This window comes from Vombatus ursinus, unplaced genomic scaffold (assembly GCF_900497805.2).
Source record: "Vombatus ursinus unplaced genomic scaffold, bare-nosed wombat genome assembly UNPS02014778.1, whole genome shotgun sequence".
In the NCBI taxonomy this organism is placed as follows: Eukaryota; Metazoa; Chordata; class Mammalia; order Diprotodontia; family Vombatidae; genus Vombatus; species Vombatus ursinus.
In genome coordinates this window covers 46,328,617-46,472,795 of record NW_020954556.1, presented here as the reverse complement: position 1 = coordinate 46,472,795, position 144,179 = coordinate 46,328,617, and the positions used below count along the sequence as shown (strand labels likewise).

At 40.1% G+C, this 144,179-nt stretch overlaps 1 protein-coding gene and 1 long non-coding RNA gene across 2 annotated transcripts; one reads left to right on the top strand and one right to left on the bottom strand.

Moving 5' to 3' along the window:
- Window positions 1–56,873: 56,873 nt before the first annotated feature.
- On the bottom strand, window positions 56,874–113,944 carry LOC114045186. The gene is made up of 4 exons (XR_003569348.1): window positions 113,893–113,944; window positions 64,836–64,902; window positions 62,597–62,752; window positions 56,874–57,037 (listed from the first exon to the last, which is right to left on the bottom strand). It is a non-coding gene; the product is annotated as an uncharacterized LOC114045186 (long non-coding RNA).
- On the top strand, window positions 113,131–124,515 carry EPCAM (epithelial cell adhesion molecule). The gene is made up of 9 exons (XM_027865032.1): window positions 113,131–113,236; window positions 115,094–115,198; window positions 115,908–116,148; window positions 116,432–116,497; window positions 117,732–117,795; window positions 119,133–119,234; window positions 119,930–120,130; window positions 121,258–121,302; window positions 124,453–124,515. The coding sequence occupies exons 1-9, from the start codon at window positions 113,161–113,163 to the stop codon at window positions 124,474–124,476; spliced, it is 924 nt and encodes a 307-aa protein (XP_027720833.1). The 5' UTR covers window positions 113,131–113,160; the 3' UTR covers window positions 124,477–124,515.
- Window positions 124,516–144,179: the final 19,664 nt, after the last annotated feature.

The window sequence follows — 144,179 nt, the reverse complement described above, 5'->3', positions numbered from 1 at the left end:
AGATCAATGGAAGAGAAGATTGGGTAATTAAAGTGGAACCAGTGGGTAGAGATCCTTTAGTACCATTTAAAGAGTTATGGAAGTATATGACTTTTTTCAGGACAGTTCTGGGTTCAAGTAAAATGCTTTCCATGAGATCAGCAGGATCTATTTTCCTTCTAAATAATGTCAGCAGCAAGACCAACATGTGTATAACGTCAGGGACCCCAGTTCAAAGGAGCTGGTTATAGAACCGAAGCCTACAGAGGAATCATCCTTTCAATTGACTCTCCTTACTTATTTGCTAAGCATTGGTGGGTTGTTTACAGTTTCTTGATTCAATAGCCCTGCTTGAACACATCAGGTGGCTGACTGCTGCTGAGGAGGGGAGAACTTGTAAAACTCAGCAAGCAGAGAACTCCTAGGGGTGGTCTGGTCCCCATGCGAAAAAAGAAAATGAAATGCACAGACACATAAAGCTCAACACCAATGAAACAGTAACATTGTGTACAATGGAGAAATGTTCGATCTCTTCCTGAAAAAAGAGAGAAGAGAATCTTGGCAGTAAGATGGAGCAAAGCCTTTTACCGAGCTGAGGACAGAAATCCCGTCCAATCAAATCTGATTTCCAGCCGACTGGAACCGTGATGGAAGCCAGCTGGGACATTTAGAGGAATATGGGTTGTTTTCTTACCCTCTATGCCAGTAGGGTTGTTGACACTAGGAGATTGTGAAAATATTTGCCATTATTTTGTCTTTTCCTAATTGTAGTTTCTCAAATAACAAGCTCCACTGAGGAATACAGCATGGTGAGTGTCCAGCCATGGGCAACATGGAACAAATTGTATCTGTGGTTCAGCCCCCTCCCGTGTTGTATGTCTTCCTCTCCAAGTTCACCGTGTGCAACCCTTCCCTTCACCCATTTTCAGGGAAAAAAGAGGGTTGCAAACTTTTGGTGGGAATTTTCTTTTATTCTATTCTCTTAACTGCCTACCCTGAATGTATCATGTCTATGCCTACTTATGGAAACATCTTCTCCCTCATTACAATGAAATCTTCTTGAAAATGGGGACTTATATTGGTTTCTCTTTTTATCTCCAGTGTTTAGTACAGTGCCCAATTCATAGCAAGTGTTTAATAAATGCTTGATTGATTGATTAATAAATATTTAGAAGGGGGCAGGTAGGTGGCACAGTAGACAGAGAACTGGCCCTGGAGTCAGAAGGACCTGAGTTCAAATTCAGCTTCAGACACTTGACACTTGCTAGCTGTGTGATCCTGGGCAAATCACTTAACCCCGATTGCCTCACCAAAATAAATAAATAAATAAATATTTAGAAGGATGAAAGTTTTAGAGTTAGAAGCATAGTAGTTCAAGACCTAGAACAATAAGATAAATTGTCACAATTTATATTGTTATGACAAACTCCTAAATTTGATGCAAGAAACAAAATATTTAGAGTATACAGAATACAACACTAGGCTTGAGAGAAACGCAAAATTTAGATTAGCCAGGTGCCGGCTTTCTTGGGTTTTACAGTCTAGTTGGAAGGTCTAGTTGCCTGACAACTCCAAATCTATGTTCTAAACTGTGATGAACAATAATCTATAATAAGTGCATAATTATAGCTAGCCTTTATACAATGTTATTTACACAGGGCCTTCCTGGCCCTGTTCCTGACTTTCTGGACTTAAAAATCGTGCTTATGCTTCTATCTCATCCTAGAGTATCCTTCAGTGTCTGGGGCCTGAAACATCTGCCATTCCTATTGTCTGCTTATCCTGGAATATCTCTCCACAAGGCCAACCTGCCTTCTCCCATTGGAGAGTTGCTCCTCGAGCCTCCATTTTGTGAAGGGGTCAGGGTGATCCTGTGCAGGCTAGGTGGTGCAGTGGATAGAGCACTGGCCCTGGAGTCAGGAGGACCTGAGTTCAGATCTGGCCCCAGATACTTGACACTTACTAGCTGTGTGACCCTGGGCAAGTCACTTAACCTCATTGCCTAGTCAAAAAAAAAAAAAGTATAAAGAGAAAGGGCTAGGGGAGGGTCATCAATAAAGGAAGACTTCAGGAAGGAGGCCGAATTCAAGCAGGGTTTTAAAGGCTGGGTAGGAACTCAATAGACAAAAAGAAGAGGACACCATAGACTTAGGGTACATTAGGAACAAAGACATGGAGGCATGTTTGGGAGACAGCTCATAGTAAGGTTGAGTCATGGTGTACAATTTGTGGCAAGAGATTATATGAGATAGGACTGGAAAGGTAGACTGGGATCAAACTGTGGAGGGCCCTGAATGGCAGTTTGAACTTAACTCAGTCGTTAATAGGGAACATCTGAAAATTTTTTGCTTGGGTAGTTGGAGGGCAGGGAAGAGCTACCAGACCTGTAAAGAAGGAAGATTAATCTGGTAGCTGCGTGGAGAACGGATCTGAGGTGAAAGTGGAGACAGAAAGATCTTTTGGAGTCATCCACGTAGATGGTAATGAGGACCTACACATGCTAGGGTGGTCAGTGGGGGAATATAAATCAGATGAGATAGTTCATGTAAAGCTTTTTGAAAACCTTAAAGTGCCATAAATACAAACAAAGGTCAGCTATTATGTTAAAGAGTGGGAATGGATATAAGACAGCTGCTAGAGATGGAACGGACAGGGAAAGAGCTAGATATGAAAAATAGAAGCAAGTGTCAAACACAACAGGAAACATTCAAACTTGGGAGACTTGAAAACAGGCCTGTCTCCACACTTCCCTTTTTATAGCAATGTGGATTTGTATAACACTTCCTCCTTTTTAGAGCATTTTCACATACTTTAGCTGATGTGATCCTTGCAACAACCCTGTGAAGTGGATACTAAAAGTATAATCATACTATTTTACAGATTAGGAAACTGAGACTCAGAGCTCTGGTTCAGTGTCTTGCCCATGTTCACACAGCTAAGTATCAGAGGAAGAATTCCAACCCAGGTCCTCTTGGTTCCAACTGCAGTTTTCTATCCACTATACTAGGGGTTTCCAAGGTGGGAGAATGGGGCTTAGAAGGGGAAGGCATGACATAACTCCAGGAAATGTTATCAGTTAGTTAGAGGGTAGGAAGATAGGTTGAATCCCAGCTTCCCTGAAATAACCTATTATGGAGCTTGGGTAAATATAGATGATGACACGTAAGAAATATCCTGTTACAGAGTGAAAGAATAAGCCATACCTTTGGGCTACATGTAAAAGTAACAAGCCAGTTGGTTCTCCCTCCTTCTCTTTCTCTCTCCTTCTCTCTCTCCCTCATTCTCTCTCTCCCTCCTTCTCTCTCTCTCTCTCTCCCCCTCCTTCTCTCTCTCTCTCTCTTTCTCTCCATTTCTCTCTCCATTTCTCTCTCTCTCTCTCCATTTCTCTCTCTCTCCCTCTCTCTCTCCTCTGATGATCTAGTGAATTTCTAGAGGTCTAGGCTTCTTGAAACAGCAGTGGTGAACAGTAACATCTGTATTAGAAGCTGAGAGACACAGTGGAAATAAACTAGACTTACTGAGGAAAGTCAGCATTGGGGAGCATGACCCTTCAAGGTAGAGAGAAATGCAGTCTATGAAAGGCACTGATCTTTGGAACCCAGCAGAGAGCTACACTATGGAGAACATTATGAAGATTATGCACAGAGAAAAATGCTACCAGTGACAAGGAACTGTATTACCTTTTTGCCACAGGTATATTTTGTGAATGTGTTTCAGTACCTTTGTGCTACAAGGTTGAGCCCACTCTCCCCAGGCACCTTGTGTGTGCAAGGCAAGAGTGTGCTCTGGTCTGGGAGGGGATTGTTTTTGTAACAACTGCCCTTACTATACCTTTTTTTTTTTTTAGTAAATATACTTTCTAAAAGCTAATTAATCTGGCTGATAGTCATTGAGAAGCATTTCAGTGGGGCTTGTGATTAATAAAATTAGAAACCCTAGCTTCTCAGGATTACCCCTAGAACCTTAAGGAATATGAGTCAGCTTCCATCTGAGGACCCAACTTGCCTGCGTTCCGGTTAGAGAAGTAGCCCCAGAAGATATATTAAACAGATAAGTAAATTTAAAAATTTGCAAAATAAATAAAGTAATTTCAGGGAGAAGAAGGCACTAACAAGTCTGGGCACTTTCTGGAAGGTTGTCCTTCATCTTAGCTCTGTAGGCAGCCGGGTATGGTATGGTGTAATCAGGTGTTAATTGGTAGGACAACTCAGAAGGTGAATGCTGAGAAATTGTGAGCTAGGGAAGAGCAATGAAGGCTGCAGTTGTCAAGGGAACTCCACCTGGGCTTAGAAGGTGGATAGGATTTGCATAGGGACAGAGAAGGGCTACCCATGCTCAGAGAGCAGCGTGCCAATGAGCAAAACACATGAGAAGATCAGTGAGGACATTGAGCTGGCTGAACTAAAGAGAGAAAAAATTGGGAAGGGCCTTGGAAATCAGAGATGTTTAGACTTAATACAACAGGCACTTGGGAACCACAAAAGAGTCAGTTAGGAACTCACATTGGGGAGGATGTAACCTAGTAAATATAAATTCCTTGAGAGTAGGGATTGGTGAACTTCTTAATACTTATGTCCAGTCCTGTGGTCTATCCATTGTGCCACCAAGCTCTCCACAGACAGTTTGGCAGAAAGGAGGCTATATTAAAACCAAATTCACCATTTCAAATTGGAATTTTATTCAGAAATACCTGAATTCTAATTCTGCAACAGTTACTTATTATCTTTGTGACTCTAGGCAAATCTCTTAACCTCTCTATGCCTCAGGTTCCTCATCTATGATATGAAGCTAACAATAACACCTACCACTCAGAGTTGTGAGGACCAAATGAGTTAGCGTGTTTAAAATGCTTTGGGAGCTTTAAAGCACTTTGTAAAGACTAGTTATTATTATCTGTTTTTAATTGTTGTCCATGTGCCCAAAGAAGACTAACATAACTTCCCATTTTTCCCCCTTTTCTCCTTCTCTGTGATTACACTGTGGCCTGGAGAAGAGTGAGTATGGTTTAATGGTCTCCCAGCAGGACCCTAAAGCAATTTGATCAATTAAAGTCTCCTAAGGTGATCTGCTAAAACCTTAAGTCAATTCATCAATTACTAAGTATTTATTAAACCATTACTGTATCTGGGCACTGTTAGGAACTAGAAATACAAATATAATGAATGAAACATTGCCTCCTTGCAAAGAGCTTTTATTCTAAATTTAAGGTCCTGAGGTTTGGGGGGGAGGGGGGAAGAGATATATTTCAATAAATGACTTCTAGAGACCCAGTGAATTAACACAGAGGAATGAATCATTAACACTGGAGTTCAGACCTATGTACACTCTGACTATAGGTAAACAGTGGTCCAGATATCCAAAGATGCTGGTATGCAGAAATTTACTGGGTTAATCTCACTCTCATATTTGACTAAAAAGTAGCCTTGGACAAATGTGGACATGAAGACAAAGAATGGAAAACCAAATACTCAGGCAGGAAAATGCAAAGCACAGACATTTAACAGAAAGAGCTGGAAGGGTCCTTAGAGATCATCTTTAGTGCAACTCTTTCCTTTCACAGATGATGAAACTGAGGTCCAGACAGATTGAGTGATTTCTGTGTAGTCACACGGCTAGTAACTGGTAGAGTCAGGACTTGAACCATTCCTTATGATTCCAAGTTCAGTCCTCTCTCCATGGTACCATGCTTTCTCCTCCCACTGATATCTTCTCATTCTGTTCAAGTCAGGTCAATGAGCACTTAAGTGCTTACAAAACTTCACTGCCATCTGTTTGTGGGCACACAGCAATGGCTTTCCAAGATATCATATTTCCAGTATTCTTAAATATAAATCGGAGGAAAATGTGTTTGTTTGCTTTTTATTACAGAGGGTTTCCTATTTGTGCCATTTGGTTCAATAAGTCAGTTTTATAAAGAGAAAAGGCCTTGATTTTGTCCTTATGGGATTTCAGTTGTTAAATAGAGAAATCAATATGTAATTTGACGGTGGAGAAAAGCAAACTCAAAGCTTTGGTTGAAAACAAAACTATTCTTGCCCCTGAAGTCCCATATCAACACTTTCTCCCTCTGTGAAATCATCCCAAATTACCTCCTCTTCATCCCAGTCACTCTATCATTGGGTAGTTCCTTCACATTTTTTTTTTTAGTATGTTTTGTACTTGTTGACATATCACTTGTAACTGTCTTCATTTTTTAATGACTAAAGTTCTTTAGGCATCACTTTCATCATGTCATGCCACTCATTAAGAACTCACAACGAGTTCTCTGTTGCCCACTGATCACACCTAACCTCTTCAACCTAGTATTCAAAGCTGACACTCATCTCTCCTTTCCCTAGAGAGGAGGACTTAGAGGCTATGTCATAAAACTTAGCAGTTGTTTACCTATGGTCTCAAATGGATCTAAAATTATTTATTTATGTTGATCTTGTCTCCTCATAATTGTAAACTCTTTGAGGGTTGGGATCCTATAGCATTTCCAACCAGAAAGTTTACATTCATCTCAAAACCAACATATTTTAGAAGGAGCTCATCCTTTTCCTATCAAATGAAATCATATCCCTGATGCCTATTTCAATGAATGGTGCCACTATCCTTCCAGTCACCCAGGTTTGAAACTCAACCTAATCTTTGATTCTTTCTTCTCCCCTCCTTTCTTTCCAGCCAATAAATCATCAGATCCTGTTGATTCTTCCTATACAATGTTGACAGAGTCTCTCCCTTCCTTTGTCATCCTCCTGTCACCAAATTATTTTAGGTATTTATGGCTCTTGGAGATATCCACAATTACCTTCAAATTTGCCTCCCTTCCCCCCATTCTCTCCTCCATCAAATCTATCTGTTCCCATATTAATCTTCCTAAAATACCTCATAAGCAGCTATGCCATGGATGCTGTAGGAAACGGTGCCCCAGTCAATTTGTACCAGGGCCAGGGCATCACTGCAGCTGCTCAGCAGCTGAGAGATCATCGTGGCAGCTGCTTTCCCTCCTCTCTCCCAGAAGCTGAGCTATAAATAACTGGCAAGAGGGTTCCCTTGATGCTGGTTTTTGTCCCTCAACAACTGTCCCCCTCCCCAATCCTCCCACAGCTTCTTCCTCTAGCAGCTGGGGTCCTCCCTTGTGTGTTGTAATGAGTCTAGATGGACCGCCTTACCCAGGTCTGGCAGCGTAGGATACTGGCTTAGGACAGGGTTGGCACATCACGATTCTCCGTTTTCCATCAGCAGCTCTACTTGGTTAGGACTCCCCAACATCCTGCTTCCCCCAGAATAAACTGGTCACCTGAAATCTCATCCCCAAGCAGAATGGACTCAGCTTTTGTTACTCAGCACCTTCTTAACTGCTTCAGTTGCCTCTCCCCTTGGATTGGAGGATTGGAGGACTGGAGGGTAGAGCAAAAGAAAAAGGAAAAAAAAAAACAACTTCCCAAAGTCTCCCTTTATAGAGGGCTCGAAACTTTCTAGGTAACTCTCCATTTTTCATCAGTGGCTCTGCTAGGCTTTAACTCTACAAGCATCATCTCTTTGCACCAGATACCCCTTAGTAATCCCCACATACACACCTTTTAGCTTTTTTTTGTGAATTCTCTCTCTCTCTCTCTCTCTCTCTCTCACACACACACACACACACACACACACACACACACACTCACACCCTTAAATGATAAATTCCTTGAGGGCAGGGACTATCTTTTTCTTTTTGTAACTCCAGTGCTTAGCACAGTGTCTGATGTATAGAAGGTACTTAATAAATGTTTACAGAACTGAATTGAAAATTTAATTCTTTGGAATTCAGGGTGATCCCTCTAGGGACCCCATTTGTCTGTATTAGTCTATAGGAGAACTTTGATAGCATAACTGGAACAAATTAGATAATATATGTAAAGTGCTTTGCAAATATTAACATGTTAGACAAATCTTAACTATTATTATTATTATTATTATTACTATTAGCACAGAAATCCCATATTCAGCTGGTGTTATAGGTCTCTGATACCCATATTATTATCTGGAAGGTCCACTCTGACACTGCCACTCAAGGACCTTCAATAGCTCTCCATTGCCTAGGTGTTAAAGTCTAAACTTCTTGGCTTAGCATTCGGAGATCTTTATAATACAATCCTGACCTGGGAATGCCTAGCCTTAAAAAGCAAAGATGGGGTCGGGGAGGGAAGATATGCTTGCTATTTTCAAGCATTTGAAGGTGTATCATAAAGAAAGGAGATTAGATGTGTTCTGTTTGACCCCAGAGAAGAGAACTGGGGTCAATGAGTGACTTGATGTAAGGAAAGACATCTTCACAATTTGGGGTGCCCCTAAAGGTGGCAAGTTCCTCCTCTCTTGAGATCTCCAAGCAAAGGTTAGGATTATCATTTGAGGGACTAGAATACAGAGGGGTTTCATTTTCAGGTGCAGGTAAGATTCAATGACAAGCACTGGAAATACAAGGAAAGGCAAAGGCATGGTCCCTGCCCACAAGAAGCTTACATTCTAATAGAGGATGCAGTATGCAACTAACTATAAGATATATAGAGGGGAAATTGGGAGTCTCATTCCTTCCCCTTCCTCTTCTTTCCCCCTAACATCTGATCTGTTACCATCAGATTGGATAACCCATCTTAAGCATTCTGTTAGTTTATCCTAAACTGCTATTTAGTATGCATTTCCTCAGCAGTAGTCTTTATTATCTTCTGAGAACTCTCAGTCACCTCCCTTCTTGCTAACGTAGCAGGGAATTGCATTCTTGTATCACCTAAGTTGACATCACTCCCACCAGATTCCTGAGCTAGGGTCCTTCTTCTGGGAGACAGTAGACGTAGTGTACAGGTAAACAGTCTACGTTGGCCTACCACATAGTTGGAAATAGCTTCTTTCCCTTGTCTGTGTAACTGGAACTAGAATCTTTAAAACCACCTGACTAAAACATGGTAGCTTTCTTTCCAGTATTCATGTCTAAGGCTAAAGTTCCCCTTCACTCATAGCAGGTGACATCATGCAGTAAGGGAGGGAGGACCTGAGATCTATTATCTCCTCTACCTTAAGCCGTATGGCCCTGAGAAATGGTCTTATTTAGCTTTTCTCTTTCAGTTCTAGGTACAGGGAAAGGATTCCCTAACCCCAGAGCTTAAGCCGTGGAGATCTCTGAATCCAGGAATACAAGTTAAATGTACCAGCCCAGCAAGAAAGCTCTGAGAAGCCACAGTATGGGAATGCCAGTCCAGAGAATCTTTGGACTTAAACTCATTGGGGCTAATACTATGTAGGAATTGTGTTAAACTGTGAACCAAATTCCTTTCCTCTCCCTAAAGACCAGGTAGTATAGGGGAGAGTATGCCCCTAAGATGACGGGAGGAAATATTCATATGTTTACTCTTAGTATAGCTTTATAGTAAATCTTCCGTTTTTAAAGTTTTACATATATATGTGTGTGTGTGTGTGTGTATGTATGTATGTATGTATACATGACAATACATGGCACATAGTAGGTGCTTAATAAATGCTTATTGAATTGAATTGAATATAACTGGTTAAATGGAAGCAGTGTGCTGGTCACTGGCTTAGCACAGTGCCTGGAACATAGTATGTGGTTAATAAATGTTTATTAACTTAACTTGGCTCTTAAAAAGAAGGTGGAAGAATCCATGAGAGTTTATGTCAATGGAAGAGAAGAGACCCAGCCCCCCAGCCTCCTGAGAACTCTGGGGTGGGAGGAGGTTGGGGGGGGTAGAGTCGGGGAAGTAACATACCTGGTCCTCAGAGAATGGTACCTGAGAAATCCATGTTGCACTGAAGTAGAGACAGAAATGAAGGATGTCTTAAATGAACACACAAATTCCTTTGTCTTTTTGCTCTTGACCCCAGTTTTAATGTGTATGCCCACAGATGTGCCTTGTGTAAGAAAACAAACTGGGAGTTTCCACATGATGCTGTTTGTATTCCCATGTGCTACCTTGTACATCTTAGGGGAGTTAGGGTAGGTGGGGTTCACCTGTGATTTCATCAGAAATTCTCTCTAACAATGGATATTGATTCAGAGTCTTAAGAGAGTTGTCATGGGGAAGTGAGAGGTCACGTGATATGCCCAGCTGTCACAGAACCAGTATGTGTCAGAGACCAAACTTGAACTCAGGTCTAGCACAGTACCTAGAATAGTATGCCCTTAATAAATGTTTGCTGATTATTTGATTAGTATGCCTACTACATGCAATGTGCCAGCAAAGAGGCTATGAGGGATGACTGTGTAGGGATATGCTGAGAAATGAAGGTGATGTAAAAACAAAAGGTCAATAAAATTTTTTTAAAAATCAGTGGTCCTCTAGATTTTTGCAGTGATCAAAACCTTTATTATGTTTTCTAATTATTTTTTAGTTCTTATTGTTATCTTGTGTTTGAACATCACTTTCATTTCCAAATACACCCTTCCCTCTTCTTCCACACAGAGATCATTCCTTGTAAAAAAAAATAGATAGATGATAGATAAATAGATTAATAAGAAGAAAAAAGCATTTCAGCAAAATTTCAACACAAGTCAGGCAATATCTGAATCATGGGACTCTTCACTTTAAACAATCCTTCAGGATAACCTTCTTTGCAATGAAATCTTTCAAGATTATTTTCTTACGTGCTTACAAATTCAATAATATTAACATTTTTAAAACAACAAGCAATTCCAAATGAGTAATTTTCTTGCATTTCTTCTCATCCCCGCCTTTATATTTCAAGCATATGAGGCTTGACATAAGGAAAAACTTCTTAACAATTAGAACTCCCCCTGTTTTACATGAGCTGACTCAGAGGTCATGGATTTCCCCTCCCTGAAGGTGACCCAGCAAGGCTGGATGATCCCATAGTGGATATGTAGGAGGGAGGAAATTCTTGTTCAGGTATAGTTTGAACTAAATAGATTCTGAGGTTCCCTTCAACTCTGAGCTCCTGTAACTCTGAAAATGCACAGCCTGGCAGCTGTTAGATATCCCCTGACTCCAACTTTGTCATGAAGATAATTCTACTCCAGAGCCCAGGCAGTCCTTCCGGATATAACCTTTTGTACATTCCACACCTAGTGAAAGGAGTCTTAGTCCCCTGCCGGAAGAACAAATGACAAAGGCAATTGTGTATTTCCCCGGTGGCAGCCCAGCCAGGGACAGGGAAAAGTCATTTCCCCAAGAATCCAGTTTTGCCAGATTGCTGCAGGTAACTCTAGCAAAGTGGAGTGGTATTGACTTAGCTAAGCATGTCTCATGCCTGCACAGAGAAAATTATGCAGGTTAAACCATTCCTGCAAGTTAATGTTGCAATGAATTATAGAGCAGGGAAGGAGCTCTGTTCAGTTGGTTTAGCCCTCTTTGCCCCCACTCCTCCCATCCCCACCCCTGGAACTGAGACTAGGAGAGACTGAGTAAACTCAAGGTCACACAGCTAATAAGAAAGGATATGTCCCAGTCCGGTGTTGTTTCCACTTCACCAAGATGAATCCACTGACTACCTCGTGCCCAGCCACCTGATGAGTGTTGCTCAGCACATTGACTGGGAAGTCCCCAAGGATGACAGAAAAGCTTTGGGAGTCAGTCATTCCCTAAGACAAAATTCAGATATTGGAAGATGTTTCCTTAATGGCCAAGCCTGTAGTTCCAGCTCTGTCAAATTGTCTGAAGTTTCACCACCTTGAGATATATTGGTGGGCAACACTGGGTGGCTAGGTGTTACAGTGGATACAGTGCTGGGAGTCAAGAAGTGAAGAAGACTTCTCTTACTGAGTTCAAATCCAGTCTCCGACACTGACTAGCTGTGTGACCCAGGGCAAATCACTTAACCCTGTTTGCCTCAGTTCCCTCATCTGTAAAATGGAGCTGGAGAGGGAAATAGCAAACCACCCCAGTATCTTTTCCAAGAAAATCCCAAAATGAGGTCACAGAGAATCAGACCTGACCGAAACAACTGAACAACAATAACAACATTGGGTGGTGGATAAGGCACTAAATTAGAAGGCAGGAGACCTGGTTTTAAGTTCTAGCTGTATCATTAACAGGGTAACCTTGAGCAAATTCTTTTACCTCTGCTTTCTGCAAATACCTTTGGGGGTAAGGGGGATGGGAGGTAGAAGCAATCAGTAATTTGCAGCCTAGTGTGAATTGGTTTAATTTTCCCTTGCTGGCTTACTAAGATATAGCGAAGTTTCACTTGGGAAAGAAAGTTTTGATTTGGGCAAAAGGACTGGAAAGAGAGTTAATATGAGAATTTAGGAAACCAGGAACAGGGACAAACCTACTCTATCTTCCTTTCTGTCTGTTGTCTTCATTTCTCTTTCTTTAATCCCTCCCTTTCCTTCTCTTGATAAGGATGGGAGCTAAATCCCAAAAAGGAAAAACCCTGGACTTTCCCATGGGGTCAACTCTCTGGCGTTTGCCTGAGGCTATAATCCCATCAACTGGCCTTTCTTTGTGGCTACACCGAATCTACCCTTAACCTAGCCTAGCCCTCCCTATGGCCCTGGCCATTTTTCACACTTAATCCTAGCTAGGCTCCATTGTCCAGGTCCCAGGAGTTCTGTTCACCCCAGTTTACCAGCCACTCCCATCCGGATCTCCTTAGACCCCTCCTCCCATCACCCCAAACTACTTGGCCACTCCTAGATCCCTCCCACAGTCTTTGTGTATATAAGGTCCATCTTGTCTCCATTAAGATGCTCAAATTCTTATGATCTAGCCACTGCTTAGATTCTTAAAATCTAGCCAATAGCTCACTAACATTCAGACTCTTTAAGAATCTGCTCAATATGACGAATGTTCTAATAAACCGTCTTTGGCTGAAAAAAGGCTTGGGTCGAATTCTTTCGGGCAGGACCTGCGTGTTGTGATTTTGGGGTCCCAGCACCCCTAACCTCTAGACGTCATCATACTCCCTCTTAATTAGTTGTAATATGGAGCTGAAGCACATTTTACAACTCTCTATATTAATTGAATAGGAATTTCTATTCATCATTTTTGAAGTTTAAAAAGCAAGTGAGTGAAATATTTTTTTCCTCTAAGAATAAGAACCCACTTAATTGATGCTTTAAGGTTTTCAAAGGTTCTCCACCCATTTTACAGATGAGGAATCTGAATTTTGGATTGTGTTTTGTCTTTCTGAGTATATCCTCAGAGCTTAGCACATAAATAGCATGTATGTTGATTGATTTATTAATTAAATGATCTCACATTAATTACATGGTCTCACAGCTAGTATCAGGACAGGGAGTCAAAGTTTGCACTTTGTCAGTTGGAATCAATTCTCCTGATTCCAAGGCCAGTGTTATTTCTATAGCACCTTGGTGCTAAATTCTAGAATCTAGGACCTGGACAGAATGTTTATGGAAATCAGCAAATCCTCCCTAGGAAAAAGCTTCCTGGTCCCAGCCTGGGCTGAGCAGCTTTGCCCCCTACCTGGAGGACCTGGAAATGCAGAAAAGTACCCTCTGCCTTGGTGCTCAGATCTCTTCTACAATGTGGAAAGGGTTAGAGGAAGGGGAGGGAGAGGGAGAGGAGTATTATTAAACTGTGTAATTTAGTAGAAAACATAGATCTGAGAATTAGAAAGATTCAATTTGGACAAAGCTCAAAACCTAGTTTGAACTCCTGGTACACACCTTGAGACTCTGAGCAGAACACGTCCCTTCTAGGGAGGCTTACAAAAAAAGAGAGAGATAATCATTTTGTCTCATTCCTGCGTCCCCACAACAAAACTGGAACGAAGGAGCCTCTGAACTTCTTCAGAGAAAATCACAAAATCATGTGCTGTGTTACATTAGTCTTTTAAATCACACTACCAGACTGTTGAATCACATTGAGTTTGCAGTGCAGAAAAACCCCCAGATTATTTTCCGATGAACTGCTATCTTCTCCATCTTGTATTTTAGAAGTTGATTTTTTTTAACTTGGTACAGGAGGTGACTTAATGCCTATTAAATTTCATTGTAAGGGATCTAGATCAAGATTTCTTAGATCAATTTGATGAGGTTCTCAACCAATTTGACAAGGTTACAGGCTGTGGATCTGTGTTTGGAGGCATTTAAGGAACATCTCCCCCTGAAGGGTGAGCACACCCATTGGCGCTGTACTTACAGGGTTTCAGAGACCACATCTGCCTTGAGATGATTGGTTGATTGAGAATCAGCTGGCACTCCCTGTAGACAATGAAAGCTGGTTGATTTCTTGACCAAGGATAGACCTCTGGGGTCCTACTTACCTTACATCAAAATGACAAGTTATTAATAACTACTCTTTGGAACTAGTCAGCCTACCTGTTCCAAATACACCTAAGTATTTTCTCCTTTAGCCCTCACCTCTCCATCTAAAGATAGGATGAGAAACTGTCAAAAGCTTTCCTGAAATCTAGGTAATCACAGGTAATCATACTGACAGCATTCTTTCAGTATAGGAACCCTGTCAAGAAAGGAAATGAGTTTAGTTTGGCATGACTTGTTTCGAATGAAGTCATGATGGGTCTTTCTGATAACTGCTTCCCTTCATTGATGTCCACAGCTATCCCTTTAATAATATGTTTTAAAATATTGCTTGGAATTGAAGACAAATTCCTTGGTCTATAAGTTGCAGATGACTCCCTTCTCTCTTTTTTGAACATTGGAACAATATTTGTTCTGTTTTCAGTTCTGTAGATCCTCTTCCAATCTCCATGTTTTTTCAAAGATCATTGATTGGTTCAACAATCACATCTAGCACTTCTTTCAGTAACTTGGAATACAGTTTCTCTGGGCATGGCAATTTGGTGGACTTACACACTTTTTTTTTAAATAATCCCCTGACTTATCATCATTAACCATTTTCTTGGCTATCTTTTCCAGTTCAAAGGTCATTCTGGCTCACATATGTATACGTGTACACACACACACACACACACACACACACGCATCCCAAAAGCAAAAGTTGAATAATTTAGCTTTCTTTCTGTGATTCATTATCATAGTACCATGACCACAAAGCTGATCTATTTCCCCCTTTGCTTTCTTTAAAAAAAAGTTTTATTGATGGCTTTTTTTCCAGTTTAAATAATACTTTTTTTAAAATAATTTTTTCCAATAGTATTTTATTTTTTTCTGAATTACATGTCAAGACAATTTTTAGCATTCATTTTTACAAGTTTTTGAGTCCCAAATTTTTCTCCCTCCCTCCCTCCCTCCCTTTCCCTCTTCTGAAAATGGTAGGCAATTTGATATAGGTTATACATGTGCTATCATGTAAAACATATGTCCATATTAGTCATAGTTGTGAAAGAAGAAACAGATAAAAAGCAATAAAAAAATCACAAAAAGAATAAAGTGAAAAAATATGCTTTGATCTGCATTCAGAATCCAACTGTTCTTTCTCTGGATGTGGATACCATTTTCCTTCGTGAGTCTTTTGTACTTCTCTTGGATCATTGTATTGCTGAGAAGAGCTAAGTCAATCATAGTTGATCATCACACAACATTACTGACACTGTATACAATGTTTTCCTTCCCTGGTTCTGCTAATTTCATTTTGCATATTGATGGCCTTTTTAAAAAATAATATTTTATTCCCCCCCTCAATTACATGCTAAAGCAATTTTTAACATTTAAAAAAAAGTTTTGAGTTCCAAATTCTATCTCTCCCTCTCCTCCCCCTTCTACTTCCCCCTCTTTGAGATGGTAAGCAATCTGACATATGTACAATCATGAAAAACATATTTCCATATTAGTCATTTTGTGGAAGAAAATTAGAACAAAAAAAAAGAAAGAAAGAGAAAGAAAAATAGTGTGCTTCTGTCTGTGTTCAGACAACATCAGTTCTTTTCCTCTGGAGGCAGATAGCATGTCTCATCATATGTCCTTTAGGATAGTCATGGATCATCATATTGCTGAGAATAGCTGTCATTCACAATTCTTCATTATATAGTACTGCTGTTATTATGTACCATGTTCTCCTGATTCTGCTTACTTCACTATGCAACAGTTGATGTAAGTCTTTTCAGGTTTTTCTGAAATCATCTTGCTTGAATACTGCAATATTCAATATTCAATATTCCATCACAATCATAAACCACAATAATAATAATATGTATCATTCTATGCTCTGAGTCCATCACTTGCCTCTCTGTCAGGATGTAGGTAACATGTTTCATTAAATCTTTAGGAAAATACTGAATGCAGGTCAAAAAAGACAAAAAAAGTTCTATTTTTGTACTGAAACACTAGGAGAGGCAGCAGATTAGACCTGAGATGCTTGGTTCCTTAACCACAACATTCCCCTATTCTGAAACCTCCAATGATTAACCATTTTCTATATAGGGGTCTCCAAACTTTTTGATCATGCACCTTTATCAGTTAAAAAAAGAGTTTGAGCACACCCACAATATATGTACCTTTATTTGTTTATAAATCACATATATGTATTACTGTGTTTCCATATTATATACATTATAGAGTATCACAAAAAAGAAATTTAAAAGTATGAGATAAAGTTGAAGTCAACAATATTTTAAAATTATTTTAACAGTACCAAAAACTTTTTTGCGCTCCCTAAAATTATCATTCACAATAATTTTCTAGCGAAAAGTCATGTAATTGGATGTACTTCAAACTCAATAAAAAGCATATTGTGTGATATAGTGGGCAAAAAAAACCTGGTGTGATCTTGGGCTTCGTTAAGAAAGGGACAGCTCCTCAGAATAAAGAGATAGTCCCATTGTACTCTACCCCATCAAAAAGAACTGTATGAGGTTCCAAGCACCACATTCTATGAAGGGCATTAAGGGCATCTGGTGGCACAGTGGATAGAGCACTGGGCCTGGAGTCAGGAAGACCTAAATTCAAATCTTCTCTTAGACACTTACTAACTGTATGACCCTGGGCAAGTCACTTAATTTCAGTTCTAAAGTGGGGATAATAATAGCACCTACCTCAAAGAGTGGTTGTGAGGATCAAATGAAATGAAATTGTAAAATACTGTATAACATGTAAATTTATATTAACATGTAAAGTACTATATAAATACTAGTTATTCATGTTGTTATTATTATTATTAGATAAGCTGAAAAATGTCCAGAGAGCAATCAAGATGACGGAAGGAAGGTCTTGAGACCATGTTACATGTTTCTTCAAATGGGGATAATAACACACCTACCTCCCAGGGTCTTAATGAGGATCAAGTGAAGTAATATTTGTAAAGTGCTTAGCACAGTGCCTGGCACACAGTAGGTGCTCTATGAAATGCTGATTCCCTCTCCTCCACAGCACTAGGAAGATCAGAACTAGACATGATCAGCCTGGAGATTGGAACACAGGGAGACACATGATCAGGAGCTTCAAGCATTTGAAAGGCAGTAATGCGGAAGAGGGCTTTGCTTAGACCCAGAAGGAAAAATATAAGCTGAAGTTACAAAGAGGGAAGTTGAGGTTTGAAGTCAGGATAACCTTGGTAGAGCTGCCCAAAGAGCAGAAGGGTTTGGTTCCAAGGGAATTAGAATCTTTCTTTTTGAAGGGTCTGCAAGCAAAAGCCAGCTCATCATATGCCCGGCATGTGGTCGTGGGGTTTCTTTCTCAGGGATGGTTGGAGCTCAAGGAATACTGAAATCATTTCCAATTCTGAAACTCTGGGATCCAGGGCAGAGTTTGAAATCCAGAAGGGGGGGGTTCAGTGGCAAGACAGCTGGACCAGGAAGCTCAAGGGCAGGTTTCTTAGCCCTAGCTCCGTCACTAATTTGCTACAGGTCTTTGGGCAGGTCTTGTCACTGGTCTGAGGTTTAGTTCACTCATTTGTCAAACCGGGATGATACCTGCTCTACCTGCTTTCCCAGGTTGCCAAGAAATCGAATAGATCATTTGAAAGCACTCTATGCAAATGATGGGAGTGTGTGTGTGTGGGGGGGTGTTTCTTATCTTTCTTTGTGTGTGTATGGCAGCTGGGTGGTGCCATAGAGAGAGCAATGGACCCCAGGAAGACTTGAGTTTAAATCCTACCTTAATTACTAGCTGTGGGATGCTGGGTAAGTCACTCAACCTCAGTTTCCTTAACTATAAAATGGGCATAATAATAGCAAAGTGTTTGGCACATAATGTGGTTTAATAAATGTTTTCTGACACCGTAAACAGTAACAGCAACATTGTGCGATGACCAACTTTGATAGACTTAGCTCTTCTCAATGCAAGCATCTAAGACAATTCCAAAAGACTCATGACTGAAAATACCATCCACACCCAGAGAAAGGACCATGGAGTCTGAACGCAGATTGAAGCATACTATTTCTCTCTCTTTTTTTCTTTCTCGTGGTTTTTCCCTTTTGTTCTGATTCTTCTTTCACAACATGACTAATGTGGAAATATATTTAATATGATTGTACATCAGATTGCATGCCGTCTTGGGGAGGGGGGAAGAAGAAAAAAAACTGGAACTCAAAATCTTACGAAAGTGAATGTTAAAAACTATCTTTACATGTAATCGGAAAAAAATAAAATAATAGTAAGTGGAAAAAATGTTTCCTTGTGAGGATCAAATAAGATATTTGTAAGCACTTGGCACATAGGTGCTTAATAAATATTTGTTTCCTTCATGGAAGTCTTTTACATTCTGGTTTTAAATGCATACAATAAAATATACAGGATTACAAAGAAAACCAATTTTGCTGCAAATTATTAAAATATTTGTTAAATGTTCAAGGACCCCAAGTTAAGAACCTCTCATATGGCAGTTAGCAGGGATCTCAGAGGTCACCTAGTACAACCACTTCATTTTGCAGATGATGAAACTGAATCAGGGTTTTTATGTGGTTTGCCTAGATCACACAGGTAGTGACAGAGATTGGATTCGAACCCAGGTTTTCTGAGCCAGGGGTCTTTTCCACTACACCACACGGGTGTAAATCTTATGAGACAGACAGTACTTTTGTGGCTGGGTCACAGAGATGTCATGCAAGCACAGTCAAGATAAACGTTAACAAGTGTATTGACATTAGACGCAAGTAAGTCAACATTACGGGGTGGTGAGGAAAAGGGAAACCCAGGGAGTTGCCGGTTTAGACCGGGTTGGGCTGGACTTGGGGGAGGGGGAAATCCCCCATTTCCCAATTAGCTCGGGATTCCTTCCTACAGTGGGTGGAGCTGCCTGGGTTGGAACCTTTTCCGGGGAATTTGGAAGGAGAAGGGGGGGCAGGGCAGGGGAGGAATTGGGATGGTTTTGTTAGTGTCATTCATGCAATTTTGCATTTTAAAGCAAAAGAATTTAAGGAAGGAGTGAGAGTTTTCGAAACCTTCAGAATAATAACAACAACAATAAAGACAATAGGTTATAGCTTAAGGGGTGCCATCTTGCTCCTTCTGCAAAGAGTTTTCCTTCTGCAAAATTGCGCAGGAATTACGTGGACCCGAGCACCTGAGTGCTTGCAACCTGAGCACGTGGTCTTCCCAGGGCAGGCGATTGGGCAGCTTCGTTCAGTCTGTCGTTTCGCTAGGGGCCCTGTGGTTTTAAAACGGCCGGCCGGCTTCCGCTGCAGGCAGGAGAGAGCTCTGTATTTCTCAGCCGGTTGAGAAATACAGAGCTTTACTCCGCGCACAATGATCATTCTGGTCTGGGAATGCTTCATTCAAATAACCTGAGCCTGCCCTCCTCTGTCATCTCCCCTGCAATCAGTGAACAAAGATGTATTTAGTACTCATGCATTATTGCTACTATTGAGCGCTACCCAAGCCTGTGCTAGTATGCCCACGCTAGGAAATACAGGCTCTGCCCCTTGTTACCTGTGTGACCTTGGCTTACAAAGAAAGTGCAACACAGAAGTCCCAAATTACACAGAGTCAACGTAATACTTATTTTCTATTCGCAGTTTAGGAACCTAGTGGGGTATAAGTGGAAAATTGAATTTTCCAGTTTTCGGGCTTAGAGTCAGAAGACCTCGTTCTGCTATGCCCCCTTAGTAGGTTTGTGACCTTAGACAAATCACTTAACCTCTCTAAGCACTGTTACTTTATCTGTAAAATGAAGGTAATATCTGTACTTCTGACCTCACAGGACTTTGGTTATTATTAAATGAAATTATTTATGACTATATAAATGACATTGATTTATTGAATTTTTCTATATTGAGTTGAAAAGGACCTTCAAGGTTACCTAATTGAATTCTGGTCCGACTTGAATCCCATGTCCAATCTCCCCAGCAAAGTGGTGATTAATCTGTGTTTTTGTGTTAGTGTGATAGTGGGTTTTGTTGTTGTTTGCAGGACTTTTAACAGTTTCTAAAATTATAAATTTTATAATAATATGAACAATTAATTACACAACCAAATGGAAGAATAATTTCTCAACTAAAACCATAACATCAGAACTATTGATATTGTAATACAGGAAAAATTTGTTTAGCAAAATAATTAACATCTTTGTAATTATGTAGGTAAATGGTTTTATTTCTGACTCTTAAAATCTCAAGCTTCCTTCAAATCATTGAAACACCTACTCCTATACAAGACCTTTTCTAATTCCTGTTTGTTAGCACTCCTTGAAATTACTTGTAGACACCATGTGTTCACTTTGCCCATGTTGTATCCTCTACTATAATGTGAGTTCCTCGAAGGCAGGGATTATTTCATTTAACCTTAACCTTAAATTCCCAACACTTAGTATGGTACCCTGAACATATTAGGCAATTAATAAATATTTGTTGAATTCTATTAAATTTGTTGTTGTTAATATTTTTATATAGTGGTGACTGGTGCTGCCACTCTCAGCGGCTGCTTCAGGAAAATCCCTATCTATGCATCTCTTCACTCCTAACTGTACTGATATCTCTTCCTTTGTTTCTTGAACCCCACTGTACTCCCAGTTTTGGAATTTCGACTCCAGAGTTGCTGGCTAGGGTGTCTCATTCTATTTCCTTGTGGCACTATGCTTTGTTGTGTTTTTATTGTTCATTCCTGTCTGACTCTTCATATCCCCGACAATACTAGCCATGGGGTTTTCTTGGCAAAGATACTGGAGTGGTTTGCCGTTTCCTTCCCCAGTGGATAAAGGCAAACAGAGGTTAAGCGACTTGCCCAGCATCACACAGCTAGTAGGTGTCTGAGGCCAGCTTTGAACTCAGGTCTTCCTGACTCCAGGCCCAGTGCTCTATCCACTGAGCCACCTAGCTACCCAGTCCAGTCCCATATTAGAACGTAAACTCCTTGAGGTCAGGGATTGTCTTGATTTTTTGTATTTGCATCCCAAAATGCTTACCACACGGCAGCTAGGTGGTGTAGCCCTGGAGTCAAGAGGACCTGAGTTCAAATCTGGCCTCAGACACATAACACTCACTACCCGTGTGACTCTGGGCAAGTCACTTAACCCCAATTGCCTCACCAAAAAACAAAAAAAACCCTGCGTTGTCCAAAGTGCTTACCACAGTGCTTGGCATTGTTGTTGATTAGTTGTTTCAGATTCTTAGTGACCCCATTTGGGGTTTTCTTGGCAAAGACACTGTCATTGTTTACCATTTCCTTCTCTAGCTTATTTTACAGATGAGGAAAATGAGGCAAATAAGGTTAAGTGACTTGCCCAGGCTCACACAACAAGTTAAGTATCTGAAACTGAATTTGAACTCAGTTCTTCCTGACTCCAGGCCTTAAGCTCTGCCCACTGAGCACCAGCTTGGCATTGAGTAATCACTTAATAAATGCTTTTTCATTCATTCTCCAGTATTCTACTCCTACTCCTTCTGGAAGAAAAACTGATCCATACAATTGAGGAAAGAGCAATGGCTTTGAACTCTAATCCCAGCTGTGCTACTTACTCCCTGGGTGACACTAGACAAATCATTTAAACACTCTGGGCCTCCATATCCCCTTCTGTAAAATGAAGGGGTTAGATTAAATCAACCAGTAAACATTTATTAACCACCTATTTCATAGGAGACTTTTTTTCAGTACAAAGTTTATTGCTATTTCCTTAAGAAGTAGTAAGTCAGATAAACCAGCTGGAGCCTGCAGAATTTAGCTGACACTCAAAACTTTAGCTCAGCTGATTAATTGGTTAGTGAGAAGAGATTTCTGGCTCAGCTTTATTACCTCTATTTACTTATGACTAGCATGTCTAGTAACTAGGCATAGCTCTCACAGTTAATGGTTAGTCTGACCCTATTGCTTACAAACCAGTGGGTAATTTTATCTGATATGGATCTTTCCTCTTCTGCTATCTGTTCTTTGATGTGTAAATCTTTAGCTCTCCCTTCTCCCCTCTGTAAAATTCTTTCCATTCCACCTATGAAACAAAAATCTATATAACATTGCTAAAACTACTGCTCTGGACCCTGACTTTTGTATATTGTGGGTCCATTCCTATAAATGTATCCTGGGGACAATTTTTATGTCACCTACAGTGTGTTAAGCAGTAGAGACACAAAGATGAAAATGAACTAGGCCCTGCCTTCAAAGAGCTTACCTTCTTTCAGAGAAACAATTTGTGCGTGTAGGTATCCTCTTAGGTTTCTTCGGCTCTAAATCTAGGATCCAATTTCACTCTCTCCACAACTGCATGGCCATGCTCTATCACCAACAAGCCCAGATCTCTTCCTACCAGTACAAAGTTCAGGAACCAGGATCAAAGGAAGCCAGCTATTGGCACTTTCTTTGCTGTTTGTCCTTCTTTCTCGAAGAATACTATTACATCAGTGATTTAAGTGAGGGAGGGCTGTGCAAAGTTACTCGCTCACTTTCTCCTCCAGAGCCATCTGGGTCCAGTAGCCAGATAGGAATCAAAACAACTGGAGATGGCCCAGGATGCAGTGGGGGACCTTGGCTTTTTCAAGCTAAGGTCTTTAATAGGTCTCAGTTTGACTGAGGCAGTGCCCATTCAGTGATTAAGACTTAAAAAAATGAGGCAAAGAATGGCCTCTTTAAAAAAAAAAATCTGTATCCTGGGAGGATAAGGAACAATTGTTGACAATTGTTACAGCTGTCTGATTTTACTTCTCTAGCTCCCCACCCCACCCCCACCCCCAATCAACCTTAGTTCTAGGCTACAAAGTCCATGAGGGCAGAGGAGGGTCTTATCTAAACTTTGGAAGTCTCCAGGTTAATATATTATTTTGCATGTTCAGCATTTAATACGTCTATTGAATTTTTCTCTGCTCAAATCCTTACTTCCTCATCCTTTCTTCTTCTCTATGCCCACTCTTCTGACCCCACCATTGGACAACAAAAACATGTCATCCTGACCTAAACTGATCACTTATATTTGTATAGTATTTTCTTGAGGAAACAAAATATGTAACACAATTTGCACCATTTTCATCATCACCCTCTTCCAACTTGTCATTGTTCCTTTTAAAATGTGGTCCTCAGAATGAAGCATGATCCTCAAAGTGTGGCCTGGCCAGTAAATATAATGTTGGTCACATCTAATTCTTCATGACCCTTGGGCTGTAGTACCCCAATACCATCCATGGGGTTTTCTTGGCAAAGATTGGAGTGGTTTGCCATTTCCTTCTCCACTGGATTAAGAAGTGACTTGCCCAGTGTTACATAGCTAGTAAGTATCTGAGGCCAGATTTGAATTCAGGTCTTCCTGACTCTAGGCCCAGTGCTCTATCTGCTGAGCCACCTAGCTGTCTCCATAAATACGAAGCTAGAGCACTATTGCCTCCCTTGTTCTGAACGTTAGAAGGGAGGGAGGGAGGGAAGGCATTATTATTCCTGTTTTGCAGATACGGACACTGCACAGACTTTCCAAGGTTGCTCACTTCCACCTCTTCTCCTAGTCTGCAGACTTTTGGATGTTCTACCATAGCCCTGGGTAACCTGGGAAAAGAAGGCACTTCACTTTTTTACCTCTGACGTTCCTCTCTGGGCCCCAGGCTAACCTACAAGTACCTTTCAGCTACTTGCATTAGGCTTCCTAGAGGTGTCAAGGCCTGTGAACCCCTGGAGGTGTCCTGGCCTCTGGCCTGCTATTGTTGAGTTAGATTTGCTTAAAACATACTCATTAGCTATTGGTTCAGTGAAGTTCTAAGGTCCCTTTCTCATTATGAAATTACATAATTCAGTTCAACAAACATTGCTTTGTGTGAGGCACTGGGCTTTGGATATACAAAGACAAAACAAAAACAGCCCTTGTCTTCAAGGAACTTATATAAACATCTAATAGGCTGGGAGAGAGTTTTGCAAAACATTAAGATTGGGGAGAGAGCTAGGGGGAGGGGAAGCCTCAGGTGGAAATGAATCTGCAACTGTAGCTTCCTCTGTCGGGATCTGGTTTCTTTATTTATAAAATAAGGGGGTCGGACTAGATGATCTGTCTCTAAGGTCTCTTTGAGCTCTGACATCGTGTAATTCTGTGATCCATTCATTATTCAGTGTTGTCTTTTTTGAGATTTCACCTCTGCTCAATTCTACCTACTAGATTCTCATCCAAGCCTAGCTCTTGGGTTTGCTTTGGATGTCTCTTGTTTGGGTATAGGGGAAACTGGGTGGTGCAGTGGACAGAGCACTTCGTAAAACACTTAGCACAGGGCCTAGCACATAGTAGGTGCTATATAAATGCTACCTACTATTATTATTGTATACATATGTGTACATATATACAGAATACCCACATAATGTGTATATGCTTTGTGTATACATATATGTGCACATATAGAACATATGCATACATGTATGTGCACATATATAGACCACATGTATATAGGCACACCGATTAATTCAGACAATTCTTAATTATCAAATTATCAAAAATATATATGTCTCCTCAACAGAATATAAGCTCCCTTTTACTTTTTCTAAGTACAGTGAATATAGTAGGTGCATAATACATGATTGTTGATCATCTCTCTAATAATAGGAATAGTTCCTACTATATGGCAGGGACAGCGCTTACACTTTACAAATAAAATCTCCTTTGATCCTCACAGCAACCCTGGGAGGAAGATACTATTATTATCCCCATTTTATAGTTGAAGAAACTGAGACAAACAGAGGTGAAGTGACTTGCCCAGAATCACAAAGCCAGTAAATGTCTGAGGTCGGATTTGCACTCAGGTCTTTCTGACTCCAGACCCAGTGCTCTATCCGTTGAGCCACCTCCGACAGACCCAAGACTAAAACCAAGTCTTCTTGACTCTTTCCACTATGCTGCACTGTTCCTAAACCACAATTTGGAAGGTCAATCTGTCATTCCCCTTTTCTGTCCCCCTCCAACCTAGCTTCTCATTCCAAATTGTGTATAATAATGCATTTGGAAGCCCCCCAAAATTGTACCTACTGTTGAGTATCTATTAATATATTATGACATTAGTAGATAATTGATAATAGACATATTTTATAATATTACACATACTATATTATACATTATTATACATGTACATATATGTGTCTATATTACATATGACACATAATATGTTATGTGTGTGCGCATGTGTACATATGTGTGTGTATACACACATATACATACACTACCTTCTAATCTCACAGATAATTGGATAATTAAGAATTGTCTAAACTGGTCTGGAAGAAAGGATTATACTATCAATCAATCAATAAGCATTTATTAAGGTACTGTGCATTCTGGGAATAACATTGGAAAGATGCTCTGCTATGTACATAACTTGGGCCAGGTAGAATTGATTGTCTAAATATTTGACCATCCCACCAGAGGAAGTTAGAACTCACTTCTCCCAGCCTCTGAGGAGTGCTACTGACCTTCAGTGGGTGAAGAAGGAATCACAGGTTTGCCAAGAACCCTCTCCACTGAATGATAGTCATTTCAAGACTGGTAATCATTAACCCCAGTCATCTAGCCTGTAACTCACCTTAAGCTCCTATACTGGGCCACCCTGGAGAGAAAGTAATGAGGATGCTTTGTCTCTGCCTGACCCCAGTGGATTCCAAATTAGGTGAGTTTTTATTTGTTTAGCTATGAGAAAAAACCATGCTCAGAGAGCCTGGAAACAGACACCTCTTTTCTTCCATACTAGGAATACTGTAACCTGGGAGAAAGCTAGAGGACTGGATTCCCTGGAATGCAGAAAGTTAAATAATCTAAGCAAAATCAGAGCTGGCACTTGGTAAAATTGCAAAAGAAATGCCATTTGCCTTCAGGTCCTTAAATATCCCCTTTCTGCATCCACACTATCAGCTGTCCCTTGCCCTTGACTCCCCACTCTGGCTTTTCTCCCTACACTCTGGCCCTCTTTCTTTTCTGTCCATCCATCCATCAGCAAACATTTATTAAGCACTTTCTGTATACGTACCAGTGTCAGTTAGGTGATGTGGTGGCCAATGTGGATTTGGAGTCATTTAGCCCATAGATCCAATACTACCTCAGACATGTGTTAGCCCTTTGAATCTGGGTGCAAATCATTTAAATCTCTCAGCTTTATTTTCTGCATCTGTAAAATGTGGATAATAATAGCATTTAACTCCCAGGGTTGTTGTAAGGAGGAAATGAGATAATATATGTAAAGCCTGTTGCAAATCTTAAAGAGCCATATAGATGCCAGCTATTATTAACACGCACTAAGTATGGGGATACAAATACAAAAAATGACACTATCCCTTCTGACAAGAAGCTTGCATTCTTTTTTTTTAAATTCAATTTATATACTTATTTTTAACATTCTGATTTTTAAATTTTGAGTTGTAAATTCTCTCCCTCCCCTCCCCTCCCCCACCCACTGAGAAGGCAAATAATTATATCAATTTACATGTGAAATCATGCAAAACTTATTTCCATATTAGCCATGCTGGTAGGGGGAAACAAAGCAAGAAAAATAAAGTGAAAAAAAATTATGCTTCAGTTTGTACTCAGTTTATCAGCTCTCTCTCTGGAGGTAGACAGCATTATTCATTATGAGTCCTTCAATTATCTTAAGATCATTGTCTTAAAAAAAAAAATTACTGTCTTGATCAGAGTAGCTAAGTCTTTCACAGGTGATCATTGTTACACTATTGCTGTTACTGTGTATAATGTTCTCCTGGTTCTCCTCCCCTCACTTTTGTTCATATAAGTCTTCCCAGGTTTAAGAAGCTTGCATTCTAATGGAGAAGACAGAAATAAGTATATTTGCAGTTTAAAGTTTATGCAGTTTAAAGACAAGGAGAATAAATACAAAGTCAACATTAAATAGGAGGTGGTTTAGAAGGGAGGGCACTAGTAGTTGCCGGGATCAGAAAAAATTTCATGTTGAACAGGGGTCCTTAACCCTTTTTGTGCTTCAAATCCCTTTGATAATCTGGTGAAACCTATAGACCCCTTCTTAGAACCATATTTTAAATGCATAAAATAAAATACATAGGATTAAAAAGGAAATAAATTATATTGAACTGCAGTTATTAGAAACACTTTTAAAAAAAAATAAGTTCAAGGACCCCAGGTTAAGAAGGTGGTACTTGGCGAGAAAGACAATGAATTCATGTTTGGACATGTTGAGTTTGAGATGTCTCCAGGACGTCCACTTTGAAATGTCAACCAGGCAGTCGGTGATTCACATCTGAAGCTCAGGAGAGACACTGGGGCTGGATATATCGATTTTGGAGTCAGCTGTGAGGAGATAACAATTAAATTCATGGGAGCTAAAGAGTTCACCAAGAAAGAGTATAGAGAGAGGAGAGGGGAGAGAAGGGAGTATAGCACAGAGCTTTGGGGAACATCCACAATTGGGGGACATAAAATGAATGATAAGACAGCAAAGGAAATGCAGAAAGAGTGGCCCAACACCAGTAGGAGGAGAACCAGGAAAGAACCCTCCCCTCATCAGAATCTACCATACACTTCTTTTATGGAGTTCTTACAATATGCCAAATTGTGCTAAGTCCTGGGAACACAAAGACAAACGTGAAACAGTCCCTGCCCTCAAAGAGCTTACATTCTAGTGGAGGAGAAAACTAAAAAAAAAAAAAACATAAAATATGCATAATGTTTGCAAAAGAAAAGGAGATACTTAGCAACTGGGGTTGGGGTTAGGGAAGAGGGAATCAGGAAAGGCTTCATGTAGAAAGTGAGCTGGGTCTTGAAGGAAACCCAGAAGGTCCTGGTTGTGACAAGATTTAAATGTCAAACAGAGGAGTTTCTATTTCATCCTAGAGACTATAGGAAGCTTTAGGTTTTAGTCTGGGCCTTGCCAAATACTATTATATGATGTAAATATCTCACCCCTTGACTTTTCTCTACCCAAAACCCCCCAAGCTATGGGGTAGAGGGAGGAGGAGGAAAAGGCCAAGTTTTGCTACTGGTGAGAAAGGACAGATGGGATGTACCATACCTGATGAGGGCAGCCAAGAACCCTGAGCCCCAGAGTCTTGGGAATAGCAGTCCTCCCCAACATAACTACTTCCAGCCCAGTCCCCATAGCCATCACTGAGGGTAGAAATCATTCTAGAGAGGAGGCCTGCCTTCTTTATCACACTAGCAACAGCAGCTGACCAACTGTCACCAATTAGCAGATAGGCACAAAAAGGCACCCTTCTGGCCACTAGTCCTCTTTTTGGACAGTCCCTAGTGGAAAAGGGACCAGTCATCCCTATCAGCTGCCAACCAAATGCCACACACAGGGCAGGAAAGCCAGCCTGGCTGGAGCAGCTACACTTGGAGGGAGGGACAGGAAGCAACATGCGCCAGGCACGTCAAACCATCAACACTCTCTTGACCACCATTTCCCTGAGATCCTGGTGGAGACAGCTCAGGAAGTTGAGCCCAAGAGCCTTGGGAATAGCAATGCTTCTGGCCCAGGGCCCATACCCATCATCCTGGGAAGCAACTCCTACAGAGACACAGCCTGGCAGCTCCTTCAGGGTCTACAGCCAGTCACTAAAGACATTAAGAACGTTCTTGCCACCAAAATTCTTGGCAGTATCGAATGGCTCAAAATCAGCAACTTACATGACTTTATCAGTGGAAATGACATTAAACTATCTGCTTTGCTGAAGTACCGTAAGGATCGTGGGACCTTTCCATCTGACTTGCAACTGAAACCCTCTATATGCCTTCCTCATTACAATTGAAGCTTCTTGAAAGCACAGATTACAATATTTTTCTTTTTTTTTTCCATCTGCTTTGGCAATTGGGGTAAAGTGACTTACCCAGGGTCACACAGCCAGTAAAGTGACAAGTGTCTGCTCAGGTCCTCCTGACTCCAAGGCTGGAGCTCTGTCTACTGGGCCACCTAGCTGCCCCCATACTTTTCTGTTTCCATCCCCAGCCCTTCGCACGGTGCTTTGCATGTAGTGAGTGCTTAAGAAATGCCTCATTCATTTGTGTTTGATTATGTATTGCTCAATCAATAAACATTTATTAAGTGCCTTATTGTGGTGTTTGTTCAGTACGGACTCTTTGTGACCCCATGGACCACAGCATTACAGGCCCTTCCAACCTGCAGGGCTCATTTTGCAAGGTCGTATCTTTTAGCATTTTAATACTGTCCATGGGATTTTCTTGGCAAAGATACTGGAGCAGTTTGCCATTTCCTTCTCCAGTGGATCACCTTTTGTCAGAACTCTCCACTATGACCTGTGTGTCTTGGGTAACCCTGCACATAGCCACATAACTCATAGTTTCATTGGGCTACACAGACCCTTCTACCACAACAAGGCAGTGATCTGGGAGGGGTATTAAGTGCCTACTATGTGCCAGGTACTGTGCTGAGTGCTGGGGTTACAAAAAGAGGCAAAAGACAGTCCCTGCTCTCAAGGAGCTTACAATCTAATGGGAGAGACAACATGCAAAAAAAAAATATATATATATATATATATGTATATATACAAAGCAGATGGTATACAGGAAATAATTAAAAGGGGGAAGGCACTGGAATTACGAGAAGTTGGGAAAGCCTTCCTGTAGAAGGTAGGATTTTAGGAGTTCATTGCTTTTATTGTTTCTATGCTAAGAGTAAACATTGTGTACAGTATTCAAGCATGTTCTCTGTTCCCTGGTGGGAGTGAATTGATTATATGAAGGTCACATGAAATAGAGCGTTCCCTGAAATATAACAAGTACAACATTGCAAATTTAGAGAAAAGAGTATTCACTATCAGAGTTGATTCTGATTAGGTAATCCACAACAGTGATCTCCAGAGACCGTAAATGATCTGTGTGCCACAGAGTGGAGTTTTGGGGATAAAAGGGTTGAGAAAGAGGAATTTTAACACTTCTGCAGAACCTCTTCTCAAATGCACATTACCACCCAGGTGACCAGGAGACAGGCATCACTCAATTCCCCTTATGGATGCTGTTATTGGCCAACAGTGCTACCTGGTTGTGGGGAATTTTAGAAAAACTGAAATTGTCTGCCCTGGAACTAGGAGGTAAAGTGACCTTGGGCACTCCTGGCCTCTGTTTCTAAAGCTGGCCTCTCTCTGTGTGGTTCCTAACCCTTCTGGGGACAGCCTGCCATCTTGCCTCCTCCTCCTCCAAGGCTTAGTCATTTACAGTTGCTGTCTCCATTCCCCCTTCCTTGTTACCATGCTTGAACTGCCTGAAAGGAATGCATTGGCTCTTGCCAAGGGCGCTCTTTGAAGTGTAAGGTAAAATATAATTATCAAAAAGCAGGAAGGAAAAAAGGATGTTCAGCCAACCTTTCATTTTAATTTCAAATCATGCAGATTAATGTGCAAATGAGATGCTGCTCCCAGTTTCTCCTCCTTATTGCAGTCCAACCCCAGAAGCAAACAAGGGAAAGAAAGACCCATGGGTCTGTGCCAATAGTCCTAGCAGTGGCCACTTTCTTTTAAAAAAACAAACAAACAATTATTGATGTTTTCTGTCCTTATATCATAGTTATTTCAGTTCCCTCTCCAGACTGAGCTATCCCTTGAGACAAAGAAGAACAGTTAAGCAAAAACATTTGAAAGAGACCACATGTGCCAGTGTATATAGTCTCCTGTCTCTCTGCAGTGAGGAGAGAGCTATGTTTCGTTGTCTTTTTCCCAAAGCTTTCATTACTCTATCATTTGTCCCAAGTTCAACTTCCTTTTAGTGAACTTTTCATTGGCATTGTCATAGTTATGACATATACTGTTCTCTTGGTTTTGTTTATTTTTACCTGCATCAATTCATATAAATCTTCACGTGTTTCTCTGCATCCCTCAAACCCTGATGTTCTTCTTTTTAACCATCATTAGCTTTGTAGACTACAGGGGTTTTTTCTCCCCCCTAGTCATTTTCCTATTGATGGTCAACCTCCTTGTTTACAGTTCTTCACAGATACAAAGAGCGCTAGCATCTACTTTCTTAAAAGGAAATTTTTATTTCCAGCTTAACTTTCATTCCTTAGGACACAGTGGTAAACTCATTTCCTGGCATTGGATTGCACACTGGAAAAGACAAACTAGTGTTCTCTCCCTCTCGCAATTACACAGCCCTAGACACCCAGAAGATTTGTCACCCACAAAGGCCTTCCTTTAATAAAAAAAAAGAAATGGCAGGCCCACCTTTCACAGGAAATCTAGGCTACAGCAATTTCTGTGTAGAGTAATCCATCTAGCTTTCAGCTCAGGGAGAGGAGATGTTTGCCTGAGCTATTGGAACATGCTGAAAATGCCACCTAGCTCCAGGCTTCCTCTGCCATATCCGGTTAAGCTGGTGTGACAACTGCACCAGTACAGGGGCTCCTGGCCCAAGCACTTTTTTTCCCTTAATAAAAAAGGAAAACAAAGAGCAGCCAACTCCTCTATGCAACTGAACCTTCACAATCTTATAGAAATGTAACAAGAGGATGCATAGGTAACCTCTCCTGGATTTCTTCCCCTACCCTAATCACAGCCAAAATAGATTATCTTCTCCTGGAGAAAGATGGGGAATGGGGAGGGGGAGTGGGAAATGAGGAAAACAAAACCCACATTTACAGGCTGCTGAAAGGCAGTGGAATAACAGTGACTCACTGGTGAGACTTGAAGCTGCAAAATGTAATTGTGACATATTGTGTCTGGGGCCCTTCAGATTGGTGCTTTGTCCCCTTGCATGAGGGCAAATTCAGGTTAATGGTTGGTGTGTCTCCTGGAATCAGTTTTTTATTCTGTTTATTCTATGCAGTGCTTCATACTTAAGACCAATGACCTTGTATTCAAAATATAATAATAATAATATGTGCCCCTTTCAGCATAAAGATAATGTTATTATCAGTAGTGTTAGCCAAGTATTTGCTTCGAATTATTTTTCTCAGGTTGAATTTTTCTTAAGTACCACCTTTCATCATGTCAAACTGCCCTGATTAAAAACATACAATAGCTGCTAACTCCTGGCCTGGCCCATCCAAGACCCTCCGTAATCGTAATATCATCAATTTAGAACTGGAATCAACCTTAGTGATCATATATAGCCCAGGGGGCCTTAATCTTTTTGGTGTCATGGAGTCCTTTGGTGAACAAGGTGGGGACCACCCCTAGGGACACCCTTTCTAAGAATCATGTTTGTGAAATGTATAAAATAAAATACACAAGATAACAAAGGAAATCAGTTATATTGAAGTAAAGGTGTAATTTTTCTCCCATCCAAGTTTATGGGTCCCCTGAAATCTATCCTCAGATCCACATCTGTGGACCCCAGGTTAAGAACTTCAGAAATTGTCTAAACCCCTTATTTTACCCGAAGAAGAAACTAAAGGTTAGAAAGCACACAGTCATCCACACCCAGAGAAAGAACTATGGAGTCTGAATGCAGATGGAAGCATGCTATTTGCTCTCCTTTCTTTTGTTGTTTTGCTTTATTGCTTCATTCTCGTGGTTCCTCCCATTAGTTCTAATTGTTCTTTACATCATGACTACTGGGAAAATATGCTTAACATGAATGTATATGTAGAGCCTATATCATATTGTATGCCATCTTGGGCGGGGAGGAGAAGTAGGAGAGGTAGAAAATTTAAAACTCAAAATCTCATGGAAGTGAATATTGAAAACTAAAAATAAATAAATTAATTATTAAAAAAAGAAAGAAAGAAAGCCCATGGTCAAAGAGGTAGAAAGTAGGCAGAATCAAGATTTGAAACTAAATCCAAGGCTCTCTTCCATCACATCACACTGCCTCTCCCTATCAGAGTCCAGAGCTCTCTGACTTTATCCTGCTGATTATCCACACTTCTTCCCTTTGCTTCAGCTAAGTTACTCTCTTTTATGTTCCATACATTCCGCAGCTCTCCTGCTCCGCCATACCCTGGTCCTCCTGTATGGACTACTCTCAGTTCTCCATCCAGCTCATCCTTCAAAGTCAGGTTTAAATGCCATCTACTCTAATGCAAGCTTCCTGTGACACTTTTCTTAATGCCTTGAGTACTGAATTAACTTTCCTGTACTCAGTTAGCATTGATTTAGCTGCCTTGCATTCTTATGCTCTTATATTATATTATATTATTAATATATTAATATTATATTATATTCTCATATCCTTGCCTTGCCAATTAGACCTTCTTGAGGCCCTGATTTCCTTTTTGTATAGCTCTTTTGGCCTACACTGGGAAGCTAAGTGGCACAGTGAATAGAGTACCAGGCCAGGAGTCAGGAAGACTCATCTTCCTGAGTTTAAATATGGCTCTACATACTAGCTGTGTGACCCTGAGTAAATCATTTAATCTTGTTTACCTCAGTTTCCTCATCTGTAAAATGAGCTGGAGAAGGAAATGGCAAACCACTCTAGTATCTTTGCCAAGAAAACCCCAAATGGGATCACAAATAGTTGGGCACAACTAAAACAACTCAACAACTTGACCTACAACAGGAAAAGGTACAAAATAGGTGATAAATTAGGGTCACTCCTATCATCTTTCCTAGGGTGCAATTTTAAAAAGCCTTCTCAGAGTTGTTTTAATTTGCATTCCTCTAACCAATAATGATTTAGAGCATTGTTTTATATGACTATAGGTAGCTTTGATTTCTTCTTCTGAAAAGTGCCTATTTATATCTTTTGACCATTTGTAAATTGGGGAATGGCTTTTATTTTTATAAGCTTGAGTCAGTTCTATACTCAGTATGTATTTGAGAAATGAGGCCTTTATCAGAAAATTTACTGTAAAAATGTTTGATATTACTTCATTGTCTATGATACTTTTTTAGCAAAATGTAGTTTCCTTGATTATCTCTTTTAATTAGGTCTATTTTTGCTTTTGCTTTGTCTGAGATCATGATTGCTATCCCTGCCTTTTTTACTTCAGCTGAAGCATATTAGATTTACCTCCAAGAGTTCTTTTCTTCAGTGAAACTGAAGAACTCCTTTTCTATTTGGCCTATTCTGTTTTTTAAATTTGTGCCTCTTTTACCATTAGGCCAATTCTGTTTTTTAAGGTATTATTTTCTTCAGTAGTTTTTTTGTGCTTCTTTTACTGAGCTGTTAATCCTCTTTTCATAATTTTCTTGCATCACTCTCATTTCTTTTGTCAATTGTTCCTCTACCACTCTTATTTCTTTCTTTAACTCTTCCCAGAATTCTTGTTGGGTTTGGATCTAGTTAGCATTTTTCTTTGAGGCTTTTTTTGGTAGCTATTTTCACGTTGTTGTCTTTTTCTAAATTTATGTCTTGGTCTTCCCTGCCACTGTAGGAGCTTTTTAATGGTCCAGTTCTTTTTTGTTGTTTGTTTATGTGCTTGTTTGCTCATTTTCCCAGCTTATTTCTTAACTTTGAACTTTATGTTACAGTTGGGCTCTGCTCACCTTGGGGTGGGAAGGCACTATGCCAAGCTTCAGGCATTTTCAGGCTGCTATTTTCAGAGCTAGTTCTGGAGGTCTACAAGTTTCTGGTGTTTCCAAGGTGGTGTGATCCTGGGAGAGGTGTGGTTATTGCTTTCCTGGTCTGCACTTTGGTCTTTATCAAGGATTAACTGCAGCTACACATGCTAGGACTCCTTTTTGCCGTGGAAATATAACCAACGTCCTTGTTCCCTTGTGACTGATCACCAGCACTCCTCTCTACCTTGCAATTGCAACCCAGAACTTTGTTGGGGCAATAGAGTTACCAATCAACACCCATTGTACCCAGTGCCATCAAAGCATCCTCTGTAATCCTTTCTGATCAGTTGTCCAACCCCCTTACTGTCTATAGGTTGAGAGCATCTAAAGCTTCTGCTGCTGCAGCAGCTACTGTTGGCAGTGTGTGGGCTCCATAGGGACCTCCACCCCTGTGTCATAGACTTTTCCTGCTGACCTTTTAAGTTTTCTTAGGCAGAAAAAAATGTCTCACCTCAACTTTTTGTTGGCTCTACCACTTCAAATTTTGATTTAAGGTGTTATTTTAAAGTTGTTTGAAGAAGAATGTTAGGAGAGTTCAGCTGGGTGGCTGCCCCTAATCCACCATCATGGCTCTCCAGATTCTTAAATTTTTTAATGTCATGAACCCTTTTGGTAATCCAGGGAAGCCTATGGACCCCTTCTCAGAATGGTTTTGAATGCATAAAATAAAATATATAACATTACAAAGGAAATTATGTTGAAATACAATTCTCAAAATATTTTTTTAAATTGTCATGGGCCCAGGCTAAGAATCTGTGTATAAAAGGATATTCCATACAGTCTCCTAAGGCCTCGGAGGAGCTGAAGTTAGGAGGAAGGGGTTACAGTCCTCCAAATCTGCATCTAGATTTGGGGTGGTGATGTGAGAATTCCCAAGATGGTTTCCCAGCTTTCCCCTTTTGCATAAGAATAGTTCCATCTCTGACATGTGTTAGGGATGCTACCCCCTTTTAGGGGTTAATGGTAGGAAGTTCTTAACTCTGTTTCTAGATTTATAATTTATAGTTTATACTGTTCTCCCATCTATTTAAGGTCAACTAGCATGGCAGATGTGAAGGATCTTATATCTATGACCCAGATGCTCTGGAACCATATGGACTCAAGTGGATATTTTTTTATGCAGGGAGAAGGGGGGGGGCGGGGGGGGGGGAGACTTTCTTAGCTGGTTTTGGAGGATAAAAAAGTGAGAAGCAATTAAAATTATACAGGTAGACAGGATGGTAGCCAATTAGTATATGTATAAGTCTTTCCACTCTCTCCTCTCCTGATACTATCCCCTCCCCTACTTCAGCCTTTAACCATCTGACCACGTTTCCAGGAAAATGGTCTTGAGCTGTTCTATCAAGAGAATATCAGAGGTCTTCTGATAGAGATGCTTTGTAGCTTTTCTTTTTCCCCCTTGGGATTCTTCTTCTGAATACTAACCCATATTTTATGGGGAGTAGGGGGGTGAATATAAACTTTGAATACACAAAGATCCTAACATTGGGGTGGGGGAAAGACTCACATGTGAATATAACCATGTATAAAGCTGTATATCCATGGATATATTCTCTAGTAAAAACAACATCAGTTCATTTGCATTCATTCACAATGACAAAATTCTAAGAAGCAAACATGGCCTTATGTATGTACATCATCAGAGAGGTCATAGGAACTGCTAAACAAGCTCTATCAAATTAATTGCTGCAGTCATAGTTTAATACTAATTAATAGTTACAATAGGTGCCTAGTACAAAATTGTTGAATGCATGAATTTATGCTAATATGTCCATGCTTTTATTCCACCCAGATTCCCTATTAGGTTCCTTTTAGGACCTTGACAGTATACAGTCTATGGCCATAGAAAAGAATCAAGCTTAATGACCCTACATAGATGTGGAACCTACAACCTTGGCCTTGTCAGCACGGTGTTCTAACTGAGCAATAGGTAAGCCCAGATAAACAGCAGACAGAGAGTAAAGTGTATTGATTAAAATGCTTTGGGATTTTGCTAAATGTTCTTACCCTCAAAAAGTTAAGGAGAAAGTTGAGTCAGATCAATAAGGCTCCAAGGGAGAAATATTACTTGGTAAACCATGCTATGTTTGGTCCTCTCTGGCTCAGATTGAAAGGAATCATTCTTAAGATCCCTTAAATCATTCTCCATAGGGTATAGGAATTCAGCTGAACTGGATTTCATAATACTCATATCCCTCCCATCTTTAAAAAACCCTCACTTGATCCAAGCATCCCTGCTAGCTATCATTTTATATCTTTTCTCCCTTTTGTGGCTAAACTCTTTGAGAAAACCATCTAGACTTGGTGTCTCCACTCCAACCCCTCCACTCAGCTGCTAAATCGATCTTTCTAAAGCAGGTCTGACCATGTCACCCCCTATCACCCACTCAGTTAATTCTGCTGCTATCTATTATCATCAGGGTCCAGTGTAAAGCCTTCTAAAGCCCTTCATAACCTGTCCCCTTCCAACCTTTCCAGTCTTCTTACACTCCCTTCCCTCCACCCCCATACTCTACAATCCATTGTCGCTGGGCTTCTTGACGTTCTTTACTCCATGACTTTGCACTGGCTGTCCCTATGCCTAGACTGCTCTCCTTCCAGACCTCTGTCTCTTGGCTCCCTCAAGAGTCAGCTCAAATCCCATCTTTCATAGAGGGTCTTCCCTCCCCTCCTCAATGCCTTGTCTCTGAGTTTACTTCCTATGGACACTGTGTTTATTTTGTATACACAAGTTTTTGCATATTATCTACCTCATTAGAACGGGAGCTCCTAGAGGGCATGGACCATATTTTTGCCTTTCTTTGTATTTCCTGGCACTTAATATAGTGTTTGGCACAGAGTAGACCCTTAAATAAATTCTCCCAGCTCACCAACTGGATTTGTTCCAGATCTTTTGAGCGCCTAATAGTATGTGCCTATCCCTAAGGCAGACCCTGTAGAGGACCCAAGAAAATGAGAGAAAGCAGTCCTTGAAGCACATGCATTCTAAATAAAGAGTCAAGACTCTACCAAACCCACAAAACGCTAAACTGAAAGGAAATGGTGGTCGAGGAAATGAGTTGGTGGGGTGGTGGAAAGCCCAGCAGCCGGCATAGTGCAGGAAGCCTTGGTGAGGAGGGAACGACTTGAGCTAGGGAGACTGTGGAATCACCAGAGGCTCTGCAGGGTGCCTCTGACTAGCTTATGTTAACAGAATGCTGAAGACAAAACGTAGGTGGAACATTCTGATTAAATATTAAAATGCTCTGAGGCATGAGCTCTTCAGTCAATTGGTGCGGCTTGAATTTTAAAACTGGCAACAATGCTGGCTTAGGTTAGTTTAGGAAAGCTCTCTGCCTTCCTCAAACCTTGCCTTTACCCTTGCCAAAGATTTCACAAAATAGTACAAAGTTCATCTCAAGCACCAACATCACTGCTGGGAGCCAGAAAGCCGAAACAGACAGGGAAGTTTTAACGAACAAAGCTATTTGGAAAAACTAGGTCATTGGTGTGGTATTTCAGGGGCATGGGAAAGGCCCCTCTCTGGCATCCTCAGCCAAAAAAGCTATCCTCGTTTCCTCACTGATGCTTTAGATTAAGGCTCTATCTCCCGATAGAATGCAAATCCCCTAGGCGGGTCACATATTGCAGCTCTTTAGTCATCCACACCTTTCTGGGAACTTAGTTGAAAAATAAACATTTATTAAATTCCTCTCACGTACAAGGCACTGTGCTAGGCAATAGAGACAAAAAGCTTAAAAATGACATTTCTTGCTCCCAAGGACCTTCCATACTACTGAAATGGGAGGAGAAAGAGGGATTTAGGACACATAGGGGTTTTGATCCAGACCCAGTGCTCTAGAAAAATTGGAAGATGGAAGGAGCACTTTCAGCTTGGAGGATAAGAGGGGAGATGCCACATGAGATGTGCCTTGAAGAAAATTCTTCACAACATGGCCTCTTCCTTTCTTTCTAGGCTTCGTACACATTACTCTTCATCCATGCATTTTACAGTCTAGTCAAACTGGTCTATTTGCTGTTCTTCACACACAAAGCTACTAACGACAAATAATGTGAAATAAAGCTAGAAAGATAAGCTGGAACCAGATTGTGGAGGGGCTTAAATGTTACTCTAAGGAGCTTCCGCCCACAAAACGCTCCAGGCTCAGTTGGAAGCCTAGTTACATGTATAATAAGCCTGGAAAAGTAGGTTGGAGCCAGATTGTGAAGGATTTTAAATGCCAGATAGAGGAGTTTGTGTTGAATCCTGACAGGCAATGGAAATCCACTAGAGTTTAGTGAGCAGGAAAGTAAAATGACTATACCTGTGTTTTAGTAACATCACTTGGAGAAAGGAAAGAGCTGAGGCAGGGGGACCAACTAGGGGTCTATTGCGATGATCTGGGCAAAAGGTGATGAGCCACTAAGCAAAGGGAGTGGTATGAGTGGAGACAAGGGGTTAAAGGGAAGAAATGATGTTATTGTAGAAATGGCAAGATTTGGGTGTATGGGGTAAAGGAGAGCCAGGAGCCATTGAGGTTATAATGTGGGGGCCTGGAAAGATGGTCAGAAGGCTGATGGGGAATGGAAAAAGAAGTCCACTGAGGCAGGAGTAGAGTCAGTAGAGCTGAAAAAGGAGTAAAGGACTGAACAAGAGAGAGTAGTGTCACAAATACCCAAAGAGGAGAGAATATCCAGGAGGAAGGCGTGGTAGATAGCTGGGAAGGAGCTAGTAGATAGGATGACTGAAAATAAGAAGCAGGGGGATGACTGATAGGGTAAGCCTCCAAATCACTTGGGTGGGGATGTGATAGGGGGCATAAATGGAGGTCTTGGGCTTAGAAAAGAAAGAGTTGAGTGAGAAGGTAGAGATATTTTATGGCATAGGGGAGGGGAAATGAAGGAACCAAGGAGGGATGGCTTCAATCTTCACAGAAAAGGGAGTCAGAAAGAGACAGACAGACAGACAGACAGACAGAAAGGAGAGAGAAAAGAAGGCAGAGACAGAGAAAGACTGAAAATACAAAGACAGAGAGAGACAGAAAGAGAGGAGAGAGGAGAGAGAGAAAAGGAGAGAAAGAGAGTTGAGAAGTTAAGATCTCCTTTCCAGGCTAAATGTTCCCAGTCCCTTCAACTAACAGTCTGGAATAGCTGCTTTGAGGAGTGTGATAAAAAGTCCATCAGAGATAAATAAAAGGATTGCTTTGCATTAATGAAGACTGTTGAAATGAGATGACATGAAATTGTCATTTTGTTCAGTCTACATGATTTCGTGACTTCTATCAGCAGCGTTTAGTGGCTTGGGAGCCAGCATAGAAACACCAAAGGTAAGAGTTCCTGAGGGATGAGGATTAGCAGGGTCCGAACAGTGGAAGGACCAGAGGTCAGGGATTCAAGGACAGAGGAGAGTGATTTGTTGACCCGGTTGTCTGTAGGGTCTGTGGGGTCAATATTCTGAAAAGAGGAAAGTGGGGTCGGACCAGGGACGATGAGCAAGGAGAGTGAGGAAGGACTGAGGGAAATGAGTTGACTGTACAGAGAGCAGATTTGGGAGGAATGAAGCCGTTAGAGAGATGGAACTATAGGAAATTGTGCTAAGAGAGGAGAAATTCAGAGTTCAATATCATGGACATGGAACGATTTTTGGTGGTGGTAAGGTCTAAAGTACAACCACCCTGGACTTCATGTTAGGTGTAAGGTAGAGTCCCCTATGGGTAGCTGAGGTTATGTGGAGGACAAGGCCATGAAATTTGAAATCTCTGGTATTCAAAGGTTTATTAATAGAATAGTTGTCAGAAAAAATGAGGTCAGGGGTTAGAATGGAAAGCAAGACCGTGAGCCTTTCCTTAAGCCACAACTCAGGTTTTACCTTCTGCAAGAAGCCTTTTCTGAAGACCATTAGAATTCTCTCCATTCTCCAAATACAGTAAACCTACAAAACAAAACAAAACAAAACAAACAAACAAACAAACAATACAGTAAACCTACTTTCCTATGTTGCATCCCATCTCTAGGACAATGTGAGGCGGGGACTACCACCCCCCCCCCCCCGCACCCCCCAATCTAGCACAATGTCTTGCATATAGCAGGTGCTTAATAAATGCTTATCGAAGGAATCAATGAACAAGGAACTGAACTCCTAGAGAAATGACAGCAACCTAGATCTAGATATTAATAAATAAAAACCACAAAGATCTGTTGAGGGTTGTACAATCAAATAGTGTAAACTTCAAAGGAGGAGAGGTTGCTGAATTATGGTGGCAGAAGGAAGGCCTGGAAGTTGTTTTAAGGAGCAAGGAGTATGCCAGTTCCTCCTGCTCCTGTGCATTGGAGTGCATGACAGAAAGATCATCTAACATTAGAGAAGGCAGCAAGGGATGAGGCATCTCCAGGAGAAAGCCAATCTTCAGTTAGCACCAGAACATGAAAGCAGTGTGTGAAGATAGCTGGGATAGAGGTGGGTGTTAACAGTGGACGGCATGGCATTAAGGAGGAGGTAGTAAAGCTAAGGGCTAGGTACTGGGAGGGCTGAGCTGGATAGGGATAAGAGTAAAGGAAGAGGCTTTCCACCAGCATCACCATCTTCTAGTGACTTGACAAAATGACTAAAGAGGAGAGGGACAAATTACATGTTCTCCAGGCCATTTCCCAAACATGGAGTTTTCCCTTCGACTATGTAAATGCAAAACTATAAGAAGAGTAGTATAGGTATCAAAGGTATACATATAGTTCAGCAGGAATAGCCTCTTAAATGTTACCATAGCAAGACTGGAAAAGTCAATGATGTTGCTCAGATGCTGTGGGCACTGTTGTCACTAAACCAAGATTCTTGCCAAGGGAATTAATGTGTACCATGAGCATATCTCTAAATGCAAAGAGAGATTCTTGAAGTGCGTGAAGAAAAATGATCAGAAGAAGGAGAAAGCCAAAGAGAAAAGCACTTGGATTCATCTGGAGGGTCAACCTGCCGTACTCAGACAGGCACACCTTGTGAGAACTCAGGGGAATGATCCTGACCTGTTGGAACAATAGCCAATGAATGGATGAATGACATGAGTAATTGTGAAACAAAGGGTAATGATTTTTTTAATTATGGAAAACAAATTCTCGCCTTGACAGATGACGTCTCTGAATCACAGGTATTAGAGGAGCAGAAGGCAGGAATTTGGGCAAGAGCAGTATCAGGTAGGGAGAAATTGGAAGGTTAAATTGACACAATAACAACAACAACTAATATTTACATAGCACTCTAGGGTTTAGAAAGCACTTTATATATATGATCTCGTTTGATCCTCAAAACAACCCTGTGAAATAAGTGCTGTTATTTACTCCATTATATATACAGAGGAGGAAACCGAGGCTGAGAGGGTAAGTCGACTTACCCATGGTCATACAAGTAGTAAATATTTCAGTCAGGATTTGAATTCAGGCCTATCTGACTCTAAGTCCACCACCCAACAAGTGATCACCCAGTCTTTGCTTGAAGATCTCTAGTAAAGGGGAACGTCCTACCTCACAATACAGCCCACTCCACCTTGGCTTGGCTATAATGCTATGAAGTTTTTCTGGAGATCAAGACTCAATTTGCCTCTGTACAACTTCCACACATTTCCTCTAGTTCTGGGGTCAAGCAAAAGTCAAGCTCTTCCATATGACATCCCTTTATAGGTTTGAAGATAGCTATCACATCCCTTCTGCCTTTCCTTGTCCAGACTAAATATTTACAGGTCCTTCAAACTGTGCCTTATATTTCTTGATCCTGAACCCCATCCTCATCCCATTTGCTCTCTGTATGTTCTTTGGTTAGCCAGTGTTCTCTCTGTGTGGTACCCAGACCTGAGCACAGTACTTGAGATGAGGTCTGAGCAGGGCGGAGGACAGTGGGGCTTTCTCTTCCCTAGTCATGGATACTAAGCCTCTCAAGACAGCCATTAGCTGTTAGGGTTACCATATCACACCCTGATTCATTTTAAATTCACCATACAGCCAATTTCTTCAGACACTTTTCAGACAAACTGCTGCCTAGTCTGCCTCTCTCATCTCTTACTTGTGAAGCTGATTTTTTTTAAAAACTCAAATGAAAGGCATTACATGAATCCCAATCATATTTCAAGGGTCTTTCATGATCATAAATCCATGTTAATGGAGGGGGAAGGGCAGAAAAGGGGGGGGGAAATCCCCTGAGTGGAGGAGGGGAAAGGGTATAGAATAAGGACCCTGGGGTCACCAAAGACTAGTAAATATTGACAGTCTCAGAGTTTTGTGGCATCGCAGATATTGGATGATATTTTCTCCATATGTGAAGTGTGCATGTGTGTGTGTGTGTGTGTGTGTGTGTGTGTGTGTGCATTTTCTTAAACAGAATACATTCTCAAATCTCCGCAATGGTTTAGTTGCTGTCTTACAGAGGCAAAGGAGCAGACTGATAACCTCCCCCAATCTTCTCAGCTCTGATTTATTCTAGAAGAGTTTATTCAGAATGGATTTTGGCTCTCTGTCTCCCCCTTCTGGCCACTTTCTCCACTTCTTAAACTGAGAGCTGACTTCATTATAAAACAGCACAGCCCTCATCTTCCATAAAGACTGGATTAGGGGCTTCAGTACCCCTGCCGCTGCTGTACAAACAGAACTATGGCTCTCCGGCGCCCCATCTTTGTCCTCTGCAAGCTTTTCAATACCCTTCCCCTCAAACATCCCAACAGCTTCTCCTCCTGTTTCAGCAAAGTCACTTTTCTGTTGGAACTTCCTACCACTGCAATGGAATTTTCAGACATTCTGGCAATGAGAAATGAAGCTGCTTCCTGTCAGCTTCTACTCAGTGCTGCAGTAATGAAAGTGTCTGCATAGGGTAGGGAGACATCACCATTGCCCAGTTGCGGCATCGTGTATCTTTAATTCACATCCTTGCCACTCAATATGCTAAAAAGCCTAACTCCAGGAATTAGATTGGGTTTTTTATGTCTATTTTTTCATAATAATTGCTTACATTTTATTTGCTCTTAGGAGCTTTAAAAACACTTGGCAGCAGCCTGTGGAGTTGGTGCCAAGTTGCATGTTTACCACTTTATATTCCTAACACACTTTTAAAAAATTCTGCATAGACTAGAATTTTCTCCTAACCAAACACTGTAGTGCAATAAGGGGGAAAATCACTGGACAAAAAGTCATGAGATCTAGGTTTGAGCCCTGCCAATTCCACCTCCTACTAGCTGTGGGATTTAGGGCAAGTTACTTGACTTCCCTGAGTTTCTGTCTCCTTATCTGTAAAATGGGAATAATAATAGCCCCCTAACCCATGGGGTTGTTGTGAAGATCAAATGAGACTGGCTGTGACAGTGTTTTATGAGAGGTAATACAGCCCATTACTACCATCGTACTACTTCGCTCCTACTCTGCTCCTGAACTCTGTTGGAGTTCAGTACTTTTGGGTCCACTACAGATTTATAATAATGATAGCTAGCCTTCATATGGCACTTGAAAGTTTGCAAAGTATTTTACAAATATTTTCTCATTTTATCCTCAAAATGACCCTGAAAGACAGGTGCTATGATTATCCTCCTTTTACCGATGAAGAAACAGGCTGAGGAATGTTAAGTGATTTGCCCAGGGTCACACAGCTAAATAAGTTTCTAAGTCTGGATATGAACTCATTCTGGACTCCTCACTGAAGCATGGAAACACTTTCATTCTTCCATGATTGACTATCCCACTCACTTACGGACCCTATTCTGGGATTCTCTTCTCTCCTCAAGCCTCATATACTATCTGTATATCTGTATTTCCTTTTTGCAGAAAACCTTACCTCCCACATTACTGAGGACATGGAGACCACCGCACAATGAGCTCCCTATCCCCTCCACTCCACACCTCAAAATCCCTCTACTTGGCCCCATTTTCTGTGCTTTGCTTCAGTCTACAAGGGAAAAGCAGCCTTTCTTCTTATCAGGAGTGGTCCAGAGCACCTGGGTTCAGATCCTACTGATGCTTGCTACCTGACTGACCTTGGCAAGTCACTAAACCTCCCAAGTCCTGTTTCCTCATCTCTAAAAAAAGGGGGTTCAACTCCATGGTCTCTGAGATCCCTTCTAGCTTGAAATCTATGCTCCTATTATCTCCCTGCTTGTGCTTATGCTTTTGGTCCTTTCCATCTCCTTCAGGAACTTGTCTCTTTGGAGATTCTCCCTCCCATCTTTCATCTCTCCTCCTTATATACGGATTTCTTCCCTGCTGCCCACAGACATACCCAGCACTCCTCTATCCATTACTTGATCCTGGCATGCCTCCCTAAATTATTTTATATAACCTCTCTTTCTTAACCAAACTCCTAGACAAACTCATCTAAGCTGGTTGCCACTCCCTTTTCACAGCCTTGCAAATGACTGCCAACCACACTGAATCTGCTCTCTCAGGTTGCCAATGGCCTATCTCTTCATCTCCATATCACATAGGATAACAAAGCCTCACAATCACAAAGCTGGAAAGGAGCTCAGAAGCCATTCCATCTACTCCATACTTAAACAACAAGCTGGTTTTCAATATACTGGACAAATGGCCTTCTAGTCTTTACTTCAAGACCACTTGTGAAAGAGAACCTACTACATCCCAATGTAACTCATTCCATTTTAGATAGCTTTAACTACATGGAAGTTTTTCCTTACGTTAAGACTAAATCTACCATGTGCAACTCCCATTCATTGCTCCCAATCTGTCCTCTGGGGCCAAGAAGAACATGTTTAATGTCTTTTCCATATGGCATCCCTCCAAATATTTGATGGCAATCATTTTGTACCCCCTAAACCTCTTTTCAAGGCTGGGGATCTTCAATTCCTTCAATTGATTGTCATAGCTCAAGGCTTGTTTTGTTTTGTTTTTGTTTTTCCTTCTATCTTTGTTGCCCTCTGTTGGATATTCTCCATCTCATCCCTAAGGCATCCATGGCTCCCTAAAATGTGGCAACAGAATTGAATATAATACTCCAGATGTGTTCTGAGCAGGGTAGAGTATGACAGGATCATCATCTTCCTAGTCATGGATGCCACACCTCTCTTAATGCAGCCTAAGATTACATTAGCTTTCTTGGCTACCATATTGCCTCACTGAATCATATTAAATTAGCACACTAAAGCCCATAGATCTTTTTCAGAAGCTTTCTATGTGTCTCCCCTATGTTGGACTTGTGAAGTCATGTTTTTTAACAAAAGTATAAAATAACATTTAATGCTAGTAAGTTTCATCTTATTAGAGAGGACTCATCATTCTAGTCAGTTGAGATTTTTTTTTTGCATCAGACCCTAAACTCATCATTCCATATGTTGGCTATCCCTTCCAACTTTACATCATCTGCCAATTTGATAAGCATGCCATTTATGCCTTTATCTAAGTCATTGGTAAAAATGATAAATAGGGGCAGTTAGGTGGCACAGTGGATAGAGCGCCGGCCCTAGATTCAGGAGGACCTGAATTCAAATCTGGCCTCAGACACATAACACTTACTAGCTGTGTGACCCTGGGCAGGTCACTTAACCCCATTGCCTAGCCCCCCCCCAAAAAAAAGATAAATAACACAAGGCCCAGCATAGATCCCTGGGGCATTCTACTCCTTCCAAGTTGACATTGAACTATTAATGACTGCTTCACGAGGCCTGCTATTAAACCAGATTTGAATTCCTTTACTGTCCTACTGTCTAATTAACATCTGCATCTTGTCTACAAAGATAGCATGACTTTAGTCAATGCTTTGCTAAAATCTAAATAAACCTTGTGGGTTGTCTTGAGAAATAATAGGTTATGTTTCCTTGGAGGTCCCCAAGTAGAAGCTAGGTGGCCACCTGTCAGGTATGTTATAGCAGTGATTTCTTTTTTTGTGTATTTTGGCATGGGATGGCCATTGAAGTTCCTCCTGATTCTCAAATTCTGTGATTATATATCAGTAGAATTCCTCTGAGCTTGCAATTTGCACCCAAATAATCTAACCTGTTCTGTTCCTCCTTTTCAACTCTGAGCCCAGCCCATCTACAATGTGTGTTGCTCATACATATACTGGACAAGCCCTATAAGGTATCCATCCAAGTTCATATTGAAATCTGGGCAATAAACATCCTTCATCCATTTGATCTTTCCCATGTGGATAGACAGGGCAAATCCCTTTGCATGATTATGAGTCTCTTCCAGGATGCTCTGTAACCTAATGTCTTGGGTCTTGGTGTAATCAGCACAATGTTATCTATAAACAGGATCATCTGTAAGAACTGCGCATCCACAGGGAATCCCACTTCAACCTGGATTCCCTTCATTCCTACTGGTGAATAACTCTGATGAGCATGCATTTCCCTGTTTCATGCCTCACTTGTATTTATTACCGCAAGGTCATTGAGCAGGATTGTTTCTTACAAGTAGTCCTGAATGACCTTGACAGATAGATGAGAGATATTTTTCTTTAAAAGAGCTGGTGAGGTGGCATCTTGGTCTAACAAATCTTTTTTCCCCATAATCAACAAACAAAAGAATAATAGATTCTTCTATTTTTTTGTACATTTTTCAGTTAATTGTGATATGCTAAAGCAGGTAGGTGGCGTAGTGAATAAAGTGCTAGACCTGGAGTCAGGAAGATGAGTCTGGCCTCAGACACTTAGCTGTGTGGCTCTGGGCAAGTCACTTAATCCTGTTTGCCTCAGTTTCCTCATCTGTAAAATGAGCTGGAGGAGGAAATGGCAAATCACTCCAATATATTTGCCAAGAAAACCTCAAATGAGGTCACAAAGAGTCACACAACTGAAAGCCTGAATTGAAAGATGTGGTCAATGATTGAATATCATCTGTGAAAGCCCTATTAAAATTCTAATAAAAATATCCTCAATTTGTATATAAATGACCTTCATAAATATTTTGTATAAATAAGAGAGCAGGAATACAGGTCAGTATATACCAATGCTTTTTCAGTTACCTTTCTTCCCACTATTAATAAGGTCCAAGATTTTTTTCACACCTGTAATATTTTCCCCTCCTTTAGATGCTTGTACATTGGTCACTCAATGCTCTCATAACAGTATTGTCTCCAACATTGCACCTCCTTAATATTTACAGAAGTGGCTTAGTGGTTCAGTGGATAGAACACTGGAGCTGGTCAGAAGCCCTGAATTCAAATCCTGCCTCAGACAATTACTAGCTGTGTGATCCTGGGCAAGTCACTTAACTTCCGTCTGCCTCGGTTTTCTCATCTGTAAAATGGGGATAATAATAGCACCTACCTTTCAAGGTTGTTATGGAGATAAAATGAGATATCTGTAAAGTGCTTTGCAAACCTTTAAACACTAGTTAAATACTAGCTGCTGCTACCACTAAGATCAGTTCAGTCTGGTTACTTTTCCCATCTTTGTGCTCTCTAGTTTCATTTTTATTTCTTAAGTGTGGTGGTTCCACTATCACTGAAGAATAAACAAGGAGAAAGAATAATAATGAAAAAAGGCATAGCATGCAATTAAAAATGTTTAATCTGAATTGTGTTAAAAAGTTATTTAAAACAAAAAAAGGGAAATTGGCCACAAAAACAACACTGACCTTGACTGTAATAAATTCATTCAGAAGAACAAAAGGCGAAGAATATCGAAGAAAATAATGGAAAACCCTGGGAAGGGAGAGGAGCCAACTAACAGCACCAACTCTCAAACTCTACTCCACTGACAATAATAGTAAGGTTTATATAGCATCTTGAGGTTTGTGAAGTACTTTAAAGGTATTATCTAATTTCATTTCAAAGCAGTAATTATCAAAATAATTTGATACTGGTTAAAAAATAAAAAAAGTTAGTCGGTAGAACAGATTAGTTACAGAAGAAACAGAAGCAACATTGAACACAAGGGCATATTGTTTGTTAACCCAAGGACTCCAGATATTTGGGTAAGGGGTCACCATCTGACAAAAACTGCTAGGAAAACTGAAAAGTAATTTGACAGAAATCAAGTGTAGACTGACAGCTCGCAACATATGCTATGTTAAACTCCAAATGGATACATGACATGCATAGAAAAGTCATATCATAAACCAATTAGAGGAGCAAGAATTAAACTTATTTAGTGAGATGATGCCAGAGGAGTCTGGGTAATAAAGCTGACACACCATGTTCCCTGAGCTCCCATCAAATAAATCAATCACCCTAAGCTCAAGAAAGGTAAAACCTGCAAAATAGGGGTCTGGGTATTGACCCACCATGATGAATCATAATAATGGTGCCATGTTGCCTTGGTGGGTATGAGGTGCTAGAAGTGGTGATGAATAGGGAATGAGAATAGGGAATGAGAAGCTTAGGACATGAGATACCTTTCACGATAATGGATAGGGGAAAGAATTCTTGAACAAACAAAGGATAGAGATGATCATAGGAGACAATTTTATAAAAGCTTTTGCTCAAAACAAAAGTGATAGCTAGCATTGGAAGGGAAATGGTCAACAGGGATAAATATTTGTAGTAAATTTCTCTGATAAAGATCTGATACCCAAGATATATAGGGAATTGTTCCAAATATGTAAGAATAAGAGCCATCCCCCAATAGATAAATCATCAAAGAATATGAGGAAGAAATCCAAACTATAAGTAACCATAAGAAAAATGTGACAAGTAACTAATAAAAAATACAAATTAAAATAGTTCTTAGGTCCTACCTCAGTAACAAACATGACAGAAAAGAAAAATGACAGCTCTTGGAGGTGATATTAGAGGACAGGCATACTAACGCACTACTGTTGGAATTATGAATTGGTTTGAGGCCTCAGTTACCCTCAACCTGGTTTAGCCCATCTGCCAAGACAATTTACCTGGGTGTGGTCACTGTGCATGCTACAGCTTCTTGGAGCCACAGGTAAGAGGTAAGTGCCAGGTGGACACCAAAAGTGGATAAGCAGCCCTGAAAAGGGCTTGGTAAGCCCTCACACCAGAGGTGCTAGTCCTGCTTGAACACCCCATACACTACCTACAGATAGACAGACAGACAGATAGATAGATAGATAGATGGATGGATGGATGTATGGACAGGTGGACAGACAGGCACACAGGTAGGTAGGCAGGTAGGTAGGTAGGTAGGTAGAAAAAAAAAGCATCTTTTTAAAGTTCTTATTATGTTCCAGGTACTGTGCTAAGATTTAGAGATACACATACAAGCAAAGTAAGATAGTCCTTGCTGTCATGGAGTTTATATTCTGATGGGGGAAGACAATCATAGGCTCATATTGGGAAAAAGTCATAAAATACAATAATAAATGAAAAACCATAAAAACTTCACTTCTATGAAAGGTGGAAGCCCAGACATGGTGACCTGTTTACAATCATAACTTAGATACTGAATTATATTTTAGACTCTAAGTCAAAACCAAAACAAGAATATTGTGACCTATATGTGACCATGCCATGATCGATATGCAAACTTACGTTTGGGCATAACATTGGCTTAACTCCCAAGATCATTACTAAGCAGAAAACCAAAAATATTCACCAATCAGAAGTGATGCACTCTAGCTCCTCCTGCCTTTGTCTGTTTTCTATAATTACCATGGGGATTTTTGGGGATCCACAGAACTGTCTGGCTGCCACCCCAGACCAAAGATTGCCTGTTTATAAGTATTCATAACGATTGATTACTCCTACCTATGATCAAGCTAAAGCTCCATGGCCTCTTCTTTTGATATAAAAAGAACACCCCATAGTTATGGGGGAGGTATAGGGTTCACCAGCCAGGGGAATTCCTGACCTTACAATATCTCAATAAAGGGGAGCTGAAAATGGAGTGGAAGGAGGTAGGGAAATGGTGGGGAAGTGTTGTAGAAGCCTGGATCTATGCAAGATAAGGCCAAAACTGGTTTCTCAAAGCCCAGAGAAGTTCCAGGAGCAGAGTCTATAATTACAAAAGACAGAAGGTGAAGATGATGGCACAATCAGGGACCAGGGAGGTGGGAGAGAAAGAGGAACTTGCAATAGAGAGGAAAGAAGGAAGGAAGGAAGGAAAGAAGGAAGGAAGGAAGGGAGGGAGGAAGGGAGGGGAAAGAAAGAGAGAGGAAGGAAAGAAAAAAAATAAAGAAAAGCTGAAGAAGGAAAAGAGGATTCATCGAAGCATTTTTAAAAAATCGATAGAACATAAAAGAAAGAAGACCAGAAAGAAATACAAATAGGACAGCTTTGAATGTTACATATTGAATTTATTATATTATTATTTCTATATTTAAATGTATTTATTATTTATATTATATACTTTTAAAGGCAAAAGCAAGTTGTACATAATAAAGATTTGCAATTCCATATATGATACTTTAAAAAAATTTATTTTCTATGAGGAAACAATTAAAAAAAAAAAAGAATGGTCATCAAGGTAGGAGAAGAACCAACAGAGAAGCTAAGACAGAAGAGAGTCCAGGGGAAGGGATTGGTCAATGGTATTAGAATATGTCTGGGGTAAGGTAGAAAGTTTTCTTGAGTGCCCTCTCAAGGGCACTGTATTTTCTTTATTCCCCACAGTTACTTGTCACTTGATGGATTACTTTTAGTTACCCTTCCTCATTTTGCAGCTAATTCCCCTTTTCTGAGTGGAATGCCCCTGTCAACATCACTTTGCATTAACTGTTCGAATGTCACCTCAAAAGTCAGAAACTGGATGTAACAGCGATGAGCTGACTGCCCATCCATCACTATACCCGTGAAACTAAGTCCCGAGACATCTCCCACCCTCCTGTCTTCCACGACTTCATGGTTCTCTGTTCTCCCCTGGTGACGGGTGAAGCTACAGATGACATGAATCACAATTTCCTGGGGCTGTCAGTGAAAAAGGACTTGAAAATTGTTCCTGATGAGCTGTTCCAGGACGAAGCCACCAGGGGGCAGCCTTGCCATTCAGAGATTAGCGATTGATTAACTATGGAATTGAGATTTTTCATTTCCAAAGTCTAAATGTAATTGTGGGATTGTTTCAAAACACAGCTAGAAGGGACCCTCAATGTAATTTATTCCACCCCTCCCCAACAATTCTGCAGATGAGGAAACAGATCCAGAGAAATGAAGGGACTTGTCCATGATCATGGAGGAGGTAAATGGCAAAGATGATGCCCCTTCAGCTTTAACTATGCTGCCTTTCAGTAGCAGATCCTGTCTCTGTTTCCCACTCTTTTTTTTTTTTAATGGTGATCAATTTTTTTTTTTTAGTTTTCAACAATCACTTCCATAAGCTTTTGAGTTTTAAATTCTCTCCCCCTCCCCCCCATGATAGTGTGCAATTTGATATAGGCTCTACATATACATTCATTCCTATTAAACATATTTTCACATTAGTCATGTTATGAAGAAGAATTACAACCAATAGGAGAAACCACAAGACAGAAGGAACAAAATAAAACAGAAGAAAAAAAACAGCAGATAGTATGCTTCGATCTGCATTCAAACTCCATAGTTCTTTCTTTGGATGTGGATAGTATTTTCCATCGTGAGACTTTTGGGGATGTCTTAGATCCTTGCATTGCTAAGAAGGACTAAGTCTATCAAAGTCAGTCATTGCACAACGTCCCACTCCCTTTCTTTAGGCTATCAATGTTTTCCTCTTCTCTGTTTCTCTGAGGGAAGGTCTTACCTGGTACCTCCGTCACTCAAATCTAACTCACTCACATGTCATGGCATCACCTCCCTGATGTCTTGGTCCTCTTAGAGAATGAAGGCCAAACAGCAAGCAGCTTGCTTGGTGGCAATCATTTACACCTCGGTATAAAGAATTGAAGGCCTTCCTCTAGGTCTTTGAAGATTCAGTGGGGGTACGTACCCCTATAAGAATGAGTGAAGATGGTCCTAATTTTCAGATCTACATCAAGGGCACCTATCCCCTTTCCAGTCCTCCAGGTGTTGCCACAACTTGCTTGCAAAGACCACCTCCTGAATGACTGGTGACTTGCGAGGGAGTACTTATCCCTATGAAATTACAGACAAAAGAAGTATTCATTGGCCAACAGGGGGTTGGATCTGTGATTTCACTGGTATAGGGAATACCTGGAAGAGGAAACTCTCTCTAGCAATGAAGGTCAGATCTTTGCAATTTATCATCTCAGAGAGTTACCAACAGGTTAAAAGACTTGTTCAGAGTCACACAGCCAGTGTGTGTCAGAGGAGAGATTTGAATCTGTATCTTCTTGACTCCAAAGCCGGTTCTCTGTCCACTATGGTCCACTCTCCTGTCTCTTGCTTGTTGACCAATAAAAAAATATATGTTAATAATAGTGAGTTCAGGACACCAATCAATCAGTCAATCAATAAGTATTTATTAAGCACTGACTACATGCTAGGCATTGTACCAGATATCGAGGAAACAAAAACAAAAACAAAAATCAATGTAAGTTGTTTGGAGGAAAAGGATGAAAAAGATGCATTACCTGGGCAGCCAATGTGGTGATGATGCTTTCTGAGCTTAATTAGCATAAGAGACATGCAGTCCATCCCTAGGCCTACTGAGGACCTGTCAGAGGTGGCAATCCACTGGCACAGCTTTAAGGAACCTGTCACCTCCATATCATGATGAGGCATCTTGGTAGGACTCCACTGGAAACAATGATGAATAATAATATCTCCCATTTAGAAATTACTATGCATTTTACCAAGAGCTTTCATCACAGCATCTTTGTGAAATGGGTAGAGACCATCTTAAAATCCAAGCTGTTTCACCTAATCAGTCAAAGCAACTGCCTCCAAGCCAATCTGTTTCCAAAGTGCCACATCATTAAGTAACACTGCATGCCGACCAGTACTGCTAACGCCAGCCTTGTTGTCCTGATGTAAAGCCCTCTGTTGGAGGAACAGAAGGTGACTGACTCACGGACATCCCCCCCTTTAGTTCTCACAGGAGTCTTGGAAGTACGGAGATAGCATTCTCACCTTTTTATACAAAAGGGTATAGAATCAGGCAGCTAGGTGGCCAATGGATAGAATGCTGAACTTGGAGTCAGGAAGACCTAAGTTCAAATCCTATCTCAGACACATGCTAGGTGTGTGACCCTGGGTAAGTCACTTAACCTCTGTTTGCCTCAGTTTCTTCATCTATAAAATGAGAATAATAATAGCACCTACCTCCCAGGGTGGTTGTGAGGATAAAAAGAGACTGATTATATTCGGAAATCACTTTGCAAACCTTAAAGCACTATATAAATGTGAGCTATTATTATAATTATTCTTTTTGAACTATGTCCAAAGGGCTATAAAACTGCACACTCTTTCACCTAGCAATACCACTATTAGGTCTGTATCCCAAAGAAATTTTTTAAATAAAGGATCCATATGTACAAAAATATTTATAGTAGCTCTCTTTGTGGTGGCTAAGAATTAGAAATTGAAGGGATGCCCATCAGTTGGGGAAGAGCTGAACAAGTTGTGGTATATAATTGTAATGGAATATTATTGAGCTACAAGAAGAGATGAGTAGGATAGTTTCAGTAAAATCTGGGAAGACTTAAATGAACTGATGCAAAGTGAAGTGAGCAGAACCAAGGGAACATTGTACATGGTAACAGCAATAATTTATGATGCTCAACTGTGAATGACTTACCTGTTCTTAGCAATACAAAGATCCCAAACAATTCTGAAGGACTTAAGATGAAAAATATTATTCACGTCTAAAGAAAGAACTTGATAGAGTCTGAAGATCAAAGCATACTTTAAAAAAAACCTTTATTTTTTTTTAAGTCTGTTTTCTTTCATAACGTGACTAATATGGATATATGTTTTGCATAGTTGCACATGTATAACCTTTATCAAATTGCTTGCCTTCTCAGAGAGGGAGGAGGGAGGTTGGGATAGAATTTGGAACTCAAAATTGTAAAAAATTAGGATTAAAATTGTTTTTATATGAAATTGGAAAAATGTGTTTAAAAATTATTCCTTTTGGGGTTAATTCTAATCATTAGGAAGTTTTTCCTTATGTCAGCCCATGAGGATACAACATCATTCACAAGAGATCAGTCAGATTCCACTTGAAGACCTTCAATGTGAGGGAATTGACTATTTCCAAGGAAGCCCATTTCACTTTTGGGTAGCTCTAATCATTAAGAATATTTTCCTTATATTGTCTTTAAGTTTGCCACTATGCAACTTAACCCATTGGCCTGGATGATCACACAGCTTGTACCTTAGCAAATCCCAATGAATTTATATTGGGACTCAGGAAAATAAATATTTGAAGAGTTTAGGACCAGAATTCTCTCTCTCTCTCTCTTGTTCTTTCTCTCCCACTTTTCTGTCTTCTTTCATGATGGGATACATTTTTATTTTGTCAGTGCTGTGGAAAGATGATAAATCGACAATACTGGCCAGAATTGTACCTGCAGCACCCTCTCCTGTCCAAAAAGAGTTTGGTTCATAGTGAATTAAACATGGCTCAGAGGTTTTGTACTTTTTTTCAAAGCAGGCACTTATATATAGCAAAAATCGCTATACAAGGAGAAATCATCTCATTTTCGCTCACTGGATGTGGCCTTGACTTATCTTTGAACTCTGTTCTATGAACATCTCGGCATTGTTCTGAAGTCAGGCTAAAGGTGAAAACTGGAAGTGGGTCCCATGACAATCATTTTCAAAGCCTCTGAGTTGGGGGGAGACGGGGCGGGGCATTGACTATTGTGAGGGATAGGAATATTGTCTGTGATTGACATCACTTCCAGGTGCCCCCTTGTTGGGCCCCTTGATGGCAAATAAAACACACTTATCCCAGGCCTTTCACCACACTCACATGGACCACTCTCTTTTCATGTCTTTTATTGCTTTAACAATGTTTGTCCAGCAATGCCTGTAACTTTTTTTCATTTTTGAACCCTTCAGTGCCACAAGATTTATAGGCAAGTGGCTGATTTTTGGATATGTATGCTGTTATTGTTCTTATTCAATCATTTCAGTTGTGTCTGACTCTTTATCACCCTATTTGGGGTTTTCTTGGTAAAGATACTGGAGTGGTCTGGCATTTCTGTCTCTAGGTCACTTTACAGATGAGGAAACTGAGGCAAGCAGGGTTAGGTGACTTGCCCAGGGTCACACAGGTAGTAAATATCTGAGGTAGGATTTGAATTCAGTTCTTCCTGACTCCATGCCTGCTGCTTTATTTACTATGCCACCTAGGTGCCCTTTATATATCGCTTTAATATGAACTACTGAGATAACTTCATGTCTCTTGTCTCCTCATGTCAAGGGGCTCACCTGGACAGAAACTAAAGGAAAAATGCTAACCTAATCAGCTTTCCGCATCCTCAGCTTCTGATTCGGCCTTCTCCACTCCACCCTGTATTCTCTAATGCTGTTGGTTGTCCTTCGTGCTCAAAGCGAGGGAGGGCTGTGAAAGGTCACCAGCCTCACTCTCTCCTCGGGAGCCATCTGGGTACAGTGGCAAGATATAGATCCGGATGACTGGAGATGGTACCAGATGCATTGGGAAACCTTGGCCTTTTTAAGCTAAGGTCTTTCCTAGGTCTCAGTTTGACTGAGACAATGCCCAATCGGTGATTAAGGCTAGGTAAGAAATGTGGCAAAGAATGGCCTCTTTTACCTAGTCAAAAAAATAAATCAGTCTGGGAAGGAGAGACCCCCAGGGTTTCTGGCCAAAACAGAAACAATTGCTATTTACACTCACTCACTCTGAGCCATCAGGGCCCAAACACTGACCTAGTGAGGCTTGGGCTGGGACCTATTGTTGGTCAGTCTCTGAAAGCCAGAGTGATTTGGGTTTAAGGATCCTCCATTAGCCTGTGTAGAAAGCAGTGCCTAGAATACTATCACAGCCCAGAAGGGTATGCCAAGACTCACAGATACAACGGTGCTTTCTCATTGTTCTCAGGACCTACAGGGTCTGTCTAAAAACAGTATTCTTTTTTTTTTAATTTACTGTAATTTAATCTTTACACTAATTCAGTGTCTTATTATTCACATTACATAACTTTTTACTTGTCTTGACCCACAAGCAGAAAGTTATTGACAAGGCTGTACACACAGATACACACTTGTGTCTAAAAACAGAATTCTTAAACAAACTGGAAATTTCAGTTAAAATGGGAAGTTGGCAGCCCATGAACACATAAAAATATACCCCAAACACAAACTGGTTTTTTTTGATGCATTAAAATTTTTTTTTTATTACATTTTGAGTTCCAAGTTGCTCCTCCCTTCCCCAGATACAAACAGTTGACTAGAATTCAACCTTTCACTTTGCCAAGTTTAGGCAAATTAGCTCCCTGAGCAGGGCCTTTTTTGCCCCTAGGCAAAGTGGAAAACCTGAGTGTGCAAGTGATTTTAAGGAAGTTGTTTTCACCTCCATTCCCCAGCCTCTTCAAATTCTCACCCAGCTCTGACTGTTCGCTGAAATGAGAGCTTTCGAGTTTTCTTTCTTTAGCTGAAGGTATTGATCCCTATAAATATAAAAATAGCTCAAAGTTGGAGAGCAGCTTGGGTGCTCCTCTCACAGCCCTATAAGGTAAGAAGTGTATTGTTATTTACATTTTATACATGAGGAAAGGAAACTTACATTGGTTAAGTGAGTTTTCTCCTATCCCCAGAACTCATACACAGGTGATCTGGGTTAATGCCTATGTCCAGATTTATTTTCTTTTTGTCACCCTGGAGAAATTTATTACAGAAGCAGCTAGGCAGTAGATAAAGTGTGAGACCCAGAATCAGAAAGACCTGAGTTACAATCAAGTCTCAGACACTTATTGGCTGTGTGACCTTCTGCCTCAGTTTCCTCAACTGTAAGATGGAGGTAATAATAGCACCCACCTCCCAGGATTGTTGTGAGGGTAAAACAAACTAACATTTGTAAAGTACTTTGCAAACCTTAAAAGGCTATACTAATACTAGCTATTATTATTAATGCAGGCTAGTTGTGCTAGACCCCTTTCCCAAGAGGCAAGAACAGAGTGGAGGGGGGGATATATAGGTAGAAAAAGGTAGAATGATATAAATCCATAAGCCCCTGATATCCAAAGAATTCTACAAAGCCCTGTGTTTATCCTAACCTAAACTAGTCATTATTGCTGTATTGAAAGCAAAGGAATCCACTTAGTTAAGATTGATACTTTTGTGAAAGGAAGGCAGTGTGGTGCAGTAGGAAAGACTGCTTACATCAGAGGACCTAGATTTGAATGCTCTGACACCACCTCTGTGACCTACAGCAAGTCACTTTTCACCAATCTGTTCTTCACCTGTGAAATAAGGAGGTTGGATTAGATGCCCCCGAAAGTCTCTGCCAGCTTTAAATCAATATGCTTATCAATTGATCAATCAATGAACTTTGATTAAGCATAGACTGCATACCAGGAACTGTACCAGGTGCTAGGGATACAAGGGCTGCTGCTGTTTGTCCTTCGTTCTTGAAAAGGACCATGATATCAGGAAAGTGATACCATGACATACAAGTGAATTAAATTTAAGTGAGAGAGGGCTGTGCAAAGTCACCAGCCTCACTTTCACCTCCGGAGCCATCTGGGTCTGATGGGGATGGGATTCACCCTGGACCCCTAAAAGGAAAAGACCATGTCTTTGGGCCCTGGACCCCAAAGCCCCTGAACCCAGATCTCTGGTGTTCCTCTAACGCACCCAGCCTATCCCAATCAATAATTTTTTTAACTGCCCTTTCACTGGGGCTCTCTGGCCACTTAATTCCTTCCCTTATCTACACCTGGCCCCACCCAAGGTTACTTGCCACTCCTTAATTCCATCCAGATCTTCCTACAGTTTTTTTCTGTATAAAAATACCAGTACCACCCTCATCAAATTTGCAGATTCTTAGAATCCACCGGCTTCTATTGGTGACACAATAAACCTTGTCTCTGACTGAAAGAAGGGTTGAGTGGTTGAATTCTTTCAAGGCAGACTCCTGCCCTGTACCCTTGAATTTCAGGGTTCCTAGCACCCCTAGACTGCATCATATCCACAATATCTTTTGGTTTCTATGTTATCAATAAACCCCAGTTACTACAGATCAGATGAATGAGGGTTCTGATTCTGTGAATATGTGTTAAAATGATAGTATCTGGCAGCAAGAAGCAGTTCGGGGTCCCTAACAAGCATTTATTAAGCATCCACAATGTGCCAGGCACTGTGCTAAGCACTTTACAAATATACCTTATTTGATCCTCACAATAGCCCTGTGAGAAAGGTGCTACACCCATTTTACAATTGAGGGAACTGAGGCAGAGTTAAGTGACTTGCACAGAGTCACATAACTAGTAAGTGTCTGAGGCTGGATTTGAACTCATGTTTTCCTGACTCCAAGCCCAACATTCTGTCCACTGTACCACCTAGCTGTCTAAAACAAACAAACAAACAAAAAACACTGCAATGTCCCAAATGTGATCCAGCCCACCCTCTTTTTCCTAAATTTTGTTCTCATTAACAACTACACTAAACAAGGCAAACAGAAATGAAACTCTAAGCTAAACCTTTTCTGCTCTTTTCAGTGCTGGGCTTAGGTCACTGGTTCATCTGTAGCCAAGAAATAAAGACTGACAGACCAACTCAATGGACTGACCATTCAAGTCTCCACTTCCTTTTACAAAATATATCTCATCTCCATTGGGAATATTTGTCAGTGGTATCCCCTCCCATCTATGAAACAGGATTTCCCCTCTGTGTCCCTTTAAAAACCTTCCCTTTGCCTCCTCCCCCATTCTTCCATAGGCTCTCTTCTTCCCAAGAGACTATAGGAGTTATTTGCCCTTGTTAGCCCTTGACTTGATTAGAGTACACCACATATTCCCTTCTATTTTTTTCCTTCCCTCCTCCCTTTATGCATGATCTTACTCTGTAATTTAGTACCATAAAAACACATTGATTCACCTATAGACAGTGTTGTGAGGTTTAGTCCATAAAGTTTCAGGTCTGTTACTCCATCATCATTTCTACTTAAATTCTGCTCTAATACATGTTTCCACATACACATTTAGAAATAAATCAATTAATGGTCTCTCTGTAGCCATTTTGTTGTTATTGTTGTTGTCCTTGGTTGTTGTACTTGTTTACCCTTCTTATATTTCTGTTGTCTGGGGTGTTTGGGAAACAAATAGTTTCTTCAGGTCTGGTTTTCTTTTTAAGAATGTTTGGAATATCTTTTAAATTGAATATTCATCTTTTTTTTATTTATGATTAGGCTCAGATTTTCAGAGTGTGCCATCTTAGGCTTCATTTTTAACTACTTTGTTCTTCAGAACACATTATTCCATTCCCTCCTGTGGTTTCTGGTGGGTTCAGAATAGTCTTGTGTTATTCAAATTTCCTTTCCTTTATATTTGAAGGTCTTTCTCCTGGTCACTTGCAGAATCTTTTTTTTTTTTTTTTTTGGTCATTGGAATTGTTCAAATTTACCTTTGTGTGACTTGGAGTTTGCAGTACAGGGTTTTTTTGTTTTTTTTCAGGAGGAGATTTCTGAATTCTTGCCATTGGCCCTTTGTTTTCTGTGTATGGAAGTTCTAGGCAAATTTCTTCTATTTTTTCCTTGCATTACAGTGTTCAGGTTTTTTGACTTGTATGTTCTTCTGGGAGACCTATAATCTACAAATTGTCTTTAAACACCTAGTCTTTAAGATCAATATATTTTGCTTGTATGGAGATCATGCTTTCTTTGAATGTTATTGCTTTTTGCTTCTCTTCTTCCAGAATGTCCTTCACTTCCATGTATTTGCATTCCTAACAAGTTATTTTCTCTTCTGTTTCTTCCTTTTTTTTTTTTTTTTAGGCAATTGGGGTTAAGTGACTTGCCCAAGGTCACACAGCTACTAAGTGTCAAGTGTTTGGTCTGAGGCCGGATTTGAACTCAGGTCCTCTTGACTTCAGGGCCGGTGCTCTATCCACTGAGCCACCTAGCTGCCCCCCTCTTCTGTTTCTTTAGTGAGACCTGCCATTGTGGATTTAAGTTTTCCTATTCTGACAATTATTTCTGCTGTGTGGTCCATAAACTCTGCTTTTATTATGCTTGTTTCTTTTATAAACCATTCAGAAATCCCGCTGTGTAGTTCCACGCTCTCTTAGGAAACCACAGGTTTCTCTGCCTCATCAGGTTGTTGATTCATTTTCCTTTGTCTTACAACATGTATTCATAGATGCCTAATTTTTTTTACATTATTTGGAGGCCATATTTCCTTCTGCCATTAAGCTGTCCAGCCCCCATTTCATCTGTCCCTCCATTCTCTGGCTGAGCTCTGTTGCGGCACAGAGTGTTACCATGCTGTTATTACAGCCTGAGCACATTTCTTCTGTTTGGATCTTCCTGGTACTGGGGGGGGTGGGATGGGGAAGGATGAGGTATGCAGTTAATTCTGTTGCAAATATATGGGTTGGCTTGTGTAGCCCTGCTGCTGGGAATGTGGTGGGTCATGGGGGAGCTGGTGCTAAGTGAGCACATGAGGGGTTAGTGACTAACATTCTTTGTTGTTAGTTCATTTATTTTTTATTTTGCTTAGAATTTGGAAGACTATTTTTAGAGTATGTTGTCACCAGGGAGGGGAAATCTTTTCAAAGTATCATTTGGACTAGAGAGCTTCTGAGGTCCTTTCCAACACAGACTGAGTGATGATCCTTCAAATATTTGAAGACAACTGTCATGGAGCTCCTGAATCTCCTCTTCTCAAGGCCAAACATCCTTTATTCCTTCACTGGATTCTCATGTGGCACGGACTCAAGGCCTTTACCATCCCAGCTGTCCTCTTCTGGACCTTCTCCAGCTTATCAATGTCCTTGCTAAAAATGTGATGGCCAGAACTGAACACAGTATTCCAGGCAGAGTCTGACCAGGGCAGGCGCACTGGGTCTCCCTCTCTCCTCCTTCCTCCTGGAAGCCATGTTGGCACAATGGAAAGAGTGCTGTATTTGACGTCAGGACCTGGGTCCACATACCCTTTCGGACATTTATTACCTTATGATCTTGAGTAAGTCATAATCTCTTTGGCTTCAGTTTGCTCGTCTATAAAATGAGAGAGTTGGACTGCGCGGCCTGTGAAGTACTTTCCAGCTCTAAATTTATGACTATTAAAGCAGCCAAAGACCGCATTAGCTTTTTTAAGGCTGCCAAGTCTAACTGTTGATTTATAGCCATTCTCTCTTCACAGTGTTCCTTGATCTTTTTGCCCATCTGCTTTTCCACACAAATTTTCCTATGATTTTGTCTTTATTTATGAAATAACCATTTTATTTTAATGGTTTCACATTAGATCTATTAATTATAAAAATTTGGGAAGTACATTGCTCAACCTAACCATGAATAATAAATATCTATTTGTACAGTTCTTCATTTATTTCTTTAATTTTTAAAAATTCTGAACCTAGATACTGAGTAAGCTAAACATTTCCAAGTACAAAGCAGAACAGAAAAATAAAATTTACATTAATTCATGAATTTGTTTCATATACAGCTTGCTCCCTCCTGGTCAACATCTTCATTAAATTTTGTCAATATCATTTTGAAATTGTTTTTATACAAGTCTCTCACATGTCTTGTTAGGTTAATGCCAAAATATCTGACAGTTTTTGTTGCTGATGCAAACAATATTTCTATTTTTATCAGTCTAGAATAGAGGTATCACTATTGAGAATACAGGGGCTGGAGTTCTCTTCAATTCCTATTTCTGTACCCAATCACGTTGTCCATTTTCAGGTTCATTCATGGGAAAGTCTGATCTCTACTTAGGGGAAATAGTACCTCATTCCATGCCTCACTAATAATACCCTATCCCATCATTCTTAGGGACAATACCCTGTCCCCCCAAATGAGGTAGAAAACAGGTGATGTTTTTCCTACTCACAAAAAAGAAGCACTAAGCATTAAGGAATCATAATATTCATTAACAGAATGATTAGAACTAAATTCAGTAACAACTTATAGCTGCTTGTAAAAACTGCTAGGAGCCCAGGGGTCAAACCTCACTGGGACTTAAACAGTTTTCTTAACACCTCTAGTTAGCCACTTTATATTGTACCTCCTTTTGGTGCCGTCTGATCAGGAAGCCAAGCTTGATTTTCCTTCTAGTGGCCTCTCTCTCTAAAGCTGTCTCTTCAATTGCCACTCGGCCAATCCTGCTGCTGCTGCTGAAACTGCAGAGGTCCAGAACTTTCAAAATTCACGAGGCCACCTACTTAATAAAAGGAAAAGCAAAAAGAGGTAAAAGGAGGTGGGGGCACCACGTACAAGAACACCTAGCTAAATCCACACTCCACTAGGAGAATCTTCATTATCATGGGAAGAGAGAAGGATCCTCCATCTTCATTCCTCATGGAATCCCATCTTATCACCTGGAGAGCTACAACCAAGAGGGCCCTGCTGGAATCTCTCTCTTGTTTTAAAAGGTTCCCTGAGTTATCACATCTTCCAACTTGAGTAGCTGAGTCCCTGAGCTGAATCTTGAGCTTGGAACTCCTGGGAAAGTTCTAAGGATAACCCTAAGGGGTTGAGGTTTCTGGTACTCTCACTCTTGATCACCCACCAGTGTGGTCTTCTTTTTTCGATAAATCAGTTGACATCAGTTAGCTTTTATAGGGTGGTACAGTGGATAGAGTACCCTGCCTGGATTCCAGAAGATTCATCTTCCTGAGTTCAAATCTATCCTCAGAGACTTACTAGCTGTCTGACCCTAGGCAAGTCACTTAACCTTGTTTACCTCAGTTCCTCATCTGTAAAGCGAGCTGGAGAAGGAAATGGCAAACCACTCCAGTGTCTTTGCCAAGAAACCCCAAATGGGGTCACAAAGAGTTGGTCATGACTGAAAAATAACAAATGTACTAATTATAACAGCCACAGTTGTTACAAACAATCCTCCCAAACTAGGAGGGTACTTTACTTTTGCATGCACTTAAGTTTCTGGGGAGAGTGGGCTCAAATATGAAATAGAATAGCAGCGAAGAACATGTGTAGAACACATGTGGCAAAGGGGTACTACCCAACACAGCCCTGAGAGTCCTTTCCCCTCTTGTGAAGTCCCCATGAACTTCTCTAAGAATCAGTGATTTTCCCGTGCCAAGGTGCGCATGTGCAAGGGTATGACTACCCTCTCCTCCAGGCTGGTTGCACCCCCCCCCCCCAAATTTAAGAAAGGTTTAAACATGGGGGTCATTTTGGTTAACTCTGAACAAGTGGCTGACTTTGCACAATCTCCCCTTTGGTGCTAACCACACTCCTGGTGCAGCACCATCACAGCAGAAATTTGAATGGCTGAGTGCATGTTTTGTGAGTGTGCGCTAGGAGGTGGCGCTGGTGTGGGCTAAAGCCCAAAGAACACCCTCCCTCAACCCACATCTGTCTGTCAAATTTGAGGGGAGCGACTTACATACTTTTTTATTACATAGGAAATAAAATCCCTGCGGTGGCATTCTAAAAAAGTCCACTTGTGTGTGCATAGCCCCGTGGCTTAAAACATTCCCAGAAGGCCATTCCCCTCCTGAATACTAACATTTCATTTCAGGGACAGGATATAATTACAATCTCATTTGCCATCCCATTTTCTGACCTTGTGTCCCATTTTGTTCATGAGGGAGTGCCGGTGGCCTGACAATATGCTACAAGCTCGAAGGGGTGTAGAATTGTGAAAGGTTAGTAATCCTTTCCCAATTAAAAGTGAACGAGTGGGAAGACTCATTTTTCTAATCTATGGCAATACAATTTGGTATTGTGTTTAAGTTTGCCTTGTTGATTGCAAACAAAGAATCATCACAAGTCCTGGATGTCTGACCCCACACCCACTAGGGGTATCCTTTCCCCTAAGGACAAAGGGGCACGTGAACATATCCAGCAGTTGGTCCATTTAAAGCACATCTGGCATGCTGGATCAGACACACCTAAGTGTTGGGCTCTCTTGTTCCCCCAACCCCAAGAGCACAAAGCGCACACACACACACACACACACACAAATGCATGGTTGATAGTAGGTGAGGGATTAGGTCCTAACTCTCAGGGTCAAATAAACAAGTAGCCAGGATTGGTGTTGGGGTCCTTTCTCAGCTTAACTGGGCCCAGGGGCTGGTTGGGAGTTGCTTCCTTTGCTGGGTTGAAGTCAGGTCCATTCCAGAAGGGCTGGAGACTAGATGTGTTCCTGAAGTTACAGATCCATACCTAGTCTCCTGGCTCAAATGGATGTACTGTTTCTTCCAAAGGCAGAGTTTGTCTCAAACCGGCCTCTTTCCAGACCTGTGAAAGAGAACTAGGCAGAGAATCACATAGCTTACCAGGCTTTTATCCCTTGCTTCTAGGCTCAGTCTCCAAGGGTCCAGACCCCAAGTAGAAGGAGGCGGCCTACAAAACAGAATTTCAACAGGTGACAATCCACAATCCTGCCTACTGTGATCTCTAAGGTGGAACAACACAAGGGGAAGTACCTGAGGTCATTTTAACTGTATTTTCTGGCACAGCTTTCCTAAAAGGGGCTTAACTTCCCTATTTAGCTGCTCAGTCCCTGTGATGATTGTGGATGATATGGGTTGTGTAGGCCCAGGGCTATCCTAAAACTCTTGGAGAGTTGCTTAGTTATTTCTGCAGTAAAATGTGGCCCATGGTCACAGTCAATAGAGCATGGCAGGCCAAAGCTTAGTGTTACGTCCTTTGGCAGTGTCCATGATCTTCAAGTGTCTGTGGATGGATCAGAAAAGCTTTGTGGAGGTATTTCCTTGACCATCTCCAGGTTCCAGGTCACTTGTGGAAATTTTCTAGGTAATGCTGCCAAAGCATGCTAGTGATAAGACTTAGTATAATTTAGTAAAACCTGACAAAATATAACCAAATTGGGCTTCCAGTAATTAGTTCAGACCTTATGGTGCTAAACTTATAAACAACAGACCTATAGGAAGAATATTAAATAGGCTACTCAATAAGTTACCTTATACTTGCATCCCATTATAGTAATTTAGAAGTGCTGGAACATTGCAACAAGATTTATTACATAAAAATTACAGTTTTACTTGCTATAATTAGATTATATATGTGTATATACACACACACACACACACACATATATATATATATAAGTATTTTTATATATACATACATAATTAGATTAGATATAAATAGATTAGGAAGGAATTGGTTATAACAGTATCAATATTGGTCCCCTAGGCCTGAGCCAAAGGGCACAGAGTGACTTAACATAGGTATAACAGGATAATACATCCTCAGTTCTATCTGATTTCAGGTAAGAGTCATAGTTAACTTTTTGGAATAGTCGATCAATATAGCAATATAGCAAAATAGTCAATCAAATAGCAAAGGTCCACATTATTTACAGGGTATCATAGCCAGGCTCAAGATTAACAAAGTGGGAAACATTCCTGTTCAAAATAACACGATGGGGAAACTGAGTCAAAAGGATCCTACCTTCTCCTACACAAGATCATTCCCTCAACTTTCCCAGGCATAGACATTCACCTGTTTCAGTTCTTGAATCACACTCCCTGTGAGCAGCTCATGTCATTTCCCTCAAATGGTGGGTTGCCGACTTAATGATAATTCAAATACTTATGTATGAATTAAAAACTCAGAATAATATTAAATTACAGTCCTAAGGGATTTTACTTCAAATAGCAAGTTCTACTAATCATAACTTAGGGCTAGATACAATTATTATTTCTCTCATGTTGTTGCAATAACAGTTAACAATAAAAAAGTTTAGTAGGCCTTTCAAAAAAATTAATATAAAACCTTTTTCTTCTTTTCAAATTTAAACCCATTCTGGTGTAAAATCAATCCTTAGAAATTAAGAAAACAATTACATTCTGGAATTCCACATAGATATTAAATACATGGTAGTTCACTCAAAACCCAGAAAAACATCTACTACTTCTGGGTATAATTTTCATAACCGCAAATCATCACACAAGCCACTTTTATACTACAAGCAAACTTGCAAATCTCCCTCTTTGGCAATGAGTGTTTATGATGGAAGAGGGGATCCCACTTTCTCTGTAAACCAGTTCATTATTTTGGAATGTAACATTGGGTAAGTTCTTTCACAGAGCCAATAAAATTTTATAACCTTATCCAAGCAAATGGTCCCAAGGAACTTTGCAAGTTTACAAATAAGGAGATTTTATAAGGTCTCTCTCTTCGCCCCCCCCACAGTAAATATTATTTTTCCCTTTTAAAATATACTCCATTAAATACTCAATAGATTTTAACATTATGATAATAACCTCTAATAACTTAACTAATATTCCCAACACTGAGTTAAATTTTCCAATGATACAATCGCATCATCTTAACATTTCTTATACATGGTTTCCCAAAATTCACAATACAAGAAAATTTAGAAACACAATAATAACATACACAATATCATGTATTTAAAACATGAAATAAAACTTATTGCTAGTCAAAAGACGTCAATTCAGTTGAATGCATTTCCAAATTATCTTACGTAGAAAATTATTGTATTCATTTTATCACTCTTTGCATTCTATAATGATTGCATTCAATACCAATATAGAATACTAAATACAGACACATGAATATTCACATAATACTTTATACATATATGGTTGCGCATGCGTCTGTGTGTATGTATATATATACACATATGTGTGTATGTGTAAACATACATATAAAGTATGTCTGCACAAATGAACTGTGAACAAGTCACTTAACTTTTTTTATTAGAATTATGTCTCAGCTTCCTCATAAGTAAAATGAGTTAGGTAAGGAATCACGGGAGAAGTAAGGAGATGAGGGTAACGATCATGATATTTAAAAAATAAAGAAAAAAAGGTTGTGAGTATCAATTTAACATTTAAAAATACACAGAAAACAGCAGAAGTAAGACTGGAAAGGAATGCAGACAAACAGGGAAGTGTTGGAAATACTATATTAAATCTAATTTATATTTTTAAAAAGCTGTACATAATAGAAATTCATGGTGTCATATATTAGATTCTTTTTGTTCATTGTATAAAGAACTGTTCATGTTTGCTGATACTTGTTAGGTTCATATTAAATATAATTTTTAAATTAATTTAATTTTTTTAGAAAGGAAAGCTAAAAGTGCTTCCATGAAAAGTTATTTGGGTATACCTGGGAATGCCTGGAAGAAGACTGGGAACAAAGAGTAGTGGTTTTAACAGACCTTTCCTTAAATGGCTGCTGAGAAGGAGTTTCAATAGCCTATCTCTTATTTCAATAAATCAATAAACATTTATCAAATGCCTACTATGGACCAGGTACTGTGCTCAGTGCTGGGGATACAAAAAGAGGCAAAATATAGTCATTGCCTTCAAGGAGCTCACAATTTAATGGGAGAGAAAACATGCAGACAAATATGTGCAAAGCAAGCTCTACACAGGACAAATAGGAAATAATTAGCAAAGGGAAGATGCTAGAATTGAGAGGGGTCAGGGACGGCTTCCTGTAGAAGGGGAGGATTTAAGTTGGGACTTAAAAGAAGCCAGGGAGGTCAGTAGTCAGAGCAGAGGAGGGACAGCATTCTAGATATGGGGGCCAGCCAGGAGGCCAGTGTCACTGGATCAATGAGTAGGAAGAAGAGGTGGAAAAAGTGTCAGGGAGTAAGGTGTAGGAAGATTGTAAAGGTAGGAGGGGGCTAGCTTATAAAGAGCTTTGAATGAGAAACGGAAGATTTTGTATTTGCTCTTGGAGGCAACAGTAAGCCACTGAGTTTATTGAGTCGAGGGGAGAGGGGGACGTGATGCGATTGGACTTGTGCTTTAGGAAAATCACGTTAGTGGCTAATAGAGAATGGATTGGAGTGGGGAGAGATTTCAGGCAGGCAGATCCACCACCAGGCTACTGCAGTAGTTCAGGTGTGAGGGGATGAGGAGCTGTACCAGGGTTCTGGCAGTGTCAGAGGAGAGAAAGGGGTATATTCAAGAGATGCTGCAAAGGTCTTAGTAATAGTTTGGATATGGGGTTCTGTTTCTGCTAGTAACTGTGTTCAAATCTTTTTTAAAGAAAGAAATCACAAGCTTAGTTTTGTTTTTTAATAAAAGCCCAACCACATCACTGTTTGAATTTTATTTTTAGTTCCTTTGATATTTCTCTTCTTTGGAGAATGATTCTCTCTGTTAACCTAGGCTTTGTTCTATACAAACCATAAAATTCACTTCCAGAAAGCCTCCCTTGATCTATTCAGTATCATGTCAGAGCTTATGCATACTGTTTGCATTATATAAATATGCACTAATTTGTATATAACTTTTTAAAATTGTGTATATGCATTGCCTCTCCATCTAGACCATAAACTAATTTAAAGCAAGTACAATATCTTTTCTTTCTTTTTTTTCTGCTTTCTTCTTGCCCCTATCAATGCTCTGTATAGTTGATGAGTTCAGGGTGCACCCCAAGAATGTTGGGCTACCACCAGAAATGATTAAGAATAGACAGGTGGGTTTTATTCTCCTGAAGAATTCACTCAGACAGTCTCCAAGTTAAAGAAAGGCATTTATTGGGGTGACGCACCCAAATGGGCCTGCTCCCATAGTAGGCAAAGCCCCAAGGGGCTCTACTCCATGCAGGAGGCACAGCAGGTCCTGCTCCGCTAAAGGAGGCAGAGCTACTTGCCTGGACAGGTATCTGGTCTAAATAGTCTGACAGGATCAAGGGAAGGGGAACAAAATAAGGGGAGGAGGGACAAGCATGGCTTTGGAATGCCTGGGATATCAGGTGGTCTGAGGGTGTAGAGATGAGCAAAGAGAACAGGAAAAGGAAGGGGACAAGTAGTCTTTGTGAAAGCACACAAGTAGGTCCATAGTGGGGGGCTTTAATGCATAGTCTTCTTTGATCACTTTTCTAGCTAGTCACATCCTGCATCTTATCTAGTATCTCCTATCTCACATCCTGCATCTCACAATCTCATCATAGTGGCACCAAGAAAGGAGAAAGAGGAGAAACAGGTGTTCTTCTTTGAACTTTGAAGACTTTCTGCTCTCCTCTCCGACTGATGTCATGTTAACAAAAATCAGGAACAGTCAATATTGGAAGGTCTGCGGAAAGATAGGCACCCTGACAAACTATTGTTAGATCTGTGAAGTGGTAACTGTTATGGATATAAATTTAGAATTATGCAAGAAAAGTGAGAACTGGCCATACCCTCTGACCCATTAATCCCATTGCTGAGATATCCCAAGATCAAAAACAGAAAAAATGTCCTATACACACACATACATAGACACACATATTCATGTTATACATACATTTAAACATCCACATACACAGACATATATACTTATACATGTATGTGTATGTATATACACATATTAGTCATAACAGACCTTATATAAAGGCAAAGTATACAAAGCGTGTGCCCATTGATTGGTGAATAAATTGTGCTATATATGAATGTAATGGAATATTTTTGTGCTGTAAGAAATGGACAGCTTTAAGGAATTCAGACAAACATGGGAAGATTTTTATGAATTGATGCAGAATGAAATAACCCGAAGGGACAACATTCATGGTGAATAGGACAATGTAAATGCAAAGATCCTCTGAAAGGAATCTAAACTCTGAGTAACAAGAAATGGATAATGGGTCCAGAAAACTGATAAGGAAACATATCTACCTCCCAACAGAAAGGCAGGGATCTGCTGGGGCAGAATGCAGTATATACAATAAGATACAGTTTCTATATTGGCCTTTTAGCTTACCTGTTTTTCTTTGTTGCAAGGGTTTCAATTTTGAGGCATCAGAGGAAGAGTATTTCCAGAAATAACTGATTTTTTTTTTTAGTCATTGATAAAATTTTAAAAAATACTCAAATCCTCATATTTGTGTCATGTCACTTTTGGAAATATGCCCCTGCCCTAAAATGAAATTAATCTCATGTCACCAGGGAGTGGCGTGACTTTGGCTTGCCTTTACAAGGTACCCTCATTCACGTAGAGACCTTTATAGGCTTTTGTCAATGTTTAACTTCTTCCTCTGTATAGATAAATAGTGAACACTCACACTCACCTCTGTCACATTTAGAAGGAAACTCAGACAAAAGAGGCAGTCATATAGTACCCTCTTCCTTCTTCCCCTTTGGTTTCTATATGTCTCCACCCCTCCCCACCTTCCCCTTTGTCTTAGGACAGCAATGAATGGGACAAGGAGTAGGATGTCGTTGGTTACCTTTCTACTGATTTCCTGTTTTTGCCACAAGAATATCACAGTCCCATCACTCTGGGGCTCCATGTCAGGAGATCCCCAGCTCTTTCAGGATCTTTTGTCTTAGATACCACTTATATTTACTTCCCCCTCCCCCCCAATGATAAGCTAATACATTGCTATAACAAAATGGAGGTTTTACTTCATTTTACTTCTTAAGCCTGGAATCAATCAGGAATACCTGAGTTCAAATCTGGCTTCAGACACTTATTAGCTGTGTGACTCTGGGAAAATTACTTAACTCTTTTTTGTCTCAGTTTCCTCATGTGTACAAAGGGGATAATAACAGCATCTATCTCTGAGAGTTGTTGTGAGGATCAAATGAGATAATAATTATAAAGGGCTTAGCACAGTTCCTGGCACATAGTAAGTGCTATCTAAAGGTTGCCTGTTATCATTATTTGCAAGAAATATCCCAATTAGATGCTATTTAAAAAATCATTCTCTACTCCAAAACTCAAGTGTACCATTTTCTACCCATCATCACACCTAAGGAAAAAGAAAAAAAAAAAAAAGAAAGTAGATTAATAGGTAAAAAGAAACCATAGAGATCATTTAATCTAACTCCTTCATTGTATAAATGAGGAAACTGAGGCCCGGGAAAGTTAAATGACTTCTCCTAAGCCACCCAGAAAAGCAATGGTAGAGCAGGGATAAGGTCTCCTGAGTTGGGACACAGTATTCTTAGCTTTTCTCTCCACTGTCTCTTGAAACCAGGCTCTCATAGAATATCATGGAATCCCTGAACTAGGAGGGACCTAAGAGATCATAGTAATATAATGAAAACGGCACCAAACTCAGAATCAGAAGAGATGTAGGTTTGAATTTTGGCTCAAACTTACTGGCCATTACCCCCGACTTCTCTCATGATTCCTTCCCACCACCACCTCCCAAAGCCCTCCCTTACAACAAGTAAGTACTGTTGACCAAAACAAAAGTCACCCATTAGCTGTCCCACCAATTTCTTGGTGGGGAGCTCCCAGTGAGGAACTTCCCCTACCTTGCTAATGTAGATGGGGACCTTCTCTGCAACTTACAGTGTTAGACTGTTATATGAAGCACTTGAGATGATAAATATATGTAATGCTCCACACCCATAGACCCCCACCTCTGCAAAGATCACAGATCTGTCCCTCGTGGGGACATAAAGAGGCCCTCTACTCTATTCCCCTCATTTTAAAAATGAGGAAAATGGGGCTGACTTATCCAAAGTCACACAGGTAGCAAGCATCAGAGACTTGAAATAAGGTCTTCTGACTCCAGTGCCCCTTTTTTCCCCTCCTCTGCTGTACTGTCTTTCTTGCCCAAGTTCACACAACCAATATAGGTCACAGGTGAGATTGAGATTTTTTTGAACCCTAGACTGACAGCCTATCTATTATGTCATGTTGCCTTTCACTAACAACTGTTGTTGTTCAGTCACTTCTCAGTGGGGTCTGACTCTTTGTGACCCCATTTGGGGTTTTCTTGGCAAAGACACTGGAGTGGTTTGTCATTTCCTTCTCCAGCTCATTTCACAGAAGAGGTAGCTGAGGCAAACAGGGTGACGAGACTTGCCCAGGGTCACACAGCTAGTAAGTATCTGAGGTCAGTTGACCCCAGGAAGATAAGCCTTCTTGACTTCAGGTCCAGCACTCTATCTACTGTGTCACCTAACTGCCCTTCATTAACAATAATACTACATAAACAATTGGATTGATTTATTGTGCATTTGCATGGGCCATTTTAGCTAGGTAAGGTGGTTTTCTTATTTCTAAAATGAGAATATTCAATTAAATAATCTCTAAGATTTTTTTCCAGTTCTGACATTGTATAATTTTATGATCTTATGCATCATCTAGTATACAAGGAAATATTATAAATGAAGGAAGGTCCAGACCAAGCCTATTTCTGTCTTGTTACTCATTAACAATGCCCTGAAAGTTGTCAAAATAACGAAAGGGAAAAATTGAGAAACTAGGTTATGATTAAAACATCATAAATGTAGAGCTGTAAATAATATCAGAAGGCATCACATCCAACCCCCTCATTTTTACAGATGATGAAAATGAGCACCTGAAGGCTGAATGACTTGTTCAGGGTCACGAAGCTACTAAGGGTCTGAGGCGGGATTTGAATTTATGTCTTCCTCCAAATCCTGTGCCCTTTCCACTATGCTAAGCTGCCTCTATTTTAAGACTAGGGTCCATAATGAATTTTGAATATATCACTTAATAGAAATGATGAGACTCCTTTGGCATAGCCACCTTATAGGTAGTTTCTGTTTACGTAACAGGAGTAACCAGGAAATTCTCCTGTAATCTGCTGAATGGAGCTGGGTGTGCACTCTGGCCCTTTTCAGTGTGACCTGTACTCTGGCCCCTTGTTAGAGTCAGGTGGAACCCCGTGCCTCCTGCTTGGTTCTGTGACTGCAGTGACACTGAAGATCATTGGCAACACAACCAGGAGTTCCTTCCCCCCTCAGAAGCTATAGAAAGACTTCACCCACTTTCTCTTTTGAGCCCTTCTACCCTATCCCTTTAACATCCTGCAAACTATTCCAAATGTCATGAGCTAGGTCTGACTCAGGCCAGTTTCCTGGTCCATTAGACCTGAAACTAGAATGAAATGAGACACTCATAATCTATCTAATAGTTAACAATAGGAAGTTTACTTATGCAAAGCAGAGGAAGGACATTCAGATCAGGAAAGGGACATTTATCCAGGATGAAGCGTTGCAGTTGAACATAGCTTCCTCATGTTGTTCATGCTGCTGGTCTGTGGTCACAAGCCTCAAAGAGCAACTCTAGCCCCTTGAGTCCTAGGTGCGGTATATTCAGGTGACCAAGAAGCTACTTCCCCTAAGTCCATTAAATCTCAAACACAGTTTCACTACCTGTATTTATTTATTTACTTATTTTTTGCTAGGCAAGGGGGTTAAGTGATTTGCCCAGGGTCACACAGCTAATAAGTTGTCAAGTGTTTGAGACCAAATTTGAACTCAGGTCCTCCTGACTCCAGGGCCAGTGCCTTATCCACTGTGCCACCAAGCTGCCCCTTTCAATACCTTTAAAGGAAAAACTTTCATAGTGACCTAAATTCCATGGGGGGAGGGAGAGGCAGTTGGGAGAGAAGTGGGATTTAATATATTGCTCCCAACATACCCCTTTCTTTGGTGATAATGTACCAATGGTCTTCTAGACAACCTTCTACCACTTAAATTACATTAAGGCCATCACTGAACAGTTCAGACTTTGAAGATACAAGAAATCTGACATAGGCAGTCCTGAAGAAGAAAAAGAAACGCTAAAACAGAATGATCAGAAAGATAATAGAAGCAAAACAAAAAAGCATTGAAATAGCCCCCTGATGGAATAACCAATAATGGCAGAACAAAGACCAGAAATCCTAAGTTTCATTTTCCTTCTTCTACAGGACCGAGGCCCAGCTCTAAACAGCCTAACATCATATAGATAGTGGATGATGACAAATCATCGTTGTTCATAGTATCCTACTACAAAGAGGTAACCATGAACAAGAGAAGCACCAGGAACATCAGGGTCACGGAGAAACTGAGAACACTTCCTGCACAATAACTATCTTCAGCATGGGTTGGGGTCATCCATAGTAAAGTAGCTAAGACACCATTACCCTCTGGGACAGAGCCTGTCCTAGTGACTGGGTTGATATCAAGAAATGCCTTGTACAACCAAGCACAGCATTCCCCGACCCATTAGCCAGGACCTCCCTGTCCCTGGAAGCTGATAGTGTTGGAGGAAGAGAGGAGGGGAAGAATAACAAATTCTTGCCCCATTACAGGCCTCTGAAGGAACTTCCTCGTTCTTCTACAAAGGCCGAGTAGCCATTTCTACCACCCCCTTGTTGCCAGAAAGTAAACCGCTTCCCAAGAAAGCTACCTATTGGTCATTCAAACCCTCCTTAGGGAAGAGCTATCCAATGACTGCTAGGTGTTGTACCCCCCACAATGAGGAGGGGTCAGTCAGTTCTAGATTATAGTAAGTAGCCACAAGAACAAACATTCTCCCCCCAATTCTTTGGGGACCCACTCTTAGCTCACTTCCTATTCAACATTGGTCCAGCAAAGTTCACGTTCAAAGGTAGCACTGTTGCCAAATGAGTCCTGGTTTCAGCTACCACTAGGCTGGGGTCCCAAAGGTCACTCCTTGCTCCTTGAGTGTTACAAACCCAGACTCTGGAATGCCAGGATGCCAGGGTCCCCTCCTGTCCTTTCAAAACTCACAAGGTTGGAGGCTCCAATCCCTATATCTAAAAAAGAAAAAAGAATACGCAGAGGTCCTTTCACAGAGCAAGGTGGCCTCAGAGGCATGAAGGCCCAAGGCCTCTCCCCTTGAAGCACTGTCTCTCACTAGACACCATGAAAGCAGCGGTCACTGAAATCTCCCTAGAGCATAGAAAGTAAGAGATGAGGCAAAAGCTGACTCAGCCTTTTAAAAGACTCCCTTGGTTCTGGCTACGCAGCCAGTTTTGCAAGGGCCCCCCTAACCATGCAGTTAGCTGACTGAAAACAATTCTGGAATGTTTATGCATTCTCTACAATATCTCCAAAGACACTTCCATTCCACATTATCATGACTCTCCCTGAAGCAGGCTCCACAGCCTCTCTCCATGTGGAAACACCATCCTTAGTGCCTTGTACATGCTCTAGAGATGCCCCATTACACCCCCACGACGCGTTAAGCATTGCCTTTGCTGTCTCAGAGCCAAATGTCTCTCTTCTGTGGCAAGCCCTATCTGTCCCTCCATCCTACAGCAGAGCAGTGCCACAGGCTGGAGCATTACCCACTGCCACTGCCAGGGCATGCTGGGACCAAGCAATACCAACCTGTTCAGGGGCCTGAGTGCTACTGTGGGTGCTGTCATTGCCCACTTGGGCCAGGGAAGAAGCACTGCCATGAATAGTGCCACTGCACCCCTAGGTACTTTCATTGCTGAGCATTCTGACCAGTCAGCAGTCCAAGTCAGAGCTAGCTAGTTGTAGCTCCCAGGACCAGGAAGATAGCTGGAACACACAGGTGGCTGTATTTGCTCATGTGCTCACTATTTGATACCAAAAAATTACAGAAGTTTCAAGATTTTGTTCAGTGCTTCATTTCCTTGAATTTCTAACCAAATCATTACATAGCACTACATAGGATTTTCTCTATCTTGCATTTTTTTTTTTTTAGCATCCCAACTTCCCCATATCTGAACGTCACCATAGCCTTATCTCATCTAGTCTATCTGACAAACTTTGGTCTACCCACACCTTCTTTGGAATTTCCCATTTCGTATCGTGAGTTCCTCTCTTATGTTCCACTTCACGACAATTTTATCACTTATCACTGGCAGACCCAATAGTGATCACTAATACCTCAGCCTAAGCTTGATCCATACCCCAACAATAATAATTTTGACCTCATTAGCATTGGTCTCTAACTAAATTTAAATACTAGCCAAAACTGAATGACGGTGGTCAATCCTGTCTTCCAAACACAAGGACCCTCCAAAGAGAATAATTGGTTATTTGACATACACAGCATGGAACTATTTGACATTACAACTGAGTAGAATTATTTAACAGTACAGACATAGATACATTTGTTAGGGAAACTGGCATCAATGAAGAGAAGTGAGGTTCATCAAAATCTAATTACTATCTAGATATCTGGGGTGATTTGACTTACTCTAGTTAGTTTCTATTTTGTTTTTAAGAATTAAGGCATCATTAAATCCTGGCAATAATTCAGAAAGTCACATTAAACCATCTGTCATATAACCTAGGGATTCTTAGCTCACCAATAGATAACAAAAATGTAGGTGATTAGTGTCCAGATTGCTATAATTAGTTAAGACTAGACTAGCATTAGAAATTAAAATAAAATAATGATGACCTATAAATAAAATGCTCCCTGAAAGCAAACTGCTCATGGGAAATCCATGAAATTCTTCAAGGAATCATAAGGTTCTTTTGTTTCCTGGGAAAGATTTCTAGTTAAATGGAGCCCTGGAACAATTTTAAAAAATTATTTATTTCCCACTAGTATATAGAGTTCTATCATGGAGATCGTTTTACTCACTCCACCTCACTCTAAGATTAGATCTATTATAGCACCTGAAATTTATATACAAAATTTATGAAAAGTTAAGTGTCACATGCTTAATATTGTCTTGGATTGTTATTTAAATCTTATGGCATTATTCATTTAAGTCATCTCTCACAAACTAGATAATGAGCTCATTGAAGGGAAAGATCATGTCTTCTCCTTGTATTTCCCAAAAGGTAGGCATTCAGTACATATTTGTTGATTCAAAGAATCAATGTACAATAAGAATGTACCATTCCCATGCATTCTGTCAATCAGTCAATCAGCCAATCAGTCTGTCAGTCAATAAGCATTTATTAAGCATTGACTGTGTGCCAGCCACTGTCCTAAGTGCTGGGGAGACTGAAAAAGGCAAAAAATAGTTCCTGCTAAAGAGGAGAGGCAACAAGCAAAGGACAATGCACATGGCAAGATATAGGCAAGATAAATGGGAGATAATCAACAGAGATCAGGTACTGATAAAGAGGGAGATCAGGAAAGGCTTCTTGTAGAAGGTAAGATTTTAACTGAAACTTGAAGGAAACCAACAAGGAAGGAGATGGAGATAAGGATGGTGATAATTCCAGGCAGATGGGACAATGCCTCGAATGCCAGTGAAAATGCCTAGAGCCAGAGATGAACTGAGCCACGCAAGGATGGAGGAGGAGGCAAGTGTCACTATGTCACAGAGTATATGGTAGGGAGTAAGGGGTTAAGACTGGAAATTAGGAGGGGGCCAGATTATAAAGGTCTTTGAGTAAGAAACAGACGATTTTCTATTAGATCCAGGAGTCATTAGGGTTAATTGAATGGGGTAGGGGAGCGGTGATTAATAAGACTATGTGGTATGATTTGAGGGACTGAGACCATGCTTCCTCCACCCCTACCCCCACTGTATCCCTCCCCAGCCCTATAGATCTTCCTGTCTTGACTACACAACTGAAATTTCTATCATAAATTACTTTTGGGAGGTTAATTTAGCATTACCTCCAGAATGCCCTACCTTTAAAATACAAAATCTAATCTGAAAGGTACAACCCATTAACATACTTTCAAGCCATTAGGGGGGTGCTATTTATCAGTTCCCTAGAACAAAACAGAGGGGACAAAGTAGCAGGCAATTTCTGATGAAAAATAGGGCAGAGAAGGAAAATGCAACGGAGTACCGCATGAGGAAGACAGCTGCAGTGAGGGGCCCTGGGCAAAGAAGAGAGAACAAGTCTCTGAGCACCTGTATGTGTGGCTTTTTTTAGGGGATGAAGAGAGATAAGAGGGAAAGGGGAACGCTATGTCTAAATGGTAGCAAAGGGGAGAACACTGAAGACAACTTCCTTTCCTGTAAAATTTTGTCCAGGGCTGGTTTAGGGTTGCATTTCATATATTATAATCAATTCCCATCCCATTAAGGTGAAAGCTGAGACACAAGGAAGTGACACCAACTCAAGGTCACATTGAGAATCATGGTCAGATTCGTAACCAGAAACTTCACCGGTGCCCTTTTCTTGCTGCCCTACTTTTAGAAACACACCTGCTGGACTCACACACCAGGAGAGTGAGCTCTTGGGGAAGAGACATAATCTCTGACTAACATCCACACCTGAATTGCCCTCAGAAGCGGGCTGGAGGTCAATGTAATGAGTCACCGATGTGCGTTCTCTGGAGTTCATACCTAAAATCTATAGCAAGTCCAATATGTGATTTCTCTTTGGACACAATAATAGTGAGGATGCGTGTCAGCGCGGTACATTCCTGCTGTGTTAATTTACTGATTTCCCATCATATATTATAGCTAAAAGGGTTTATTTGCCATGGGGGAAACCTGTTGGTCTTTATATATTACATACCATTTATACACATACCATTTCCTATATCTGTTTCTTTACAAAAGCTGTTCCCTATGCCTAGAATGCTTTCCTTCCTAACCTCTACCCCTTGGAATCTTTCCTTCAAAACTTGACCCAAGTGTTATCACTCTTATGAGACCTGTCCTGCTTTCCTCAGTTGTTAGGGCTATCTCCAGTCGTCCTGACCCACGTCTTGCTACTGGACTCAGATGACCCTGAAAGAGAGAGTGAGGTTGATGACTTTGCACAGCCCTGCCTCACTTAAATTCAATTCACTTGCAAGTCAAGACATCACTTGCTGATGTCATTGGTCCTCTCTGAAAACGACGGATGAACAACGGCGCCACCCCACAACCCTTTTATTTTAATCTGGGGCTGAATTAGGCCGGTCTGGTTGTCCAGAATCAGGATTGCAATGAAATAAGACCCTCAAAGACTATCTAACAGGTAACAAAAGGAGTTTTACTTATCCACAATGTGGAAAGGATTCTCAGCAGGGATATAGCACTGATTTAGTTAGACTTGGCTTCTATTGCCTCAGTTTGGAAATGCGTCTCATCAGTAGAGTGTTTCATTGTGGTGTTAACTTGCATGGTACTGGGATAGACACCAAGCCTAAAGAGCACTGATTCCTAATGGGTTGGCATTTTATGCCCTAGGCAAGCAGGAAGAGAAGTCAACAGCTCGTCTTAGACTCTTGAAACAAGTCTGAGGGATAGCTTTCCTGCCTTTTAGGGATACCAGCCCAGCTACATGGCAGATATTGCTCCTACCACACTTTGCCTCTTGGTGGGCAAAGTCTTTTAAGATCTTGTCATGTAGAGGACCTTCCAAAACTTAAATGGCTTTAGGGCTGTTACTGATAACCCTGATCTTGGGGATACAAGAAGCCTGGCATAGGCAACACTGGAAGAGGAGTTTAGCATAGGTAAAAGAAAAAACAAAAAGGGAAAGAAAAATGAAGGGAGGGGGGCCAGAAAGAAAGCACTATGACAAGTCTGTGAGAATAATCAAAAATTGGGAAACCAAAAATGACCAGAAATCTCAGGCTTTGCTTCCCTCCTTAGGAAGGACTAAATCCCAGATCTGTCATGAGATGGGTGATGCCGGGGCAGTTTACAGTGGATCTCCTGATATAAATTGATAGTGACTAGTAGAGCAGCTGAGTAACACAGTGGATTGAGCACTGCTCCTGGAGTTAGGAAGACCTGAGTTCAAATTCAGCCTCAATATTTACTAGCTGTGACCATGGGCAAGTCACTTAACCTCTGTTTGCCTTGGTTTCCCCATCTGTAAAATAGGGATGATAATAATAGCACCTACTTCCCAATGTTGTTATGAGGATCTAAAGAGATTATAATTGTAACTCAATTAGCACAGTGCCTGGCACATAGTTGTTATTATAGTAGGAGAACAACAAGAATAACAAGGCAATAGCACAGATCAAAGGATCATAAATTTAGAACTGGAAGGTATCGTAGAGGTTGTCAAGGTCAATGCCCTCTTTCCACAGACGAAGAACTGAGGTCAAGAAAGATTAAGTAACTGATACAAGTGTCTAAGATGTGATCAGAAATCAGGTCTTCTTCACTTGAAATTCAATAGTCAGTTTACTATACCATTTGGCCAGATGAAGACATATCCTCACCCTCCCCATTGATGCTCCTCAGGGTCATCAGTAGTTAGGTAGCCAAGAGATCATTACTCTCTTCTATGCAACCTGTCTCAGTGCCCTGAGATATGAAGGGGAGGGGACCAATGCAGGATTTTGTCCTATGTCACCTCCCCACCTTCAGTGTTTGCTATCACACCAGCTAGGACATTCTCCTCCCTGGGAATCACGTGGAGACAGGTTAATATCAAATTTCTGCCCCTCTTAGAGGCCTCTGCTAAGGGGCTGCCCCCTTCTTCAACAGGGTCTGGTTAAGGACTCCTCTTCACCTTTATTCAGTTGCTCATGTCTCAGCTCTTATCTAGACCCACCGGTGAGCCAAGAAAAACTGCGCTCTAGTTGAACAGAGGGGCAGCTAGGTGGCACGGTGGATAGAGTGCTAGGCCTGGAGTCAAGAAAAACGAATCTTCCTGTGTTCAAATCTGGCCTCAAATATTTACTAGCTGTGTGACCCTGAACAAGTCACTTAACCCTTGTTAGCCTCTGTTTCCTCATCTGTAAAATGAGCTGGAGAAGGAAATGGCAAACCACTCCAGTATTTCTGCCAAGAAAACCTCAAATGGGCTTGTGAAGAGTTGGACACGACTGAGAAACAAATGAACAACGAGAGTAGAAGAGACCATCTAACAGTTAACAAAAGGAGGTTTTCTTAGCCATAACATGGAAAGAATATAGCATTGCTTCAGGTAGACATGGCCTGTCATCTCAAAATGGAAGATGGCTGATCAGTATGGTGTGTTGGAGGTTGTGACTAGAAAGGCAGTGGGACATCTACCAAGTTTTAGGAGTACTGACTCCTCGTAAATTAGATTTTTATACCCCAAGTGAGCCATGTTAATAGCTCGACTTAGCTTTCTAAACCAATCAAGTTTCAGGGATATGTAACACTTGACGCATCTCCACACACACACGGAGGCCCTAGAATAGCCGCCCCTTGTTCAAGGTACCCCGTATATCTGAATCCACTCATAACAATAGCTCGCTAGTCTTCACTAATGGGTTTATTTTTTTCTTTGGTCAGTCAGAGGACATAATTTTGTTCAAAGAAAAGATATTTAATAAAATAACATTGTAAGAAAAGCCCCTATAGTCTCTCCCCTGCCCATAAATCTGTAACACCCTCCCACAAATACATATAACTTCAGTAGGGATAGTGGGAATGCATAAGGATTCCACCCCCTCCACCCCCACAGCCAACAGTGGGCAGGGTACATATATCGAAGTCATACAGCTGATGCTATAGGACCACACCACTGAGGTGATTATCAATCTGATCTCCCTGGACCAGTTCTCTGGATTCATTGCTTTTCTCTTCTGGTTCCCAGGGGTCTCATGGTGATTCCTGGGCACATGGTCTCAGTTAAGCATTGCTTTGGTAGCTACTGAGCAGGTAGTCTCTGCTAGGCAAATACAAAAAGGGCAAATACAAAATGCTCTATCTGCTATTCAAAGCCCTTCATAACCTAGCCCCTTCTACCTTTCCTTACTCCCTAACACATACTCTTTGATGTCACTGACCTTCTGGCTGTTCCACAAACAAGACGCTCCATCTCTCAGCTCTGGGCATTTTATCTGACTACCCTGCATGCCTGGAAATTTCTTCCTCCTATACTCTACCGACTGACCCCACCAAGCCTCCTTCAAGTACCAGCTATAATCCTACCTTCTATAGGAAGCCTCTAACCCTCTTAATTCCAGTGCTTTCCTTCTTTTAATTATTTCCTAATTATCCTGCATATAGAATGCTTTGTATATATTTGTTTACATGTTATCTCCCCCATTAAATTATGCCTCTTTTTGTATTTCCAGCACTTAGCATAGTGACTGGGAAATAGTAGAATAGAGAATTGAGGGGATTAGGATAGCAAGTGATTAAATGTGGAAATAGAATGAACCACACCAACTCCATTTTGTGACTCAATTCTGGAGTGAGCTCAGTTGCTTTTCTATTCAATTATGGGTCTAGTCCAACTTATGTCTTATAAGAAAACTTTATTCTACTGTGGGAATTGGGAGAAAACTTTATTGTGTTGTGGTTGGGAAGTTGGAGCACCTCTAACCTACTGTTTAAAGATCTTTAACTAAGGACCTAATTTATGCTGTCCAGAAACCCAGTCAGATCCAAAGATTGATGCAAGGAGTTTTCTCACAACTATACATCTCAAGCAACCTATATGTCTTATCTAAAAACTGGCCCATTCTGATCAATCAATTATTGTTTTCATGTTATTTTGATTATTCACAGACACTTGGGGGCAGTGGGACACCCCTTTTTCTGATTTTAGGGAATTGTACTTGTTTGCTCTCCCCCTCCCAACTTGGAAAGTCCCTAATCTTTCCTCTAATTAGAAATCAGATTACTTAATGTTGTATCCTAGTTAATTATTTCCTTTTAATTAATTGAACTTATTTGATTGTTTTTAATGTATAAAATCTGTCTAACCCTTTTTCAGGGTCCAGGCCTAAGCTGAGATCCTCATTTTTTATGCAATTGGCATGCTTTGCATAATAAACTGATATGCTCAGAAGCTCAAACCTTTGTTTCCTCAGGCATTTCATCTTCCACCCACCACACAGGAGCTTAATAAATGTTTATTGCTTACTTGCTTGATTGATTGAAATGCACATCTCTTTAGGGTCACCCAAATCATGTCTACTCCAGTCTGCTAGGGTAGAACCCTGGGGTCCTTTCCAGCTACCACACCCAAAACACCCTATTGACCAGCCATCTTCCATTTTGAGATGACAGATGCCATGTCCACCTGAGCTAGTGCTATATCTTTTCCATACTAAGGTGAAGTAAACCTTCACTGGAATGCAGTTTTGCTTGCTCACCAAAGGTTCTAGATGAGAGAGGCATGAGCAACTTGATGAAGGTGAGGGAGAATCCTTACCCAGGACCAATAAACTCAATTTGTTTTTTAAAATATTGTGATAACTGTATATCGATATAATTTGCTTCCTTTGTCATCTTGTGTATTTTACATTATACTTTTAAAAACATTCTGATAAGAGGTCCACAGGCCTCACCAAACAGCCAAATGAATATATGATAGAAAAAAAAGGTTAAAAACTGCTGGTAGAATAGCAAGATTCTTTCCCTGATAAAGATAGACAGCTCTTTAATCATAGCAAACAACTGAACTGGGCCTAACAAAGGCCCAGAGTAGAATTGTTTTTCCAAACATTTCTAAACCATGCTGCCTGTACCACAACTATCATCCTTAATCCCTTCCCTACATGCATATGTACTCTACCCCTGGGACCCAGGTTCTGATGGGTGAGATTTCACCATATCTTTGCTGGAACCAGGCTTCCAGCCATTTCCAAACCATAACATCATGTTAAGAACTGAGTCCTCCCCTCCCCCACTTCAAGTGTCCCTGTTAGAATGTAAGCTTCTTGAAGGCTGGGACTACCTACCTGGCTAGCATCTGCATTCCCAGGGCCTAGCACAGTGACTGATAAATGTTTCATAAATGCTTTTTTCACTCATTCATTCACTCATTCATTCATGTCTTTTCAACCTCTGGAGGTAAACAAAGCCCTCAGTTAAAAATAACTAGCTAATTTATGGTTGTATAGTCACAAAATCCTCCTAGATTAACATACAAATGAATCTGAGCCAGAACAAAAGGTAATCTATGGAGACAAGGTCATTTTTCTCCACCCACCTAGACCACATTCCTGTTTTTATCACACACAGTAATCAGCAGCAAAACTTGGTTGCTTTGATGCCTTTTTTTGGGGGCCATCAAAAAATCTCAGTTGGAGCATATATATTTTGTATTTACTTACCTGTGTACATTTTTTCTCACTTCTGTCCCAGAACAAGAAAAGAGATGATTTTGCTTTTGTTTATGTATAGCCAACTCTTTGCACTGTGCCTAACATGTACAGTAGGTGCTGAATAAATGCTTATTGAATTAAATTAAATTGAACTAATGTGAATAACATCATTTATTCCTTCCTACATCTACTTTCTGAACTAAAAGTGTGAACTATCCAGTCCCATATTACACTCTTTAAAATAGACTGTACAATCTGGAATTATGCAAAGAAAGTGATTAAACTGTCCACATGCTTGGACCCAGAGATTCTGTTGGGCATATGCCCCAAGAAGGTCTATGACAATAAGAAAAGGACCCATATACACCAAGACATTTACAGCAGCACTCTCTGTGGTAGCAAAGAACTAGAAACAAATGTTCTACTGCCTTCATATGCCTCAATTTGTTTAGTCACTTGGTAACAAAACTCCAATTTATTTACAGGCTTCTGCCATACAAAGAATGTTGTAATAAACAATGAATATTCCTTCTTCCCCTTCCCTCCTCTTTCATTCCTTCTTCCTTCCTTCCTTCCTTTTTCTTTCTTCCTTTCTTTCTTCCTTCCTTTCTTCCTTCCTTCCTTCTTCTTTCTTCCTTTCTTTCTTCCTTCCTTCCTTCCTTTCTTTCTTTCTTTCTTCATGGCTTTCTGGGAGGGAATAGAGGTGAGGAATATAGTGGGAAACATAAGTGATTTTAAAATAAAATACATCAATAAAGTTTATTTTTAAAAAGAAAAAAACCCACACACATAGGTAGAGTTTGAAGGGACTTTACTGTGGCTCAGTGATTTACCCAAAGTTACACTGCTAAGTGTCAGCATTCGAATCTAGAACTTTTGATTCTGAGTACATTTCTCATGCTACTGAACCACATACAGAGCCTCAGTTATCAAGGGAGTACCTCACAGATGTTTGGGGCTTACATGTGGATTGTAAATTTTATGTATTAGCAACAGAATATAGAATGGGCTTCCCCTGCCCTCTTTCTCCTTTCTCTGCCCCAGCCCTACATATATCAACCTATGGGATGTGGTTCATCTCCATGTTTTAAAAATGTTTTACCTAGGATTGTTGCCTATACTGTTAATCATCTATCATAAATGCCCCACCCTTCCTTAGTTCTGTTAAAACAAAGGTTAAGGTCCATGTCTTCCTGTCATACTACATTTCCTTCTGCCTAGACTAGATTCAAATCTAGGAACGAACTGGATCCTATCCTCACCTGTCTCCACTGTATGCTCTCTGCAGTGTTGAACGGCTCACTCATGACAACAGTATATGCTCATTTAATAGTTACTGATAATAATATAGTCACTGAGTAAGAAGCAATTCAGCTTAGTGGAAATAGAACTTAAATGAGAGTATATATACATATACACATATATTGATAGCATCTAGCACATAGTAGGCTTTTATTAAATGTTTATTGATTGATTGATAGTATTATGATTTGGATCTCCAATTGTATTGTGTGCTCAGCACTACAGGTGATATGGAAGAATACCTCATCTCTACCTTCAAGGAGTTTATAATCTAGTTGAGGAGACAAGACTACTATCCATGAAACTGTGGCAAACAATAAAAGATGGTACGCAGGGGGTTACTATGAAATAATGAGATTAGATTTTACAGTCAAATGTCAGAAATTTCTCCTTTTCACTTACACCACTATCCCTAATTCAAATTATCTGCACCACCTCTTCTTTAAACAATTGCAATACCCTCTTAAATTAAGTTTCTGCATATGGTATCTCTTCTCCAATCCATTTTCTGCACTGTTTCCAAAGAATCTTCCAGTATAATAGCTCGTGCTCTTAATTCCTTTCAGAATAAAATAAACTGCTTTGTTTGATAGTATTTGAAACCTTCATCGTCTGGCTCCACCCGATCTTTCTAGACTTATTTCATATTATTCTACTTCTCCTCCTCTAGATTTCAGCCAAAATGGCCTATTTGCTGTTCCTGGAAATCAGAATTCTGTCTTCTGCCTCTGAGCTTTCACACAAGCCATCATGCATATCTGGAATGCACTTCCGTCTTCACCACTGCCTCTTAAAACCCTTAGCTTCATTTAAGTTCGGCTTCTCTGATCTCTCTAGTTGGTATTCTTTTCTTTCTCAAAGTATCTCATTTATTTAACGTGCCTCTCAGTAGAATGTATGCTCCTTGAGGATCAGGAACTATTTTTCATTCTATCTATGCACAGCATCCCTTCAAGGACTACTTCCCCAACTCCCATTTGTACTAGAGGGCCTAGTCCCCAGAGGGTAGCTGCTACTACTGGTATCAGGGTTCTGAGGCAACCCTGAGAAACCAGGTTTCTAGTCAATCATAAGCTCCCACAGATGTACTTTCCACTGATGATCAGTCAGTCACCTCAATTCTCTCTTAGCAAATTTATTTTAAAAGAGGGTATAGTAAGAACAGTTGGCACAAAACATTCTCCCCAAATTCAAGTGCATACTCTCTAACAAACACATACAGGGTCCACGGGAAGAATGGACATAACCATAACATTTAAAGGTAGAATGGATATAATAAACTCATGGACACAAGGTACAAAGGTAGTACGTACACATGTAAAGGGCGCATGAGGCCAAGAGGAAACTCCTCTTAGTGACTGGAAGTTCATCCTGTTCTCTTTTCAGAGACCTTGTGAAGTCCCTCTCAGACATAGCTCTCTGCTGGCTTTGGGGATCACTGTTCTTGTAGAATCAGTAGCTAGTACTTCTCCCTGCCATGAAAGGTCCCATTCTTTGAAACTGCTTCCTACCTTGGGGAGGTATCTTTTTATATCCATCTGGGGATCGATTTCAAACTAACCAGTCTATAATTTCCTTAATACCACTTTTTTTTAAAAAAAAAAAAAAACAAGACATTTGCATATTTCTAGTCTTTTGTACCTTTCTGGTTCTCCATGATTCCTTAAAGATTACTAAAAATGACTTCCTAATCATATCTTCAAATTCATTTAATATTCTGGGTTTTAAAAGGTCTAGAACAAGGAACTTGAGCATAGAGCAGTAGTTCTCAATGTTTTGGGGGTTTTTTTGCTCATAACACTATATTCTTTGCTGTGAGGAATCACAACACATTGAAGGTTTAAGTTGGCAACATCATGGGAGAGCGAGAGAAATTATCATTTTACTATTATATTAATAATCAATTATAAAATTAGGATCCAGGATTTTCTCCTTTATTTCCTCATTTAAGGCCTAGCTCATGTAAAAAGTCAGTCTTCGAAGAATATGACTGATGGATGAGATTGTGCAAGCCCTCAAGGAACACGCTCTTCAATCTTGGGCAGGATCCTACCCAACTAGGACACTTTACTTCTGTTTAGAGTGTTAACAGAATCCAGTCTAGGAAAGTTCTTACTCCAAGGAAAAGAGCTCTTGTCCTTGTACCCCTCCATTAGAGTTTAGGGTGACCCAGTTCATGAAGAAGAAAACCAACTAGAGTGGTCTGGATGGAGATTTAATCCCCTGTCCAGATTGCTGAAGGTGGCTGAGTTTCATGATCAAGCCAGGTTCTCAACAGGAAGAGCTGAAGACTTCTAGCCTACCTCCTCATTAACGTTCACCAATCAGGGTTGATTTTTACTTGTCAGGAGCATTCCCTTTTACAAAGGTATTTATGTTATTCAGTGTCTCCATTGGTGGTCTTTCCTTCAAGAGAAACCACTAATTATCAGTTTATTAATTTTTAGCTAGCCTAATTAATAAATTGATTATTAATTACCCAGAAACTCTGTTGCTCAGGATTTTTCATTCCTTACAAGAGTCAAGAGATTTTCGAACAAGCAATTTCCCTTCAACAAGCAGAGATATTTTTGGCTGAATTCTTTGCAAGTTCAAGACCTATTGTATCCCAAGGTTAACATGTGTGTATAAATGGAAAGTTTTGTTTATTTTGGGTTTGTCCTTTGTAAATGGGGGTTTGGAGCTTGTCCAAGTCACCTAAGATAAAAAATGGAAGATGCTAGGAACGTGCACATATATAGACATTCTACATTGGCCTATCAAGTGATTGGGAGCAGTCTTTTTCAATTGCCTGTGCAGCCAGAATTGTCTGTATTTTAAAAGCAACCTGGTTGAGTTCATTCTGCCCTCTTTCCTGCATTTGCATCTAAAGGTGAAGGATTCCTTCACTCAATTCAAATGACACCATATAATAAGGGGGAAGTACCTGAGGACCACCTCCTCTCCCCTTTAGGCCTTATGGCCCAGAGAAATGAGATGAAGGTTTCGGCCTAATTGGTTTTTGTCCTTTTCAGTTCTTGGTGCAGGGAGAGGAGTCTCCAACCCAGGAATGTGAACCATAGAGACCTCAAAGATCAGGAATACAGGCCAGGTGTTGTAGTCATCACAAGCCCTGAGAATCAAGGGTTTAGGACACTAGCCTATGAGGCCTTTGGACTTGAACTTGGTGGGATTAATGCTATGTAAGAACTGAGTTAAACCATAAACCTAATCTTCCTCCCTTCTCCTCCCTGGAGATTAAACTGGTGTAAATGGGATTATGTCCCCAAAATGTCAGAGAAAATGTTTGCATGTTTGTGCTTGCTGTATCTTTTTAGTAAATATTCCTTTGTAAAAGCTAATATGATAAATTTAAATGCTAGTCACTGGACTCTTAAAAAGGAAGAGGGGAATGTAATTTGTAGGTGCTTGAACTGATGGCATACTGATGTCACACAACAGAGAATCCCCCAACCCCATCGTGGTACTAGAACAGCAGAAGGAAAGGGGTAGTAAAATGCAACAGACCTAGTCCTCAAAAAGTTGGACCGGAGAAAAACCACGATACATATTTTTCAAGTAACAAGTATTTTTTAAAAAATCAGCCCCTCAGGGGCCAAGATAGAGGAATAAAAGCAGTGACTAGCTTGAGCTCTTCTCCAAACTCCTCCAAATACCTGTAAAAAATGACTGTAAACAAATTCTAGAGCAGCAGAACCCACAAAAAGACAGAGTGAAACAAATTTCCTGCCCAAGGCAACCTGGAAGGTGGACAGAAAAGGTCTGTTGTGCCAGGCTGGGAGAGGAGCATTCAGCGTGGATCATGCCTGGCAAAAACGGGACCCAACAAACCTGGAGCGGGCCTCAGAGGACTGAATCATAGGGCAGCTGTGGTGGTTTCCAGGCTTCTCAACTCACAAATGCCAAAGACAACTCAGAAGGTCAGTAGGAAAGGTCTGCTGAACCTGGGTGAGAGAAGCATGGTCCAGCCCTGGCCCTAGCACAGTCCCAGGGTGGCAGCCACAGTGGCAGCAGCAGTAACAGCAGCAGTTGCTTCTGGAGCCCCTGACCCACAGACTGAGGGGGAATCAAGTGACTGATCAGAGGGGGATTACAGGGATCTCTTGGCTGGTGCTGAGGCAGGATTCTCTTGCTTTGCCTGTGCTTAGATCTGGGTCACAGTCCTGGGCGGCAGTTCTGGGGCAAGAAGGGGCGCTGGTGTGGCGGTGCTTGTGGCAGCAATAGAGAGGGAATCTTCCTCACAGTTCCAAGGCAGAAAAGAGTGCTTGTGATCACTCATACACCAGAGCACAGGCCAGGAGAGGAGTAAACACCTCTCCTTTGATCATACCAACTTGGAAGAACTGAAAATTTACAGGTCCCTAGAAGCACCTTTGAAAACAGCTGCACAAAACCCCTAAAGCTTGGGACTGTACACCCTCCAAACTGGAAGCAGAGCCCTACCTTAACAAAGAGTTTAAAAGTGAAGTAATTGGCTGGGAACACGAGCAAACAGTGTAAAAAAACCTCAACACTATAGAATCTTACTTTGGTGACAAAGATCAAAACATACAACCAGAAGAAGACAACAAAGTCAAAGCTCCTACATCCAAAGCCTCCAAGAAAAATATGAATCAGTCCCAGGCCATGGAAGAGCTCAAAAAGGATTTTGAAAAGCAAGTAAAAGAAGTAGAGGAAAAATTGAGTAGAGAGATAAGAGTGATGCAAGAAATCATGAAAAAAGAGTCAACAGCTTGCTAAAGGAGATCCAAAAAAATACTGAATAACACCTTAAAAAATAGCCTGACCCAAATGGCAAAAGAGGTCCAAAAAGCCAATGAGGAGAAGAATGCCTTAAAAAGCAGAACTGGCCAAATGGAAAAGGAGGTTCAAAACCTCACTGAAGAAAATAATTTCTTAAAAATTAGAATGGAGCAAATGGAAGCCAATGAATCTTTGAAAAATCAAGAAATTATAAAACAAAACCAAAAGAATGAAAAAATAGAAGACAATGTGAAATATCTCACTGGAAAAACAACTGACCTGGAAAATAGATCCAGGAGAGATCATTTAGAAATTATTGGACTATCTGAAAGCCATGATCAAAAAAAGAGCCTAGACATCATCTTTCAAGAAATTATCAAGGAAAACTGCCCTGATATTTTAGGACCAAAGGGGAAAATAGAAATTGAAAGAATCAACCAATCACCTTCTGAAAGAGATCCTAAAAGGAAAACTAGGAATATTATAGCCAAATTCTAGAGCTCCCAGGTCAAGGAGAAAATATTGCAAGCAGCCAGAAAGAAACAATTCAAGTATTGTGGAAACACAATCAGGATAACACAAGATTTAGCAGCTTCTACATTAAGGGACTGAAGGGCTTGGAATATGATGTTCCAGAGGTCAAAGGAGCTAGGATTAAAACCAAGAATCACCTAACCAGCAAAACTGAATATAATCTTTCAGGGAAAAAATGGAAATTCAATGAAGTAGAGGACTTTCAAGCTTTTTTTTTGTTTGTTTTTTGTTTTTTGGTGAGGCAATCGGGGTTAAGTGACTCGCCCAGGGTCACACAGCTAGTAAATGTCATGTGTCTGAGGCCGGATTTAAACTCAGGTCCTCCTGACTCTAAGACCAGAGCTCTATCCATTGCATCACCTAGCTGCCCCACTTTCAAGTATTCTTGATGAAAAGACCAGAGTTGAATAGAAAATTTGACTTTCAAATACAAGACTCAAGAGAAGCATGAAAAGGTAAACGGGAAAGAGAAATCACAAGAGACTTAATAAAGTTGAACTGTTTACATTGCTATATGGAAAGATGATATTTGTAACTCATGAAACCTTTCCCAGTATTAGGGTAGTTGGAGGGAATATATATGAGTATATATATATGTATATATACACATACACACACACACACACACACATACAGAGGGCATAGGGTGAGTTGAATATCAAGGAATGATATGTAAAAAATAAAATGAAGGGGTGAGAGAGAATTGTACTGGGAGGAGGAGAAAGGAAGAGATAAAATGGGGTAAATTATCTCACATAAAAGAGTCAAGATAAAGCCTTTATAGTGGAGGGGAAGAGGGGGAGTTGAGAGGGAATGACTGAATCTTACTTTCATAGGATTTGGCTTAAGGAGGCAATAACATACACACTCAATTGGGTATGGAAATCTATCTTACCTTACAGGAAAATAGGGGAAAAGGGGATAAAAGAGGGGAGGATGATAGAAGAGAGGGCAGATTGGGGGAGGGGGTAATCAGAAGCAAACACTTCTGCAGAGAGACAGAGTCAAAGGAGAGAACAGAATAAACAGGAGAGCAAGATAGGATGGAGGGAATTATAGTTAGTATTTTACCACATTACTATTATGGAAGTGTTTTGCATGACTGCACATGTATCTATATCGAACTGCTAGCCTTCTCAATGAGGGTCGGTGGGTAGGGAGGAAGGGAGAGAATTTGGAAATCAAAGTTTTAAAAACAAATGTTGAAAATTATTTTTACATACAACTGGGAAATAAGGTATGCAGGCAATGGGGTATAGAAATCTATCCTGCCCTACAGGAAAATAGAAGGGGAAGAGGATAAGAGAAGGGGGAGGGGGTGATAGAAGGGAGGGCAGATTGAGGGAAGGGGTATTCAGATACACAACAATTTTAATTAGGACAAAGAACCAACCTCTGCCTGAATGTTAGGAATTTTCTAATCTGGGGGTTCTGAACTATTTTGATTCTCTTATTAACTGTCTGATATAAACGACATAAAACAGCAGGGGAAGAGACTACATAGAGCTGGGAGCCCCAGGTTAGAAATAAGATTCTACCACTATAACTGGGCTTCTGGCTCTGCTATTTTAATTCCTGAGGTTGTATTAATCAACAAGTATTAATTAAGCACCAACTCTGTGGCAGGCACCAGGTTAGGCCCTAGGGATTAAAAGACAAAAGGGAGATAGTTTATGCCCTCAAGGAACAGTCTACTGGGGAGAATAAAGTATGTTTATATATAAGTAAAGACAATCGAAGTACAAATAAGCACAAAGAGATGGTGAGAGGGAGACACAAAGAACTGGGGAACTCAGGAAAAGCCTTTTATAGGAGGTGGCTCTTGACAGGAGACTTGAAGGGAGTTGTAGGTTTCAAGAAATATAGGTAAGGAGAGACTGTACTCTAGGTATAAGCAAAGAGAAGGGTTTGGGTTTCAGCATAGTTTTCATAAGAGGGTCTAAAGTCTAATGAGCCCATGTATTGAGCTATATATACCACGTGGAGAGAGAGAGATAGAGATACTTCCAGAGGAAGGAGTGTGTATACATAATACTGGAGGAATGTAAGAGGAAACTGAGAACTAGTAGTCTGGGATTTGTAGTTCTGAGGGACAAGCATTCCCTTAAAACTTTAGTGATTTGGACTTTCACTAGGTTTGACCTGGAAGGGGCACTTAAATCATGACAGAGTTTTAAAAGAGAAACACTCAAGACTAAAAGAGGGTAGACTGAGGGAAAAAAAAAAAAAAAACACATCACAGGACTTCACAAGCCAAATGGAAAGTGTCAGTTGTAGAGGCGTACCGAGAGAGCGAAGAAGCCAGAAGAAGAACGTCAAAGAAGAGTACAGCTGTCACAAAGGAAGGAGATAGAGGTGGAGCCTTAGATCTCAGCAGGCGTCTCATGAGAGAGGAAGAGAGCACAGAGCTGAGCGCCCCTAGGTTAAAAAAAGCTAGCTAATTTTTATAACAGAATGTGGCTGATCAGTCTCCAGAGGGAAGGAGGTAGGAGGGAGAAGAACGTATTGGCTGAAGAAAAGACCACGTCCTAAACAAAGCAAGGCTGGGGAAGGGACTCAGCTCCACCTGGTCCAGCAGAGACAATCCAGAAGAAAGGACCAAGTAGTCTTGATTCTTCTAGGTCCTTCTAGGTCTAGGAGCCTTCTAGGTCCGTGGGTATGGCCTTTTGACAGAGTCCAAGTTTTACAGAACAAATCCTTTTATGAAGGGGATCTTGTGAAGTTTGGATTCAGTCAAAGGGCTGCACTTGAGGACCTAGAGGGCCACATGTGTCCTCGAGGCTGCACGTTCCCCACCCCTGAAATTCTGTACCATATAGCCACACCCAATGATGTTACAGAAAGTTCTAGGAGTAGACAGGGAGAAGGAAAAGGGGGCTATAGGGACTGGTTGAGAGGTGCTTTTGCACAAAATATCAAGGATACTTGGTTTGTTGGGGTTTTTTTAGGTAACTGGGGTTAAGTGACTTGCCCAGGGTCACACAGTAAGTGTCAAGTGCTTGGTCTGAGATGCCCCAGGATACTTGTTTTAAAGTGGGTCTTAGCAGCACAGCCAAGATGGAGGACAAAAGGTAGGGACTTGTTTAAGCTCTCCCAAATTCCTCTCCAAACAACTTTAAATAATGCCTCAAAATGAATTCTGGAGTGGCAGAACCCACAAAAGGATGGGGTGAAACAATTTTTTGGCACCAGAACAACTTAGAAGGTCAACAGAAAAGGTCAGTCCACTGGGGTGAAAGTAGAGTAAAGTCTGGCACAGGTAATGCCCAAGCAAGACAGTAGCTGGTCCTGGGGGCAATTGAATCAGCAGCCCATAGACAGTAAAGGGATCAGACAAGTGGTCAGAAGATTACAGGAGTCCCTTTGCTGGCACTGAGTGTAGGAACTTGTTTCATTGCCCATACTCGCATCAAGTCTCAATCCTAGGGCAAGGAAGAACACTAGCACTAACACCAGGCGCTTGAGGACACAGGGAGCTGAGACCCTGGATGCAATTCAGGGTCTCAGGGTGGAAAAGAATTCATGTCATCATACTCACAGACCAGAGCACAGGCCAGGAGGGTAGTAAACATACCTCTCCTTAGATCATACCACATTGGAAGAACTAAAAACTTACAGACAACCCCCTCCACCCCAATTAGCTGGGAAAACAGCTGCACAGAAACCCTGAAGCTAGGGACAATGACCCTCTATCTTGGGAGCTGAGCCCAACTTTAACATAAAGTTAAAAGTCAAGAAATAGCTTGGAAAAATGAGCAAGCAACAAGAAAGGAACCTAACCAGAGAAAGTTATTATAGTGACAGGGAAGATCAAAACGGAAACTCAGAATAAAACAACAAAGCCAAAACTGCTACATTCAAAGCCTCAAAGAAAAATGTGAATTGGTCTCAGGCCCAAAATGAATAAGGATTTAAAAAATCAAATAAGAGAGGTAGAGGAAAAATTGGGGAAAGAAATGAGAGTGATGCAAGAAAATCATGAAAAGAGAATCAAGAGTTTGGTAAAGGAGATCCAAAAAAATACTAATGAAAATAACACCTTAAAAAACAGAATAGGCCAAATGGTGAATGAGGCACAAAAATCCACTGAAGAGAGAAACTCCTTAAAAAGTAGAATAAGACAGGGCTGCTAGGTGGCACAGTGTGGATAGAGCACTGGCCCTGGATTCAGGAGGACCTGAGTTCAAATCTGGCCTCAGACACATAACACTCACTACCTGTGTGACACTGGGCAAGTCACTTAACCCCAATTGCTTCACCAAAAAAAAAAATTAGAACTGGGTGAGCGGAAGCTAATGGCTCCATGAGACATCAAAAAACAATAAAAACAAAACCAAAACAATGAAAAAATAGAAGAAAATGTAAAATATCTCATTGGAAAACAACTGACCTGGAAAATAGATGAAGAAGAGAAAATTTAAGAATGATTGAACTACCTGAAAACCATGATCAAAAAAGAATCTAGACGTTTATGTTTCAAGAAATTATCAAGGGACACTGCCCTAATATTCTAGAGTTAGAGGGCAAAATAGAAATTGAAAGAATATACCAATCACCTGAAAGAGATCCCAAAATGAAATCTCCCAGGAATATGATAGCCAAATTCCAGACCTCTCAGGTCAAGGAGAAAATATTGGAAATAGCCAAAAAGAAACAGTTCAAATATTGTGAAGCCACAGTCAGGATAACATAAGATTTAACAGCTTGTAAATTAAAGGATTAGAGGACTTGGAATATGATATTACAAAACGCAAAGGAGCTAAAATTACAAGCAAGAATCAAATATCCAGTGAAACAGAACAAAATCCTTCAGGGAAAAATATGGATATTTAATTAAACAGAGGAGTTTCAAGTAGGCCTGATGAAAAGACCAGAGCTGAATAAAAAATTTTACATTCAAATACAAGACTCAAGAGAAGCATAAAAAAAGGTAAACTGATAAGAGAAGTAATTAGGGTGGTGACCACACAAGGGCAGAGGCCTAGATTGATTAACCTAAGAATTGTAGCTTCTCTTCCAAAGGTCTGAAGGAGGTTGAACCTTCAAAGGGAATGACCAAAGAGGGATTTAGGGAAATGGTTGCCTGAGGGCATACTGAAAAGTTAAGTGACTATTGTTAACTTTAATGAAGTAAAAACTTAACTTCCTCAGTCTTCCTTGGGAGAAGTTCCTTATTCAAGAATCCTGTAAATCTTACTTCAAAATGCCCGTGTTAGAGAAATGTCAGACGGCATGACTGACCTTGGTCAGTTTCGAAAATTCCCTCTCAACAATGATTGAATTTGGAATAATGATAAATTAATAAAAATTATTTCTGGCAGGCTTGTGCCAACAACACAGAGTATGGTATTTTTTCCTTCAACTTCAGGAAATTGATTCTAAGGACAAGGAGGAGCCACAGAAATATTTTAACCCAGGACCTGACAATGGTCAAACCAAATTATTTTGGCAGCTACGGGGTGGATGGATGGGGATAAAGAAGAGACTGCAAACTGGGAGGTCAAGCAGGCTCCTAGTAGGAGGGCTTGTGTCAGGATAGTGGCTGTGTGAGTGGAGAGAGAGAAAGAGATGGAAGAGATGTTGTACAGGTAGAATCAATGACTTGGCAAGTGATTAGATATCTGGGAGGAGGAAAGTAAGGGAGAGGGAAGAGCAAAGGATGACTTGATTCATAGGGGGACATAGATTTAGAGCTGGAGGGGACTCCTAAAGGCCATTGAGTCCAACCCCTCATTTAACAAACCAGGAATCTGAGGCAAAGAGTAGTTAAAAGACTTCACCAGGGTCACACACCTAGTCAATGCCTGAGGCAAGAACTCATCTCAAATCTTCAAGATTCACAGGGCAGTGCCCTAGCTACCACACTATGCTGCCTTCAAGGTTACAAACCTGGGTGCCTGGGAAGATGATGGTGCCCTAAATAGAAATGGGATGTTTGGAGGAGGGGCATATTTAGTGAAAGATAATGAACTCCCTTTTCTGCATAATGAGTTTGTGTTATAGCAGATCCAGCAAGCAGTTGGTAATATGAGGCTGTAGAGATTAGGGTTTACTAATATAAAATACAAATTTGTGTATCATCTTTATAAAGGTGATACCTAAATCCATGACATCTGATAGGATCTTTAAGTCCTTGACACTGTTATGTGTTCCAAGTTAAAAAATGGGTACAGTTTTGTCAGTGGAACTCCCATTAAAGAAGATGCATTGCCATCTGTTGCTGCACCATAAAGGGATGACTTTTTGCAGCTGAAAATTCTTTTGTGAGCTCTTCCCCTTATAAGAATATAAGCTTCTAGAGAACAGGGACTGTCTTGTTCTTCTATTTGCATTAGCACTGTTTTGTACTAGTAAGCAATTAGTAAATGCTTATTCATTTATTCAAGAAAGAAAGAAAGACAGCTCATGCAGAAAGAGAAGAGGGCCCAGGATAGAGCCCTAGAGAACACCCACACCAGGATGGCAGAAGATTGATAATGATCTAATAAAAGAATGAAATGAACTAGTCAGGCTAGGAGGAGAACCAGGAGTGTGTTGTCACAGAAGTCAAGGAGAGAGTGGTAAACAGTATCGAGAAAGATAAAGAGAGGTTAGTCAGGATAAAGACTGAGAAAAGGTCATGTATTTAGTCTACGAGAGTTAATTGATAACCTCAAAGAGACTTGTGTTCAGGCCAGGGGCAGGTGTAGTTTTGATAGGCAATATGTGCCTAGAAGAGAAACAATGAATCATCCTCAGAGTAGGGCAGGTTCTGTGTACATTTGTGTGCATAGGGCCACACACCTGCCTGTGAGAACAAGAAGAGTCAGTTGAAGAAGGGTGAGGAATAGGGAGAGGAGTGTGTGTTGTGGTTTCTGCATATTAAGTCAACAAAAAAAACCTTACTAATTCATGTTGCTTCTATAAACATTTAGTAGCTTTTACAGAGCTTAAAACTATGCTATAAATTTTATCACATTAATCTTTAATATTTTCTTGTAAGAGCAGTACCAAGAATTTTATCTCGTTTTAAAAAAATGCATAAGCAACAAAATGAAAAAAATTATTTTAAAAAATTGGACACGACCACAAATTGCATCAATCATAGCACATTCATTCTCAATTTCTGCCTCCTCTTCTCTGTTAAAGAGGGGTTAGGGAGGAAAAAGATGATTAAATATAAGAAAATAAGATAGAGGGATATACACAATTAATGATAATAACTGGGAATGGGGAATGGGAAGAATTTATCCATAAAATGGAATAAGATAATAGAATAGTTTACAAAGCAGGATCCAGGGATATGTTGTTATGATTCATAAAGAGAATATTGCACTTCTACTGAAGTTTAAAAAAAAGAAGGCAGTGATAGCAATCATGATCTCAGATCAGACAACAGCAATAATAGGCTTCGTTAATCAGAGAAATTACATTAGGTTGAAAGAGACCATAGAATTAATATCAGTACTTAAGATCTATAAGAAGCCAAGGTAACTAAGTATCAGGAAGTAGTACCGTGGATTCCCCCCACCAAAAAAGCCTTCCCCAAACAGATCTAGAAAACGTAGCAGACTAAATTCTGATGGAGAAATAACAAAAAAGTCAGTGAATCATTTTCTGGCTCTGATCTGCCTAAGAAGACAGAGATCTATAGATACTGGAGAGGGGATCTAGCCAGGAGTAGACACTGGGAGTAGTTCAGTGCCCAACAAGTTGGAACTGAGACCTCTGCTCTGCTCCTGACATCTGAGCCTTACCCTTCACGCTTGCTTCTGAACTTGCTTCGCTACCTGTGCACCATCTAGGGCTTGTGGCCACTCCTTAACCTTAGAAGACCATCCCTAGGCACAGGTGTCTTCCTTAGTCCACCCTGGATGCGTTATCTGGAACTGGGTAGTATGCAACAAAGCTGTTAGACGGTACCTACTCCCATTGTGTTCCCCAGTATGGGTCTGCAACTTGCCTCTTGTCCTTAAGTGCAGCCTCTATAATAAAATGGTGACATGATCACAGCAATGTGTTAGGAAGATTACTTGGGTAGTAGGGCGAAACGGATCACAAAGTGGATACATGTAGCAGAAAGACAGGTTAAGAGGCTGTTGGAATGTCTAGGAAAGAAGAAATTAGTACCTAAACAAAGGTGGTTTCGGTGAGACTTGAGAAGAAGGAATGGATATAAGAGATATTTTAGAGGTAGAATCAATAGGACTTAAAAATTGATTAGATGTGTGGAGCAATGAAAATGAGGAATCAAAGGTGGCTAAGTTTAAACCCAGGCACCTGTGGAGGACAGTAGTATTATCTACCAACGTAGGTAAAGAATCAGGTTGTGGTAGAAGATGAATTCAGTTTTGGATATGTTGAATATGAGGTGCCAGAGAGTCATCAGGGCGAAATAAATATCCAGCAGACAGCTAGAAATATGGGCTTGGAGTTCTAGGCAGAGGTTGGACAGAGAACTACAGTTTGGGGGTTTATCTACATAGAAAGAATAATTGACCTGGAAGTAAGAAAAGGAGAGAATAACTATGGGAAGAAAAAAAAAAAGGTCTTCTTTTTAAATAATTTTATTATGAACTTAATAGTAATTAATCAATAAACCTTCCAATATACAAAGAAGATAAACATAGGATTTTATGTGAATTTGCAAATGTTTATGGTTTGTTTTTTCCTAAATGTATATATTTAATTTAAAAAAGTGTTCCCTTCAGTTTTTTTGATATTTTCCTGTTTTATTGATGCTCTTTTCTTTTTTCACATCTCTATCACTTCCCACTAATGAATTAGAGGTGAACTACTTCCTCCAATAGAAGCCTGACATTGTAACAAATAAATCAAGGAAAACAAATCAAAACATTGTTGAAAATGTATGTCTCATTTTGTACCTCTAATCCATTACCTTTCTGCCAAGAAGTGAGAGCTACGTGTTATCATCTGTCTTCTAAAGTCATGATTGCTTACCATGTGGAGTAGGGTGAAGAGGTTCTTCTTAGAGAAACTTGGGAGACACCCAAATGCATGGAGTGGGAGGATCAGAAGACAGGAAAGGAGATGGGGACTGGCTTGTCCAAGTTAGAGGAGATTCTTAAGTGGATTCATGAAAACCAAGGGAGGAATGAATAGTAATAATAATGATATTTAAATAGTTATTGCACTTTGAAGTTTGCAAAATGTTTTACATTTATTTATCTCATTTGAGCCTCACCCCAACCCTGAGACAAAGCTTATCTAGAAAGGAGTGGTCCATAGTACCACATACCACAGAGGTCAAAAAGGATGAGAACAAAAAAGAGGTCACTGGAAGGGCCAGGTATGTCAATTGACATGAAAATTTTTACTCTGAAATAAAAACATTTTATCCTACTATCACTATATTCTTTATGTATTAAAAAAAAATACAGGTCCTTAGAGATATTCTTAAATTCTAATCCTTTATAATAACATCTCCTTAGTGACCTTGAAGAGAGTTGTTTTTATTTTTTGTAATAGTTGCAATCCATTTATTAAAAGAGATGATTGATTAGGCATCTGCAATGATCACTTCAACTTCTACACCTGTGTTTTTATTTTTTAATATAATGGTAAATAGAGTGCAAATTGCATGGGGTTGAGGTATGAAAAGTAGTAAGGAAATGACAGCGTTGATTAAAGATTACACTTCCTAGAAGTCGTTAGTGAGAAAAGAGGGAGTGGCAGAATCAAAGGAAAGATTCTTGTGACAGAAGAATCTGGAGCATGTTTGTAGTTTGAAGGGGAGGGACCTAAGAGGGAAGGAATGACTGATAACACAGGGTCACAAAAATAGAAACAAGAAACATATATTAAGTACCTACCAAGTGCCAGGCATTGTGCTAGATACTAGAGATTCAACAAAAAACAAAACAAAACAAAACAAAACAGTTCCTGCCCTCCAGGAACTTCCATTCTATTGGGAGGGGGAGTGAAGCACGTCTTTTATAGAACTGAAAATAGTATATAAATCCTATTGAAGAGGTTTACCTACAATTCCCAGAAAAACCTTAAAACTTTTAGACTCACTTATCTCTCTTTGACATCTTTCCTTCCTGGCCCCTAAAAAGAATCTGGTGGCTTCAGTTTGTTTACCGGTCCCAGGAAACCCTTAAAGTTTTAGAAACTGCCTTATTTCCCTTTAAAAGCCCTTTGAAAGCAAACTTCCCCTTCTAGCTCCCTTCATTATCTATTCTCATTGTCTGTTCAAATCATTCAGACATTCCAAACGGAAATTCTCACCTGGACCCTTTTCCAAACTGTCCACCTCCCCCATCAACTGGCTTTCCCATTGTTTTGCTTTCCTGGCCATTCCCACCCTTAATCCTAGCTAGGCCCAGTGTTCCATTTGCCCCAGCTTGCTGGCCACCCCCATCTAGATCTCCCTAGACCCTTCCTCCCCTCACCCCAAACTGCTTGGCCATTCCTTGCACCCCTCCTGCCGTCACTCCAAACTGCATGGCCCCTCCCCCAGTCTGTACTTAAGACTCACCTTTTCCCCCATTCTGATGCTGAGCTGTTCTCAAGCCTAGAAGCCGAGACCCCTCATGCCCACCCATCCTCCTGGGCGACGTGTGGCCTATCCACCCCAGCCCCCACTCAGACGCTGAGCTTTCCTCATGCCCAGGAGGTTGAAACTGCCTCACGCTGCACCTGACCACCTTAAACCCCATTCAGATCACTGATGTTTGGGTTCCTTTGGAGTCTGTCCTATATGCTTATCTTTAACAAACTTTTTCTCTGGCTGGAAGAAGATCTAGGTCGAATTCTTTCAGGCAGATCCGTGCTGCGATCTGGCCTTTTCCCCAAGATCTTGGGGTGCCTCTGTGCATCTAGGAGTACCCCCAACCCCCCCCACTATCAAATTAATTTGTAATTAAGTATATGCACATATATACATATGCATATAAAATCAAGACAAAGGAATTCCTTTATTCCTTCCTTTCTCTCTCCATTCCTCCCTTTCTCCTATTTTCTCCCTTCCTTTTTTCTCTTTTCTTTCTTTTCTCCCTATCTTATCCATGTTAAAAATAGTCACTCACAGACTTGATCCCAATATTGATCAACACAAAAGTTTTAACCTGCTTTGATTTTTCAGTGTGGGCCAGTTCACCCTTACTTAAGCAGCCTGGTGGTCTTAATGCAACTCAGAACTCCCAACTCTGCATCAAGAAGACAGATGAATATGACAAGAGAGTGGAACAGGAGGAGGGGTCAGATGGGCCAGAGTCTTGGGGGACAATTCCCACAAAGGGTGTATGATGATCCAGCAAAGAATACTGAGGTTGGACAAGAGAGCTAAGAGAGAACAGTATCACAAAATAATTAAACAAACAGGAAAGAGAGAGTGTCTAGGAAGACAGGATTTTCAACAGCGTAAAATGCTGAAGAAAGGTCAGAGAGGAGTTGGGAAATAGAATTGACAATACAGAACACAGAAGGTTTAGCTTTGTTAAAGAGAAATTCATTCAGTGACATGAGAATATACATTTGTCTACTGAGGGGGAAAAGGTGATGAAGAAAGGTGTATTTAGCAAGTTCAGAACAGATGACCTCAGTCTTTTCAATAAAGCAGGATGAAAAGTCATCTGCTGAATAGAAGCAGGAAATGGGAATGCAGTGGAGTCAGAGGCATAAGGAGGAAAAAGGAAATTTGAAACAGCCATTACCAGGGAAAGTGAGAGAAACAATGACACAACGAAAGGTTGGCTGCTTAGCAATTTGAAGTTAGAGGGTCCAGTGGATATTAGAAAACATACATTTATAGTGGATCCCCTAAGGGATAAGGAGTTAAAGAATATCAACAATTATTAAAAGAAGAATTTGACTCTATTAGCAACTATATGAAAGATGATCCAAATCACTAATAAGAGAAATGCAAATCAAAGCAACTCTAAGATTTCACATCACACCCAGAAAGATGAAAAAGCATTTTCATGATGAAAAGCAAAGATGGGAATAATTAATGTTGGAGGAATTATAGAGACAAGCCTAATAATGCAATGTTGGTGCTATATATTGGTCCAATAATTCTGGAAAACAATTTGGAATTAATCTAAGAAAGTGACTAAAATACCCATACCCTTTAAACCAAAATACTGCTGTTAGCATATTCCTCAAGGAGGTCAAGGACAAAAAGTTCCCAAAAACACAAAAATATTCATAGCAGGACTTTCTGTGGTAGCAAAGAACTGAAATTAAAGTAAATGACCATCAATGGGCGAATGGGTAAACAAATTGTGACACATAAACACAACAGAATATGACTGAGAAACAATGAATATGAAGATTACAGAAAACCATAGGAAGGCTTATATGAATTGATGCAGAGCTTAGAAAACAATATATATGACTAAAATACTGTAAATGTAAAGAAAAAAAATCTAAATTGAATGTTGTGAAATTATAATTATAGTAGAATTGAAAAAATGTACCTCCCTCCCTTCTTTGCAAAGATGGCAGACTATAGATGTCAAACAACCCACATACTATCAGACTCAGTGAAATGTTGATTAGGTTGGTTTCCCTCCTCCTACTCCTTCCCTCCAACTTTTCTTTCTCATAAGTGATGGCTTACTAGGTAGGGAAGAGGGAAGGGAATTATTCAGAAATGAAGATGATGTAAAAACAAAATATAGTAATAAAAATTTAAAACTTAAAAAATGTTTGTGTGTGTATAGTGAACCCAATCAGAATGATATATAATGTATATAGTGGTTTAAGATTTGCAAAGCTCTTTACATACAATATCTCATTTAATCTCAAGGATGTTAGGGATCATATCTGAACAGAAATTCTTTTTTTTAATAGAATTTTATTTTTTCCAATTACATATAAAGATAGTTTTCAACATTGATTTTTTTATAAGATTTTGAGTTCCAAATGTTCCCCCTCTCTTCCTTCATTCCCAAGATGGCAAGCAATCTGTATAGGTTATACACGTGCAATCATGTTAAACATATTTCCACGTTATTCATGTTGTAAAAGAAGAAACAGATCAAAAGAGGAAAACTATGAAGAAAAAAAGAGTAAAAAGAGTATGCTTTGGTCTGCATCCAAACTCCATAGTTCTTTCTCTGGATTTGGATAGCATTTTCCATCATGAATTTTCTGGAATTGTCTTTAGAACACTGTTGTGCTGAGAAGAGCTAAGTCTATCACAGTTGATCATCACACAATGTTGTTGTTACTGTGTACAATGTTCTCCTGGTTCTGCTCACTTCATTCAGTATCAGTTCATCTAAGTCTTTCCAGGTTTTTCGGAAATCTGCCATATATTCACACATTCATATACCACAGCTTGTTCAGCCATTTCCCAACTGATGGGCATTTCCTTTATTTCCATTTCTTTGCCACCACAAAAAGAAAATATTGCTAAAAATATTTTTGTACATGTGGGTCCTTTTCCCTTTTTTATGATCTCTTTAGGAGATCACTAGTAGTGGTATTGCTGGATCAAATGCTGTTTGATTGCCTTTGGACATAGTTCCAAATTGCTCTCTAGAATGGTTGGATCAGTTCTGAACAGAAATTCTAAAACATCCATGACAAATGGTTATCCAACCTTCACTTGTAGACATTCAGAGATGAGGAATTAACTTTCATGGTGTCCTATTCCAGTTTTGAAAAATTCTAAGTTTTAGAATGTTGACTTGAAAACTGCCTGACTACCTACTATTGCTAGTTTTGACTAGTTAGGTCAAGCAGAACAAGTTTAATCATCCTTCCACAGAACAGATTGAGTATAGGACTTGAAGTCAGGAAGATAAGAGTTTGAATTCTGCCTCAGATACTTACTGGCTAGCTGTTTGGCCATGGGAAAGTCATTGAACCTCTCCATATCTCTCAGTTTCTTCCTCTGTAAAATGGGGACAATAAATCATACTTGTCTTCAAGGGTTGTTGTGAGGATCAAATTAGATAACATAAATAAAGCATTCTGCAAAACTTAAAGCACCCTACAAATCCTAGCTATTGTTATTATTATTATTATTAGACACTCCTTTACATACTCGGTTTGCCCTTCTTGCCCTCGCCTCATATACGTCAATACTTTACGGATCTATAATGTCCCTGGTATAGGTAACTCCTTCCTATAAAGAAGATTACAATCCCTTTATAATTTAGTAGACAGTCTTTGATACTTTCTATGGCTGAGACATTAATCACCTCACAGCCAACTTAGTAATGAGCCTTTCCAAACGTAGCTAAGCTAGTTCAGATGTACATCACTAGACCCATACTTGAAGCCTTTCCCATTTGGTAGAACCTCCCCAAATTTGTACTCCATAGGCATAGCCTTTGAAAACCCAGGGGCATCTCCATACCAGAAAGTATTATTAAAGTAGCACTTAAAAAAAATTCCATTTTTGTTGAGGCTAGCAATTAGCACAATGTCATCTGCAAACTTCATGAAATACGTAAAGAACTTTGACATCTATTGGGAATCTCAGATATTCCATTTGGACTCTACATGGTGTCCTCAAGAAGAATATCAAACACTGTTGCTGAGTCTGTGTCTCTTATGACTCAATACTGAGTCAAAGGATTGATGAACAGTTATCTCTGCAGTTGCATCTACCAAGGAATCTTGAGTAATCTTCATATATTTGTGAGTCACTTTACTTGAAGACAGCCTTTAAACCTGCATTTTACTCTAACAAATTTGTTTATTTTTTGTAATCCACAAACACAGAGGAATTGTATAACTGTAAAAATGTAATATGTCCTAGAAAATAGCTTATAAAATTAGCTTGCTCACTAGTCATACCTTCATCAAGGACATCCTTGATATATGTGTAGATCATTCTTATAAATATTTTAGAAATAAAAAAATGCACATTTGTTGAAGTTTTTTCAATTGCCTTTTAAATGTATTGTTATCATCTGTATTTTCTCTAATCATTTAGTGTCTTTCTAATCCTAAGATGTCTTTTAAATTGATCCATCAATAGTTTTAAAATTAGATCGCCTCCAAGAAAGACCTCCTCTGTATTTGGTATGATCCAGCCACTCTTCCTGACTTCATCTTCCTGAATGATATTTACACCTTTTTTTTTTTTTTGGTGAGGCAATTGGGGGTTAAGTGACTTGCCCAGAGTCACACAGCTAGTAAGGGTTAGGTGTCTGAGAACGGATTTGAACTCAGGTCCTCCTGACTCCAGGGCCGGTGCTCTATCCACGGCACCATCTAGCTGCCCCCAACATTTGCACTTTCTCACACAGCATGTTGCATATTGATTGGTCTGAATGTGATGAATCCACTGTCACTGGTGATAAAAGTAAGCCATTAAAGTAATATTGGCAAATTTATTCCATTTTTTGTCTTTGTTAGTCTCTTTCTAGTTTCATCTTCAAGTCATTGAGTATTAGTGCATACACTGATTTGGCATACTGACTTGTTTCCTCTGTCTCACCCCTTATTTTTATTTTGTTAGATATCATCCCTTCATATTCAACTCATACCTGTGCCCTCTCTCTATATATACTTGTTCTAACTGCCCTAATAATGAGAAAGTTTTTATGAGTTACAAGTACCATCTTCCCATGTAGGAATGTAAACAGTTTAACTTTATTATGTCCCTTATGCCGTCCCTTACCTACTTATTATCTATGCTTCTCTTGAGTCTTGTAGTTGAAAAGTCAAATTTTCTATTACACTCTAGTCTCTTCATCAAGAACGCTTGAAAGTCCTCTTTTTTTTAAATTTAATTTAATTTTTTTTTGGTGAGGCAATTGGGGTTAAGTGACTTGCCCAGTGTCACACAGTTAGTGAGTATTATGTGTCTGAGGTCACATTTGAACTCAAGTCCTCCTGACTCCAGGGTCATTGCTCTATCCACTGTGCCACCTAGCTGCCCTAAAAGTCCTCTATTTCACTGAATAACCATTTTTTCCCCTGAAAAATTATACTCAGTTTTGCTGCGTAGGTGATTCTTGGCTGTAATCCTATCTCCTTTGACCTCTGGAATATCATATTCCAAGCCCTTCAATCCCTTAACGTAGAAGCTGCTAAATCTTGTGTTACCTGATTGCGTTTCCACAATACTTGAATTGTTTCTTTCTGGCTGCTTGCAATATTTTCTCCTTGACCTGGGAGCTCTGGAATTTGGCTATAATATTCCTAGGAGTTTTCATTTTGGGATCTCTTTCAGGTGTTGGTGGATTCTTTCCATTTCTATTTTATCCTCTGGTTCTAGAATATCAGGGAAGTTTTCCTTGATAATTTCTTGAAAGATGATGTCTAGGTTCTTTTTTTGATCATGGCTTTCAGGTAGTCCAATGATTTTTAAATAATTTCTCCTGGATCTATTTTCCAGTTCAGTTGTTTTTCCAATGAGATATTTCACGTCTTCTATTTTTTCATTCTTTTGGTTTTGCTTTATAATTTCTTGATTTCTCAAAGAGTCATTAGCTTCTATTTACTCAATTCTAATTTTTAAGGAATTATTTTTTTCAGTTAGCTTTTGTACCTCCTTTTCCATTTGGCCAGTTCTACTTTTTAAGGAGCTTTTTTAATTCAGCAAATTTTTATGCTTCTTTTTCCACTTGACCAATTCTGCTTTTCAAGGCATTCTTCTCCTCATTGGCTTTTTGTACCTCTTTCACCATTTGGCCTATTTTTTTTTTTGGTTAGGCAATGAGGTTAAGTGACTTGCTTAGGGTCACACAGCTAGTAAGTGTTATGTGTCTGAAGCCAGATTTGAACTCAGGTCCTCCTGAATCCAGGTCCAGTGCTCTATCCACTGCGCCACCTAGCTGCCCCTATTTTGTTTTTTAAGGTGTTATTTTCTTCAGCATTTTTTTTGTGTGTGTGTCCCCTTTACCAACGTATTGACTCTTTTTTCATGATTTTCTTGCATCACTCTCATTTCTCTTTCCAATTTTTCTTCTACTTCTCTTACTTGGTTTTCAAAATCTTTTTTCAGCTCTTTCATGGCCTGAGACCAATTCATATTTTTCTTGGAGGCTTTGGATGTAGGAGCTTTGACTTTGTTATCTTCTTCTGAGTATAAGTTTTGATGTTTCTTGTCACCATAGTAACTTTCTATGGTCAGAATTTTTTTTTTTCTGTTGTTTGCTCATTGTCCCAACCTATTTCTTGACTTTTAACTCTTTTCTAAAGTGGGGCTCTGCTTCTAGGGTGGAGGACACACCCAAGTTTCAGGGGTTTTGTGCAGCTGTTTTCAGAGATATTTCTTAGGGACCTGTAAATTTTCAGTTCTTCCAAGGTGGTATGATCTAAGGAGAGATGTGTTTACTCCTCTCCTGGCCTGGGCTCTAGTCTGTGACTGACCACAAGAACTATTTTCTGCCCTGGAACTATAATGAGGGTCCCCACTCCACTGTGGTTGCAAACTCATATGTGCTAGTACTCTTCCTGATCCTGGGACTGCTACCGAAGACTATGACTCAGATTTGAGTATGGGCAAAGCAACAGAGTCCTGTCCCCCAGTGCCAGCAAAGAGACCTCTGTAATCTCCTTCTGATCAGCTTCTGATCAATCCCCTTACAATCTATCGGTTTAGAGCTCCAGAGGCAGCTGCCACCACTGCTAATTCAGTAACTCCCAAAGCCTGCTCCTGGTTTTCTGGGGTCTGGTCTATGCTGGCATGGCCTAGACTGTGCTCCTCTTTTAGCGAGGTACAACAGACTTTTCCTGCCAACCTTCTAAGTTATCTTTGGCTGGAAAATTATTTCACCCCATCCTTTTGTGGGTTTTGCCACTCTAGAAATTGTTTTATGGCATTATTTAAAGGTGTTTGAAGACAGTTCAGGCAAGTCACTGCCTTTTCTCTACCATCTCCCCACTGTGCTTTTCCAAACCCTTTGTTTTTAAAAAGCATATAGTGAATTTAACAAAATAGTAACAAAATTGTCCACTTTTGGACTTTTTTCGTTCTATATATTTTTAAATGTTTTATGGATACTTCTTTTTTCATGTGCTACTACCTACTAACTTCTTTCATAAAAACCCTTTCCTATAACAAATAATAATCAGCATGCATATAATACTTTTTTAAAAATTACAAAGCACTTTACAACTATCATCAATTCTATGCAGAGTTGCTGTCTTAATTAAACTTTGCATCTCTACAAGTGTCTATTGCCAGAGTTCTGCACTAATAAGGAGTAATGCAGAGCATTTTATTTAGGGAGAGAAATTGCCACACAAATGTAAGATGAAGAATATTTTACTACCATGGTGAAAATCAAAATGGAGGTGAACTGATTATAGATAATTTAAGGCAGAAAATAGTGTCCTAAAAATCTTAGTGCAGTTTTTGGCTACTAAGGCTTAAAACTGAAGACTTTTGGGACACCCTTTTTGGGATCAGAGGCATGGTATTGTATGGTAGATAGAGAACTAGTAGCAGGACAGGAAGACATGAGTTCAAATACAGCTTCTTTCTCATACCAGCTGTGCAATCTTGAGTAAGTTTTTAGGAAGGAACATTTGAACTAGGGTTTTTAACTCGTATTTTTCTTTAGGCATATAGCATACACTGAAGATATGGGGGGGTATTTTATATGAATAAACAGATGTGAGAAAGTTCAGGATCAAATTATGGAACAACTATCTATTAGTACACTATATCTACTGGCTAGTCCTGGATATAAAACCATGCTTTAGCTTTACATCCTATCCAATTATTCTCTGAATCCATCTCACCATCTTTTTCTACCACCTAATTCTGGTATACCTAATTCTCCCCTTTTCTGCCTTCCCAGAACACAATACCTTTCCCTAGTCACCATTCCCCTATATGGTTGTCTTTCTTTATTAGAACGTAAGCTCCTTAAGGACAGAAATCCTGTCTTTGGCTTGACATTGGATCTGACATATAGTAAGTGCTTAATAATGCCTTTTAATTCATTCATCATGCTTTTCAAATAGGAAAAGAGGAATAGTATGAACTAAAATTTGAAAGGCAGGTTGGGGCCAAATTGTTTGAATTTATAAGTAACAAGTTTGAATTTATAAGTAAGAGAACTAAAAGGTATTTGTGTTAGCAAGAGAGTGACATGGTCAGATGTATATGTTAGTAAAATGAAACTGGCAACTATGTGAAGAATGGAAAGGGAAGAGAATAGAGGCAAAGAGTTCAGTTAGGAGACTATTATACTAGTACAGAATTAACTGTAAAGAGAAGGGAATGGATAGTGGAGATACGAATTTAGCAACGGATTAGACATAATGTGGTAAAGAAGAGTCAAAGATGTCTTGATATGAAGCCTTGTTGACAGGGAAGATAGTGAATAATTTCATAAAAGAAATAGGAAACTTGGGCAGAGGGGCAGGTGTTAGCAGAAAAGATAATGAGTTTAGTTTTGGACATGTTAAGTTTGAGGGGGAAACAGGAAATTCAGGTGGAGATGTCCAGTACAGTTTCGGAAATGTGGGAATGGAGTTTAGGGGCATGATTAGTGCTGTTTATGAATTTGGGAGTCATCCATTTAGAGGTAAGAATTAAAATATTTGAGTGGATAAAATTGTCTAAAGAGAGCAAAAGGAGAGAGAACCTTGACTGACAATTAAAGGGCAGAAGGAGGAAGGTGAACTAATGGAGGGGAGGATCACACAGGTAGGAAGAGAATAAGGAAATAAAGTGCCCTGGGAGAGAGAGGAGATCTCGAGTATCAAGAAAGTGGTCAAAGGTGTTAAATGCTGCAAAAAAAAAAAAAAAAAAAAATCAAATCAAAGAGAATGAGGACTGAGAAAAAGCTACTAGATTTAGTAAGAGGTAACTGGTAACCTTAGAAAGGAAAATTTCAGTGGAGAAGAGAGTTGGAAGTCAAGTTTCCAGGAGTTGAGTGAGTGGTAGCCAAAGAAATGAAAGTAAATATTTAGTTTTAGTGTGGGCTTTTTGACAATATCTTCTAGCACACTGGTAGATTTGTGGAAGGCTTAGGACAAGAATAAAGCAGAATAAGGCATGAATAAGTAGTGCTGGCTGGAGCACCCATATCAAGAAAATCAGAGATCTAAATCCACTGAAGGGAGCTCTTTATTTTGTTTCCTAACAGCTATACTGAAGATATCTATCCAGAAGATTTGGATACGTTATTTAACGTCACCATACTAATGTATTACATCAACTAATTAATATTAATACTAGATACTCTAATAGTTAAAATTGAGAAATTACCTGTAAAAAACTGACTGTACACAAAAATGACAGAAATAGGGTTTGAGGATGTACAATCAAAACACTTTAAAATGGGAAAAAAATTGGGTAGTATCGATTAAATTTGGAAAAGTTTTGAGAGCAGTAAAGAATAAACAATACTAGGGAAACAAATTATGGGTCAAAGATTACTGTGATACACTATGACAACATTTGATAATCATGTTGACTTGATTCACCTCACAATAGATAACAGAAAGTGCAATAAAAAGCTGTTATAAGATTAAGTCCTTCCTTGATTTGTAAATTTAGGATTAATCATTGAATAATTCAGAGTAAAAATATAATAATGAACAGATATTGAAAGTTAAACTACTTTTGGCAAAAAGTATGTTTGAGTTTTATCCTTTACTGTACTCAACTTCCTCAACAATTGTACCATTAACAAAAAGACCATACTATATGTTTAATTAAAAAAATTTATATTTCAACATGTCGTACTCAGAAATTAGATTTAAATAACAAATTATTCAGTTGACTAAACTACTGGGAAAAAAATCAAGGTCTTAAAGTAGCTCTATTGGAAAAAATAAAGTCATCTCTCAATTATTCAGAATTAAAGATAAAAAAAATGGCAGTCCTTGAGTTTCTTTTGTGAGGCTGATTAAGTTACAACCTGTCTGGTCCTCAGTTTCATTACCAGTAAAATGAGAAGACTGAACTAGATTAAAATTATTTCTATAAGGGTCCTTCCATATCTAGGATTCTCTGGTTCTATATTTAAATTTGGCACCTGTTCGTATTTCCTCGTAAAAATTCAAATTATAAATCAACATCCATAAATTTTTTCAAATGTAGTCGTAGAAAACACATTTACTGTAGACATAAAAAAAACTAGCCCTAACAGATTTTTAAAAAATGATTTTTCATTTTATTTTTGTATATTTGTAATACTTTCTTAAAGATTAAGAATATCACTTAATTAGGTTCCCAGGTAAAGAAAAGAACCTGAAGACAAGGAAACTGTTATAAGAAATTGAGCCCTTTGAGACCTTGAGGATTCTTTTGTTTTCATTTCCTTGAAGATATTTAAAACTCCAACTCAAAGGCTTTGGAAGATTTGTCCTAACTCTCCTGAATCTATATTAATCCTTTTATTCCTACTTTGGAAAAGGAAAAAATGCAGGAATTCGTTAACATGCCAGCCTGCCATTTGGCAGGTAAACGGAAAAGGAAAAGCTAAAAAAAACTCGGTCCTTGGAACTTAGCTTTGTCCAAACATCACCGCTTTCTGCCAAAGCTCGGAGTAAATTACCTGGGTCATCAACTGCAGCTACAGAGAACTACCTGGGACATCTGCTTCCTCACTGACCCACCTCTGAAGCCAAGCTTTTTTTCTTGGGCCCTCAAGTTTATAGTTCAAGGGACTCAACCTAAATGGCTTGGGGAGATGGGGGTAGCGGGCGGGACCCAGGCCGCCGCGGGCCGCCCTGGCAGAGGCCTTCCCTCCACTTTGGTCCCCTTTGTCTGGGGCTCGCCTTCCCCTTCCCTGTTGGACCCTGCCCACCCCGTCCTCCCGGACTCGTCCCCCCGGGCCTCTTCTCCCTCCTCCCCCGCATCCTGTTCTAACTAGGGCGGGACGAAGGAGCCCAGGTGCCTGGAGGGTGTCACCGGGCGCCCCTCGCCACTCTCTCCCTTCCCTTATCGCCTTCCCCCAGCGGGGCAGACTCGAAGGAACGGAAGCGGGGAGGTGGCGGGGGCTTCGGGGGGGAGGGGTGAAGGGGGAGCCGGCGGGTCCGCGGGTGGCTTAGCGAGAAGTGACCAGATACCACACCTGAGGACGCCCAGGGAAGGGAAAGAGGAAGGGGGCGGGGCCTCAAATGCTGCTAGCGCCGCGGGCGCCAGGGGAGGGGACACGAAGGGAGGGACTCTGCTCCCCCCCTCCTCCGCGAAGGGGAGGAGGAGGAGAAGGCGGCCAGTGACTCTACCCGGGGAACCGGTCGGGCAGGTGGGGGTGGGGGGCAGGGGCCCACAGCCCTGAGGGAGGGGTTCGGGGAGAGGCGGAGACGAGGGCGGTCGGGCTGGTCGTGGTGCGGCACCAGACACCCGCCCCACACTCGCTCTGTCCGTCCGCAGTCGCGCTCACCTGCGGGTCGTTTTCGCGCCCGGGGCCAGGTGACCTTCCCTCCTCGCCCCTCCCAGTCCCGAGGGGCCCGAGACCCTTCCGCTCCCCCGGCCCGAGCCCTCGAGGGTCCTCGCGTGCGTCCGACGAGCCGGAGGAGCCCCGCGCCCCCGTGCCCCTTCGCTCCCTCCGGCGCGCTCTCCATGGCTCTCCCCCGGGCTCTCGCGCTCGGGCTGCTGCTCGCGGCCACGGTCGTGGCGCTGAGCTCGGCTGAGCAAGGTGAGTCGGGGTGGGGGGGCGGGGGCTGCCGAGAATAGGATGCTGGGGCGGGGGGCGGCCGGGCGTGCTGGAGGCGCCGTCGGGGAGACCCGAGAGGCCACGGAGAGAGAGAGGGATGGACGATGGCATCGGGCGGACACGGCACTTAGGGACCCGAGGACCCGGAGTGGGGAGGCGGCGGCGGAGGGTGGCCAGCCCGAGCCCCAGCGTCCCCGCGACCGTCTTTGTCCGCCGGGGAAGGGGGCGGCGCTGAGCTTCGTCTCGGAGACCCCCGCCACACTCGTTCCTCTGGAGTGAACTAGGGCGGGTTGGGGGTAGGGCCTAAAGAGGGGACCAGTCTCGGGAGGATGGGGGGGGCGGCCCGGGAAAGATTACCGGGTTATGGAGAGGCCCTGCGTGGTGATCTTTGGCGGGACCTCGGGGGTGTGCGTCGGGTCGCCCCCTCCACCGTCCAACCCCGTCCTGTCTTTTCCCTCCTTGTCCCTTTCCATTCCCTCTTCGTCCTTTCCACACAATGGCGCCCCTCTCCTTCTTCCGGGCTCTGGCTACTTCGGCGAGCGAAGGGAGCTGCCTTGGGGAAGCTGGGGAGAACGGGAACTGGTCAGTGGCCCTGGCTGGGCCGGGGCCCCACCCCCGCCCCCCGGGAGGCTGCCTACCTGTGCTGAGGCCCGGATGTGGGCCGAGGAACTGCGCGACAGGTGACTGCCGTGGAGCGCTCCTCCAGGTGCCCGCCCGCGGTGCACCTGCACCCTCCAGACGGCCCCTCCCTTCCCCCTGCTGTACATCTGCTCCCTCAGGGAGCTGGAAACCAGTCACGCGTCTGGAAGGAAAGCTTTCTAATCTTGACCCATCTTCTTTGTTTTCTTCTGAGACCAAAAGACTTTAAATTAGTTTCCTGTTATTGGAAAAGCAAATGATGATTTCCTTTAAATGTAGTTGGATGCTCCACTCCTCCGAGAAGACAGTTTTCAGCTAGCTCTAATTCAGTAGATGGACTGCAATAATTTTTGCTCTAGTTGCAAATAGATTAAGGAACCTTTTCCGTCTCACTTATTCCAAGTGTGTGGATTTACCTCCCATTTGTCTGTCTCCCATCTCCTGCCTCCCTCTTCTTGAGAGCAGGTTGGGTTTTTAATTTTCATTCTATTATGTTTTTGCCTTTCTTTATGTCCCTGGCTCCTCGCACAGCCCCTGCCACATAGTACGTGCTTCATAAATATTTGGTGGCTGACTTCGGGATGGAAAGTCTATTTTGTCAGAGACCATTTGCCGTTTCATTAATGAATCAAATAATTTTTGGACTGGAGGGGTGGGTTCTGAAGGGAAGAAAGAAATTATTTGGGTTCCATGGGTCTCAAATGGAAACAAGAAGATGGGTCAAGAATAGAAAGCTTTCCTTCCAGAGTGGGTAACTTGTTTTGTAAAGGTTGGTTATGTTTAAGGAGATGGAAAGTTTGAGCATAAAAACTGAAATTGGGAGGGGGGGGGGCGCTAGGTGGTGCAGTGGATAGAGCACTGGCCTTGGATTCAGGAGGACCTGAGTTCAAATCTAGCCTCAGACACATAAACTAGCTGTGTGACCCTGGGCAAGTCACTTAACCCCCACTGCCAAAACAAACAAACAAAAAAAAAGTTGAAATGGGAATCAATGAATTGACCTATTGTCCAAACAAGTCAGAAGAAAATTCTGGAACCAATTTTTCTTGTCATTTAAAGCTGTGATGTACTGGGCACTTGGGTAGAATTCCCAGAAACTCTAACTGGAGCACTAGAATTGTCTTTGAGGGGAGTATTATTTTGTTGTTCCAGCATTAATTGGAAGATAACAGATTTCAAATTTTTTTTCCTCTTTTCTAGCTTGTTACTGTGAAACAAACAAGTTAACAAACTGCACTGAAATATCACCTGGTAAATGCCAATGTCAGGCTATTGGTTCACCAAATGTGGTCCAATGTTCACAACGTGAGTTTAGTCTAATTTTCTGGCATTAACTTTATTTTGGTATACTAATTTGGTTAGTGAAATGTAGTATAGACCATTTGTAAATTAACAATTCAGCGTGTCAGAATATTTGCTCAGAAGTACATTACTTGTCTTTATGCTGGGACACTTCAGCTCAGTTTTTAAAAACTGCTTTTAAAGAAAAAGCATCTAGCCACATTTATAGGTAAAGTGGCTTTTTGTAGAATGTGAGAAGTGAATTTTTACTTTTATAGGTAATATGACTTTTTCTAGAATGAAAATTTAAGGCAGTGTTGTTTGTCATTCTCTAATGGGTCAAAGGAGAGTAAAAATAAAAACACTCTTCAAAGTAAACGATATAACTCATGTAAGAAATTTGTTTTTTTTTTATTTCTGATGTAAGGAATTTGGACCCCGAGAAAGACTTGCCCCTCATTAAATATGAGGAAACAGAGCCTTGACTTGCATGCCATACATGTAATAAGTGGCAGATCCCTGCCTTATGATTCCTAGTTCACTCTTCTCTTTTTTGTATCGTGCTGCCTGTCTTGGGCATTTATTTTTTCTTGGATTCAGTGATTATGAATTCTTGTCTTTATTAACTTTTGATCAGCGTAGGCTCTTAATGAATATTATTTGATTTTGAATTTTTGGGGGGAAGCATAAACCCACCCTTTGAGTTTGACTATGACCTTTCCCCTCCTCAAAGTGGCTTCAAAATGTTTGGTGATGAAAGCAGAAATGACTAATTCAAGGAGTGGGCGGAGAAAGAAACCAGAAGGGGCTATTCAGGATAACGATGGAATATATGATCCCGATTGTGATGGACATGGTCACTTCAAACCTCGACAATGTAATGGCACTGCTCTTTGCTGGTGTGTGAATACAGCTGGAGTAAGAAGAACAGATAAGGACAGTGAAATATCATGCAGTGAACTAGTAAGAACATAGTAAGTTTGTTTGCCTTTGTTATTAATGTTCATACTCTTCAGATAAATTCCTTATCTGTGAATTATAATAGCATTGATTTGTACCTAAAACTTTGATGGTAAATATGATAGTTAATCTCTAAGTATTTTGGTTCATTTGTTGGTTTAATTAAAGAGGAAACTTACTCTCTTTTGATAGTACTGTTACTATATTTGGAGCTGGGAAAATTTTAGTGGTATTCACTAAGAACTGAAAGTTTAAAAAAGTATAAGGAAGTAATTCAATTAATTTTTTTTATTACAGTTGGATCATCATTGAACTGCGACACAAAACAAGAGAAAAACCTTTTAATAATACTATTTTAGAAAAGTAAGTCTTATTAAAGTCTGTGTCTTGGCATATTTTTAAGAGCTAAAGTAAATGGCTTTTCATTCATTCATTAAAATGCCTAATTATTTGTAAAATGAAGCCTTTGGACTAAATCATCTTTAAGATATTTACCAACTGGTAAACACCAACTGGGGTTGGTGTTTAAAAACCTTGACCGTCATGTTCTATCTATAGGAGACAAATATTTCTTTTTTTTCTTTTTTTTTATGAATTTATTTTGAATTATCAACAATCACTTCCATAGGCTTTTGAGTCTTAAATTTTTCTCCCCCTACCTCCCTTCCCAAGATGGCGCACAATCTGATATAGGCTATACATATACATTCTTATTAAACATATTTTCACATTAATGATGTTGTAAGAATTAGAACCAATAGGAGGAACCACCAGAAAGAGGAAACAAAACACAACAGAAGAAAAAAAATAGCAAATAGTATGCTTCAATTTGCATTCAAACTCCATAGTTCTTTCTTTGGATGTGGATAGCATTTTCCATCATGAGGCCTTTGGAGATGTCTTAGATCCTTGTATTGCTGAGAAGGGTTAAGTCTATCAATATTAGTCATCGCACAATGTGGCTGTTGCTGTGTACAATGTTCTCCTGGTTCTGCTCACTTCACTCAGTATCAGACCATACAAGTCTTTCCAGGTTTTTCTGAAGTCAGCCTGTTCATCATTTCTTATAGCACAATAGTATTCCATTACATTCATATACCACAACTTGTTCAGCCATTCTCCAATTGATGGGCATCCTCTCAATTTCCAATTCTTTGCCACCACAAAAAGAGCTGCTATAAATATTTTTGTACATGTGGGTCCTTTTCCCATTTGTATGGTCTCTCTGGGATATAGCCCCAGAAGTGCTATTGCTGGGTCAAAGGGTATGCACATTTTTATAGCCCTTTGGGCATAGTTCCAAATTGTTCTCCAAAATGGTTGGATCATTTCACAACTCCACCAACAATGCATTAGTGCTCCAATTTTCCCACATCTTCTCCAACATTTATCATTTTCCTGTTTTGGGAGACAAATATTTCTTATAATAGATTGTTTATGATACTTGTAAAAATTAAAGATAGCATCTTTAACTGGTTAGTTTTATAAACACTTTGGTCTTGGAGAACTATAACTATCTGGTTATATCAATAGCAATAGTGCTTTTTGTAATGTATCATAGAATAGTTGTTTTATAACAGATTTTTAATTCTTACAGGGCCATCAAACAGGAATTTCAGAAACGTTATCAACTGAACCCTAAATACATCAAAAGAATTTTGGTAATATATTTTCTTCCTGTTGCAAACCATCTCTGAAAGAGCTAGCTAGTTTTAGCAAATACATGGTAATGTAGCTGGGTACAACGGATAAACTACTAGATTTGGAGACAGGAGGACATGGGTTCAAATCTTTCCTCTGACACTTAAAAGCTGTATGACCATGGGCAAGTCACTTATTATCTCTTAGTTTCTGGTAACTCTGGAAAAACTCATTCACTAAGTTGTAGCTGGCTTGCCATCTGTGTTAAGCACTTTATTGTGAATTCTGTATTCTTTATCTTTGATTTCCATATATTCTTTACATCTACAAGTTTAATGATTCTTATCTCCTTGGATTTTAAAAAATATAATATGTATTCAGGAAAAAAAGCTCAGTTCAAATTGATTAGACATAAATATTTTCATGAACTAATGATATGGATAACCACTGAGACAGAAAACTTGAGATACTGCTTTTTCTTGCTCATCTTTCCCATAGAAATATTCTTTAAGTATCACTTCCCTCCCCTAGTCTCTGTAACACCCTGCTTCCTCTCCAGGAAATCTAGCAGCTCTTTGAAACTTGACACACATACCCCTAACACCATGGCCCTAGATAACATTTTTTTTTGTGAGTACTCAGTAACCACTATAGTCTTCTAACGATGTATTCTAATTTAGGTTGTTTTTTTTTTTAATGCTGTATCCAAAGAAAGATTAATTTCTCCTCTTCCTAAGAGTATTATTTTTATAGCTTCCCATCCATGGGGGTCGTATAGTCAAAATGATCCATTCTAGGCTGTTACTGAAAAATGCTTGAATGTAATAAATATCTGAGACAGGATTTGAGCCCAAGTCTTACGACTCCATATTCAGCTCTCTATCCCTTATCCTACACTGTAGGATATTTGGGAGAGATAATCTTACTCCTTTCTTTGCCATCAAGTAGGAGACTGAATTTGGATTACATTTCATTTCAGCACTTTACATATTCTACACTTAGGATAATTTAAAATGAAAGGCATATCACTTGTCCAAAAAAGTGGTTTCTTTCTGTTTATCTGTCAATAATTCTCATTGTGGTAGCAAAAACTTTCTTTCATAACAGAAGTTTTTATTATTAATTTTAGTTCTCTTTTAGGTTTTTAGCACAATATTTGATATTTAGCATTTAGAACCATATGTAGAATATTTAAAGATATCACAAAAATTCTGAATGTCCAATAGTTAATTATTAATTTTCTACCTTAGTAGAAAAGAGCAACTGTACAAATGATTCAGAAGTCACAGAATTCAATGACAGAAATGTGATGATGAGCACAATGATTTACTTGATGTTTACTCTTTTTTTTTTCCAGTATGAGGATGATGTTATCATTATTGACCTGGTGCAAAATAGTACCCAGAAAAGCACTTATGATGTGGACATAGCTGATGTGGCATATTATTTTGAGAAAGATGTAAGTATGATTGACTAGGTCATTCTGAAACATTATTTTGGCCAAAAACCCTACTATTCAGAGAGGGAAGGGGAAGAGATTAATTTGTATTCAGCCAAATTAGTATTAAAGGTCTTCTGGCTACCTTTCCAGGCTCTATTTTTACATTCTTCAGAATTATCCCTTTGATATAGTCAATTCAATCTTTTTATCGTTTCCTCCCACATCAAAGAAAGCCATGGGTGCTTAAAGTAAGGAAATGTTCCATGTATTGCTAGTGCCATTCCACTACCTGTAATGCCATCTGTTCCTCCTCTATTATAGCCTTCAGATACCTATGTCAGACTTTATTAATTCTTAACAACCCTTCCCTGAGAAATCTCAGGCAACATCATTCAGCATGTGGGTATATACATAATTTACTCTACTATCTTGTACTTGATCATCTGTTATCTAGTTACATGGTATGTTTTGTGGTTCCAGTTAGATCTGTGAATTTTTTAAGGGTATGGGGGCATACTTTTGTCTTCTTTTATGCTTCCTCTTATCCTCAGAGCCCATAGTTCGGGGAGTGGAACATGTGGGAGACATGTAAGGAATTTTATTTATCATTCAATTTGGGGATAAGATATTGATGGTGACCCCAGAGCTCAGTCATGTTTGGCAGTGGTTCTTTCTAAACTTTTTGAATTTTGTTTTTTTCATTTCCAATATAGGTAAAAGGCGAATCTCTCTTTTATTCCAGTAAAATTAATCTTGACATAGAAGGTGAAAACCTTGATTTGGATCCTTCTAAAACTTTAATCTATTACCTTGATGAAAAGGCACCTGAATTTTCGATGCAAGGACTAACAGCTGGTGTTATTGCTGTCATTGTAGTTGTAGTTCTGGCACTTGTTGCTGGAATTGTTGTGCTGGTAAGTGCCGTACAGATAAAATGCCAATGTTCCAAGGATTATTTCAGTATCATTTCAGAGGGTTCTCTAGGATAAAGATATTTTCATACTCTAGTGGAGTAACCATAGTAACAATACTCAATCTGATTGTAAATCTTTAACAATGAATTAATCTCATATGAAATCATTTTCCTGGCCTTGCTATGAGATAATCACTTTCTGTAAGAAAGAAACTTTGTGCTGTGTGTGCTGTAAGAGAAGTATAACCATACTCTTCACATTTATTTTGTTTTGCCTTCAAGCTGCAAATACAAATACCCTTCTCCCACCGATGAGACAGGAAAAACAAGAACAGACAATCCTAAACTCCCAAATCATCTACCACGGCTAAGTAAGGAAACACCATAAGAAGCCCAAACTATTATGTGATGATAATAATTGCTCGCAGGGGGGAGTCACATAAAATTTAATCCTCACAATAACCCTGTGAGTTTGGTGCTATTTTCCCCATTTTAGAGGTGAGGAAACTGAGTGAGAGAGACTGATTAACTTGAAGTCATGTAGCTATTAAGTGTCTTGAGGTAGAATTCGAACCCAGATCTTTTGACCCCAGATCCTGCACTTAAGTCATTTCTTTACGGAAAGGAGAAAAGAGATTCTTATGTGATTAAAACTAGGTGAAGTAAATTCTCTAAGTCATATGTTTTCATATTTACATATATACATAAACCATAAAGGAGTTGGGCATTGGCTCCTACAGATTGAAAATGTTGTTTTTAGTATTATACCCCTTTTACATTTTTATACGACAAAAGCATTTAGATATTCTGTGGAGTTTGTGATAATGGGCTTTCACTTTTACTTTCAGCATGACTGTCCCCAGTTTTTAAAGTTTCATTTTTAAAAGTTAGACCTTTACTAGAAGCAATTATAACTTAAAAACAGCTCCTATTTTTCTCTACCTCGATATTTACCTTATTTTTCAAAGGTCAGCTTAGTCTGTTACTTATGCTGTTTAAAAAATTGTATTAAATATGAAATTGTTCAATTATGAACTTTTTAATAGCTCTTTATGCTAATGTGTAAGTTTTTATTTGAATAAATATTGAACAGTTTTCTAAAATTATAGAATATCTTCATCTATTTAGGTTATATCCAGGAAGAAAAAGAAGACAAAATATGAAAAAGCTGAGGTAAGTTGATCCTTAATGAAATTCATTTTAAAGTAATAGTATTAGTAATAATAACAATAGCATTTATGTAGAACTTTACAGTTTGCAAAGGATTTTACAAGCCATTTTACCCTCACAACAACCCTAAGAAGTAGATGCTGTTGTTATGCCCATTTTACAGATGGGGAAACTGAGGAAAACAGAGGTTAAGTGACTTGCTGATGGTCACATAGCCAGTAAATGTTTGAGGTGAGGATTGAACCGAGCTCTTCCTGACTCAAGGTCCAGTTCTCTGTCCCATTTCACCACCTAGCTGCCAAGTAACATGGTATAGAGGCTCTGAATATGGAGTCAGAGGACCTGAATCTCTGTTCAGTTTCTTCATCTGTAAGAAACGGACATCGGATTAGTTGGCCTGCACAGTCCCTTCCAGCTCTAAATCTCCGATGCTATGAATTTGTAGAATAATTTGTTAAACAATGTCCTCTTGGTAAATTAGAGAATGTCCCAGACGTACAAACAGATTCCAACTGTATTATGGCCTCATTAGAATACTATTCTAGGAGTTTGTGCCTAATGAGAGAATAATGTCATTGTCTAAATCCCCTTACATAAAGCCCAAAAGGAATACCTTTTATTGAATTCTGTTCTAGTGTTGTACGATTGTACTGGGATCTCATTAAAGTAGGAGGTCCATAATACTGTGCTTGTTTATAAAGAGATACATTGCCGTCCTTTCTTGATGTTACCCCCCAGCAGACCCCTTCCTTGTAGCAAAGAAGTATACAGTTAAGCAAAACAAGTCAGCACATTGCCCATATCTAAGGGCGTATACCTCTTTCTACACAACTGATCAGTGACTTGATAGGAGTTCTGGTCTTTCTGTACTGTTTTCCTTCGTATTTTTATGGTTTGGGTGGTTGGGTGGGTGGGGTCTGTTCACTTTGTTCTTCAATCTCTTATGTTATACAGCCTTCCTCAGCTTTCTCTAAATTCTAATAATTTCTTACAGCACAGTATTACATTAATTTGCCACAGTTGTCATCCATTCCCTAATCAAGCAACATCTATCCATTTCATCTCTAGATACTGTTTCTTAACAGTGTCCCTTTAATGAGTTCTAATTAATGAGCTCAATGTAGGTGAATTATGTTTAGCTTTAAGCTAGTGAGGTGTAATATTTGGAATAGGTGGACTTAATTTATATCATGATTATTCTTTTTTTGCTATTATATGGTGTGCTGTTAATTACAAATCTCCAAAACTATTTGCAAACTTTTTTCACCTCCTTGGGATTGGACTTGATTTCTGATGACATAGACATTTGGTCTCCTGGTCCTAATTATCCTGGGATCATCCCTTCAGAGGCTGTCTGGTCCAAATCCTCATTTTACAGATGAGGAAACTGAAGTGAAGTGACTTGCCTCATGATCTCACAGCTCCCTGAATCCTCCTGACTGGTATTCCAGACAGATGTGTAAAGCATGATCTTTTTTCACTAAATACTATTTGACTGATAGCATCATTGGAAGGTCATGGGATCACAGATTTAGAGCTACAGGGGATCATGTTTTCAAAAAGTTTCCAAAGTGCTTTATTTAAAATAGCCCAGTGATTCCTTCAAATAGTATTGCCACCATTTCACAGATAAGAAAACTAAGGCCCAGAGAAGTGATATGACTTACCTATGTTCATAGGGATAGCTGGGCCTAGAGTCAAGAAGACCTACGTTCAAATCTGGTCTCAGACACTTACCAGCAGTATGACCCTGGCTAAGTCATTTAACCCTATTTGCCTCAGTTTCCTCATCTGTAAAATAAGCTGGAGAAGGAAAGGGCAAATCATTCCAGTATCTTTGCCAAGAAAATTTCAAATGGGTTCATGAAGAGTTGGGCATAATTGAAATGACTGAACAGCAACAACATCCTTTCTATTATACATTGTTTCCCAGTTATTATTTGGATAATTTTGAAAAGTGGGTTTCAGTTTTCTTATCTGTAAATTGAGAAGGTTCATTCAAACTCTAAAAATTCTAGAAGTCTATGCTACTTTATTAAAAACCCTCCAACCATCAGCTGTAGTGCTGCTTTTAATATTTAAGCCTTTCAGCATCATGATAGATGGAAGTTATTGCTCCTTTTTCTGAACTTTTTAGATTGTCTTATTCTACTTTGGGGACATTTATAACAAATTTATTTGTGTTCAACTTGTTTGTATATAAAGACAGGTCACAGTTATGTGATGCTTTGTAGTTTATGAAGCATTTTCTCACAATAGCCCCGGGAGTTGGCGTTTACAAGTATTATTGTATCCATTTTACAGATGAGGAAATAAAGGCTTTAGGAGCTTAAATGACTTGACTAGACTCTGTATGGCTAGTAGACTTGAACTATTTTCTTGATTAATTGTTCAGTGTTCACTACAGTTTTACAAGACCCTGATGGATAAGGAATATACAGATTCCTGCAGTCCTTTGCATATAGTTAGTATATCAATAAATACTAAGATTGAGAAAGTTGACTCATTGAGGATTCCTACTCTTAATCCATTTGATATGATTCCATGGAGGTCATGATTATAAGTTCCCATATAGTTGGCTTCAGATCTGCAGATTTTAAGTTCACTTCCTTAATCATAGGAAGTTAACTAGAGGCCCTCTACCCTTTTTTTTTTTTTTTTAATCATGGTGACCAAACCCGGTGTGACAGAGGTGACTCAACTACATGGAAAGTCCTCCAATTTATTTTTGTACCTCCAGACCATTCTTTTTTGACCAACACAAGCAGGTGACCATTCTGTGGCCATCTTATCACCACCTAGTCAGTGGAGATAGTCTTTGCTTCACCCAACTCAAGACCTTTCTGACAGATCATTTTTTGCTTATGCATCATATGTCAGCAGTGGAATGATTCTTTATTTGGTGTAGCCATTCTTGAGTGGCTAGATAGCTAACCCCATAAAAATAGAGCCCTGGAAGATCTGAGGTCCACTTCCTTAGAGGGGACCATGGACCCTTTAATAAAGTACCATTGGCTCAGAGCTTTGTCTCAGTCTCTTTCATTGTAGGTTGGATAATTTTAATCCCCACAAGATAAAATTATTGCAAATGAGAGGAATTTGATTTCTGATGATATAGAAATTTTGTTAACTTTTTTACCTCCTTCCTCACAGATGAAGGAGATGGGTGAATTGTAGAGAACTCTCCACATAACTACCAAAACATGAAGACAAGAAGAAGAAAAAATAAATATTGATGCTGTTATGTGTGGACGTGGGGGAAAAAAAAGCCTCGCCAGATTAATATCTTGTTAGGAAAGACTATAACCTAGGGTTTAAAAATGCAGAATGAGTGTAGATCGTTGTGAAGTGGGATTTACTCAGTACTCAAATTATGAGTTACTTGAAAATTTTGGCTATCCCTATCAAAAAAAGTTGGGCCACTATAAATTGTTCAAATATACATTTTCTTAGACAAAAACTAGACTGCATGGGTTTAAGCTAATGCTTATATGACATCAGAATTCATGCTTTAAATATATTTCCACAATAGGGTTTGAATTCCACACTTGTAAAAATGAAAGCTAGTTTTCAGTAACGTTTTTTGTTTGTCTTGTACATATTTTTGTCTTGAATTTCCTTAAACTTTTTTTATGAACTATGAAATAAACAAGTTGTTCAAAATTGAGTTTCCCATTTTTAAAAATTTATCCTTGTTAAAAAACAGCTATCAATTTCTACAAAGTACTGACCAGCCCTAAGCTACTAGGTAAATTGTAGTACTGTTCAAACATCTGAATGTCAGAAATGAATGATGTGCTTCAAGGACATGGAAATAGTTTTTGCTCTGCATAACATCTTAAAGTTCTGCTTTTCATTTAAAAACTAAAATAAAAATTACTTTTTAAAAAATGAGAATGGGAAATGAACCTTGGGGAAGAATTTAAGGGGAGGGGTTTCTGAGACTGGAAAACTAGATGAATGACTTCATATGAGTGATTTATTGCACTAAAGTTTCTTTTGTCACAAAAGACTTTTGTTACTAAACTGTTCCTACAAAAATATAGCTGACTCCCGAAGTATCCAGGGTAGATTGTCCAGGTTACTGACCTCCTTACATATCTTGTTTTTGCTCTAGGTTTTGCCTCTTCCTTTGTGTATAGTTCCAGATACATAGTAGGCACTTAATAAATGTTCATTTACTGATTCCATTGTAATGTGAGGCTTTTGGACCAGATGACCTATAATGTCCATTCTAGCTTTCAATTTGATTATCTGGTACTTTAGAAAAGGTGTCAAATGTATCTATTAGATTCATTAAATGGTAGTTGATTTAACCCCAAATACTATCTGGTTAGCCACAGGGGAGATTTAGGGGCTGGGGAGTTCAAGAAGTTTTTAATCTGTCAAGTAGAAAATCAGAGACACCAAAGGAAGTAACTCTGGAACAACTTTTACTTTAAATCTATGCCCTGTAAATAACAGAATATAGCAACATATTATCATACCACCAAATTAAGGATGAAAGCCACAAATCTGATAATGATATAGTAGTTTATTCATTTATCCCTTGACATTAAATCTCTAGCAAATTTTGTTAGTAATAACACATTTCTACAATTCTAAAGTTTACAGAGTACCTCTTTTCCAGATATTTGAGGTTGGTGGGAAGAGCATCATCTCAATTTTAGAGATGAAGAAATGGGTTAGTCCAACACCATATTGGTGGAACTGGAAATGCAGTTCTGATTGCAAGTTGGGTACTTTCTGCTATATGGCCTTTAAAAAATATTTTGAAATGAACATTCAATGAGATAGAGGACTTTCAAGCATTCTTGATGAAAAGACCAGAGCTAAATAAAAAATTGGACTTTCAAATAAAAGACTCAAGCATAAAAAGGTAAATAGGAAAGGGCAATCATAATGGACTTTGTAAATACATTCTTACATGGGAAGATGATATTTGTAACTCATAAGACCTTTCTCATTAAGGTAATTAGAAGGTGCATATATAGACAGAGGGCACAGGTGTGAGTTGAATACGAAGGAATGATATCTAAAAAATAAAATTAAGGGGTGAGAGGAATGTACTGGAGAAAGGGAACGGTAGAACGAGGTAAATTATCTCATAAAAGAGGCAAGAAAAAGCTTTTACAGTGGAGAGGAAGAGGGAGAAGTAAAGAGTGACTGAACTTTTATCAGAATTAGCTCAAAGAGGAATAACATACACACTCAACTGGGTATAGAAATTTATCTTAGCCTGCAGAAAAGGCAGAGAGGAAGGTGATGAGAGAACTCCAGTATCTTTGCCAAGAAAGCCTCAAATGGGGTTACAAAGAGTTGGACATGATGGAAAATGACTGAACAAATATGTGTGTGTGTATACACATACTGTATATAAAGTTAATACATATAATATATGATATATTATAAATTTAAGGTGCTATGTAAATGTTAGCTATTATTACTCAGGTACCAAAAAGGCAATAGCTTGAGTCTTTTGTTTCCTGAGCCAATCATGTCTCAGATAGGATTTCAATACCTTTTAAGGAAAGGTATTAAGGTAATTAAGGCTTAATTTCCATGGGGGTGAGGACTAAGCTATTGCTTCTACCAGACAATACCCCACCCCTTGGTAGTAAGGTCCTAAAGGTCTTCTAGAGGACTGCCTACCACTTAAATGGCTTTAGAGCTAGTTAACCCTGATCATAAGGATGCAAGAAACCTAATATTGGCAACATTAAAAAGAGGGGGGAAAAGTAAAGCAGAAACAGCATGACCAATGTAACAACTCTTTAAAGGTGTGGCTGAACATGGAAAAATGAAGATCAGAAATCCTAGCCTCCTAGACTTTATCACCTTGTCCTCCCTTTGGAAGGATTGAATTTTAGATCTAAATAATCACCTCCATTGGTTAGGTGATGCCAAATCTTTGCACTTCACAGTAGACTTCAACATAAAGAGGTGACCATGAGCAGAAGCAGCACTGGAAACATGAGGGCTACAACAAAGATAATAAAACTAGTATTTATATAATGCTATAAGGTTTGCATAGTGCTTTACAAATATTACATCATTTTATCTTTACAACAACCCTGGGACGTAGATGGTATTATTATCCTCATTTAAGAATTTATTATCTCTGGTTAAGGAAATGAAGGCAGAGGTTAAGTGACTTGCCCAGGGTCACTTGGGCAGGGTTTGAATTCAGGTCTTCCTAACTCCAGTTTCAGTACTCTATTCACTGTGTTGTGGTTTGGGGTGCTGGGAACCCCAAAATGTAAGGGTTCAGGGTGAGACTGGGGTGGTCTGGGGGCAACAGGGAAAGGTCCTAGATGGGATTAAGGAGTGGCAAGTAACCTGGGGTAGACTAGGTGCAGACAATGAAAGGAGTTAAGTGGTCTTGGCTGGTTCAGAGAGCCACAGTTAAAGGGCAGTGAAAAGGGTTATTGAGTATCTAGATAGACTGGGATGGGCCTGATGCCTCAGGTGAGATGCCAGTGTGGGTAAAGACATGGTCTTTTCCTTTAAAGGTTCAGGTCCCATAACCCCATCAACTTGATCATCAATCCACATAACTTCTTTTCTCTCTCTCTCTCTCTGTGTCTCTATTTCTTTCTTCCTTTTCTTTTTCTTTCCTTCTGTCTACATAGGGTATTACACCTTTACCTATGGGTGCTCTGCCCAAAGGGAACGTAAATTTTTAATCTGAAACTTTTTTTTAAAGACTAGCCTTAATGCCAAATCACTCTGACTCTCATTGACTGGCCAATAATAGGTCCCGGGTCAGTTTGGGCCCTGATTCGCTCAGAATTAATGTAAATAGCAATTGTTTCTGTTTTGGCTAGAAACCCTGAGGGTCTTCCCCTCCCAAATCTCTATTTTTTTTTAAAGAGACGATTTTTTACTTCATTTATTATTAAGTCTTAATCATTGAATAGGCTTTGCCTCAGTCAAACTGACAACTGTTAAGAACCTTAGCTTGAAATGAGCAAAGATCTCCACTGCATCCTGAGCTATCTCTAGTTGTCCTGATCTATATCTGGTCACTGGACCCAGGTGGCTCCGGAGGTGAAAATGAGGTTGGTGACTTTGCACAGCTCTTCCTCACTTAAATCCAATTCACTTGCATGTCATGGCATCACCTTCCTGATGTCATGGTCCTCTTTGAGACCAAAAGACAAAAGGCAGCAATCCATATAATGAGTCAGGGAGATATACCTTGTATTACCAACTATTAATTGTTTCCTGGTCCACCAGCCAGGACCTTCCCTTCCCTAGAATCCCTAAAGGGGTGGGGAGAATACCAAATCTTTACCATTAGGGGTCTCTTCGGGATAAGCTCCTTTCTTCTCTGATGGGTAGTTAGAAACTTTCACCTCTTTATTGTTTCCAGAAAGTAAGCCTCCTCTCAGCAATGTTACCCACGAGCCAAGGAAACCCAATTTGTCTGGTTCAGCCCAAGCCCTCAGGCTCTAGTAAGGCTTAATTGGCCTGGAGACCCTGGTATTGCTCCTTTCCTCAATCCCTTGCTTGCCGCAGCATAGTGAAGAGTTAAGTTTCCTAGCTCCATGCCCTTCATTCCTCATTTCTTGTTAGGCAACTATGAGACTAACACCCTCATCTCCATGACCCACCCAACCCCTTTGCGTCACCCTACTTCGACATGGCAGTCATCTATTAGTGCCACATTTGCTCTTTTGTTTATTTATTTATTAAAAAAATTTTTTTTTTCACATCTGCTCTTTGTCTAAACATTTTATGTAAGTTGGAGCCCTAAGTGGCTCTGAGACTTTGATCAGAGAGCACCTGCTGCTTCATATCTGAGTCACCAACCTTGTGCTGCCCATACAGTTGTGGGCAATGGGGTCACACCTATATCATTCCCTATTGACATCTGTTCTTTCTTTGTGAATAATACAATAGTTACAGTGCACAGTTTATGTATTAGAGTAGAAGCTGTCTTTCTTTTTAAAGTTTTAAAACTGATATAGCATCCCTTGTGCTCAGCAAATCAACTGGAGGTGAAATCGGCACATTTGTCCAAATCCAGAAAGGTGTCCCTTCTCCTAGGGAGAATTAAGCATTATCCTTTCAAGAGTCTGCCTTATGGCAAAGAATCACAACAAAATCAACCTGACACAAACCCCATCAGGGAAAGGATGTTCAACAAAAATATGTATACACTGAGGGCACCTTGTATTGATTCAGCTGAATGAACTTTCCTTGCCTCTAAGCTGCCTGTTACAGTTTGCCAGCCAAATCAGAAAGCACCTGGGGTACTTCATGGCTTTTTTTGTAGTCAAGTAACCAGGAAGTGAAATCAATAGCCTAAGCTTGCAGTTCACAGATACCCTAGCAAAACCAAAGACAAATTATTCTAATAACCATGACTAATTAAAGATTTAATATTAGCTAAAGACATTTTAAAATAGATGAGTTGGTTAGAATATAGTTTTACTGAGGCTAAATTTATGCAAGCTCATGTACCCTACATGAGCTGGTTAGCTTTAGATCTAGCCACACAGTTTATCCAGATCATAAATTGGACAGTGAAAGAAGATGGGTATTAATATAAATCTAACTCCACCCAGGGAGCACGTGCTACTTACTGATGGTGTGTGTCGAACTGCATAGATTCACAGACTATTATGACACATGAAGGAGATCACAGACTTGTTTTAACTGGACAGAATTTCTAAGTCTCCCAGCCACTTAGGGTTCGTTTCAGAGTTTATTCTTGGCTTTGCCTTTCTTTTATTGCTTCCACAAGGAGCTGATTCATTCTCATTACTTCAGCTATCCCTTCTATGCTGATGAACCTCCAAGTCTTTATCTCCATTCCTGGGGCAGCTTGGTGACACATTGGATAGAATACTGAGATTGGAAACAGGAAGATATCTTCCTGAGCTCAAATCTGGCCTCCGAAACTTAGTAGCTGTATGACTTGGGCAAATCATTTGACCCTATTTGCCCTAGTTTCCTCATTTCTAAAAAGAAGTGGAGAAGGAAATGGCAAATCACTCCAGCATTTTTTTCCAAGAAAACCCCAAATGGAATCGTGTAGAGTCAGACATGACTGAAAATGACTGACCAACCAACAACCAAATCAGTATCACCAACTGTCTATTATGTTTCCACTTAGAAATCTTGTCATATCCAACTGAACATGATCAAAACCAAACCAATTATCTTTCTCTCTAAAGCCAGTAGCCTCTCTTAACTTCCCTGACTGTGTGAAAAGCAAGAATGCTTCTAGTGTGACCCCTACCCATGTTCAAATATTGGGAGTTATCCCAATCACTAATCTATAGTCAATCAAACACTATATATTTTTCCTCTGAAATATTTCTTGTATCTATTTCTAAATCTTTATTACAATAGCTACCACCCGAGAGTCCAATTTTTTCAGTAACTTATACCTTTATTACTAGAATTTTCTAGCTGTCTTCCCCCAATTAAACTATGCAGAATAGTCTTCCTAAAGCACTGCTGTTGTCATGACACCCCTCTTTGAAAACATTCAGTGTAGGATTCTAAAGCTTTTTTTCTATTTCATCAAGTTCCTTTGCCTAGCAGGCCTGTTTTTTATATTTATATATATATATATGTTTTATTACACAGGCCCTTAATAAATGTTTTGTGGCTTAATTCATTCCTGCCTCCCAGCCCTTCCTTAGTTTTTCCCCTTCCCTGGAGTATCTCCCTCTCTCATTCCTTCTGCTTATTTAAAATCTTATCTATCCTTCAAGATCCACTTCAAGAACCAACTCTTTCATGAAAGTTTTCCTGACTATTTCTGTTCTCATTGATCTCTCTGAAATCTTACAGCAACATGATCCACACAACACTGTGTAATAATATAGTATTCTTACTTTGTGTTCTCATCAGCTCCCATAGAATGAATTATCATCTCCATGCATATGATTCTCAGATTTTTTATCTAGCCTTAACCTCACTCCTGACCAGTCTCACATCATCAACTGCCTATTGGACATCTTAAACTGGGTGGCTCATTGATATCTCAAACTCAGCAGAACAATTATCTCTTTCCTTCTTCACCACTTCCCTATTACCACTGAGGTAACCACCATCCTCCTATGTACCCAGGCTCACAACCTAGGTGTCATCCATTGAACACATCCACCCTCATATCCAATTTGTCAAAAAGTCTTGTCATTTTTACCTTTACCACATCTCTCTTATGTATCCTTTTCACAAAAACAGCTGTCATATGGCTTCATGCCTTCATTACTTCGTTTCTGGACTACTGCAATAGCCTGATGGTTGTTCTCCCATCCTCAAGTCTCTTCCCATTCTAGTCTGCCCTCTGTAACATTTAAAACTTTAAGGTAGCCTGAGGCACAAAGTTCCAAGCACAATCAATGTATTGGTAGGTTGGTTGGTCTTATTCTGGAAGAGGACCAAAATGAAATCACTATGTTGGGGTCAAGGTACAGTGTATCCAACTATGGCTGATCAGACCAGTATGAGCTCAGAATTCTCTTCCACAAATAGTCCATATGAACATTTGGAGTGGAGATGACCTAAATTTGTGCATCTCATGTTTCTTCTGAGCTACTGCAATTCTGCTTTGCTCATAGAGTACATGCTAAGTGGTCCTGTGCCAGCGTCTCCCATGTCTCAAAATCAATACAAAGGTTCTTCAGAGAGACCTTGAGAGTGTCCTTGCATTGCTTCTTCTGATCTCCATGTGAGCACATGCCTTCTGTAAGTTCTCCATGAAACAGTCTTTTAGGCAAACATATGTTTGACTTTTGAACAATGTGACCAGTCCATTAGAGTTGTGCTCTCTTCAGTAGAGTATTGTACTGGCCATGCCGACCTTATGCCGGCCGCGCCAAACACTCCTCCTATAAGGAGCAGGCTGCCAGAGTCATACTCACTCGCCAGTCTTCGGTCCTCAACCGGATAAACACACAGAGACGAGCCATCAGGAGGCGCCAACACCAGAGCTTTATTCAGAGGCCATCACAGCAAGCCATCACAGCAAGGCCAAGCAGGAAGGCCAGAGCAACAGAGCAGGAGCAAAGAGAGCGCGTGATCTGACCACGCTCGTTCCTTAAGTACCTACTAGCCCCTCCTCCCCAGCCCGCTTACTAGCCAATGATTGTAGGGTCAGATACCGGAAGGGGCTGTCTGAGTTTAGCGCACCAAGGGAGAGGGAGTGACACAGGAGGCTAGGACCGGATATAGGAAGGAGGCGTCTGGGATTAGTGCATAGACAGAGTACGTGACCTAGGAAGTCAGGAAGGACACAGGAAGGAGGCGTCTGGGGTCAGTGCTACACAAAGGGACCCAGGAAGTCAGGAAGGTCACAGGAAGGAGGCGTCTGGGGTTGACGTTGCATATAGGGAGGGGACTAAGCAAAGGGAACTCGTCCTCTGCCGTCCCACTCCCACGTGGCACTGCCCCTTGCCTCAGGAGCACAAGCTCCGGCTACTTCCTTGTACCCAGCTTATCTCACATAGCACTGCCCACTGCCTCAGGGCTTCTCTGTACCCAGCCCATCCCAGTCCACCACGACTCCGCCTACCACAGCCCCTGCCTCGACTTCCAAATACCCAGATCTTACCCTAATCTTGCCACAGCGCCCACCTGGCAGTTGCCAACATCAGACAGTCCCTCACAGAGTATGAATGCTTGCCAGTTCAGCTTGAGAAAGGACCTCAGTATCTGGTACCTTATCTTGCCAGATCTTCAGAATCTTAGGAGGTCAGCACGATGGTTCGGTAGACCTTCAGTTGAGTAGGCAGCCAAATAGCTCATCTCTCTCACACTTTCCTTCAGTGCCTCCCAAACACTGAACTAGCTCTGGGAATGCATATGTCAGTGTCATCATGTATGTGTATATCCCTGGAAAGTACACTGCCAATGTAAGTGAACTTATTCACAGCATTCGAATTTTTCCATTTGCTATAACTGATAGTCCTACGCATGGATGGTGTGATGCTGGCTGGTGGAGAACCTCTGTTTTCTTTGTGGTAATTGTTAGGTCAAAATTAACACAAGCAGCAGAGAAACGATCCATACTTTGTTGCATCTCAGCTTGAAAGGCTGCATAATCAATTTATTAGTAAAACATGAATTTTCTAATAAATAGGATCTCAGCTTCCCCAGCAAAGCTAAGACCCCATTACGAGGTTAACAGCACTTTTTATAGTTTGGGTGAGTACGGAAAATAGGAAGGCTAGCATCATAGATGAAAGAAAATATAATTGGATGGAAATTGGAAATGAGAGCTAGCAACAACCTGCTCCTTCCCTCCTGTGACTAAGAAATGCTCATTGTTTGAGTCCAGCTACATTTGCAAAGACAGAGATAGCGAACTGGACATCCTTGAAGGATAGCTGGTGGTGTAAAGATACTAGACCAGACTCTCTGACGTCCACCTGCCTCCTTCAAGGGTAACAAATTTCCTTGACATAAGAACAGAACAGGGATTAACAAGAGAACTGGATTTCTAAACTTACAGGTCAGCTAAATTTCTCAATTAAGTTCAAGGACAAAGAATCACGACTTAGGCAGTTACGGAACAAAAATCAATTAATTGTAAATAAGATCAATTTTAAGAAGCCACAGAATCAATCTGATTATTTCACCTCTATTCAGGGGACAAAGTGATATGTTACTCCCCTACTCAATAAAGTCAGTGGTTCCCTATTATTTCTAGGATAAAACGTAAAGTCTTCTGTTAAGCTTTTAAAAACTTTCACAACCTCTCTCTTTTCTGATCCTCTTATACCTTACTACTCTTCCTGTACTTTACCATCCAACAGTACTGACTTTCTTGCTGTTTCTCACACTCAACTCTGCCTTTTCACTACTTGTCTCCCACATGGAATGCTCTTCCTCTTCATCACTGCTTCAAGTCTTCCCCGACTTCCTTCAGGACACAGCCCAAAGCCTACCTTCCATAAGAGACCTTTCTCAGTCCTTCTGCCTTCCTTTCCATTGCCAGGACCTTCCCCCTCAGATTATGTCCCATTAAATTTTATGTTTTTATACTCTCTCTCCCAATAGAATGTAAGCTCTTTGAGGGCAGAGAATGTTTTTTGCCTTTCTTTGTAATTCTAGTGCTTAGCATAGTGCGGGGCACATAGTAAACACTTAATAAATAATTGTAATAATGATGATAATGATGACTACAAATGTAAATTCTAAGCCAGGTGTTCTTTTTTATGTAAACAGTATTTTGTCTTTCAACTTACATGTAAAGACAGTTTTCAACCTTCATTTTATATAAGATTTTGAGTTCCACAGTTTTTTCCCTCCCTCTTTCCCTTCCTCCTGCCTCCTTCCCCTCCCCCCCTCCCTAGATGGCAAGCGATCTGATACAGGTTATACATGTGCAACCATATTTACACATTAATAATGCTGTGAAAGAGGAAACAAGAACAAAAGGGAAAAAATATGAAAAAAAAACCCCAAAAGCAAAAATAGTATGCTTTGATCCGCTTTCAGACTCTCTCCGTTCTTTCTCTGGATGTGGATAACATTTTCTATTATGAGTCTTTTGGAATTGTCTTGGATCATTGCATTTCTGAAAAGACTAAGCCTAGGACACAGCCAAGATGGCAGCATGGAGACAGGGACTCCCCTGAGCTCTCCCCTAGACCTCTCTAAATATCTTTAAAAAACGACTCAAAACAAATTCTAGAGCAGCAGAACCCACAAAAAGACAGAGTGAAACAAATTTCCAGCCCAAGACGACTTGGACAGTCAGTAGGAAGGGTCTGTTGCACTTGGCTGAGAATGGAGCACTGTCCCGTGCAGGCCACTCCAGCAGAGCCTTGGTCCCAGCCAACTAGGAAGCAGGCTGTGGGAGTGATTGAATCAGCAGCTGCAGCGGCTACTTCCGCAGCTCTCAGCCCACAGATGGTAAGGGGGGTTGAAGAAAGATTATAGGGGTCTTTTTGCTAGCACTGAGGCATGACTCTGTTGCTTTGCCCATACTTGGATCAGCATCACAGTCCTGGGTGGAAGTCCCAGAGTGAGGAGGAACACTGACATAGCAGAACTTGTGGCTGCAGTGGAGAGGAAACCCTCCTCACAGTTCCAGGGCAGAAAAGAGTGCTTGGGATCACCCAGACACCAGAGCACAGGCCGGGAAAGTAGTAAACATTTCTCTTTAGATCATACCACCTTGGGAGAACTGAAAACTTACAGAAGTATCTCTGAAAATAGATGCACAACATGCCTGAAGCTTGGGATAGTGCGCCCTCCACCCTGGAAGCTGAGCCTTACTTTAACAAAGAGTTAAAAGTCAAGTAATAGGCTGGGAAAATGAGGAAACAACAGAAAATACTCTATTGAAAGGTACCATGGTGATAAGGAAGATCAAAACACACACTCAGAATAAGATAACAGTCAAAGCTCCTATATCCAAAGCCTCCAAAAAAAAAATATGAATTAGTCTCAGGTCATGGAAGAGCTCAAAAAGTACATTGAAAATCAAGTAAGTGAGTCAGAGGAAAAATTGGGAAGAGAAATGAGAGCGATGAAAGAAAAATCATGAAAAATGAGTCAACAGCTTGGTAAAGGAGACAGAAAAAAAACCTAAAGAAAACAACATCTTAAAAAAACAGAACATGTCAAATGGTAAAAGAGGTCCAAAAACCAATGAGGAGAAAGAATGCCATAAAAAGCAGAATTGACCAAATGGAAAAGGAGGTTCAAAAGCTCACTGAAGAAAATAACTCATTAAAAATTAGAATTGAGCAAATGGAAGCTAACGACTTTTTGAGAAATCAAGAAACAATAAAACAAAACCAATCTCATTGGAAAAACAACTGACTTGGAAAACAGATCCAGGAAAGATAATTGAAGAATGATTGGACTACCTGAAAGCCATGATCAAAAAAGAATCTAGCATTATGTTTCAAGAAATTTTCAAGGGAGACTGCTCTGATATTCTAGAACCAGAGGGTAAAATAGAAATTGAAATAATCCACCTATCACCTCCTGAAAGAGATCCCAAAATGAAAACTCCCAGGAATGTAACAGCCTAATATTACAAGCAGCCAGAAAGAAACAATTCAAGTATTGTGGAAACACAATCAGGATAACACAAGATTTAGCAGCTTCTACATTAAGAGACTGGAGGGCTTGGAATATGATATTCCAGAGGTCAAAGAAGCTAGGATTAAAACCAAGAATCACCTACCCAGCAAAACTGAGTATAATCCTTCAGGGTAAAAAATGGACATTTAATGAGACAGAGGACTTTCAAGCATTCTTAATGAAAAGACCAGAGCTGAATAAAAATTCTGACTTTCAAGACTCAAGAGAAGCATAAAAAGGTAAACAGGAAAGGGAAATCATAAGGGACTTATTAAAGTTAAACTATTTACATTCCTACTTGGGAAGAGGATATTTGTAACTCATAAGACTTTTCTCATTATTAGGTAATTAGAATATATAAATAGAGGGCAAAGGTGTGAGTTGAATCTGAAGGGATGATATCTAAAAAATAAAATTAAGGGGTAAGACAGGAATGTACTGGGAGAAAGAAAAAGGGAAAGGTAGAATGGGGTAAATTATCTTATGCGAAAAGAGGCAAGAAAAAGCTTTTACAATGGGAGGGAAGAGGAGGTGGTGAGGGGGACAGAGTGAACTGTACTCTCATCAGAATTGGCTCAAAGAGAGAATCACATACATACTTAATTGGGTATAGAAATCTAGGGGCAGCTAAGTGGCACAGTAAATAGAGCACGGGCCCTGGAGTCGGGAGGATCTGAGTTCAAATCTGGCCTCAGACACATAACACTCACTAGCTGTATGACCCTGGGCAAGTCACTTAACCCCATTGCCTAGCCAAAAAAAAAATGAAAGAAAGAAAGAAATCTATCTTACTCTACAGGAAAGTAGGAGGGGAAGGGGATAAGAGAAAGGGGGGAGTTGTAGAAAGGAGAGAAAATTGTGGAAGAGGGTAGTTAAAAGCAAAACACTTTTGAAGAGAGACAGGCTGAAAGGAAAGAAAGAATAGAATAAATGGGGGGGGGGAATAGGGTGGAAGGAAATTCAATTAGCAATAGTAACTGTGAAAAAAATTTTGAACCAAGTTTCTCTAATAAAGGCCTCATTTCTCAAACGTATAGAGAACTGAATCAAATTTATAAACATAAGAACCATTCTCCAATTGATAAATGATCAAAAGATATGATCACATGAAGTAATCAGAGCTATCTATAGCCATATGAGAGGATGCTCTAACTCACTCTTAATTGGAACAGTACAAATTAAGACAATTCTGAGGTACTACCTCATACTTTTTAGATTGGCTAACAGGACAGCAAAGGTGAATGACAAATCTTGGAGGGGATGTGGGAAAAATGAGACATTACTACACTGTTGGTGGAGTTGTGAACTGATTCAACCATTCTGTAAAGCAATTTGGAACTATGCCCAAAGGGCTATAGAACTACGCATACCCTATGATCTAGGAATACCACTACTAGGTCTATATCCCAAAAGAGATAAAAAACAAAAAGGATAAGGACCTATATGTACAAAAATATTTATAGCAGCTCTTTTCTGGGGGTAAAAATTAGAAATTGAGGAGATGCCCATCAATTGGGGAATGGCTGAACAAATTGTGGTATGTGATTATGATGGGATACTATTGTGGTATAAGAAATGATGAGAAAAAAAAAAAAGAAATGATGAGCAGAATGCTCTTAGAAAAACCTGGAAAGACTTATATGAGCTGATGCAAAGTGAAATGTACTATGTACAAAGTAACAGCAATATTATAAGATGATCAGCTGTGAATGACTTAGCTATTCTAAGCAATACAATGATCCAAGACAACTCTGAACGATTGATGATGAAAAATGCTATCCATCCCCAGACAAAGAACTGATGGTATCTGAATACTTTTGTTTATTTTTCTTGAGTTTTTTTTGTCTATGTTTTCTTTCATAACATGACTATTATGGAAATGTTTCGCATGACTACACATGTATAACCTGTATTGAATTGTTTGCCTTTTTAATGGTGGGGCGGTTGGGGAGGAAGGAAGGGTGAGAATTTAGAACTCCAAGTTTTAAAAATGAATGTTAAAAATTGTTTTTACATGTAACTGTGGAAAAATAAAATACTAAATAAATGAAAAAAAATAAAAGGAATGTCCTTGAGGAAGGGGAGGGAAAGGATATATTGGGAAATGAAGGTGATATAAAAATAAAAGACATTTACAAAAATTTAAATAAAAAAGAATGTGAGCTAAAAAAAAAGAGCTAAGTCTATCACAGTTGATCATCTCACAATTACTGTTATTGTGTACAATGTTCTGGTTCTGCTCACTTCTCTCAGCATCAGTTCATGTAAGTCTTTCCAGGTTTTTCTAAATCTGTCTTAAGTCAAGTGTTCTTAATCATTCTTGTGTCATGGATCCCACTGGCAGTCTGGTGAAGCCCGTGGACTTCTTCTCAGAATAATGCTTTTAACTGCATAAAATACATGGGATTACAAAGGAAACTAGTTATAATGAAAATAAAAATATAACTTTTTCACATCCTAGTTCATGGGAACCCTTGAAATCCATCCACAGACCCTTAAATTTAGAACTCCTGGAAAGCAGAGTTTATATTTTATGTTTCTATATCTTCAACAAAGTGTTTGAGGACATGATATAGCTGATTAATAAATACCTGCTAAATAAATAAGTTTATAGGCCTCTCTCATCCTTTCCACAACGCTTTTATGATTCAACAGACTTCTCTGAAGGGAAATTAGAAGTCTAAGCTAAAATAGAATGAGATTTTGTATTTATGTGATTAATGTAGTACTTAATGTACTTAAAACAAATAATTTAATCTTTTTACAAATGGTCTGAAATGATCTTAAAAATATCAAACAAAGCTTTTTAACCTTTTTTTTTTTAGCAGAATTTCAAATTGGAATTCTCGACTGAGGTCTTTGGTAAAAATTTTCTAAGGTAACTTCTGTTTTCCTTTAAAAAAAAAAAAAAGTTCTTCCCAAGAACTAGGCTAAGCCTGGAAGTGAAGTGGTTACTAAAATAGCACATAGAGCAGGAAGTGTTAAGTCTGCCTTCCTTGTGGGTACTGCTTCATAGAAAACTGATTTAACTTAACTATTTATTTACTGGTGTAAGAGAGGTAATAGTACTTTTAAATAAACTAACTCTAGAGAACTGCTAAGTATGGGGAATAGGACAAAGCCAGGAAAATGTTTATTTAAAAATATTAGGTATCTTTTAGATAATAAAAATACTAGACAAGAAGCTCAGAGAAACAGCTAACATGCTATGTGACTGACAGGATGATGGGGCAGCTAGCGGCACAGTGGACAGAGTGCTGGGCCAGGAGTCAGACTCATCTTCCTGGGTTCAAATCTGGCTTCACACACTAACCGTGTGACCCTGGGTAAGTCACTTAACGCTGTCTGCCTCAGTTTCCTCATTGGTAAAATAAGCTGGAGAAGGAAATGGCAAACCACTCCTGTATCTTTGCCAAGAAAACCCTAAATGGGGTCACAAAGAGTCAAATACAACTGAAATGACTGAACAACAACAACAACGTAGGTGAAATTCAGTAGGGATAAGTATAAAGTCTTTCATGTAGACTTTAAAAAAATCTTCTTCCTTCAAATTCAGTCAATGAACATCTATCTATTAAGTGCCCAGTAAGATGCTGGGGATACAAGCTCAATGTATGAAACAATCTCTCCTCTCAAAGAGCTTACATTCTAATGGAGAAGACAACAAGGACGTTTATAAGCATATATAGAATACAAGTAATTAAATACAAAGTTGTTAAATTCAAGGTAGTTTGTGAGGGTGGTCACTAGCAGCTGGGGGGATCAAGAAAGGCTTCATGTTAAAAAGTGGTGCCTGAGCTGCATTTGGAAGGAAGAGGGGAATTCTGAGGTGTAGGAGGGGAGAAATTCCATTGCAGGCACATCAGACAGCCAGTGCAAAGACACAGAGGTGGGAGATGAGGAGCAGAGAAGGCGATTTGGCTGGATCGTAGAGTGAGGGTGGAGAAGTAGTGGACAATGAGTCTGGAAAGATAGGCTGTGAAGGACACAGTACTTGTCCCATAATGGGCACTTAATTCTTGTTTATTGCCCGATTTTACCTCTGTAATGTCTACTATCTATCCCCCCTTTTCTGTACATAGCTACTACTTTGGGTCAGGCTCTTGCTCAGACTATTGCCATGGTGCCTAATTAGTCTCTCTGCTTCCAATCTCTTTCCTCTCTAATCCATTTTGAATAAATGAATGAAAAGAAAAAAAAAACACTTATTAAGGGCTTACTATGTATGCCAAGAGTAGTCCCTGCTCTCAAGAATCTCACGTTCTTTTTTTGTTTTGTTTTTGCTAGGCAATGGGGTTAAGTGACTTGCCAGGGTAACACCACTAGTAAAAGTGTCTGAGGCTGGATTTGAATTCACAGGATCTCACATTCTAATAGGAGATAACATACACAGAAAGGCTCAGCTGTAGGGAAGATGATGGAAAGGCCCAGTGGTCATTAGAGTGCAGCACTAAGGCAAATGGTCCAATGAATAGCTTCTCTAATAATGGCTTACTGGGGTATTGTGTCTTAAAAGGACTCAGGGACAATTTTCCCACACTCTGCCTTCCATTACTGGGAGCCAGAGGCCAAAGTTCCCTTCCATGCTACCATCATGGACAATGTGTTTAAACTAAGTTTCTCCTTTTTGTTGGCCGCTTACAGTATACTCTAAACCTCTCATCTTCAAAACCTCCAGTTTTCCAAGATGAATACCCAACTCCCATTACACTAATGATCCCTCTTAAACTTTGCTATAACTCCCCCACCCAAGTTTGATAACCCAAATGTGATTTGATGTGGTACATTTTTGACATAGCTGCCAAATCAATATTCCTAAAACAGAGATCTGAACATAGCACTCTCTGACTCAAAAATTTTCAGTGGCTTCCTTGTTACCTACAAAATCCTCACTTTAGCAACTAAGTCCCCACCCCCTGCCCCTAACTGGGCCCCCATCTACATTTCTAGTCTTATTTCATAATATTCACCTTCACAAACTCCACATTCCTGGCAATTCCAACTAGCTGTTCTTTGAACAAGATATTACATCTCTCACTTCTGTGTCTTTGAACTGATGCTCCCGCATGCCTGGAATGTATTGCCAACTTACCTCTGCTTCTCAGAATCTCTACTTGCCAGTTCAGGTGCTAGCTACCTCCTATATAAGGTTGTTGGTTTTTTGTTTTTTTTTGTTTTTTTCCTGATACACCCAGTTGTTAGTGCTTTCTCCTTCCTGAAATTACTTTGCATTTATTTACTTATTAACGTCCATGTACTTCCCCAGTAGAATTTAATCTTGGCGTGGTTATGTTTTCCTTTTGTCATTTATTACACTCTCCCAGTAGAACTGAAACTACTCAAAGGCTAGGACAATTTCTATTTTGTCTGTATTCCCATCACTTAACACTGTGCTGTGCACATAGCAAGAGCTTAACAATAAACATTGTTGTTAACTAAATGTTAGTGGAATTGAATTGAATTAGGGATGATGGGTGGAAGTCCTCCTTACTGCTAGCGCTTTCCTTCTGATGTACCATTTACGCTGTAAATATATTGCTTCTACATAGCTGTTGGAATAGTTTATCGTCTCTCCCATTACACTGTGATCTCCTTGAGGGCAGGTATTTTTTTTTCCTTTTCTTTGTATATCATTGTTCAGTTGTTTCAGTCTTGTCTGACTCTTCCTGACCCCATTTTGGGGTTTTCTTGGCAGAGATATTGGAGTGGTTTGCCATTTCCTTCTCTAGCTCATTTTTTTGATGAGCAACTGAGGCAAACAGGGTTAAGAGACTTGCCCAGGATCACACAGCCAGTAAGAGTCTGGGGCTAGATTTGAACTCAGGAAGATGAGTCTTCTTGATTCCCAGCCCTTTATCTACTTTACTACCTAGCTGCCCCTTCTTTGTATATACCCAGAACTTAGCAAAGTGCCTGGCATATAGTAGACACTTATTAAATATTTGTTCACTTACTTTGGAAAAAAGGAAAATTTTAGTCTTGATATTATGAAAACTTTGATAACATTAACACCGTCACAAAGCAGAATGGCTTGCTACAGGGTACAGTGGGTTCCCCCCTCAGTGAAGGTCTTTAAGCAAAAAGTCAGATGATCACTCATCCATCCGGTAAGTTACAGGGGCAGTTCTTGCTTGGGTACAGGTTAGCACTAGATAGCATCTGAGCTTACTCCAACCTAGACTCGGTGATTTTGTGATGAACGCAAGGATCTTTCTCCAAAGAATGGAGCAACCAGACAGCAGGCCATATGCTTAAAAAACTGTCTCCTCTGCTAACTTCTTTAGGTATCAGAGGCCAACTCCCAATCTCACATTACTGTTTCTTCCCTCTAACAGTCAATAATCACCTTTAATTTCTGAGTGGAATATAAGAAACCCAAGTTATTATTGTCTCATCTATCTGTTGTTCAGTTATGTCTGACTCGTTGTGACCCTGTGGACCATAGCACACCAATACCATCCATGGGGTTTTCTTGGCAAAGATCCTGGAGTGGTTTGCCATTGCCTCGCTCGTCCAGTGCATTGAGGCAAAAGGAGATTAGATAATATTTAAAAAAACAAACAAAAACATATCCTTTTTCTTTTTATTACCACCTCTTTCAAAGTATTATTGAGGTGCCCCAAGCTGCCACGGCCAATAGAAGTGATCCGGTTTTTCTGAAGAATGAAGATGATGAAAACCAACAAATGGTGAGGGGCAACAAACATGAAGCACCTACTATGTGCAAAGTACTGTGCCAACTGTAAGGTTCCTCCCTGCCCTTGAGGACCTTACATTCCACTGAAGGAATACTACATGCACATAGATGAGCATAACACAGGGGAGGAGGTGAATGGGGCAAAGTAGGGCGCTCCAGGAGAATCTGAGGAGGGAGAAAGCACAAACATCTTCAGGAAGCTATATGAAGGAGCTAGCAATTTCGCTTTCCCTGTACACACTTAAAAAGAAAACGTGGCATGTTCTGAAAGGGGGCAGCATTTATTAAGTGCCTACTATGTGTCACAGGCTGTGCTAAATTAAATAGTATCTCACTTTGATCCTCACAACACTGGGAGGTAGGTGTTATTATTACCTCCATTTTACAGATGAGGAAACTGAGGTTAAGTGACTTGTTCATGGTCATACAGCTAGTAAGTATCTCAGGCAGGATATGAATTCCGGTCTTTCTGACTCCAGGTCCAGGACTCTATCCACTCTAACATCTAGTTGCCTAGGTAGGTGGATGAATTGTTTTGGACACAATAAATATAAGGAAGTGACATACCCTGGGTAGGAAAGGTGATGTTAGCCTTTCAGCATGTTGAAGTAGAGAATTTTGAAAAGGTCACCGGATGGGATGGCACTGAGATGTTTTAATTTGTAATCTCTAAGGGAGGTGTCGAAGTGAGTCATTTTCCTGAGTTCAAATTTGACTTCGGATACTTACTAGCTGTGTGACCCTGCGCAAGTCACTTAACCCTGTTTGCCTCAGTTTCCTCATTTGTGAAATGAGCTGGAGAAGGAAAATGGCACACCACTCCAGCGTCTTTGCCAAGAAAACCCCAAATGGGGTCATGGAGAGTTGGAAATGACTGATAAACGACTAAACAGTGCACTGTGGGGATACCAAAAAAGGCAAAAATCAGTCTTTATCCTCAAAGGGCTCACAGTAACAGAGACAAACTGCAAACAACCGTACAAACAGGATATGTACAGCATAAATTGGAGATTATCGAACTGCCGTTATTGTCCCTATTGCACAAACTGGGGAAACTTGAGTGTCTGGGGCAGGATTTGAACTCAGGGCTGATTTCGAAGGCCCCATGTGGTGTCGATAA

What these genes read in the sequence shown, in the direction of transcription:
- EPCAM (XM_027865032.1), top strand. Translation starts at nt 113,161, where the DNA reads ATGGCTCTCCCCCGGGCTCTCGCGCTCGGGCTGCTGCTCGCGGCCACG. An exon ending in GCTGAGCTCGGCTGAGCAAG is followed by an intron (nt 113,237 to 115,093) that starts GTGAGTCGGGGT and finishes CCTCTTTTCTAG; the next exon opens with CTTGTTACTGTGAAACAAAC. An exon ending in CATATTATTTTGAGAAAGAT is followed by an intron (nt 119,235 to 119,929) that starts GTAAGTATGATT and finishes TTTCCAATATAG; the next exon opens with GTAAAAGGCGAATCTCTCTT.